General features: G+C 47.4%; 1 protein-coding gene across 2 annotated transcripts; it reads left to right on the top strand.

Moving 5' to 3' along the window:
• Positions 1-32,748: 32,748 nt before the first annotated feature.
• On the top strand, positions 32,749-90,315 carry LOC142296648 (uncharacterized). 2 transcript variants are annotated; one of them, XM_075340511.1, is made up of 3 exons: positions 32,749-32,891; positions 34,171-34,293; positions 83,799-90,315. In XM_075340511.1, exon 3 carries the CDS (start codon positions 83,806-83,808, stop codon positions 86,218-86,220), a length of 2,415 nt encoding a protein of 804 aa, XP_075196626.1. In that variant the 5' UTR covers positions 32,749-32,891; positions 34,171-34,293; positions 83,799-83,805; the 3' UTR covers positions 86,221-90,315. The 2 variants fall into 2 exon arrangements, with proteins under 2 accessions (XP_075196626.1, XP_075196627.1); XM_075340512.1 differs by lacking the exon at positions 34,171-34,293.
• Positions 90,316-144,179: the final 53,864 nt, after the last annotated feature.

Here is a 144,179-nt window from a genome sequence, read left to right as displayed (position 1 = left end):
TTTGTGTTTATTTCTTTTTACTTATAGGATTAGTGGTGGGTTGGTCTCATAGACCCTCCCCATCACTAGTCCAGGGCTTAGTGACAGCTGTGGGCTGACATTAACCTAATATATTACCCCGATTGCCACCGCACCAGGGCAAGCGGGAAGAGCTGGGTAAAGTGCCGGTATCGTCGCATTTAATGAATGTGACAATCTTAGGTGGCTGCAGGCTGATATTTTTAGGCTGGGGAGCTCCCAATAAGCATGGATCTCCCCAGCCTGAGAACATCAGCCCCCAGTTGTCAGGCTTTATCTTGACCAGGTATCAAAATTAGGGGGAACCAAACGCTGATTTTTAAAATTATTTATTTAAATAATTTAAAAAAAAAAAAAAAAGCCGCATGCGGCTCCTCTTGTTTTGATACACAGCCAAGATAAGCACAAGGCTGGTGGCTGCAACCTGTAGCCGTATGCTTTATCTGTGCAGGGTATCATAATATGGGGGGACCCTCCCTTCGCCAATTGCTTTATTTATTTATTTACTTATCATCAGTATAAGGACACAGAATATGTCATTCCAACCAATAACAGACGCTGTCTCAGATGTTGGGGGCATGGTTCAATTGCAGCCAATCACATTTGCCGGTGGAAAGGAAAAGCAGTGAATATAGAAGAGGTATAATTATCGAACCCGAATGTAGCGCTACAGCCACGAGAACGTGGTAAGTACATACTGCTTTAACCCTTTTGCTTTTTTTTTTACAGTGGAAGATCACAGCCATGTCAATACTTGACATGGCTGTGATGGGCAGGGAGAGGATTGTTTTTGTCATCCGATCAAATGCCGATCCTTAGCAAGATCGCCAACTTTTGTGGTAAATGCTCGGATGTCTGATCCCTATCCGATCCAGCCAAAGATCGTACGATTTTTACATTTTCCGATCTTTGCTGATCAGGATTGCCCATCTCTAGTGACCGCTAGGTTCAGGGATGTGATGGAGTGACAGCCTATTTCTAACAGAGACGAAGAGTTAGACAGGGCTGCAGCATCAGTCCAACGCTCTTCAATGAGCTGGCAGTGGCTCTGGAGTCCTCCTCAGCCCCAGGACTCACCCTCCATGACACCGAGATGAAATTTATGCTGTATACTGCTGACTTTGTGCTGTTATTACCAACTGAGAAAGGCCTCCAAGATAATCTGAAATTTCTAGAGACCTTCATCAACACAAGGGCACTGCAACTCAACCAAAAGAAAACTAACATCATGGTGTTCCAGAAAAGAAACTAGAAATCTGCTGGCCATCCTCCCTTTATGATAAGCAACTATCCTCTTACAGAAACCAACAAGTACACCTACCTGGGCCTAGAACTCAGCTAATCAGGAAGCTTTAAGCAAGCCATAGAGCTGCTGAAATACAAGGCGTGCATAGCTTTCTATGCCATCTGAAAATGTCTGTACCCTCTCAAGGCACCCATAACCGTCTGGCTAAAAATCTCTGACACCATCATTGCTCCAGTCCTCCTGTATGGCAATGAAGTCTAGGGCCCAGTCTCATACCTAAACTGGTCAAAGTGGGACTCTAGGCCAACAAATATTCCACCTAGAGTTCTGCCATAACCTCCTCCAAGTCCATAGGAGCACATCAAACAGCACCTGCCGAGCAGAGCTAGGCAGATTCCTACCACAACTTGCGATCCAAAAGAAGGTGCTGTCATTCAAGGCTCATCTACAAAGCAGCAGTCCCAGCGCCTAACATCACAAAGTCTGGCTACACCAGGAAAACCCTGGAGAACAAAGCCATCCAACACAAAGTACCCAAAGCCACCCTGAGCAAGCTACTAAACTACATGGCCTGACAAAAGGGGAAATACAGAAGATGGTACACAAAGGCAAGGAGGAATATTTCAGCATCTGGAAGAATGACATAAACAGGTCACAAAAACTGACAATATACTAGAACCTAAGAGGAAGTAGAAACTGGCCCCATATTTGGAAAAACTAGTAAACCCTAAAGAGCTTCAAATCCTGAGCTGGGACAGACTGAGCTCCCGCAGTCTACTGATTAAATCTGGGCGGCACCAACAGAACTACTTGCCCCAAGAGAGTAGACTGTGCCAACAGTGCCCCCAGGAGGCCATGGAGGATGAGGCCCACTTTTTGCTGAGGTGCCCCAGATACTCTGCAGTGAGGGACACTCACTTCAGGAGACTGTCTGATCTCTTCCCAGACTTCAATTTCACGAAGGAAGAAGATAAACTGCTCATACTACTGGGCGATAAGGAAAGTTCAGCGACCATAGCAACGTAATATGTCAGTGCCTGTCACAGATTAAGAGGAGCCTGACATACCATGGACTTCTATACCCCACCCTGGATGAGCTTCTATCCCCCAACCTGGATAAGCCTCCATCCCCCACCCTGGATGAGCCGCTATGCCTCAACCTGGACGAGCCTCTATCCCCATCCCCATTTTTACCACTTGCTTTGGCAATGCAATGAACTTGGTCCTGTCAATAAAGCTATTTTGAAATTGAGTGATTAGAAGTACCCCTTGTAGTGTAGGGCTATTTAGTGGTAAATCATGCAAACCTTGTGTCTTGTGATTTTTTTCACCTATACGTACTCTAGTGGAATTCAGTGGTTAGGACATTCATTTGAACTCAGACATCAGGAGACTAACAGTAAACTACTATTGCAAATAACACCATATATATTGGAAGTACCCCTCAAAAAGCTCATGCAAAAAACTCGGGAACAATCTGTGGGTCTAAAGGCCCCGTTACACGCTACGATTTATCTAACGATCTCATGAGCGTCGTGACACGCCCAGATCGTAGTTACGATTTGCCGAGATCACACATAGGTCGTTTATTAGTGGTCACACGTAACGATCGCACAAGCGACGCACAAGGCGGTCGAGTGGATGTTGTTCGTCGTTTGCAGGGTGTCAAACGTACCAATATGTCTGTTGCGATCCAAACGACGAACAATATTTTGAAAATGAATGACGTGTTAGCGATCAGTGATTTTCAACCTATTTGCGATCGTTCGGAGTCGCAAGTAGGTGTCACGCGTAACGACGTTGCTAACAATGCCGGATGTGCATCACGGAAACCGTGACCCCGCCGACATATCGTCAGATAAATCATAGCGTGTAACGCCGGCTTAAAGGCCCCGTCACACGCTACGATATATCTAACGATATGTCGTCGGGGTCACAGAATTTGTGACGCACATCCGGCATAGTTAGAGATGTCGTAGCGTGTGACACCACCGAACAACTGTTAACGAGCAAAAATACTCAAATTATCGTTGCTCGTTGACACGTCGTTCATTTTCATAATGTCGTTCCTCCTTCTGCACGCCGGTTGTTCGTCGTTCCTGAGGCAGCACACATCGCTACGTGTGACACCCCAGGAACGACGAACACAGCTTACCTTCATCCCGCCGGCAATGCGGAAGGAAGGAGGTGGGCGGGATGTTACGTCCCGCTCATCTCCACCCCTCCGCTTCTATTGGGCGGCCGCTGTGTGACGTCACTGTGACATCGAACGTCCAACCCCCTTCAGGAGGAGGATGTTCGACGCCCACAGCGACGTCGTTAGGGAGGTAAGTACATGTGACGGGGGTTAACAACATTGTGCGCCACGGGCAACGAATTGCCTGTGACGCACAAACGACGGGTATGGGTTCGATCGCTAATGTGACCGCACGATATATCGTCGCGTGTGACGGGGCCTTTACTCTGATGGATAAGCACAATAGTTAGTACCATGGGTTAACCACTTAATGCTACTGCCATTCACAGTCATGATTACATAGTCAACTAGTATGTAAGTGATCATATAATGTAATTTATTATACTCTGTTGAAAAGTACTATGATTTGGTTTATTGGAATACTTTAACACTGGCTTCACCTTACAAATCAAGTTACTTATTTTTTGTGAAAGTATTGTTCATTGTGTTTTTTGTACTGGGTGACTTAAATCCCTAAATACAATCATTATTGTACAGACGTCCTAGCTAATCCTCTATATCTCTAATTCTCTAATTTTTGACTGCTAATAACAAACATTAATATTAAATTTGCAGTTTATGTTTTAATATTATGCAATAAAATATTTTAACAAAAGTGTTGTGAATTGCAATACTCCAAATTATATGGTTAATAGGTGTATAATGGTTCCCGATCAGTGAGAAGGAAAAGATGCTGCCGTGTTTTTAAACTGAAATTGTCATTTCATTTTACCCATTTATTTACACATACATCTTATCTCAGAAGTCCACACGTCATACAGCATTACATCACAACTCTACATTTGCAAAATAAGCCTCTTATCTTCATGCCGCAAACATCATGTGTAGCAGCCAGAAAGCTAATATTCTCTTACTCAAGATTCCAGACCTGAAATAATTTAAGTTTTGTAAAAAAAAAAAAAAAAAACCTTCAACTTCTTGAAAGTGCTCAATAAGGAACTACCTATAGCAGAAGTAAGGTCTGGAGTCTGTAATTACGAGTAACATAAGGTAGTGAAGTGCTATCCTAATATTTCAGACTGGCATTTTTTACATGTGTGAAGGGTATGTTAATGTTTGGCTTTCATTAACTTTGTTCAGATTTGAAAATCTGGAGAAGAAGCAGCTGGATTTACAGCCAAGTTATTATTGTATATGTGATATGCTGCCCCATCTTCTTCCTTTCGGAAGGTAGCTTTAAGCCCCTGGACTTCAATAAAAAATTCTGCTACGAGACCGGCACATGCCATATACTATTTTTTACCTTTTGTGTGTTTTTTTTTTTATGGAGGCTAGTGATGAGCAAGCACAAAAATGTTTGAGAGCTCGGTTCGTGAATCGAGCAGGTTGGCTGCTTAGATGGGCTTGAATCAAGTAACGCATATAATTGGAAGTCAATGGTAAACTCAAGCATTTTTCCATAAGACGCTAATAGGAGGGCTGGGGAGGCAGGAAAATCGCTGAGATGGATAGAAACAGCACTCAAATGGAAACGGAACATCATGGGGAAGATGGCTGGATGCATCTCTGACTCCCAGTTTGCTGCTGGGAACAATGTTGTCAGATTATTACGCCACTCTTATACATACAAAACTGAAGATAAAATGGATTTTACAAAACACAAATGTTAGGAAGCATTCTTTCCTGTATAATGTCTTGTATATAAGGTAAGATTAAAAAGAGAAAAAAGCCTGATATGCCTAAAGACTAGAAATCCCCCACAAGTGACCCCATTTTGGAAACTATACCCCTCAAAGAATTTATCTAGACATATCCATATAGCGAGTATTTAGAAACCACAGGTACTATACATAATTTGATAACTTTCGGTGGTCATATTGAAAATTTCTATTTTTCTCACAAAAATGTCAAATTTTCATTTTTTAAAGAGATAGCATGAAAAAGCGTACCAAAGTTTGTTGCCCACATTCTTTTGAGTGTTGTCATAGCCTACAAGTAGTCAAAAAGTTCTGTGCAGACAAATGCCAGTGGCAGGAGCTTTTTCTTGAATTTTGAAACACATATTTGGCTAAAATAGATTGCGGGCACTATGTTGCATTTGCAGGGTCCCTGAGATACCTAAACATCAGAAACCCCCACAAGTAACCCCATTTTGGAAACTAGACCCATGAAGGAATTCACATACTGGTGTATTGAGCATTTTGAACACATACAGTAGGTGCTTCACAGTACTTTTTAAAATGTGGATGTAAAAACAAATATTATGGGTTTTTTCTGCTAAAATGTTGTTTTATCCCCAGATTTTTATTTTTTACAATGGGTAATAAGCGAAAAAAACCACATAATTGTTATGCAATTTGTTCTGAACACAATGATACCCAATATATTGTTAAAACTCAGAAAGCAAACAGCACTATTTAATTTTTGAAATGCAAATTTGGATACCATGTTGCATTTGCACCCTAAGGTGCCAATAAAGCAGTAACACTCAAATGTGAGCCCATTTGGCAAACTAAACCCCTTAATGAATTCATCTATTGATGTGATGAGCATTTTTAATCCACAAGGTACACAGAATTCTATACGATTTGGCTGTGCAGAGGTGTTTTGGGGGTTAATAAAGTGGTGAAAGTTGCTTTTATTGTATTTTATTTCAAATGAAGGATTTTTTGGTGTTTGTGTTTATTACTTTCACTTACAGATTAGTAATGGGGGTCCCATAGACCCTCCCCATTACTACTCTAAAGCTTAGTGGCAGCTGTGGGCTGTTATTAACCCCTTATTACTCCGATTGCCACCACACCAGGGCAGTCGGAAAGAGCCAGGTAAAGTGCTGAGATTGTCGCATCTGTGGCGCCCTGGACTAGTCAGGTCGTCACAGGTAACACACACACACCCCCACCACCCCCGGACAGTTACATTAGCCAGACACAAAACCCTTGTTGCCTCCCTCCAGGGTCTGATGTCCACACCAGGTGGGGCAGAGCCAGGCGGTTGGCCCCACCCACCGAGGAGTTCACAGGCCTGGAGGTGGGAAAAGTGGGAGTTAGAGTCTGGAGGTTGAAGTGAGAGGAGTAAAGTGGAGAGTGTCTGGGTTTGGGGCCCGGGCACTGACAGCAAGGTTGGCAGACGGTGGTGGCCGTCTGCAGGAGTGGTGGATCAATGCGGAAACGTAGGACCGGGGTCGGGCAGTGGCCCGCCGGTTCCGACCGGGGAGCGAAGTGAAGCTATCACATACAGGCAGGGCCATCAGACCCCGACCAGGCTTGGAGCCGCCGACAAAAGTCAAATCCGAGTGTGACCGGAACCCCAGGGGTTTCCTAACAACCAAAGACCTGTTAGAAGGCAACCGTCCGCACCGTGAGGGTATACAGCCACCACCACAGGCTAGAGACCCAAGGGCCAGTGCCTGCGGGCAAAATGGGCTCCTCCGGCATCCATACACCAGGGAGCGGACTACCGTTGGGAACCCATCGTAGTCAAGACAGTACACAAAGGTGCAGGGAGAGACAGCCACCATCACCTGTCCGGGGAGAGACACTGCAGCCGGCTGCGGGACCCGTCCATCCAGCCGTTTGGTTTACCGGAGACTTTGTGCCTCTTTTGCTGAGTGATTACACCCGTGCCATCCGGCACCGCGCTGCGCTGTCCCTGCAACCCTGCACCTCACTGACCCTGCCTCCCCGTCACACAACCAGGCCCCGGGATCACCAACCCCTACCCATGGAGGGGGAAAACAACATCCCAGGTGCTCCCTACCATCGCTCCCTGGATCTCCGACACCAGCAGCGGTGGTGCCCATCTTCACCACAACCCATGGGTGGCGTCACGGACTAAATCCCCAAAACAAACCAACCCCCTTTTCACTCACGGGCGAGGAGCGCCGCTCGAGTCCCTGGATCCGGCCCACCGCTTGAGCCACCGAGCAGCAGCAGCGCCGGACCCGAGCATTAGCGAGCGCAGCATCCCCTCCGCCCGCGACACAAGCAGATTCCCAGAACTAATTATGCTCATAATCCAAGATTCCACTGTATTTTTTTTTTTTTAATTAAATGTGCGTATATATGCATGCAGTGTAGCATGAGTGTATTAATGTTTTTGACGCGTTTTTTTCCGCAGGTTGGTCCCTGCGGTTTTTACCATTATCTATGGCAAAAACCATAGGTACCTGCAGAAAAGAAGTGACATGCTCATTAATTTCGCAATGGAAATTCCACGGGTAAATCCGTAGGTATAAAAAAACGCAGTGTGCGCACAGCATTTCTTTATACCCATAGGTTTTGCTGGGGGATGACTGCAGAAATGTTAGACACATTTTCTGCAGCAAATCCGCGGTAAAATCCGCGGTAAATCCGCAGCGTGCGCACATAGCCTAAAACTGCGGTAAAACAGCATGCGGATTCTGGTGCATTTTTTTACCGCAGGTTTGGAATTCTGCCAGAGAGTGCAGATTTTGCTTAAGAAATACATTTTCCCAGTGTGCACACACCCTTAAAAAATAACTTTTATTTCTTCATTAATAAGTGTATAAGGGATACATAGGTCAAATAAAATAAAAACACTAAGTTCTGTGACCTGAATTCTCCCTAAATGAAAATATGAATTGCGACAGTTAGGTGAACTATTCTAAACAGCATGTAAGATTATATCTGAATACAAAACCTGCTGTCTATTTCTGTATCATCTGATTGTATTTTAAGTGTATTCTTAGGGATAATTACTGCACTAGCTATTAAAAGTATATGTGGTTTAAAGGGAACCTGCCAGGTCGCTTATGCGTTCTGAGCTTCAAGCACGGTGTTGTGTGGCCTAGAAACCCCTTCCTACCCATCCCTGTGTTGTAATATTGTGCAGGGCCGGATTAAGGTTGGTGGGGGCCCCTGGGCAGAAAATCTGGTGGGGGCCCCATAACGTTAACATTTTTAGCTATAACAGTAGAGCGCGAACCGTAGCATTTAGATATAAATCCAATGAACATTTATCTTATCCTGTTCTGCCACATTCAGATTTACAGTACACACACAGCTCTGACAAACACACACAGCTCTGACACACACACACACACACACACACACTCACAGTTCTGACACACACACACACAGCTCTGACACACACACACAGCTCTGACACACATACACACACACAGCTCTGACACACATACACACACACAGCTCTGACACACATACACACACACAGCTCTGACACACACACACATACACAGCTCTGACACACACACACATACACACACACAGCTCTGACACACATACACACACACAGCCACACACAGCTCTGACACACACACACACACATACACACACACAGCTCTGACACACATACACACACACAGCTCTGACACACACACACACACACACACACACACACAGCTCTGACACACACACACACACAGCTCTGACACACACACACACACAGCTCTGACACACACACACACACACAGCTCTGACACACACACACAGCTCTGACACACACACACACACAGCTCTGACACACACACACACACAGCTCTGACACACACACACAGCTCTGACACACACACACACAGCTCTGACACACACACACACACACACACACAGCTCTGACACACACACACACAGCTCTGACACACACACAGCTCTGACACACACACAGCTCTGACACACACAATGCACCCACCCATCACCCCCTACACACACACACACACACACACACACAATGCACCCCCCTTTACCGCCCCCCCCCACACACACACACAATGCACCCCCCATCACCCCCTACACACACACAATGCACCCCCTTTACCCCTACACACACACACACACAATGCACCACCCATCACCCCCCCCCCACACACACACACACAATGCACCCCCCTTCACCCCCTACACACACAATGCACCCATCACCCCCTACAAACACACACACACACAATGCACCCCCCATCACCCCCTACACACACAATGCACCCATCACCCCCTACAAACACACACACAATGCACCCCCCATCACCCCCTACACACACACACACACACACACTCAAATACAATGCACCCACCTTTCCTCCCTACACACACACACACACACACACACAAATACAATGCACCCCCCATTACTCCCCCCACACAAAACACACATACAATGCACCCACCCATCACCCCCTACACACACACACACACACACACACACAATGCACCCACCCATCACCTCTACACACACACACACAATGCATCCCCCCATTACCCCTCCCCCCACACACAATACAATGCAACCCTCATCACCCCCTACACATACAAATCACACTGCCCCATCCCTACACACTCCTGCCTCCCCCCCCCCCTCCCTCGGAATACAGTACTCCCCCTCTGCCTGTCACAAAGCTGTGTTCCACTTCCTTCACAGATGTTCCCCGTTATGTGTCCTCAGCCCCTCCCCACTCATCATCATTAATTAAACCTGTCTCTTCGGCTCCTTCATGGAGCGCTTACCATCTGATCTCCCCTGTGTGCCGGCGCCCGCAGCACTGTGATGACGTCAGCAAGGTGCTGATCTCATCACATTGCTGCACGTCGGGGGCAGGGCCCAGTCCCGGCGCGCTGTTCAAATGTATTTACGTCTGAAAGACGCAAATACATTTGAATAGGAAGAAGGAGGAAGCTGCGAGCACCGGCTCCGGCTCCGCTGCGCTCCTCTGCATTGTGTGCATGCCAGGCACACAGCACACAGCAGAGCCGGCACAGCACAGCGCTGCCTCCTGCTCCTGCTGCAGCTAGTGTGTCGGGCCTGCATGCACACACTGCGGAGGAGCGTGGCTGCACATACAGCGGCCCATTGCACCGTGCCCCTGCTTCTAGGGGGAAGGGGGGCAGGTGCCCCCCCGCCCCTCGCTGGGTAGGCCCATGACGGCCGCAGCACATAGCAGGGAGCTCATTGGCACACCTCTGACCCCGGAAGTACAATCGCTGGTACTTCCGGAGTCATTGAGCGTCCTGTGCCCGCAGTTTGTTTTTGCGTCTTAAAGACGCAGATACAAATAAATGCCGGTGCACCGCCCGCCCCCCCCCCTTCCCCTCCGAAAACACAGCTGATTTATTAGACTGTCTTTACGGAGGGGGAGAGGGTGTGAAGAAAAAAAAAATGCTGACAAGTATGGCCCTGGTGGTGGGGGCCCCCTTAGAAGCTCTTTTGGTGGGGGCCCCTGGGCTGGAGCCCCGCTTGCCCCGCCTATAATCCGGCCCTGATATTGTGTAATATAATTTTGTAAAAAAACGTTTTATAACTTACATGTTCCCTATGTACAGCATCGGACTGGGGTGTCTGGGGTTCACCAGAGAAATTGACTCCAGGGGCCCACCCTACAGTGATATATAAAAACCTGTTAGCCGTTCTCCCTGTTATAGTGGAGCGCTGACTGGGAAGCACAGGCGGCTCCTGCACATCTCCTGTGCACACACAATAACTGATGTACAATTACAGTAGTTTGCAGTCAGGGGGATTTTTGGTGAAAACAAATGATCACCGATCCACAGGTTTGGTAGTTGATAACTTATTGATTGAATGGATCAGGGGACGATTCGGACATCAGCTCCACTTTCAAGGGGATAAAAGTTGCACGATTGGTGCAGGTCCCAGCAATTGGTCCCCACAGATGAATAAATTATCACTGATCCTTTTTAAGGTACCGTCACACTTAGCGACGCTCCAGCGATCCCACCAGCAATCTGACCTGGCAGGGATTGCTGGAGCGTCACTACATGGTCGCTGGTGAACTGTCAATCAGGCAGATCTCAACAGCGATCAGAGATCAGCCACCAGCCACCAGCGACCCGTGTAACGACGCTGTGCTTGGTAACCATAGTACACATCGGGTTACTAAGCAAAGCGCTTTGCTTATAGTTACCCGATGTGTACCTTGGCTACGTGTGCAGGGAGCAGCGAGCCGGCTTCTAGAAGCTGTGGATGCTGGTAACCAAGGTAAATATCGCATAACCAAACAAATCGCTTTGCTTGGTTACCCAATGTGTACCTTGGTTACCAGCGTCCGCAGAAGCCTGCTCCCTGCTGCCTGCACATTCAGATTGTTGCTCTCTCGCTATCAAACACAGTGATGTGTGCTTCACAGCGGGAGAGCAATGTCCGAAAAATGGTCCAGGACATTTAGCAACGACCGGCGACCTCACAGCAGGGGCCAGTCGTTGCTAGATGTCACACACAGCGACATCGCTAGCAAGATTGCTGTTGCATCACAAAAACCGTGACTCAGCAGCGATGTCGCTAGCGATGTTGCTTAGTGAGACGTGGACTTTAGGCCATGTTCACACGTTCAGTGGTTCAGTGTTTGGTCAGAATGTTACATCAGTATTTCTAAGCCAAAACTAGGAGTGGGTTAAAAATGCAGAGGTGTTTGTATTAGACTTTTCCTCTGATTTTACCACTTCTGGTTTTGGCTACAAATACTGAGGTAAAATACTGAACAAATACTCAATGTGTGCACGTGGCCTTAGAATAGGCTATTACTTAGCATATTTGCTACAGTGTAATAGTCACAGGACAGGGAGGGGTTAAATGTTCATGTATTTAATCTCTACTGGAAATAATCTGCCCATTATTGATAGAGAAAAAAAATGTTCTACGGACACCACATAATCCACTATACCAAGACCAATAATACAACATACAAGGGAGAAATACCACCACACGGTGACCAGACAACATATTACCACCACATAGTAACCGAATACGACCACATACAAGAGAGAAGTACCGCCACACCATAATCAGAGCACATAATGACCGAATATTACCACATACAAGGGAGAAATACCTCAACACTATGACCAGACCACATAAATGACCAAATAATATCACATACAACAGAGAAATACCCCCACACTGTGGCCAGACCACATATTACTACCACACAGTGCCCAAATAATACTACAATAATGATCATGAATAAAAACCACAATACTAATAACACTAATATTACCATCAGTGCCATTATACACAAGAGCTCTGTATATAGTGTCAGTGTACAGGTAATACAGTGATCACCAGTGACATTACACACAGGAGCTCCGAATATAGTGTATATTGTGTATACATATAATACACTGACTTACCAGTGATGTCTCTAGCTGAGGCTATTCATCTTTGCTTTTGTTCTTCATCCGGCACTGCCCGCCATCACCTCTTCCTGTCATGATGTGACTCTGCAGAAAATAACAAAGTCACCTATAGCTGATCCCTCCCATGGCAAATTCCTCACTTTTCCCTTAATTTCTACAAAATGGGGGTCACACAGTACTAAGGGCGTACACAGTGGCAGGAGGCTCACAGCAGTGGGAGTCAGAAGGCTCACAGCAGCGGGAGGCAGGAGGCTCACTGCAGGGGGAGGCAGAAGGCTCACTGCAGGGGGAGGCTCACAGAAGGTGGAGGCTCACAGCAGGATGATCCCAGCAAGAGGAGGCTCACTGCTGGGGGAGGCTCACAGCAAGGGGGAGGCTCACAGCAAAGGGGAGGCTCACTGCAGAGGGAAGCAGGAGGCTCACAGCAAGGGGGAGGCTCACAGCAAGGGGGAGGCTCACAGCAAGGGGAGGCTCACAGCAAGGGGAGGCTCACTGCAGAGAGAGGCAGGAGGCTCACAGCAGGGGGAGGCTCAAAGCAGGGGGGGGGCTCACTGCAGGGGGAGGCTCACAACCCCAACAGTGGAAGGCTCACTGCAGGGAGAGGCTCCCAGTAGGGGGAGGCTCACTGCAGGTGGAGGCTCATAGCAAGGGGGAGGCTCACAGCAAGGGAAGGCTCACTGCAGAGGGAGGCTCAAACCAGGGAGAGGCTCATTGGAGAGGGAGGCATGAGGCTCACAGCAGGGGGAGGCTCACAGCAAAGGGGAGGCTCACAGCAGGGGGGAGGTTCACATCAAGGGGAGGCTCACTGCAGGGGGAGGCTCACTGCAGAGGGAGGCAGGAGGCTCAAGGCAGGGGGGCTCACAGCAAGGGGGAGGCTCACAGCAAGTGGAAGGCTCACAGCAAGTGGGAGGCTCACTGCAGAAGTAGACAGGAGGCTCACACCTGGGGGAGGCTCACTCAAGGTGGAGGTTCACTGCAGGGGGAGGCTCACAGCAAGGGGTGGCTCACTGCAGAGGGACGCTCACTGCAGAGGAAGACAGGAGGCTCACAGCAGGGGAAACTCACAGCAAGCGGGAGGCTCAAAGCAAGGGGGAGGCTCAAAGCAAGAGGGAGGCTCACAGCAAGCGGGAGGCTCAAAGCAAGGGGAGGTTCACTGCAGGGGGAGGCTAACTGCCGGGGAGGCTCACAACAGTGGAAGACTCACTGCAGGGGGAGGCTTTCAGCAGGGGGAGGCTCACTGCAGGTGGAGTCTCACAGCAAGGGGGAGGCTCAAAGCAAGGGGAGGCTTACTGCAGAAGAAGGTTCAATGCAGGGAGAGGCTCATTGGAGACGGAGCCATGAGGTTCACAGCAAGGGGGAGGCTCACAGCAAGTAGGAGGCTCTTATCAAGGGGAGGCTCACTGCAGGGGAAGACTCACTGCAGGGGGAGGCTCACTGCAGAGGAACGCAGAATGCTCACAGCAGGGGGAGGCTCACAGCAAGGTGGAGGCTCACAGCAAGGGGAGGCTCACAGCAGGGGAGGCAGGAGGCTCACAGCAAGGTGAGGTTCACTGCAGAAAAAGGCTCACTGCAGGGGGGTGGCTCAGAGCAAGGGGAGGCTCACAGCAAGGGGAGGCTCACTCAGGGGGAGGCTCACTGCAGAGAGAGACACGAGGCTCAAACCAGGGGAGGCTCACTGCAAGGGGAGGCTCACTGCAGTGGGAGGCAGGAGGCTCACAGCAGAGGGAGGCTCACTGCAAGGGGAGGCTCACTGCAGTGGGAGGCAGGAGGTTCACAGCAGGGGGAGGTTCACAGCAGGGGGAGGCTCACTGCAAGGGGAGGCTCACTGCAGGAAGAGGCCCACTGCAGAGGGAGGCAGGAGGCTCACAGCAAGGAAGCTCACAGCAAGGGGGAGTCTCACAGCAAGGGGAGGCTCATTGCAGGGGGAGACTCACTGCAGAGGGAGACAGGAGGCTCACATCAGGGGGAAGCTCACATCAAGTAGAAGGCTAACAGCAAGGGGGAGGCTCACTGCAGAGGGAGGCAGGAGGCTCACAGCAGGGGGAGGCTCAAAGCAGGGGAGGCTCACAGCAACCGTGAGGCTCACAGCAAAGGGGAGGCTAACTGCAGAGGAGGCTCACAACAATGGAAGGCTCACTGCAAGGGGAGGTTCACAGCAGGGAGAGGCTCACTGCAGGGGGAGGCTCACTGCAGGGGGAGGCTCACAGCAAGGGGGAGGTTCACAGCAAGGGGAGGCTCACTGCAGGGAGAGGCTCATTGGAGATGGAGGCATGTGGCTCACAGCAGGGGTAGGCTCACTGCATGGGGAGGCTCACTGCAGGAAGAGGCCCACTGCAATGCAAATAAGAAAGCCGCGGAGACACCATCACGTGTTTCTCAACGCTGCCAGGAAACTAGCCAGGTCTTTCACCGGGAAGGAACAACCACGGGAAGGGCAATCTCCAGTCAAGGAGACCACCTATACCAAACATGGTATCCATCCACAGACAGCCATTTCGGTGTATTTGCCCCTCATCAGTGTGGGGTAGGAATCTGGCTAGTGGGGGCAATGCCTAGTAAAAGACTACTTAAGCAAGCATTGTTGACCTTAGGGAGATCAACATATCCACTGCGGAAACACCATCACGTGTTTCTCAATGCAGTGATTCTAGAGCAACGCCCACTGGGAAGTATGCAAATAAGAAAGCCGCGGAGACACCATCACGTGTTTCTCAACGCTGCAAGGAAACTAGCCAGGTCTTTCACCGGGAAGGAACAACCACGGGAAGGGCAATCTCCAGTCAAGGAGACCACCTATACCAAACATGGTATCCATCCACAGACAGCCGTTTCGGGGCATTTGCCCCTCATCAGTGTGGAGTAGGAATCTGGCTAGTGGGGGCAATGTCTAGTAAAAGAGTACTTAAGCAAGCATTGTTGACCTTAGGGAGATCAACATATCCACTGCGGAGACACCATCACGTGTTTCTCAATGCTGCCAGGAAACTAGCCAGGGGCAATGCCTAGTAAAAGTCTTTTACTAGGCATTGCCCCCACTAGCCAGATTCCTACTCCACACTGATGAGGGGCAAATACCCCGAAACGGCTGTCTGTGGATGGATACCATGTTTGGTATAGGTGGTCTCCTTGACTGGAGATTGCCCTTCCCGTGGTTGTTCCTTCCCGGTGAAAGACCTGGCTAGTTTCCTTGCAGCGTTGAGAAACACGTGATGGTGTCTCCGCGGCTTTCTTATTTGCATACTTCCCAGTGGGCGTTGCTCTAGAATCACTGCGTTGAGAAACACGTGATGGTGTCTCCGCAGTGGATATGTTGATCTCCCTAAGGTCAACAATGCTTGCTTAAGTAGTCTTTTACTAGGCATTGCCCCCACTAGCCAGATTCCTACTCCACACTGATGAGGGGCAAATACCCCGAAACGGCTGTCTGTGGATGGATACCATGTTTGGTATAGGTGGTCTCCTAGACTGGAGATTGCCCTTCCCGTGGTTGTTCCTTCCCGGTGAAAGACCTGGCTAGTTTCCTGGCAGCGTTGAGAAACACGTGATGGTGTCTCCGCGGCTTTCTTATTTGCATACTTCCCAGGGGGCGTTTCTCTAGAATCCCTGCGTTGAGAAACACGTGATGGTGTCTCCGCAGTGGATATGTTGATCTCCCTAAGGTCAACAATGCTTGCTTAAGTAGTCTTTTACTAGGCATTGCCCCCACTAGCCAGATTCCTACTCCACACTGATGAGGGGCAAATACCCCGAAACGGCTGTCTGTGGATGGATACCATGTTTGGTATAGGTGGTCTCCTTGACTGGAGATTGCCCTTCCCGTGGTTGTTCCTTCCCGGTGAAAGACCTGGCTAGTTTCCTGGCAGCGCTGAGAAACACGTGATGGTGTCTCCGCGGCTTTCTTATTTGCATACTTCCCAGGGGGCGTTGCTCTAGAATCACTGCGTTGAGAAACACGTGATGGTGTCTCCGCAGTGGATATGTTGATCTCTTTAAGGTCAACAATGCTTGCTTAAGTAGTCTTTTACTAGGCATTGCACCCACTAGCCAGATTCCTACTCCACACTGATGAGGGGCATATACCCCGAAACGGCTGTCTGTGGATGGATACCATGTTTGGTATAGGTGGTCTCCTTGACTGGAGATTGCCCTTCCCGTGGTTGTTCCTTCCCGGTGAAAGACCTGGCTAGTTTCCTGGCAGCGTTGAGAAACACGTGATGGTGTCTCCGCGGCTTTCTTATTTGCTCACTGCAGAGGGAGACAGGAGGCTCACTGCAGGGGGAAGCTCACTGCAGGGGGAGGCTCACTGCAGGGGGAGGCTCATATCAAGTAGAAGGCTAACAGCAAGGGGAGGCTCACAGCAAGGGGTAAGGCTCACTGTAGAGGGAGGCAGGAGGCTCACAGCAGGGGGAGGCTCGAAGCAAGGGGAGGCTCACAGCAAGCGTGAGGCTCACAGCAAGGGGGAGGCTAACTGCAGAGGAGGCTCACAACAATGGAAGGCTCACTGCAAGGGGAGGTTCACAGCAGGGACAGGCTCACTGCAGGGGGAGGCTCACAGCAAGGGGGAGGTTTACAGCAAGGGGAGGCTCACTGCAGGGAGAGGCTCATTGGAGAGGGAGGCATGTGGCTCACAGCAGGGGGAGGCTCACTGCATGGGGAGGCTCACTGCAGAGGGAGGCAGGAGGATCACAGCAAGGAGAAGGTTCACTGCAAGGGGGATTCTCACAGCAAGGGGAAGCTCACTGCAGGGGGAGGCTCACTGCAGAGGGAGACAGGAGGCTCACAACAGGAGGAGGCTCCCTGCAGGTGGAAGCTCACTGCAGGGGGAGGCTCACTGCAGGGGGAGGCTCACTGCAGAGGGAGAAAGGAGGCTCACAGCAGGGGAGGCTCACTGCAGAGGGAGGCTCACAGGAAGTGGGAGGCTTACAGCAAGGGGGAGGCTCACTGCAGGGGAAGGCTCACTGCAGGTGGAGGCTCACTGCAGGTGTAGGCTCACTGCAGGTGGAGGCTCACTGCAAGGGGGAGGCTTCCAGCAAGGGGAGGCTCACAGCAGGGGGAGGCTCACTGCAGAGGCTCATTGGGGAGGGAGGCATGAAGCTAACAGCAGGGTGAGGCTCACAGCAAGGGGGAGGCTCACTTCAAAGGGAGGCTCACTTCAAAGGGAGGCTCACTGCAGGAGGAGGCTCACTGCAAGAGGAGGCTCACTGCAGAGGGAGGCAGGAGGCTCACAGCAAGGAGAAGGCTCACAGCAAGGGGAGCAGGGGGAGACTCACTGCAGAGGAAAACAGGAGGCTCACAACAGGGGGAGGCTCACTACAGGTGGAGGCTTACTGCAGGGGGAGGCTCACAGCAGGGGGAGGCTCACAGCAGGGGGAGGCTCACAGCAAGGGGGAGGCTCGCAGCAAGGGGGAGGCTCACAGCAAGTTGGAGGCTCACAACAAGTGGGAGGCTCCCTGCAGGGGGAGGCTTAAAGCAAGGGGTGGCTCACTGCAGGGGGAGGCTCACTACAGAGGGAGGCTGGAGGCTCACAGCATGGGGAGGCTGACTGTAGGGGGAGGTTCACAGAAAGTGAGAGGCTCACAGCAAAGGGGAGGCTCACAGCAGGGGGAGGCTCACTGCAGGGGGAGGCTCCCAGCAGGGGGTGAGTCACTGCAAGTATAGGCTCACAACAAGTGGAGGCTCACAGCAGAGGGAGGCTCACTGCAGTGAGAGGCACATTGGAGAGGGAGGCATGAGGCTCACAGCAGGGGGAGGCTCATAGCAAGGGGGAGGCTCACTTCAGGGGGAGGCTCACTGCAGAGGGAGGCAGGAGGCTCACAGCAAGGGGGAGGCTCACAGCAAGGGGGAGGCTCACAGCAAGGGGGAGGCTCACAGCAAGAGGTGGCTCACAGCAGGGGGAGGCTCACAGCAGGGGGAGGCTCACAGCAGGGGGAGGCTCACAGCAAGGTGGAGGCTCACATCAAGGGGAGGCTCACTGCAGGGGGAGAATCTCTGCAGAGGGAGGCAGAAGGCTGTCAGCAGGGGGAGGCTCACAGCAAGGGGAGGCTCACAGCAGGGGAGGCTCACTGTAGGGAGAGGCTCATAGCAGGGGAGGTAGGAGGCTCACAGCAGGGTGAGGCTCACTGCAGAAGGAGGCTCACAGCAAGCGGGTGGCTCACAGCAAGCGGGAGGCTCATAGCAAAGGGGAGGCTCACTGGAGGGGAGGCTCACTGCAGGGGAGGCTCACAGCAGTGGTAGGCTCACTGCAGGGGGAGGCTCCCAGCAGGGGGAGGCTCACTGCAGGTTGAGGCTCACAACAAGGGGAGGCTCACAGCAAGGTGGAGTCTCACTGCAGGAGGAGACTCTTTGGAGAGGGAGGCATGAGGCTCACATCAAGGGGGAGGCTCACATCAAGGGGAGGCTCACAGCAAGGTGGAGTCTCACTGCAGGAGGAGGCTCTTTGGAGAGGGAGGCATGAGGCTCACAGCAAGGGGGAGGCTCACAGCAAGGGGGAGGCTCACAGCAAGGGGGAGGCTCACATTAAAAGGAGGCTCACTGCAGGGGGAGGCTCACTGCAGAGGGAGGCAGAAGGCTGTCAGCAGGGGGAGGCTCACTGCAGGTTGAGGCTCACAGCAAGTGGGAGGCTCACTGCAGGGGGAGGCTCACAGAAAGGGGTGGCTCACTGCAGGGGGAGGCTCGCTGCAGGGTGAGGCAGGAGGCTCACAGCAGGGGGAGGCTCACAGGAGGGGAGGGTCACTGCAGGGGGAAGCTCACAGCAAGGTGGAGGCTCACAGCAAGCAGGAGGCTCACAGCAAGGGGGAGGCTCACTGCAGGGGGAGGTTCTTTGGAGAGGGAGGCATGAGGCTCACAGCAAGGGGGAGGCTCACAGCAAGGGGGAGGCTCACAGCAAGGGGGAGGCTCACATCAAGGGGGAGGCTCACATCAAGGGGAGGCTCACATCAAGGGGAGGCTCACATCAAGGGGAGGGTCACTGCAGGGGGAGGCTCACTGCAGAGGGAGGCAGAAGGCTGTCAGCAGGGGGAGGCTCACAGCAAGGAGGAGGCTCACAGCAGGGTAGAGGCTCACAGCAGGGGAGGCTCAATGTAGGGAGAGCTTCATAGCAGGGGAGGCAGGAGGCTCACAGCAGGGGAAGACTCACTGCAGGGGGAGGCTCACTGCAGAGGGACGCAGAATGCTCACAGCAGGGGGAGGCTCACAGCAAGGTGGAGGCTCACAGCAAGGGGAGGCTCACAGCAGGTGAGGCTCACTGTAGGGGGAGGCTCACAGCAAAAGAGGCAGGAGGCTCACAGCAGGGTGAGGTTCACTGCAGAAAGAGGCTCACTGCAGGGGGGTGGCTCACAGCAAGGGGAGGCTCACAGCAAGGGGAGGCTCACTCAGGGGGAGGCTCACTGCTGAGAGAGACACGAGGCTCACAACAGGGGAGGCTCACTGCAAGGGGAGGCTCACTGCAGTGGGAGGCAGGAGGCTCACAGCAGAGGGAGGCTCACTGCAAGGGGGGGCTCGCTGCAGTGGGAGGCAGGAGGCTCACAGCAGGGGGAGGTTCACAGCAGGGGGGGGGCTCACAGCAGGGGGAGGTTCACTGCAAGGGGAGGCTCACAGCAAGGGTAGGCTCACTGCAGGAAGAGGCCCACTGCAGAGGGAAGCAGGAGGCTCACAGCAAGGAAGCTCACAGCAAGGGGGAGCCTCACAGCAAGGGGAGGCTGATTGCAGGGGGAGACTCACTGCAGAGGGAGACAGGAGGCTCACTTCAGGGGGAAGCTCACTGCAGGGGGAGGCTCACTGCAGGGGGAGGCTCACATCAAGTAGTAGGCTAACAGCAAGGGGGAAGCTCACAGCAAGGGGTAAGGCTCACTGCAGAGGGAGGCAGGAGGCTCACAGCAGGGGGAGGCTCAAAGCAGGGGAGGCTCACAGCAAGCGTGAGGCTCACAGCAAGGGGGAGGCTCACAACAATGGAAGGGTTACTGCAAGGGGAGGCTCACTGCAGGGAGAGGCTCACTGCAGGGGGAGGCTCACAGCAAGGGGGATGTTCACAGCAAGGGGAGGATCACTGCAGGGAGAGGCTCATTGGAGAGGGAGGCATGTGGCTCACAGCAAGGGGGAGGCTCACAGCAAGTAGGAGGCTCTTATCAAGGGGAGGCTCACTGCAGGGGAAGACTCACTGCAGGGGGAGGCTCACTGCAGAGGGACGCAGAATGCTCACAGCAGGGGGAGGCTCACAGCAAGGTGGAGGCTCACAGCAAGGGGAGGCTCACAGCAGGTGAGGCTCACTGTAGGGGGAGGCTCACAGCAAAAGAGGCAGGAGGCTCACAGCAGGGTGAGGTTCACTGCAGAAAGAGGCTCACTGCAGGGGGGTGGCTCACAGCAAGGGGAGGCTCACAGCAAGGGGAGGCTCACTCAGGGGGAGGCTCACTGCTGAGAGAGACACGAGGCTCACAACAGGGGAGGCTCATTGCAAGGGGAGGCTCACTGCAGTGGGAGGCAGGAGGCTCACAGCAGAGGGAGGCTCACTGCAAGGGGGGGCTCGCTGCAGTGGGAGGCAGGAGGCTCACAGCAGGGGGAGGTTCACAGCAGGGGGGGGCTCACAGCAGGGGGAGGTTCACTGCAAGGGGAGGCTCACAGCAAGGGTAGGCTCACAGCAAGCGTGAGGCTCACAGCAAGGGGGAGGCTCACAACAATGGAAGGGTCACTGCAAGGGGAGGCTCACTGCAGGGAGAGGCTCACTGCAGGGGGAGGCTCACAGCAAGGGGGATGTTCACAGCAAGGGGAGGATCACTGCAGGGAGAGGCTCATTGGAGAGGGAGGCATGTGGCTCACAGCAGGGGTAGGCTCACTGCATGGGGAGGCTCACTGCAGAGGGAGGCAGGAGGATCACAGCAAGGAGAAGGCTCACTACAAGGGGGAGTCTCACAGCAAGGGGAGGCTCACTGCAGGGGGAGGCTCACTGCAGAGGGAGACAGGAGGCTCACAACAGGAGGAGGCTCACTGCAGGTGGAGGCTCACTGCAGGGAAACGCTCACTGCAGGGGGAGGCTCACTGCAGGGGGAGGCTCACTGCAGGGGGAGGCTCACAGCAAGCGTGAGGCTCACAGCAAGGGGGAGGCTCACAGCAAGGGGGAGGCTCACAGCAAGGGGGAGGATCACTGCAGGGGAGGCTCACAACAGTGGAAGGCTCACTGCAGGGGGAGGCTTTCAGCAGGGGGAGGCTCACTGCAGGTGGAGTCTCACAGCAAGGGGGAGGCTCAAAGCCAGGGGAGGCTTACTGCAGGGGGAGGTTCAATGCAGGGAGAGGCTCATTGGAGAGGGAGGCATAAGGCTCACAGCAGGGGGAGGCTCACAGCAAGGGGGAGGCTCACATCAAGTAGAAGGCTCTTATCAAGGGGAGGCTCACTGCAGGGGGAGGCTCACAGCAGGTGAGGCAGGAGGCTCACAGCAGGGGGAGGCTCACAGCAGGGGGAGGCTCAATGCAGGGGGAGGCTCACTGCAGGGGGAGGCTCACAGCAAGCGGGAGGCTCACTGCAGGGGGAGGCTAACTGCCGGGGAGGCTCACAACAGTGGACGGCTCACTGCAGGGGGAGGCTTTCAGCAGGGGGAGTCTTACAGCAAGGGGGAGGCTCAAAGCAAGGGGAGGCTTACTGCAGGGGGATGTTCAATGCAGGGAGAGGCTCATTGGAGAGGGAGGCATGAGGCTCACAGCAGGGGGAGGCTCACAGCAAGGGGGAGGCTCACAGCAATTAGGAGGCTGTAATCAAGGGGAGGCTCACTGCAGGAGAAGACTCACTGCAGGGGAGGCTCACTGCAGAGGGACGCAGAATGCTCACAGCAGGGAAAGGCTCACAGCAAGTTGGAGGCTCACAGAAAGGGGAGGCTCACAGCAGGGGAGGCTCACTGTAGGGGGAGGCTCATAGCAGGTGAGGCAGGAGGCTCACAGCAGGGTGAGGCTCACTGCAGAAAGAGGCTCACTGCAGGGGGGGTGGCTCACAGCAAGGGGGAGGCTCACAGCAAGGGGAGGCTCACTCAGGGGGAGGCTCACTGCAGAGAGAAACACGAGGCTCACAACAGGGGAGGCTCACTGCAAGGGGAGTCTCACAGCTGTGGTAGGCAGGAGGCTCACAGTAAGGGGAGGCTCACAGTAAGGGGAGGTTCACAGCAGGGGGAGGCTCACAGCAGGGGGAGGTTCACTGCAAGGGGAGGCTCAGAGCAAGGGTAGGCTCACTGCAGGAAGAGGCCCACTGCAGAAGGAGGCAGGAGGCTCACAGCAAGGAAGCTCACAGCAAAGGGGAGTCTCACAGCAAGGGGAGGCTCACTGCAGGGGGAGACTTACTGCAGAGGGAGACAGGAGGCTCACTTCAGGGGGAAGCTCACTGCAGGGGGAAGCTCACTGCAGGGGGAGGCTCACTGCAGGGGGAGGCTCATATCAAGTAGAAGGCTAACAGCAAGGGGGAGGCTCACAGCAAGGGGTAAGGCTCACTGCAGAGGGAGGCAGGAGGCTCACAGCAGGGGGAGGCTCAAAGCAAGGGGGAGGCTCACAGCAAGCGTGAGGCTCACAGCAAGGGGGAGGCTAACTGCAGAGGAGGCTCACAAGAATGGAAGGCTCACTACAAGGGGAGGTTCACAGCAGGGACAGGCTCACTGCAGGGGGAGGCTCACAGCAAGGGGGAGGTTTACAGCAAGGGGAGGCTCACTGCAGAGGGAGGCAGGAGGATCACAGCAAGGAGAAGGCTCACTGCAAGGGGGAGTCTCACAGCAAGGGAAGGCTCACTGCAGAGGGAGACAGGAGGCTCCCTGCAGGTGGAAGCTCCCTGCAGGTGGAAGCTCACTGCAGGGGGAGGCTCACTGTAGGGGGAGGCTCACTGCAGGGGGAGGTAGGAGGCTCACAGCAGGGGAGGCTCACTGCAGAGGGAGGCTCTTAGCAAGTGGGAGGCTTACAGCAAGGGGGAGGCTCACTGCAGGGGAAGGCTCACTGCAGGGGAAGGCTCACTGCAGGGGAGGCTCACAACAGTAGAAGGCTCACTGCAGGTGGAGGCTCACTGCAGGTGGAGGCTTACAGCAAGGGGAGGCTCACAGCAGGGGGAGGCTCACTGCAGAGGCTCATTGGAGAGGGAGGCATGAAGCTCACAGCAGGGTGAGGCTCACAGCAAGGGGGAGGCTCACAGCAAGGGGAGGCTCACTTCAAAGGGAGGCTCACTGCAGAGGGAGGCAGGAGGCTCACAGCAAGGAGAAGGCTCACAGCAAGGGGAGGCTCACTGCAGGGGGAGACTCACTGCAGAGGAAAACAGGAGGCTCACAGCAGGGGGAGGCTCACAGCAGGGGGAGGCTCGCAGCAAGTTGGAGGCTCGCAGCAAGTTGGAGGCTCGCAGCAAGTTGGAGGCTCGCAGCAAGTTGGAGGCTCACAGCAAGTTGGAGGCTCACAGCAAGTTGGAGGCTCACAACAAGTGGGAGGCTCACTGCAGGGGGAGGCTTACAGCAAGGGGTGGCTCACTACAGAGGGAGGCTGGAGGCTCACAGCATGGGGAGGCTGACTGCAGGGGGAGGCTCACAGCAAGCGAGAGGCTCAGAGCAAGGGAGAGGCTCACAGCAGGGTGAGGCTAACTACAGGGGAGGCTCACAACAGTGGAAGGTTCACTGCAGGGGGAGGCTCCCAGCAGGGGGAGAGTCACTGCAAGTTTAGGCTCACAGCAAGTGGAGGCTCACAGCAGAGGGAGCCTCACTGCAGGGAGAGGCACATTGGAGAGGGAGGCATGAGGCTCACAGCAGGGGGAGGCTCATAGCAAGGGGGAGGTTCACTTCAGGGGGAGGCTCACAGCAGAGGGAGGCAGGAGGCTCACAGCAAGGGGGAGGCTCACAGCAAGGGGGAGGCTCACAGCAAGGGGGAGGCTCACAGCAAGGGGGAGGCTCACAGCAAGTGGGAGGCTCACTGCAGGGGGAGGCTAACAGCAAGAGGTGGCTCACTGCAGGGGGAGACTCACTGCAGGGGGAGGCAGGAGGCTCACAGCAGGGGGAGGTTCACAGCAGGGGAGGCTCACAGCAAGGTGGAGGCTCACAGCAAGGTGGAGGCTCACAGCAAGGGGGAGGCTCACTGCAGGGGGAGGCTCTTTGGAGAGGGAGGCATGAGGCTCACATCAGGGGGAGTCTCACAGCAAAGGGGAGGCTCACAACAAGGGGGAGGCTCACATCAAGGGGAGGCTCACTGCAGGGGGAGACTCTCTGCAGAGGGAGGCAGAAGGCTGTCAGCAAGGGGAGGCTCACAGCAAGGGGGAGGCTCACAGCAAGGGGAGGCTCACAGCAGGGGAGGCTCACTGTAGGGAGAGTCTCACAGCAGGGGAGGTAGGAGGCTCTCAGCAGGGTGAGGCTCACTGCAGAAGGAGGCTCACTGCAGGGGGAGGCTCACAGCAAGCGGGAGGCTCATAGCAAAGGGGAGGCTCACAGCAGGGGGAGGCTCACAGCAGTGGAAGGCTCACAGCAGTGGAAGGCTCCCTGCAGTGGGAGGCTCCCAGCAGGGGGAGGCTCACTGCAGGTTGAGGCTCACAACAAGGGGAGGCTCACAGCAAGGTGGAGTCTCACTGCAGGGGGAGGCTCTTTGGAGAGGGAGGCATGAGGCTCACAGCAAGGGGGAGGCTCACAGCAAGGGGGAGGCTCACAGCAAGGGGGAGGCTCACATTAAGGGGAGGCTCACTGCAGAGGGAGGCAGAAGGTTGTCAGCAGGGGGAGGCTCACTGCAGGTTGAGGCTCACAGCAAGTGGGAGGCTCACTGCAGGGGGAGGCTCACAGCAAGGGGTGGCTCACTGCATGGGGAAGCTCGCTGCAGGGGGAGGCAGGAGGCTTACAGCAGGGGGAGGTTCACAGCAAGGGGGAGGCTCACAGCAAGGGGGAGGCTCACAGCAAGGGGGAGGCTCACAGCAAGGGGAGGCTCACAGCAAGGGGAGGCTCACAGCAAGGGGAGGCTCACAGCAGGTGAGGCTCAATGTAGGGAGAGGTTCATAGCAGGGGAGGCAGGAGGCTCACTGCAGGGGGAGGCTCACTGCAGGGGGAGGCTCACTGCATGGGGAGGCTCACTGCAGGGGGAGGCTCACTGCAGGGGGAGGCTCACTGCAGGGGGAGGCTCACAGCAAGGGGCAGGCTCACAGCAAGGGGGAGGCTCACAGCAAGGGGTAGGTTCACAGCAAGGGGAGGCTCACTGCAGAGGGAGGCAGAAGGCTGACAGCAAGGGGGAGGCTCACAGCAAGGGAGAGGCTCACAGCAAGGTGGAGGCTCACAGCAAGGGGAGGCTCACAGCAGGGGTGGCTCACTGTAGGGGGAGGCTCACAGCAGGGGAGGCAGGAGGCTCACAGCAGGGTGAGGCTCACTGCAGAAGGAGGCTCACTGCAGGGGGAGGCAGGAGGCTCACAGCAAGGGGGAGGCTCACAGCAAGTGGGAGGTTCACTACAGGGGGAGGCTCACTACAGGGGGAGGCTCACAGCAGTGGAGGCAGGAGGCTCCTAGCTGGGAGAGGCTTACTGCAGGGGGAAGCTCACTGCAGAGGGAGGCAGGAGGCTCACAGCAGGGGGAGGCTCACAGCAGGGGAAGGATCACTGCAGAGGACGCTCACAGCAAGGGGAGGCTCACAGCATGAGGGAGGCTCACAGCAAGGGGAGGCTCAGTGCAGAGGGATGTAGGAGGCTTATAGCAGGGGGAGACTCACAGCAAGGGGTAGGCTCACTGCAGGGGGAGGCAGAAGGACTTACCTTTTGCCTATGCGGCCTTTTCTTTTGTGCGGCCCAGGTGAATACAGATGTCGGTGCGGTGCTAGCACCGTTCAAATGTACGCGCACCTGAAAGACGCGCGTACATTTTTATATGAGAGGCGCAGTCCTCATTTTGTGCAGGGTGCAGGCATGAGGACTCCCGCATGACTGTGATGTCACCACAGGTCCTGCTACAACCAAGGAAACTGCAGAGATCGTACAGATTATTCTATACCATCACTGCAGTTTATGATGGAAAGGCTGGGGGCCCATCAGAGCATGGGGGGTGTCCAGTCTGCCCGCTAAAAACCCCTGCTCAGCCCACGGTAACAAGCCCGTGGTGCTGCGCACAATATAAAGCATATGGACAGTGGGGCCACGACGGCCTCGGGAGTCTACCGGAGGATTCTCCGGTGCTCCGCTAGGCCAGTCTGATGCTGCCTTTGTAAATAGGAGAGGGTCTAGTCCCCTGGGCATTGCATCGCCTCGTGGGTGTTTGCATGCTTTCCGTGGTATTACGCCGCTGTGGGCGTGATACCATGGATTTACATGAGCGACGTGCGCTTCTGAAGCTGGCAGGTAAACACCCGGATATGAAGGCTGATTGAACGGCAAGCGCGCACGCACGGGATCTCCAGGAGCCCAGGGGACTAGACCCTCTCCTATTTACCTAGGGAATATGTAAGTTATAAAACTTTTTTTATAAAATCATGTTACACAATATTACAACACAGGGATGGGTAGGAAGGAGTTTCTAGGCTACCCAACATGCTGCTTGTAGGTTAGAATGCATATGGGACCTGACAGTTTCCCTTTAAAGGGAGCCTGTTAGGTGCCCTGTGCACTGAGAACGGCTAGCAGTTCTGTGCACATATCTATATTCCTTACCCATTAGTCATTTTATGTAGTTGCACATATAGTGCCCCTGAAGCCATCAGGGTGCTACAAGGTTCTGCCTCCCCACCAGGATGCAGGGCCTACCCCCTAGGGCCCCGGAAGACCAGTGCCGGTAACACACAAAAACTCCAGGTAATCCCAGTTCTCCCCAACAATCCCCCATACAATGGTGCACAGCTAGGGTCGGACCAATGGATGGCCACCTAGAGGTGGGGACAGTCTAGTCCACTAGTTGACCAGGTGGGAGGGGCAGACAGTGGACAGTAGTCAGTACAGAGTAGAGTGTCAAGGAGTGAAGGCGGACGCGAGGAGACGCACTGACACGGGGTTGACAGTAATTTGGTACCCAGAAGGATAGTTGCCAGTGGAGTACGGTGGAGTACTCCCGGGAACTACGCACCAATGGGGTACAGGACCCTAGGAGAGGCAGAAGCTCTAAGCCAACCTGTTAACACCTGCACAGCGAGGGGACCATCAAGGACCTCACTGACCATAACAATCAGTAGCAAAGAGAGAGCTGGGGACAGGACCAGAGACTCCATCCCCACAGGGTTCACACTACCGTCATACAGACAGCAGTGGAAAGAAACACCACCGGATGGGGACCTACAGTTACTCTACGCCACGAGAACCCACTAGCCAGAGACAGGTACAGGGAAGAAGGTACCAGATTACTACACTGGCACTGGGACAAAGGGGACCTGAAGGTGAAACCAGCCGGCCTCGGGTGACCAGTTACCACCAGAAAGTGAGTACAGAACCAGTTGCACTAAACCCCTTGTGTGGACTACCTTCTTCCGACACCCGTCACATCACCTAGCCTCTGGGGCCCGGCCCTGCTTGCAGAGGGTCTAACATCCAGGCTGCAATTAACACCAGCCCCAGTAGTGAACATTGTGCAGCGGCGGCTCCATCCACATAGCCGCAACACCGCAAGTGGCGTCACGTATGAACACTATTCTAATCACCTGTAAATATATCCCTTTACGAAAAGGGCCCAGGGCACGGAATCGGGCAATGGCCGTCAAAGTGACATTCCCCAGATATTCACTGCCCGGGACCGAGTACCCCATATCCCTGGGCGCAACACACACATAAACAGAGCTTTAGAAAAAGTATTTTTAAAGTCTGTTTTTGATATACTAATTAGGACTTTGACTAGTTGTTACGTCACCGCCGGAGTCTGCTCCAGCGACTTCTGCTCCGATCGCCAGGCGATGCCGTGTTCCTGCCGTGGATGGTGCTGGTGTTGGGAGAGGAGTCGATGCCAGCGGTGGGCGCAGGCTTCGATCATCCACTGGGCTGGGTTAGCTTGGGATCTGCAGTACCGCTGGTTGACTGTGGGTGGCATGTGTCTTCCAGCTGAAGTTGCCAGCGTTCAGCTACAGCCAATGAGAAGACACCACACCCTTCTTATTCCCCCTCCTGTCACATGACCACTGCCAGAGATAGTTCTGATTTTCCTGGCTCCTGTTACGTCCTATTCTGTTTGGTGATTCCTGTGTGTTGACGTCTACGTGTTTTCTGACTACCCTCCTGCCTACTGTTTTTGTACCTTGCTGCCCGATCCGGATTTGACCTCTGCTACATTTGCTGACTACGTCATTGCCTGCCGATTCTGTCCCTGTTCCGCAATTCCTGGTTTGACCCTGCCTGACTACTACTCTCATCGGACTGCAGCCTTCCACAGGTAGTGATCTCCAGTTCCCTGTGTAATTCCAAATCCCTGTAGAGGGGTTAAAGGGTTTCAGGGTTCTGGGGGTCCTGCTTGGTGAGTGGCTTCCCTCTAGCCTCCCCTTTACAGCCCATCTGAGTCTGTGGATCCAGGCAGGCATTACATTAGTCAAGGGAGCATTAGTTCCCCAATTAGTTGGCCCACTTAGTATGTTATCACCTCCCTGTGGGTGTGATAACATGATTTACAAAAGCAGCGTCTTTCCCAACGCTATTCAAAGCCACATACGCACACGCTCTGTTGCCCTCAGCTTTGAGCTTCTCTGACGCCTGGATATGCGCAATGGCTTCAGATAGGCTCACTGTGCATGATCGGAAGTCATCAACACTTCTGGTCATGCGCACAATGCCTCTTTGAATCCGAGATGCAAACACCCAGCGTCAGAGAATCTCAATGCGCGATCCCTCTCCCAGACCTCTAAATGCTGCGATCGATATCGATGATGGTATTTAGGGGGTTAAACAGCTAGGGACAGCGTGGGCACTGATCCTGACTGACAGCCGGGTTTCGACTTTCGGGAAAGTCGAGTCCATGGCGGCAATCATGCTGGGCACAGCTCCTTTGCCCGCACAATCGCCATGGTGTACACCGTATATCCTTTATCCTTTCTCAGGAACAAACTGGCCATCAGAATGAATGAGGTATGTCCAATGTCCCAATGTTGGGAAGGGGTTAAATTAATGTTTAGTTTAGGAGTTTAGTTGCTTAGGCATATTGTATTTTCCTACTAATGAAGACACAAAACGCATTTATTTGTCATGATGTGAATTGTGTCACACGTCTTTGTGTAAAATGTATTATTTGAACTTTAATGTGTTATAATAAGTAAAAAGTTAGGTAGTGTATATGTATAGTACTATAGTATAAAATGCATAGAAATTAGGGATAAAATAACCCAAATGATAAAGTGTTCAGGTCTCGAACTCAAACAGAAACTTTGAAAAAAGGCTGTGTCCGAGTACAAAGTTCAGGTCCTAGTCGTATGTTAATAAAGTTTGTTGAAAGGCTGCAGAACAGTCAATCAACAGGCTTTATTGCATGATGACTGTAAGCTGTTGTGGACAATAAGCAAGAAAAAAATGACGTGGGCTCTCCCCTATTTTTGATAACCAGTGCAGGAAAAGCAGACAACTGCAGACTGCAACCCTCAGCTCTCTGCTTTACCTTGCCTGGTTATCAAAAATATAGGAGATCCCATGCCGCTTGTTTTTAAATTATTGAAATAACTTGAAAAAATGGTTTGGGCTGCATCCTATATTTGATAAGCAACCATGGTAAAGCAAACAATTGGAGGCTGGAATTATCAGGCTGGGGAGGCTTATGGTTATTTGGCCCTTCACAGCTTAAAAATAGCAGCCCACAGATGACCGACAAGTGGCGCATCCATTAGATGCACCATTTCTGGCACTTTGCCTGGCTCTTCCCGATTGTCCCGCTGCAGTGGCAATCAGGGTAATACTTTTGTGGTTGATGTCGGCTGGGAAATATCAGCTGGCTTCAAGCCCAGGGATTAAGTAATGGCGAGCCATCTACCAGACACTGCCATTACTAAACTGGCAAGTGTAGAGATAAAAAAACACACAAACACAAACAGGTAAAAAATAGTTTATTTGAATAAACACTCCCCCAGAATCCCTCGCTCACCAATTTATTAATTAAAAAGAAATCCTCCAAGTTCTGACATAATCCAATGGTGTAATGTCCCATGACGCCATCGTTTCTTATGGAGCTTCGTTCTGAGAGTGTTCTCAGAATGAGGCTCTATAGGTCACTACAGGTCAGAGGCAAGTACAGAATTTCTTATGAGCGTAAATGGAGAAAACAGTTAGAGGTACAACTTAATTCCACAGGAAGGTAATAGGTTACAGATTTTTCTTATTTTAGTCTCCTGTGATTTATTTAACATGGTTGCTCTGTTTTAAAAAATGTTACCATATTTATTTATGAAGTCATCAGATAATCCACAAATGTTATTTCACTACTCCGTATGTTTTAAAATATTAAGATGCATGTTTTACTCTTATTTCTATACTTGAACATCTAGTGCTTGATATAAAGATCCATCTCAGAAAAACGTGTAGAATTTGTGTTGTAGTTCTCAGCATTACCATAATGCGAAAAAATATGCAGAGCAACTGGCTTACAAATTGCTGATGGGATTATAGCTCCACCTAGAGGATAACACAACTAATGTATATCTTTAGAAATTAGAAGTTTTGATGATGACAAACACAAGCTTGAAAGTAAATCAAGACGTATATTTACAAATGTTAAAGGGTTTGTTAAAATATCCAGAAAGATTATTTGAATCATTGAGAAGTAGGCAAAATTTAATTCAGTTTAATATTAGTTATTTCTTATGTAGCCTCAGAATGAGGCTCCATAGGTTACTATCGATCAATGCCAGACCACTAATTTCTCACACGTAGTGACGTCACTGAGTTACTAATGTCATCACGCATGAAAAATTCTAGTATGCCGCTGACCGGCAGCACCCTACGCAGCCTTTTTCTGAGAACATTTTCAGAACGAGGCTGCATGGGCCACTCCCGGTCTGCAGTAGGTACAGAATTTCTCATAATGGAAATTCCGGGTTGCCGCAGACTGACAGGGAACTATGGCACCTCATTCTGAGAATTTTCTCAGAAAGAGGCTGCATAGGGTACTGCCGGTCAGTGGCAGCCCAGGTTCCATAGGAATTGATGGCCATTGTGGGACATTACACTATTCGATTACGTCGGAATTTCCAGGATTTATATTGAAGTAATCAATTTGTGAATAAGGCTGTGTAGGGGAGTCTTTATTCAAATAAACTTTTTTTTCCTGTGTCTGTGCTTTTTTTTAATCTCTATACTTGCCAGGTTAGTAATGGGGGTTTCTTGATAGACACCTCTCCATTACTAAACCCTGGGCTTAATGTGAGCTGTAAATCCACAGCTGACATTAACTCGATAACTATTACCCCAATTGCCACTGCATCAGGGCAATTGGGAAGAGCTGGGAAAGGAGCCAGAATTGGTGCATCTAAAGTATGATATTTTTAGGCATGGAAGATCTAAATAACTATGGGCCTTCCCAAGCTGATAACACCAGCCCCCAACTGTCTGCTTTCCCTTGGTTGGTTATCAAAAAAAAGCAGTCACATGAGTCACTTCCTTGTCCTCGTGAGACTACCTGGAGTTGTGAGGGTTGGCGTGGCAAGTAATACTCATTTCTTGATTTATAACAATTCCTTCCTTTTCATCAGTTTTAGAAAAGTTGCAGGAAGCCTCTTAAGATAGAAAATATTTGTAGAATTCTGATGATCTGTCACACAAGACAAAAATAATGTTGCATTAGTGGAATTTACATAGGATTGGGAATTATCAAACCTGGTCCAATCATACTGTAACTGAGGGAATGGGGGCTTTAAAGAGACTTTCACAAGTTTTCTCATATACAGCTGAATGCGTCTATTTGCAGATGATTTCCAACGTTGAACTTTTTAAATTATTCGTTGAATATCGATTAAAAATGGGATTCTTGCGATACTGCAGCAGCCCACTATTATTTCTGACCATTTAGTGCCAGATTAGAGCTATTTCCTTGGCTATTCTTTTGCAGTCAGATGTTTATAAGTGCCGCTGGTGCCATGATGTAAAACGTGCATCCAAAAGCTACATATTATCACATTGTATGTGCAGAATAACACCTAGAATACAGACAGCTTCCTCTGTAAAGTGTCGAATAAACATAATGGGATTGGTTATCTGCACGTCCAAATTACGCATGAAATGATTATCGGACAAGACGACATCTTATCTCTTCCCCACAGATGTGTTGCTAGTAGAGAGTGAATATGCAGAAGTGTGGGATTGTCAGCAGATCCGGAGCGTGAACTGCACCAGGCTGGAAGCCCTATCACATGAAGATTGACCTATTCTCTAGGAGCAGAATTGACCCTACACTGGTTTCCTATAAAGGTAAGTGTTAAAAGAACTAATAAAACTGTGGATGGATCACCAGGAATATTTTGTAGAAAGCTAGGCTCATTATGTGTATATTCTACATATTTCTTACCTATTTCTCCTTCATTTATTGCCTTGGGTTCTTTGTAGAATTGAAGTGAAAATAAAGCATGTTTATAGGTGTGATGGGCATTTTATAATAGATGACCAAACCAGGAAACATAAAATAGCATCACTAGACACTTAAAGGGGTATCATCCATGCTTAGAAAGCAAATTCTCATATTAAAGAGTGAAGAAGTCAGAAATTATTTTCCAGATTTTTTTTCATATTTAGCAGGCACTTTAATAACCTGTAGATCAGGGAGGTTCGGGTTCTGAGATCCCCACCGATCACAGAACAGTGCACAGCTCAGGAGAAAGGAGTGTATACAGTAGCTCCTGCCTGACTACACACAGTGTGGGGTATGGCTACAATAGAAGGTACAGACCTCATAGACCATGCTAAATCCGTCTTCTGCTCTGCACCCCGATCAATCTGCAGGTAATTAAAGTGTCCGCTAAATATCAAAAATACTGTAAGAAACTTTAATTCCCCTTTAAGTACTTGTTGCACATGATAAGTAACTCACAGGTGCGGGTCCTACTCTGCCAACCATATGCTGATTCCATTGGTGGACACAGACAGTAGAGGGCCCCTGTGCAAGAACAATATATGGACCATTTTCAGTTCAATAACTCATCAAAATGCACAATTCCACCTACTTTGGAGGTAGAAGTGGGTCCCCTCACCTTTTGGGCCCCTGTATGGTTGCACAGGTTGCACCAATGATATGTCCGCCTCTGGCTTATTCTCTATGCAACTCAATAAAATGTTGGTCAAGCCTGGTCAGCATTTTTCATAATTCTACTGGGCTGCAGTGTAGAGGGCTGTGTGGAACCAAGGTCAGCCCTCCATAGAACTATATGGAAAGGGAACTGGTTGGAGATCAGAGAATGGGGGACCAGGACGTTGCTTTAAATGCATAATGTAAGTCTACGTGCTCATGTTCAGTATTTGGTGAGTTTTTTACCTCAGTGTTTGTAGCCAAAACCAAGAGTGGGCAAAAAATACAGAAGTGTTGCCCGTGTTTCTATTATAATTTTCCTACGATTGTTCCACTCATGGTTTTGGCTTACAAATACTGAGGTAAGAAACTCACTAGATACTCAGTGTGTGCACGTGGCCTTAGACTACTTTTGTTACCTTTGTTACGTTTCTAATTTGTGGGACCACAAATTACCCATTTCCACAGGTTGTAATGTCCAGCATTGTGTATACGCTGAGATCCCGTTTTGCCTCTGATCTGTTGGAAGTCTGTTTGCTTGTGACAACCCACCACTCAACTCCAGCATTACAGTAGCCAACTATTTACTGGGTGAGTCTGTAGAAAGAAATATGTTTTGATCAGTGTCCTAAATAATAATGAATTTATGATTATTTTGTACCTGATTAAACTTAAGTCTGGATTTATCATCATTTTAGAGATTCCTCGAAGGTCTTAATATTTTCATATCAGTATTTTGAGCTCTACCAATGAATGCATTTTTGCTAAATTCTTGAAGGCACATATGATTAACCCCTTGCATTTGCAGCCAACTTATATTTTTGCGCTTTCATTTTTCCTCCCTTTACTTTAAAGGCCATGATTTTGTTCATTTTCTATTGACCGAGCCACATAGGAACTTATATTTTGTGGGATACTGTAAGTTGTCTTACTGAATTACACCATTCAATTTACCATGCACTGGAAAACAAGAAAAAAAATTCACATGTGGTGAAAAAAATGCAATCCCATAACTTTTCGGGTGGTTCTATTTTTACGGCACACATTGTGATGTTGACTCCAACATGCAGTAGATGAGATATTTTGAGATATATATATATTTACTTTTTTTTTTTAGAAGTGAACAATATACTGTAATTCTGGAGATGTAATTATATTTCTTATTATGGCATTTAATGAATTTATTTTCAATTTTGATCAATTGGATTTTTACAATTGCAGCAATAACTAATATATTACTTATTTTATGTCTTTATTTTTAAAGGGGGAAGGGGTAAATCAAACTTTTACATTTTTTTAGATACATTTATATGATTATATACGTTTTTAAAAACTTTTTTTACTTTATATTTTAGTATTTTTAGAGGACTTCATTTGATTACTTTTACTATATATCTCAATCTGATATTAGTCACTTATTTTAAGGATAGGATATCAGTATCAATGTAGTGGACAACGCCTTTAAACTGCATAGAGATACATAATTGGAAGGGAAGTCTCTAATAGCCCATTTTACAAGTCAATAATTGGTCAAAAAGCATTTGTAGGTAGGAACACTGATTACCAATTATCTGCCGGTGTAAACAGGCCGTATGAAAATCACTGTATTCCATAGCACATCACTCTTTGTAAACAGGGATTTTACAGCAGACAATATGATACTGTATGGGCATAGGAAATTGTCTTAGTGATTGTTCTGTCCTCATCATTGCTTAGTGTTGCTCATTACTACATTGACATTGGCTCATGTACCTCTACAGTATAGCAGCAAAGAGTGATTTAACAGGTAAAGATGTCAGCCAGGGACTGATCTCCTGTGTACAGAGAATATCGTACTGAATCGAGGGTCAGATTTGAGATCACATGATACAATTGTCCATAATAAACTGCATGGATAATACTGAGCTGGGTGTACTTCATTTTTTTTTCCACATCAGTCAGTATAAAACCCCCATCTCTTTCCCACTCCCTCCATGGTGTTGTGTAGCAGGAGAAGAAGAGAAGAAAAAAACACAAATAGCTCTAAAATTCTAATTAATATAATTCATAGTCAATGAATACACCTCCTGAATCGCAGATTTCCCCCAACACATTCCTTTCTCCTTCACCCAAAAGTCATTCTTTTCCATAATAATGGTCTTTTTAGAATGAGTAATCCAAAGGTCATTAGTCAGACCTCTATCTGTTATCCAAAGTGTTAAAATAATGTATAGATCAGATGAAGTTAACTTTTGTTAATCCAAGTGGCTGCTATCAGAAGCAACTCATACAGAGAGAAGTACACACCCGAGTAAATACTATTTAATAACTCCCACTTCATAGTATCATAGTATCATAGTTTTTAAGGTTGAAGGGAGACTCTAAGGCGGGCTTTGCACGTTGCGACATCGCAAGCCGATGCTGCGATGTTGCACGCGATAGTCCACGCCCCCGTCGCAGGTACGATATCGTGTGATAGCTGGCGTAGCGAAAATTATCGCTACGCCAGCTTCACATGCACTCACCTGCCCTGCGACCGTCGCTCTGGCCGGCGACCCGCCTCCTTCCTAAGGGGGGCGGGTCGTGCGGCGTCATAGTAAACATCCCGCCCACCTCCGTCCTTCCGCATAGCCGCCGGCGGCAAGTAAGGAGATGTTCCTCGCTCCTGCGGCTTCATACACAGCGATCTGTGCTGCCGCAGGAACCAGGAACTACATCGTACCTGTCGCGGCACCGGCATTATGGAAATGTCGGTGAATGCAACGATGATACGATAACGACGTTTTTGCGCTCGTTCATCGTATCATCTAGCATTTACACAGTACGATGTCGAAAGTGACGCCGGATGTGCGTCACTTTCAATTTGACCCCACCGACATCGCACGTGCGATGTCGCAACGTGCAAAGCCGCCCTAAGTCCATCTAGTTCAACCCGTAGCCTAACATGTTGATCCAGAGTAAGGCAAAAAAAAAAACAATGTGGCAAACAAGCTCCAATGGGGAAAAAAATTCCTTCCTGACTCCACATACGGCAATCAGACTAGTTCCCTGGATCAACACCCTGTTATAAAATCTAACATACATAACTGGTAATATTACATTTTTCAAGAAAGGCATCCAGGCTCTGCTTAAATGTTAGTAGGGAATCACTCATTACAACATCATTCTGCAGAGAGTTCCATAGTCTCACTGCTCGTGCAGTAAAGAATCCTCGTCTGTGATTATGATTAAACCTTCTTTCCTCAAGACGTAGCAGATGCCCCCATGTTCCAGTCGCAGGCCTAGGTGTAAAAAGATCTTTGGAAAGGTCTCTGTACTGTCCCCTCATATATTTATACATTGTGATTAGATCCCCCCTAAGCCTTCGTTTTTCCAAACTAAATAACCCCAAGTTTAATAACCTGTCTTGGTATTGAAGCCCACCGATTCCTCTAATAATCTTGGTCGCTCTTCTCTGCACCCTCTCCAGTTCAGCTATGTCCTTCTTATATATCGGTGACCAGAATTGTACACAGTATTCTAAGTGTGGTCGCACTAGTGATTTGTACAGAGGTAGAACTATATTTTTTTCATGAACACTTATACCTCTTTTAATACATCCCATTATTTTATTAGCCCTGGCAGCAGTTGCCTGACACTGTCCACTAAAGTTAAGTTTACCATCCACCCATACACCCAAGTCTTTTTCTGTGTCTGCTTTACCCAGTGTTCTACAATTAAGTACATAATTATAAATTTTATTTCCTCTACCCAAGTGCATGACTTTACATTTATCTACATTAAACTTCAATTGCCACTTCTCAGCCCAATCCTGCAATTTACATAAATCTCCCTGTAATATAAAATTATCCTCCTCTGTATTGATTACCCTGCAGAGTTTAGTATCATCTGCAAATATTGAAATTCTACTCCGCATGCCCCCAACAAGGTCATTAATAAATATGTTGAAAAGAAGCGGGCCCAATACTGACCCCTGTGCTACCCCACTATGAACTGATACCCAGTCCGAGTACGTACCATTAATAACCATCCTTTGTTTCCTATCACTGAGCCAGTTTTTAACCCAGTTACACATATTTTCCCCTATTCCCATTATTCTCATTTTATGTACCAACCTTTTGTGTGGCACCGTATGAAAAGCTTTTGAAAAGTCCATATACACAACATCTTCTGCATTTCCCTGGTCCAGGCTTGAACTTACCTCTTCATAGAAGCTGATCAAATTAGTTTGACAGGATCGATCCCTCATAAACCCATGTTGATACTCTGTCATAAGGTTATTTTTCTTGAGATACTCCATTATAGCATCTCTCAAGAAACCCTCAAGGATTTTACCAACCGTAGAGGGTAAACGTACCGGCCTATAATTTCCCGGCTCAGTTTTTGTCCCCTTTTTGAATATTGGCACCACATTTGCTATGCGCCAGTCCTGCGGTACCGACCCTGTTATTAAGGAATCAGTGAAGATTAAAACTAATGGTCTATCTATCACAGAACTCAATTCCTGTAGTACTCTGTGGTGTATGCCATCTGGGCCCGGAGATTTGTCAACCTTAGTGATTTCGAGGCGGCGGCGTCCTTCCTGCTGGGTTAAGCAGGTAATATTCAAGGGTGAATTTATGGTATCACTGGTGTCATCTGCCATGGCATTTTCTTGTATAAAAACCATAGAAAAAAAGTCATTCAGCAGGTTGGCTTTACCCTCATCCCCCTCCACCATTTCACCAAGACTATTTTTAAGGGGGCCAACACTATCGCTTTTCAGTTTTTTACTGTTTATGTAGTTAAAGAATATTTTAGGATAATTTTTACTTTCTCTCACAATGAGTCTCTCTGTCTCAAACTTAGCTAACTTAATTTGCTTTTTACATATTTTATTTATTTTTCTATAATTATATAATGCCTCATCACTACCTACCCTCTTTAATTCTTTTAAGGCTTTCTGTTTTTCTTTTATTGCTTCCCTTACAGCTCTATTTAGCCATAGGGGTTTCCTCCTATTTCTAGCATGTTTGTTCCCATAGGGTATATTTTCTGCACAAGCCCTATTCAGGATGCTCATAAATGTCTCCCATTTGCTTTGTGTACTTTTATTACTTAGTACATCATCCCAGTTTATTGCACTAAGATCATCTCTCAACCGTTTAAAATTTGCTTTCCTGAAGTTTAGTGTCCTTGTAGCCCCTCTACTATACATATTACTAAAGAATACATGAAAACTTATTATTTTGTGATCACTATTCCCCAAGTAACCCCCAACTTGTATATTTGATATGCGGTCCGGCCTATTGGTTAGTACAAGGTCTAGTAGTGCTCCCCCTCTTGTGGGGTTCTGTACCATTTGTCAAAGGTAATTATCTTTCATTGTTATCAAAAATCTATTTCCTTTGGTGGAACTGCAAGTTTCTGTAACCCAATTTATATCAGGATAGTTAAAGTCCCCCATAATAATTACTTTTCCGAGACTCGCTGCTTTATCAATTTGCTTTATGAGGAGATTCTCTACCTCTTCCATAATATTCAGCATCTTATAACACACCCCTATCAGTATTTTATTATTCATTCTCCCCCTCTCATCTCCACCCATAGAAACTCTACATTCTCAGTACCCTCACATATGTTGTCACGCAGGATGGGTTTTAAGGATGATTTTACATATAGACACACACCTCCCCCTCGCTTATTTGTACGGTCATTCCTGAATAGGCTTTAACCCTGTAAATTAACAGCCCAGTCATAGCTCTCATCCAGCCATGTCTCTGATATCCCCACTATATCATCATTTTTTTCCAACAATATTAATTCTAATTCCTCCACCTTATTTGTGAGGCTTTGGGCATTATTGTACATGCACGTTACGTATGACTCTGTACCTCTATTCTTGCTTACTGTATTAACTGTCCTAACCCTTCCCCCGTACCACCCCCAATTTCATTACTTGTGCCCTGGTCATTAACTGTACTACATTCCCCTTCTATAAAGTGAATACCCTCGCCCCCCATTCCTAGTTTAAACACTCCTCCAACCTTCTAGCCATCTTCTGCCTCAGCACAGCTGCACCCTCCCCATTAAGATGCAGCCCATCCCTAGAATAGAATCTGTAGTCAACTGAAAAGTCGGCCCAATTCTCCAGGAACCCAAACCCCTCTTTCCTACACCAATTCCTGAGCCACCTGTTAACCTCCCTGATCTCCCTTTGCCTCTCTGGTGTGGCTCGTGGCACAGGTAGTATTTCTGAAAATACTTGGACTTATCAAAACGTAACTCATTAGATGGGAAATACTTTGCTAATACTGTATCTCCGCAACAGAAAGGCAAATAAAAACTAAATTTTTTTTTTCCTCTCTGAAGCCTGGGTTGATACCCTAAAAAAATACCATTTGAATTTTAGAAAGCAAAATTAGCTGGAATCAGTAGCAGATGCCATGTCGTGTTTGGAGAACCCCTGTGGTGCCTAAACAATGGAGCTCCCTCACAAATGACCCCATTTTGGAAACTAGACCCCTCAAGGAATTTATCTAGATGTTTGGTAACCACCTTGAACCACTGGGGCCTTCACAGAAGTTTATAACGCTAAGTCATGAAAATATTTTTTTTTTTTTACCACAAAATTGTTATTTCAACCAGATAGCTTTTATTCCATAAGGGTATAAGAAAAATGCACAATACAATTTATTGTGCAATTTCTTCTGAGTTCGCTGATATCTTATATGTGGTGGGAATCAATTGTTTGGATGCAAGGCTGGGCTCGGATACTTAGGAGTACCATTTGAATTTTTGAAAGTAAAATTAGCTGGAATCATTAACAGACGCCATGTTGCATTTGGAGACCCTCATGTGGTGCCTAAACAATGGAGCCCTCACCCAAGTGACCCCATTTTGAAAACTAGTGACCCCTCAAGGAATTTGTCTAGATGTTTGGTGAGCACCTTCAATCCTCGGGGGCTTCACAAACGTTTATAACATTGAGACATCATGAAAAAATATATATATTTTTTTTATGACAAAATTGTTACTTTAACCAGATAGCTTTTTTCCCACAAGGGTATAAAAAAAATGCACCATAAAATTTATTGTGCCATTTCTCCTGAGTATTCCGGGACCTCATGTGTAGAGATGAGCAAACCGGCCGTGGTTTGGCTCGAGTTCGGTTCGTCGAACGGAGGTCTCGTTCGAGTTCAGTTCGGCGAACGTTCGACGAACCAAACTCGAACCAATAGGAAATAAAGGGAGGCAATCACAAACACATAAAAACGCATTATAAATGTACACATACAGTTAATAAACATTGCCATAACACTTACCGGTCCCCGCGATCCCTCCTGCACTCTGTCTCCTGCCGCTATTCCATCCGATGATCGCTGAATCCTCCCGGTAACCAGCACTGCCAGCAGTGATGCAGGACCTATCGTGACGTGAAAAATAGCCATGTGACCAGTCATGTGCCTGTTATCTCATTGGCTACAGACTGGTCACATGACTATCACGCGTCATGTAGGACCTGTCATTGCATCTCTCTGTTACACGGTGCACATTTGTGTATCGCCGTGTACCGGCGACATGCTCTAGCACACGGTCGACTCCCCGTTCCGTTAGGGACCGGCTGACACAGCCGGTCATTAACGGAGATCACCGTTGCCATAGCAAGGCAGTTAGCGGTGACGTCACCGCTAACTGCGGCTCCGGGAATTACATGATCGGAGCACCGTTGCTATGGTAACGCGTCTGTCAGCGTTACCGCTGTTACCGCTAACAGCCAGCAGCACTGATCACTCATGGAGTGAAGGCTGCACGCGTCTTCCCCCATGCAGCAGTGATGGAGCAGAGCTGCATTTGTTGAACGAGAAAGATAGAAGACCATGGATCGTGGAGGGCTGACAGGGGGTAATAAAGATGCAGTCTCTAATGTGTCTGTGTATTTATTTCTATTAAAGTATTTTTTCTCTGTGTGGTGTCTTTTTTTAACCCTTTATTGGAGATTCTTAATGGCCGGGTCAAATGTGCCTGACATTAAGAATCTTTGGCTTAATACTAACTAGTAAAACAAAGCTAGTATTAACTCATTATTACCCAACAAGCCACCTGGCTTCAGGGCTGTTGGAAGAGTTGGATACAGCGCCAGATGATGGCGCTTCTATGAAAGCGCCATTTTCTGGGGCGGCTGCGGACTGCAATTCGCAGCAGAGGCGCCCAGAAACCTCGGGCTAACCTGTGCTGCGGATTCCAATCCCCAGCTGCCTAGTTGTACCTGACTGGACACAAAAATGGGGCGAAGCCCACGTCATTTGTTTTTTAATTATTTCATGAAATAAGTGAAATAATTAAAAAAAATGGGCTTCCCTATATTTTTGGTTCCCAGCCGGGTACAAATAGGCAACTGGGGGTTGGAGGCAGCCCGTGGCTGCCTGCTGTACCTGGCTAGCATACAAAAATATGGCGAAGTTCACGTCCTTTTTTTGTAGTTTTTTGGCAAAAAAAATAAAAAATGCTTCCCTGGATTTTCCATTGCCAGTGAAGGTAACACCAAGCAGTGGGGGTTAGCAGCCAGTAGCGTCTTGGATTACCCTTAGCTAGAAATACAAAAAATGCAGCGGGAGCCCATATATATTTTTTTTAATTATTTATTTAAATAACTAAAAACAAAATGGGCTTCCCTGTATTTTGATTGCTGGACATCACAGTGCTGTAAAAATAAATCTTTAAAAAAAATGATGTAGCGCTCCGCGGTATTTTTGATTCTCAGCGCAGATAAAGTAGACAGCTATGGGTTGCCACCCCCATCTGCCTGCCGTTACCTTGGTTGGCAATCAAAATACAGGGAAGCCCATTAATTTTTTCTATTTAAAAAATAGTTAAAAAAAAATGACGTTGGGTCCCCCCATTTTTGACAGCCAGCTAGGGTAAAGCAGACGGCTGTAGCCTGAAAACCACAGCTGGCAGCTTTACCGTGGTTGGGGATCCAATGTGGAGGTCCCCCCAGGCTCTTTTTTTATAAATAATAATAATTACAAAAAAAAAGTAGGGTCCCCCCCAAATTGGATCACCAGCCAAGGTAAAGCGGACAGCTGTGGTCTGGTATTCTCAGGGTGGGAAGGTCCATAGTTATTGGGCCTTCACAGCCTAAAAATAGCAGGCCGCAGGCACCCCCAGACGTGGCGCATCCACTAGATGCGCCAATCCTGGCGCTTCACCCCAGCTCATCCCGTGCCCTGGTGCAGTGGCAAACGGGGTAATAAATCGGGTTGATACTAGCTGTAAGGTCACCTGAGATCAAGCCCAGCAGTTTGTGATGTCATGGCGTCTATTAGATACCCAACATCATAAACTGTCAGTACTAACAAAAAAAAAATCGACAAAAGAAATTTATTTGAAAAAAACAGTCCCCAAAACATTTCCTCTTTCACCAATTTATTGTAAGAAAAAAAATAAAGGGGTCCCACGACGACTCTGGACCATCTAGAATATGGGGGGGAGACACTCAGGAAACGTATCCCCCATTTTCTAGGAGTGCAGACCCTTCATGTGAGGAGTGTGGGTGCAATGAATCTGCACTCACTCTCCCCGGGTCCACAGCAGCAGAGTCCATGTCGTAATGGTTGCTACCAAAGCTGCAATGCCCTGCTCATGAGGTAAGGGCATGCCTAATCAGGAGAACTATTCTACATTTTCAAATATTGGTATTTGCTGATATTATTGCTATTCCACCTACTATATATTGGGGATAGGATCTTGGAGATGGAATACCCCTTGAAGTCCAGTTATCCAGCTGAATAAATACTTAACAACAGAGCTCGCTATTTAGATGTGTTTTCTTGTGGCGTGTGTAGCTTACAGATGCAGGAAGCTGAGCTGACAGCTGCTCTGTGCATGCGGCAGCGTCTATTGTGAAGGAGAGGGCGGTGGGGGGGATCAACGCTGCACAGGTACCGTGGGACACCGGGGAACACCGGTGGGGTTATAGGGGGTGACCTGGCAGGGCCTGGGGAGGAGCTTTCTGTCGCATGTGTCATGGCACATGCGACAGAAATCAGACGAGTAGGGTGAATGCAGCCGGCGCACTGCTGTGCGCGCGGCCATCTTAGATTTCTGGGAGGGTATCAGGGGGGGCACTTTGGCGACACCGGGGGACCGGAGGGGACCTGGGAGGAGATTTATCATGTTTGTTCATGCCAGATGGGAGATAAATAATTTTTTACCGGCGCTGTCATTTACTGTAACGTGATCATCGGTGTACGGTGTATACCTGTGATCACGTGAGCGGGGACCGGAAAAACCGTCCTGAATCATGATCTCCAGGGTCTCAGCTAGCCCTGAAACCCCGGAGATTTTCTGACGCTGGGGGGCGTTATTCACTTATTTCTGCCTGCTGTTTATAAACAGCAGATCAGAATAAGGCTACATTAACACGACCGATCCATTTTTGAGGTCTGCAAAAAACAGTCCGTTTTTTTTCACGGGTGCATCCGTGTGGCATCCGTTTCCGTTCCGTAGACGGTCCGTATGTCATCTGTTTGTCATCCGTGTGACTTCCGTTTTTTTTGTGTACTGCAAAAAAACTGAAGGAGGGAAAATACATAAATTTACCCAGGATCCTTAGCTTCAACCTACATGAGGCGGTCACATGTTCACTCCAGTGCCATTTTCTACTGCTTTTCACAGCGTAGAGCGCTCTGGTGATTTTCTTGTGCTTGTACACTTCATATCAGTCTTTTCTGTCATTATAATGGCAGAAAGACACATAATGTCCCACTCTCCTGCATTTTGTAATTTTGCACCCTTTGGTGCCTTTCATGTGGCACTAAGAGGTGCTTAGCTTTGTATTTAGGCAAAAAAATGGAAAAAAAAATGACGTAGGATTCCCCCTATTTTTGTAGCCAGCTAGGGTAAAGCAGACGGCTGCAGCCTGCAGACCACAGCTGTACAAAGCTGTGGAAAAAGAAGCGCAAATAGGGTATTACCCCAATAATATGGGGTGAGGAAGGGGGAGTGAATACTCACCAGATGGAGTTGTGCAAGTCACAACCCCTTTACTCGCATGTAATGTATTGATCCAGGCTGCAGCCACCCGATGGCAGATAACAGAGAATAATAGAGATAGGTGATAATGCCGCGCCACAGATCACTTCTTTAAACAACAAGAATGTAGGAGCTTATAGATGTTGTACCAAGAACTGTATGTGTTGCAGCAATATTCAGCATGGAAGGGTTTTTTTTGGCCCTACCCCGGACGACACAGACTGTATGATAAAGGGGCGCCTCACCTGCCAGTCTGACTTTGTGATTTATTTAATCGAATGTGATTGTGGAAAACGCTATATAGGGAGGACGGTACAAGCATTACACAATCGTATAAACTCCCACAGACACAATATTAAGGTGGGTTTTATGCTCCATGGTCTGTCACGGCACACTACCTTAGTACATGGGAAGAAAATAAAACTCAAAGTAACCCCCATTGAACAAATACCTCCACACGTTCCTGACAGATTAAGGGTACTGAATAAGAAAGAGACATTCTGGATCTATAGACTTAACACTCTCAAACCTCGGGGGCTCAATGAGATTACAGATTTGTTTCATTGATTGGGGTGCATTAGGTTTTTTAGAATTATGTTTTTATAGTAAAGTATTTCCCCCCCCCTTTTTTTGATAATTTATGGTATAATATGAGAGATATTATTTTTATGATTATTTATATATATATATATATATATATATATATATATATATATATATATATATATATCTATATATATATATATATATATATATATTGTTATTTATTCCCCATCGGGTTTTAGGTATTTATGATTGACAATGCATAGGCTATTTTTGATTTTTAACACATATACAATTTTTATTTTCTATGTCCTCGTATTTATATATTCATGACCTGGGTCATGGAACACTTTTCTATACTTGTATGGTTTTAGTCCTCGTGGACGGTATGGGTATGCTTATTCTAAGTTCTGGCCCCCTGGACTGGCGGTCTTGTCCGTGGTCGGGTCCAGCATAGTAGCCGCAAACACTCAATTTTTGCGAGTCATTGGTTCTTGCCCACTAATACAGTCTCAAATGTGGGACATCATGGGTTGTTAGTATATATGTAATTTTTGCTTTTTACTCTATTCTACACCTTTCTTAGCCGTACGTGGGCTTCTATATAATAGCACCAACACTGGGTTCTTGATTTGGAAGGGACGCATGCGCTCTGGGTTTTTTTCCCACGGTTCTGAACTTCTTTGACCTGCCAGTTTCTTGGCGCAAGCGCAGTGCCTTTTTTTCCCACGCTACTGAACTTTTGTGAACTGCAGTAGTAGGGGAATATCTGCAGTGTTTCACTTATCACTCCCTCTGCTGCGATCGTAGTATACATGCACCGGCTTCTCTCACAGCCCTTCAAGGGTTATCTTAGCCCCGTTCACATATTTTCTCCCGCTTATAGCAGTTTCTCACTTGATCTATAATAAACTTCTCACACATGCCGCGGTGGCTACAATGGATCTCTGTGGTGACTTTAATGCTCTGCTTTTTGCTAAGGTGAGGGGGTTCTAGCCCCTAGATTCATGAGTGATGAGGACCATCAATAAATTTAACACACATTTATTTGATTTATACATCATATTTTTGTTTTATTTGGTTTATACCTGGGGATTTTTTGCTCGATCTCTTAATACATTTTTTGTACATACATTCTGGATCTGCAAATGTTTGCAGGTGTCTTAATCATTGTCTCACATGTCAGTTGATATGGTTTATGTTTCTCATATGTTTTTTCACACAGTGTTCATTAATTTGTATATGCAAATGTTTATATGATGTCATGGTTTTAATGCAACGTGTTCTTCCCGCTCGTTTTTTTCATGAGGGATGGTCCTTATGACGTCAATGGGGCTATTTAATGTATGTCAGTAGACACCATTTTAGATTTGATGTCTCTTGGTTCTTCACGGTCCTGAGGAAGGGAGCGGAGCTCCTGAAACGCGTAGACCTATGCCAATAAAGATACGTTAATCTTACGGTTCCAGAAGTGATCTGTGGCGCGGCATTATCACCTATCTCTATTATTCTCTGTTATATGCAGATCACAGCTGGCAGCCTCACCTTGGCTGGTAATCCAAAACTGAGGGCACCCCACACTGTTATTTTAAATGAAATAAATAATTAAAAAAAAAAAACACGTAGGGGTCCCCCCAAAATTGGATCACCAGCCAAGGTAAAGCAGACAGCTGGGGTCTGATAGTCTCAGACTAGGGAGGTCCATGGTTATTGGACTCTCCCCAGCCTAAAAATAGCAGGCCGCAGCCACCCCAGAAGTGGCGCATCACTGCAGGGGATGACAAGTGCTGCTGTCAGCGAGGTACATTACCTGCGCTGATCTCCTGCACTGCTGACAGCACCTGTCACTGAGTTCAAAGACCGCCGCCTTCACAGCCAAGTATCGCGAGCGGCCCGTGACGTCACCACTAGTCAGTCTCGGGTCGGAAGCGAGAGAAGGTGATGTGACAAGCGGCGGCCATGGAGGACAGTGACATCGCTGAGGTCGGGACTTCATCACCGCAGGTAAGCCGAGCGGGACCATGTGTGCAGAGAGCAGGTGGGCGGAGCCATGTGTGCTGGCGGCGGAGTGCGAAGTGAGTGGCGCTGAGGACGTCAGTGTTGTGGACTGCTTGGCTGGGGACAGGTGAGTGTGTGTGTGTGTGTGTGTGTGTGTGTGTACATGCCGCGTTCAGGAGGGGGCGGAGTGAGCTGAGCGGGGAAGTGTGGGCCTCCTGCATGTAACTAGTAGAGTTGAGCGCGGTTCGCGGTTCGAGGTTCTCCAGTTCGCGGTTCGAGTGATTTTGGGGGCTGTTCTAGATCGAACTAGAACTCGATCTTTTTGCTAAAGCTCGATAGTTCTAGATACGTTCGAGAATGGTTCTAGCAGCAAAAAGCAGGGCTTTTGACAGCTACGGTGTGCAGGAGTCATCGCTGGCAGCCTGCCAGAAGCTGGTAACCAAGATAAACATCGGGTATCCAAGCAAAGCGCTTTGGTTAGTAACCCGATGTTTATCCTAGTTATGTACAGGAAGCCCACACTTTCCCGCTCAGCTCGCTCCGCCCCCTCCTGCACACACACACACTCACCTGTCCCCAGCCAAGCAGTCCACGACACTGACGTCCACAGCGCCACCTGACCCCGCTAGGCTCCACCCACGTCGCACTCCGCCGCCAGCACACGAGGCTCCACCCACCTGGCACTCTGCACACATCGTCCCACTAGGCTCCACCCACCTGGCACTCTGCACACATCGTCCCGCTAGGCTCCGCCCACCTGGCACTCTGCACACATCGTCCCGCTAGGCTCCGCCCACCTGGAACTCTGCACACATCGTACCGCTAGGCTCCGCCCACCTGGCACTCTGCACATATTACCCCGCTAGGCTCCGCCCACCTGGCACTCTGCACACATCGTCCCGCTAGGCTCCGCCCACCTGGCACTCTGCACACATTACCCCGCTAGGCTCCGCCCACATGGCACTCTGCACACATCGTCCCGCTCGGCTTACCTGCGGTGATGAAGTCCCGACCTCAGCGATGTCACTGTCCTCCATGGCCACCGCTTGTCACATCACCTTCTCTCGCTTCCGACCCGAGACTGACTACTGGTGACATCACGGGCCTCTCGCGATACTTGGCTGTGAAGGCGCCGGTCATTGAACTCAGTGACAGGTGCTGTCAGCAGTGCAGGAGATCAGCGCAGGTAATGTACCTCGCTGACAGCAGCACTTGTCATCCCCTACAGTGACCTGGGCTGACCCATTGATGTTAGCTTACGTCACTGCACTGCTCTCCCAGCCAATGGGGAACATCCTGCTCTTCATTGACTGGGACAGTGTGGATCGTCATGGCAACCCCTTGGATTACACCAGACCTGGATTTGTTTTTCTTTCTAATAAATTGGTTGAAGAGGGAATGTATTGGGGAGTGTTTTTTCAAATAAAAATGTGTTTGTCGTCTATTTTTTTTTTATTACTGACTGGGTTGGTGATGTCGGGTATCTGATAGACGCCTGACCTCACCAACCCCAGGGCTTGATGCCAGGTGACATTACACATCTGGTATTAACCCCATGTATTACCCCGTTTGCCACCGCACCAGGGCGCGGGATGAGCTGGGGCGAAGCACCAGGATTGGCACATCTAATGCATGTGCCACTTCTGGGGCGGCTGCGGCCTGCTATTTTTAGGCTGGGAAGAGTCCAATAACCATGGACCTCCCTAGTCTGAGAATATCAGACCCCAGCTGTCTGCTTTACCTTGGCTGGTGATCCAATTTTGGAGGGACCCCTACGTGTTTTTTTTCTTTAATTATTTATTTAATTTAAAATAACAGCGTGGGGTGCCCTCAGTTTTGGATTACCAGCCAAGGTGAGGCTGCCAGCTGTGGTCTGCAGGCTGCAGCCGTCTGCTTTACCCTAGGTGGCTACAAAAATAGGGGGAACCCTACGTCATTTTTTTTTTCATTTTTTTGGCTAAATACAAAGCTAAGCACCCCTTAGTGCCACATGAAAGGCACCAAAGGGTGCAAAATTACAAAATGCAGGAGAGTGGGACATTATGTGTCTTTCTGCCATTATAATGACAGAAAAGATTGATATGAAGTGTACAAGCACAGGAAAATCATCAGAGCGCTCTACGCTGAGAAAAGCAGTAGAAAATGGAACTGGAGTGAACATGCGACCACCTCATGTAGGATGAAGCTATGGATCCTGGGTAAATTTATGTATTTACCCTCCTTCAGTTTTTTTGCAGTACACAAAAAAAACGGAAGGCACACGGATGACAAACAGATGACATACGGACCGTCTACGGAACGGAAAAGAATGTCACATGGATGCACCCATGAAAAAAAGCGGACTGTTTTTTGCAGACCGCAAAAATGGATCGGTCGTGTTAATGTAGCCTTATTCTGATCTGCCGTTTATAAAGAGCAGGCAGAAATAAGTGAATAACGCCCCCCAGTGTCAGAAAATCTCCGGGGTTTCAGGGCTAGCTGAGACCCTGGAGATCATGATTCAGGACGTTTTTTCCGGTCCCCGCTCACGTGATCACAGGTATACACCGTACACCGATGATCACGTTACAGTAAATGACAGCGCCGGTAAAAAATTATTTATCTCCCATCTGGCATGAACAAACATGATAAATCTCCTCCCAGGTCCCCTCCGGTCCCCCGGTGTCGCCAAAGTGCCCCCCCTGATGCCCTCCCAGAAATCCAAGATGGCCGCGCGCACAGCAGCGCGCCGGCCGCATTCACCCTACTCCTCTGATTTCTGTCGCATGTGCCATGACACATGCGACAGAAAACTCCTCCCCAGGCCCTACCAGGTCACCCCCTATAACCCCACCGGTGTTCCCCGGTGTCCCACGGTACCTGTGCAGCGTTGATCCCCCCACGGCCCTCTCCTTCACAATAGACGCTGCCACATGCACAGTGCGGCTGTCAGCTCAGCTTCCTGTGTTCAGACACAGTGAGTGGTGGTTATGCATCTGTAAGCTAAATGGGCGGCACGGTGGCTCAGTGGTTAGCACTGCAGTCTTGCAGCGCTGAGGTCCTTGGTTCAATTCTCACCAAGGACACTATCTGCAAGGAATTTGTATGTTTTCCCCGTGTTTGCGTGGGTTTCCTCCGGTACTCCGGTTTCCCCCCACACTCCAAAGACATACAGCGCTATGGAATTAATAACGCTATATAAATGAATAAATTATTCTTATTACTGCAATGCCCTGCTCATGAGGTAAGGAACATAATTGATCAGGAGAGCTATATACTACATTTCCAAATGGAGGGATTTGCTTTTATAGTTGCCCTGCTGAATGACTACCAAACATGAGAGTCCGTTATACGCCACAAGGAAACACATCTAAATAGCGAGCTCTGTTGTTAAGTATTCATTCAGCTGGATAACTGGACTTCAAGGGGTATTCCATCTCCACGATCCTATCCCCAATATATAGTAGGTGGAATAGCAATAATATCAGCAAAATACCAATATTTGGAAATGTAGAATAGTTCTCCTGATTAGGCATACCCTTACCTCATGAGCAGGGCATTGCAGCTTTGGTAGCAACCATTACGACATGGACTCTGCTGCTGTGGACCCGGGGAGAGTGAGTGCAGATTCATTGCACCCACACTCCTCACATGAAGGGTCTGCACTCCTAGAAAATGGGGGATACATTCCCTGAGTGTCTCCCCCCATATTCTAGACGGTCGAGAATCGTCGTGGGACCCCTTTTTTTTTTCTCACAATAAATTGGTGAAAGAGGAAATGTTTTGGGGACTGTTTTTTCAAATAAATTTCTTTTGTCGATTTTTTTTTTTTGTTAGTTCTGACAGTTTATGATGTTGGGTATCTAATAGACGCCATGACATCACAAACTGCTGGGCTTGATCTCAGGTGACCTTACAGTTAGTATCAACACGATTTATTACCCCGTTTGCCACTGCACTAGGGCACGGGATGAGCTGGGGTGAAGCGCCAGGATTGGCGCATCTAGTGGATGCGCCACGTCTGGGGTGCCTGCGGCCTGCTATTTTTAGGCTGTGAAGGCCCAATAACTATGGACCTTCCCACCCTGAGAATACCAGACCACAACTGTCCGCTTTACCTTGGCTGGTGATCCAATTTGGGGGGGGGACCCTACTTTTTTTGGGAAATTATTAATATTTATAAAATAATTATAAAAAAAGAGCCCGGGGAACCTCCACATTGGATCCCCAACCACGGTAAAGCTGCCAGCTGTGGTTTTCAGGCTACAGCCGTCTGCTTTACCCTAGCTGGCTATCACAAATGGGGGGACCCAACGTCATTTTTTTTTAACTATTTTTTAAATAGAAAAAATTAATGGGCTTCCCTGTATTTTGATTGCCAACCAAGGTAACGGCAGGCAGATGGGGGTGGCAACCCATAGCTGTCTGCTTTATCTGCACTGAGAATCAAAAATTCCGCGGAGCGCTACGTCATTTTTTTTAAAGATTTATTTTTACAGCACTGTGATGTCCAGCAATCAAAATACAGGGAAGCCCATTTTGTTTTTAGTTATTTAAATAAATAATTAAAAAAAATATATATGGGCTCCCGCTGCATTTTTTGTATTGCTAGCTAAGGGTAATCCAAGCAGCTACTGGCTTCTAACCCCCACTGCTTGGTGTTACCTTCACTGGCAATGGAAAATCCAGGGAAGCATTTTTTATTTTTTTTTGTCAAAAAACTACAAAAAAAAGGACATGAGCTTCGCCATATTTTTGTATGCTAGCCAGGTATAGCAGGCAGGTGCTGGAAGAGTTGGATACAGCGCCAGAAGATGGCGCTTCTATGAAAGTGCCATTTTCTGAGGCGGCTGCAGACTGCAATTTGCAGCAGTGGGGACCAGAAAGCTCAGGCCAACCTGTGCTGCGGATTCCAATCCCCAGCTGCCTAGTTGTACCTGGCTGGACACAAAAATGGGGCGAAGCCTACGTCATTTGTTTTCTAATTATTTCATGAAATTCATGAAATAATAAAAAAAGGGCTTCCCTTTATTTTTGGTTCCCAGACGGGTACAAATAGACAGCTGGGGGTTGGGGGCAGCCGTACCTGCCTGCTGTACCTGGCTAGCATACAAAAATATGACGAAGCCCACATCATTTTTTCAGGTGGCAAAAAACTTCTGCATACAGTCCTGGATGGAGTATGCTGAGCCTTGTAGTTCTGCAGCTGCTGTCTGTCTGTATGGAGAAGAGCAGACAGCAGCTGCAGAACTACAAGGCTCAGTATACTCCATCCAGGACTGAATTTTAATTGAGATTTTTTAAAATAAAAAATCCCCAATAAACCAGCGCTGATAAGAGGTTTTTTATTAACCCCTTAACGACCCATGACGTACTAGATACGTCATGGATCGTGCTCCGGTAAGCCCCGCCCCCTGCCGCCGGCGGGCAGCGGCGATCGGCGCACATATCAGCTGTTATCAACAGCTGATATGTGTGCCTGCTAGCCGCAAGTGGAATCGCTTCCACCCGCGGCCATTAACCCCTTACATTTCGCTGCCAAAGTCTTGGCAGCGATATGTATATGGGCGCCGCCATTACAGTGACTTACCCCGCCCCCGCCGGAAGTCACGTGACATGATCACGTGACTTTCGGCGGTTGCCATGGTAGCACAGGGTCATGTGATGACGCCTGTGGCTAACATGAGTCACTTCCTCTCAATGCCGGAATACAGCCGGCATTGAAAGTGAAGCAGAAAATCTGCAGTTCTCAGCTCTGTAGCTGAGATCTGCAGATTGTGCAAAGCGATCGGATTGCTGATCGCAATAGCCCCCTAGGGGGACTAGTAAAATAAAAAAAAAAAGTAAAAAAAAAGTTTTAAAAAATTAAAAAAAAATAAAAAAACCTAAAAGTTCAAATCACCCCCCTTTCACCCCATTGAAAATTAAAGGGTTAAAAAAATAAAAAATACACACATATTTGGTATCGCCGCGTTCAGAAATGCCCGATCTATCAAAATATAAAATCAATGAATCTGATCAGTAAACGGCGTAGCGGCAAAAAAATTCCAAACGCCAAAATTACGTTTTTTGGTCGCCGCAAATTTTGCGCAAAATGCAATAACAGGCGATCAAAACGTAGCATCTGCGCAAAAATCATACCGTTAAGAACGTCAGGTCAAGACGCAAAAAATAAGCCATCACTGAGTCTCAGATCCTGAAAAATGAGAACGCTACGGGTTTTGGAATATGGCGCACAAGTAAACCTATACATGTTTGGTGTCTATAAACTCGCACCGACCTGAGGCATCATACCCACACATCAGTTTTACCATATATTGAACACGGTGAATAAAATATCCCAAAAACTATTGTACAATCCCACTTTTTTTGCAATTTTTCCGCACTTGGAATTTTTTTGCCGTTTTCCAGTACACTATATGGTAAAACTTATGGTTTCATTTAAAAGTACAACTCGTCCCGCAAAAAACAAGCCCTCATATGGCAAGATTGATGGAAAAATAAAAAAGTTACGCCTCTCGGAAGAAGGGGAGCAAAAAACAAAAACACAAAAACGGAAAGTGCCCGGGGGCTGAAGGGGTTAATATTTTATACTTTTTATTGCTATCCTTGTTTTAGACACAAATTTATTCAAAACAATTCACACAATAGAACAAGGAAAAAGAAAGAAGAATAAACCACATATTGTAGAAATAAAAATAAAAGTAAAAATAAAGAATAAGTAATTGATAGTGCAGCAAACAGATACCTGGTTGCAGTACCCCGGCCGGTAGTAGAGCAATTATTAAATCTAGTATTAAGTGATGCTTCAAGGCATATGATATTTAATGCCAATTGAAACTATCACTGCAATATGATTTTTCAGATACCTGGAGAGTTTATTTCAATCCATAAGCAAAAAGGTTTTTAATAGAGGCTTAAATTATAAGCAGCAATTTCAGCGTTCCAAGTGCCTTTAAATGAATTTGAAGAAACTGCACTTCAAGATTGTAGTGAGGATGAGGTAAACTCCTATTGGAACACTTGATGAGCTGGGGCACCTCATCCTCACTACAATCCTGAAGTGCAGTTTCTTCAAATTCATTTAAAGGCACTTGGAACGCTGAAATTGCTTCTTATAATTCAAGCCTCTATTAAAAACCTTATTAACGGGAAGCAGCGTGCAGCCTTCACTCCGTGAGTGATCAGTGCTGCTGGCTGTCAGCGGTAACGCTGACAGACGCGTTACCACAGCAACGGTGCTCCCGGAGCCGCGGTAACTGCGTTGCTATGGCAACGGCGATCTCCGTTAATGACCGGCTGTGTCAGCCGGTCCCTAACGGAATGGGGAGTCGACCGTGTGCTAGATCATGTCGCTGGTACACGGCGATACACAAATGTGCACCGTGTACCGGAGAGATGCACTCGCAGGTCCTACATGACGCGTCATAGTCATGTGACCAGTCTGTAGCCAATGAGATAATAGCCACGTGACTGGTCACATGGCTATTTTGACGTCACGATAGGTCCTGCATCACTGCTGGCAGTGCTGGTCACTGGGAGGATTCAGCGATGATCGGATGGAATAGCGGCAGGAGACAGAGTGCAGAAGGGATCGCGGGGACCGGTAAGTGTTATGGCAAATGTTTAATAACTGTTTGTGTACATTTATCATGCATTTTTATGTGTTTGTGATTGCCTCCCATTATATCCTATAGGTTCGAGTTTGGTTCGTCGAATCTTCGACGAACCGAACTCGAACGGGACCTCCGTTCGACGAACCGAACTCGAGCCGAACCACGGCTGGTTCGCTCATCTCTAGTAACTAGGATAAACATCGGGTTACTAACCAAAGCGCTTTGCTTGGATACCCGATGTTTATCTTGGTTACCAGCTTCTGGCAGGCTGCCAGCGATGGCTCCTGCACACTGTAGCTGTAAAAAGCCCTGCTTTTTGCTGCTAGAGCCGTTCTCGAACGTATCTAGAACTATCAAGCTTTAGCAAAAAGCTCGAGTTCTAGTTCGATCTAGAACAGCCCCCAAAATCACTCGAGCCGCGAACTGGAGAACCTCGAACCGCGAACTGCGCTCAACTATACTCATGTGTGGTGGAAATCAATTGTTTGGGTGCATGACAGGGCTCAGAAGGAAAAGAGCTCCATATGAAGTTTTGAAAGAAAAATTAGCTGTGACCCCATTTTGGAAACTAGAACCCTCAAGGAATTTATCTAGACATTTGGTGAGCACCGTAAACCCCCTGGAGCTTCACGGAAGTTTATAACTTTGAGCCGTGAAAATAATAATTTTTTTTTACCCACAAAATTGTTAATTCAACCAGATAGCTTTTTTTCACAAGGGTATGAGGGAAGAAATACCCCATGAAATTTATTGTGCAATATCTACTGATACCTCATATGTCGTGGAAATCAATTGTTTGGGTCACGACAGGGCTGAGAAGGGAAGGAGTACCATTTGACTGCAAAGTTGGCTGGAATGATTTGCGGATGTCATGTCGCGTTTGTAGAGCCCCGATGTGCCTAAACAGTGGAACTCCCCAGAAGTGACCCCATTTTGGAAACTTGACCCCTAAATGAATTTATCTAGATGTTTACTGAGCACCTTGAACCCTTGGGAGCTTCACAGAAGTTTTATATCATTAAGACATGAAAATAAAAAAATACATTTTTACAACAAAATTGTTACTTCAACAAGAAGGGTATCAGGAAAAAAATGCATTATAAAATTTATAGTGCAATTTCTCCTGAATATGCTGATACCTCAGATGTGGGGGAAATCAACTGTTTGGGCACACGGCAGGACTCGGAAGGGAAGGAGCGCTATTTGACTACAAAATTGGCTGGAATGATTAGCTGATGCCATGTCGCGTTTTTACCCCTGATGTGCCTAAACAGTGGAGCTCCCCTACAAGTGACCCCAGTTTGGAAACTAGACCTGTCAAGGAATTTATCTAGATAGTTGGTGAGCACCTGGACCCCCCAGGGGCTTTTCAGAATTTTAGAACATTGAGCTGTGAATATAAGAAAATAAATTTTTAACCTAAAATATATTGCGTTAATGCCAAATTTTTCAAATTCACTACGGTAACGGCAGATAATGAACCATACAATTTGTTGTGTAATTTCTCCTGATTATGCCAGTACCCCATATGTGGTCAAAACTACTTTTGAGGTGCAATACAAAGTGAAGAAGGGAAGGAGCGCAATAATGGAGTGCAGAATTACTTTGAATGGTGTGGGGGTGCCATGTAACATTGGCAGAGCCCCTGAGATGCCATAACAGCAGAAACACCCCACAAGTGACCCCATTTTACAAACTGCACCCTTAAATGAATTTATCCAAGGGTGCAGTAAGCATATTGACACTACAGGCATGTCACAAAATTTTATACTATTGGGTAGACCACTAAAATGTTTTAACCCAGATTTCCAATTTTCACAAGGGGAATAGGTAAAATAGGCCCAATAATGTGCTGCATATTTTCTCCTGAATGTGGCAATACTCACATGTGACTGTACAGTACTGTTTGGCTGCACCACAGGGTTCAGGAGGGAAGGAGCGCCATTTGATTTTTGGAGCACAAGTTTTCCTAGAATAGTTTGCAGACTCCATTTGCAGATCCCTTAAGTGCCAGAACAGAGGAAATCCCCCTCAAGTGACCAAATTTTGGAAATTACACCCCTCTGCGAATTGATCTATATATGTTGTGATGATTTAGTATCTGGAAAACATCCATAGTGTCAAACACACTGAATGTTGCAGAATGAAAAACTACAAATAAGTCCTTGTTGTCCCCAGTATATTTTAGTGCCCATACAATGTGCCCAGCTCGTGCTTTTGTAAACCTGCACCCCGTACATTTAACTGGGCTCTACTCACTAAAACAATGCCAAACATGTGAATGCTAACTGTGCTTTAGGCACATTGTGGGGCTTAAAAAAAGAAGGAGGCATTTGGATTTGGGAGTGCAGATTTTGCTGCATTTCTTTTTTGAGGGGGGAAGCCACAGCATTTTTTGAGAGCCTTTGTGCTACTGTGGCGCCACTGAGGCTTCAGTCGCCACAGGGAACTGCCCCTCACCAGAGGTGCAGTATTTATCCCGGGTACAGAGGAGGTCATTGCCGGTAAACCACCACAATACTCCAAAACACAGTTAGTTGCCCTCTCACCGGGACTGGGTTAGGGTAGGTTCATTTGAATGGTAACAAGGTATGGGACCTCCCACCCACTAGTTTAGTATCCCGGGGGGCAGAGCTACACAACGGGGAGTAAGGAGACATGCACACACAGACATGCAGTCGGTAACAGTCAGTGATAGTTACGCACAGACCAAGGAACAAGTGAGACGTGGGGAGAACACGGTCGCTGAGGGGAGAGCTGCACCATAGCACACAGAACAGGGTGCAAAGCCGTTGGCTGGTGGGCACTGCATGTCCCGCCAGCAGAATCCACTGGGCAGAGGATTTCAAGTCTTCTAGCCCACACAAAGCGCCCGAGACACTGCAGCATTTAGAGCCAGGAGTCGTGCCAAAAGAGCGGCACCAGTAACGGACTCGCGGTGCCTGCCATACGGGACAGGAACAGAGCCCATCCAAGGACTCGGGTACCAGCGTGTCTTCAAGTCGCAGGGACTCATACAACACAGCGCAAGTAGGAAGGATTCACAGAAAGAAACACCGGTTCTGACCTCCGAACTATCCAGGATAGGCTGCAGCCCATGACAGCGGAGTCCGGCAGTCCAAAGGCGAAAACATCTCAGTGAGTAAAGAACTTTAACTGCAACCTCTGTGTCGTCCAATCCTTCCCACGCCTTAGCTGCACAGCAGCAGGAGACTACTCCTCCCAACTTTCCCTGTGGGCCTGAGCTCTGCCTGTGGAGAGCTGTATGAACCTTGCTGCACTACCATTTGCTCTCAGAGGAAACCTCTTGCAGCGGCGGCTCCTATTTTAGCCGCACACCACAGAAATAACTACTATCCCTATCATCATCCCCCATTTCTTAACACCGCCAGGGTCACGGAACTGGGCCTAGCCGCTGTGACATCCCAAACCCACTACACCGGCCCGATGACGAGTGACCCCCAGACTCCGTGAGCGCATCACTACCAGTAATGTGGGAACCCACTATATTTCCGTTAACTAATGACAATGACGGACCTGAGTGGGAATACCGCAGCTGCCTGTGCCCACTATCAGGGTTTGAGACAATGTTTTCCCAGCTGAGGACATTCGCGTCTCCGCAGCATAAATTGACATGCTGCATCTAGGGAACAATTAATCAATTGCATACCCGTTTATATGTTCATGACACTAGGATCAATTACAAATCAACCAAGACACATGTCCCAGATTAAAGACAAAAAAGCTTTATTAATTAAAAAAAAAAAATATGTGAAGTTAAAAAACAGAGATATAATGCTCCTGAGAGGGACCACAATAATCACCCAGTATACAAAAAAAGTACTAAAAGGGAGGCAGGGATACAGGAAAATACTAGATACAAAAATTCATAGAAAAATATAAGAATATTTAAATAGCTCACAAAAATTTTGAAATAAATACTTAAGTAATCAAAAGATTATCAGACCAATAATTGTGTGAAGCTAATTAATGCACTGTAAATATATATTTGCTGCCAAAATGGCAACAGCCCTAGCCAAGATAAAGCAATAGTATACTAACCGTGCTGCTAGTGAGCACACTATACAGACACAAAAAATAGTATCACAAAATCAGCTGCCAGAGGAAGGATATAAAGTGCACCGTGTTAATTCGCAGCAATAACTTGTATCCAAACAATACCAAGGACAAATAATCAATGATGTAGACAAACCCAAGGAAATAATACAATGATTACAAAGTAGGTGACCGTGAGAAGCCTGGATCTGGGTAAACAGTTCCCTCCATCCCAACGCCATTTCGCCTTTGCTTCTTCTGGGGGTTTGTCAGGGTGGGGGAAACTGTCTTTTTATATCTGTGTCAAAGGCAAATCAACAGATTCACCTGCGCTGTACGGCCGGATAGCTGGATGCTCGTTGTGAGGGGTGTATAGCGGCAGCAGACTCCAATCTCAGGTCCCTCCCACAAGAACTAACCAGGCCGTGCATGTGGAACGCAGGCTTGGAATGCAAGCCTGGTCACCTGATATGCGCGGTCAGAAGTTCAGAGGACCATGATCGGCGCCTGCGCACTATCCACTCGCAAGGACATAGCACAACTCGCTCACAAGAAAATAGCAGTCTGACATTAAGTAAATAGGAGTTACTGGACCTATATAGGAAGGCACCACCATAGATAGAACAATGGAACATATATAAGAAATGTATATATATATATATATATATATATATATATATATATACTAGAATAGAAAAAGGAAAAATATACATATATAAAAACACAAGAAAATTTGTTACAAAAAATATATATCAAAAATAAACAAAATAGAAAAACTAAAAATAAAAAATAATAATAAATATAACATGATCGTGCACTATTTAATAAACATGCTAACGTGTAAAAAATTGAAAAATATGTGAACATGAAAATATCCAGATGACCGTGTTATGATTATGTTATGATTTAAAAGCTAAATATAAATCCATGTGAACATGAAAGGTGATTATTATGATACATAACGGTAATAAACCATATACATGAACATGTATAAAACCAATAACAAAATGAAACCTTGCAATACATAATTATTATACAGTACAAATTAATAAGTAAATAATAAATGTGTAAAATATGTAAAGTGAAACATGATGTATACAAGGAGTGTGAAAAAACTCTACAAATCCATACATGCATAGCACATACATATACACATATATTTATATACAAATATACATTACAGACCAAAAGTTTGGACACACCTTCTCATTCAAAGAGTTTTCTTGATTTTCATGACTTGTATGATTTCATGAATTGTAGATTCACATTGAAGGCATCAAAACTATGAATTAACACATGTGGAATGAAATACTTAACAAAAAAGTGTGAAACAGCTGAAAATATGTCTTATATTCTAGGTTCTTCAAAGTAGCCACCTGTTGCTTTAATTACTGCTTTGCACACTCTTGGCATTCTCTTGATGAGCTTCAAGAGGTAGTCACCGGAAATCGTTTTCCCTTTACAGGTGTGCCCTGTCAGGTTTAATAAGTGGTATTTGTTGCCTTATAAATGGGGTTGGGAACATCAGTTGTGTTGTGCAGAAGTTTGGTGGATACACAGCTGATAGTCCTATTGAATAGACTGTTATGCGGGCGTCAGACGAGACGATATATCGTGCGATATGTCGGCGAGGTCACATCGTAAGTGACACACATCCGGCATCATTTGATATATTGTAGCGTGTGACAGCTACGAGTAACGGTGAACGAGAAAAAATACTCACCTTATCGTTGCTCGTTGACACGTCGCTCATTTTCAAAAAGTCATTTCTTCTTCTCTACGCTGGTTGTTCATCGTACCCGGGGCAGCACACATCGCTCCGTGTGACACCCCGGGAACGATGAACACAGCTTACCTGCGTCCCGCTGGCTATGCGGAAGGAAGGAGGTGGGCGGGATGTTTACGTCCCGCTCATCTCCGCCCCTCCGCTTCTATTGACCGGCCGCTGTGTGACGTTGCTGTGATGTCGAACGTCCCTCCCCCTTCAGGGAGTGGATGTTCGCCGCCCACAGTGACATCGCTCAGCAGGTAAGTGCGTGTGACAGGCGGTTAACGACTTTGTGCGACACGGGCAACTAATTGCCCGTGACGCACAAACGACGGGGGCGTGTGCAATTGCTCGTGCGATCGCACGATAGATCGTCTCGTGTGACGCCCGCATTAGAATTTGTATTATGGCAAAAAAAAGCAGCAAAGTAAAGAAAAATGAGTGGCCATCATTGCTTTTAGAAATGAAGGTCAGTCAGTCCAAAAAATTGGGAAAACTTTGAAAATGTCCCCAAGTGCAGTGGCAAAAACCATCAAATGCTACAAAGAAACTGGCTCACATGAGGACCGCCCCAAGAAAGGAAGACTTAGGGGTACTTTGCACGTTGCGACATCGCTACTGCGATGTCGTCGGTGTCAAATTGAAAGTGACGCACATCCGGCGCCAGTAGCAACGTCACAACGTGTAAAACCTAGATGCACCAATAAACGATCGCAAAAGTGTCGTAAATCGGTGATCTGTGTAGTGTCGGTCATTTTCATAATTTCGCTGCAGCGACAGGTATGATGTTGTTCCTCGTTCCTGTGGCAGCACACATCGCTGTGTACGAAGCCGCAGGAGCGAGGAACTTCTCCTTACCTGCCTCCACCAGCTATGCGGAAGGAAGGAGGTGGGTGGGATGTTTACGTCCTGCTCATCTCCGCCTCTCCGCTTCTATTGGCCGCCTGCCGTGTGACGTCGCTGTGACGCCGCATGACCCGCCCCCTTAGGAAGGAGGCGGGTCACCGGCCAGAGCGACGTCGCAGGACAGGTAAGTGCGTGTGAAGCTGCCATAGCGATAATGTTCGCTACGGCAGCTATCACAAGATATCGCATGTGCGACGGGGGTGGGTACTATCGCGCTCGGCATCGCTATCATCAGCTAGCGATGTCGCAGTGTGCAAAGTACCCCTAAGAGTCACCTCTGCTGCGAAGGATAAGTTTATCCGAGTCACTAGTCTCAGAAATCGCAGGTTAACAGCAGCTCAGATTAGAGACCAGGTCAATGCCACACAGAGTTCTAGCAGCAGACACATCTCTAGAACAACTGTTAAGAGGAGACTTTGTGCAGCAGGCCTTCATGGTAAAATAGCTGCTAGGAAACCACTGCTAAAGACAGCCAACAAGCAGAAGAGACTTGTTTGGGCTAAAGAACACAAGGAATGGACATTAAACCAATGGAAATCTGTGCTTTGGTCTGATGAGTCCAAATTTGAGATCTTTGGATCCAACCACCGTGTCTTTGTGCGATGCAGAAAAAGTGAACGGATGGACTCTACATGCCTGGTTCCCACCGTGAAGCATTGAGGAGGTAGTGTGATGGTGTGGGGGTGCTTTGCTGGTGACACTTTTGTGGATTAATTCAAAATTGAAGGCATACTGAACCAGCATGGCTACCACAGCATCTTGCAGCGGCATGCTATCCATCCGGTTTGCGTTTAGTTGGACCATCATTTATTTTTTAACAGGACAATGACCCCAACCACACCTCCAGGCTGTGTAAGGGCTATTTGACTAAGAAGGAGAGTGATAGGGTGCTACACCAGATAACCTGGCCTCCACAGTCACCAGACCTGAATCCAATCGAGATGGTTTGGGGTGAGCTGGACCACAGAGTGAAGGCAAAACAAGTGCTAAGCATCTCTGGGAACTCCTTCAAGACTGTTGGAAAACCATTTCCGGTGACTACCTCTTGAAGCTCATCAAGAGAATGCCAAGAGTGTGCAAAGCAGTAATCAAAACAAAAGGTGGCTACTTTGAAGAACCTAGAATATAAGACATATTTTCAGTTGTTTCACACTTATTTGTTAAGTATTTCATTCCACATGTGTTAATTCATAGTTTTGATTCCTTCAATATGAATCTACAATTTGCAGAGTCATGAAAATCAAGAAAACTCTTTGAATGAGGTGTGTCCAAACTTTTGGTCTATACTGTGTGTGTGTGTGTGTATATATATATATATATATATATATATATATATATATATATATATATATATATTACATAAGCATGAAATATACATAGAAATATAAAAATAAGACAATTTATATAAAGAATGCATAGATATACAGTACAATATAGAGGGTGGGCCATTTATATGGATACACCTAAATAAAATAGGAATGATTGGTGATATCAACTCCCTGTTTGTGGCTCATTAGTATATGGGAAGGGGGAAACTTTTCAAAATGGGTGGTGACCATGGCGGCCATTTTGAAGTCGGCCATTTTGGATCCAACTTTATTTTTTCCAATAGAATGAGGGTCATGTAACACATCAAACTTATTGAGAACTAGCTGTAGTACCCAGCCGTTGCCTGGGATAGTAACTGTCTCTCTGTCTCTCTCCAAGTCTCTGTCTGTGTGTCGCTATCTGTCTGTGTCTGTCTCTGTCTATCTGTTTCTATCTCTGTCTGTATTTGTATCAGTCTATCTGTCTCCATCACTGTGTCTGTCTGTCTCTATCTCTGTGTCTGTCTCTATGTGTGTGTCTGTCTGTCTCTCTCTTTCCCCGTCTGTCTCTTTCCCCGTCTGTCTCTTTCCAGATCTGTCTCTTTCCAGATCTGTCTCTTTCCAGGTCTGTCTCTTTCCCCGTCTGTCTCTTTCCCCATCTGTCTCTTTATCCATTTTTCTCTTTCCAGGACTTTCTCTTTCCAAGGCTTTCTCTTTCCAGGGCTCTCTCTTTCCAGGGCTGTCTCTTTCCCCATCTGTCTCTTTCCAGGTCTGTCTCTTTGTCTGTCTGTCTTTTTGCCCGGCTTTCTCTTTCCAGGGCTTTCTCTTTCCAGGCCTGTCTGTTTCCCGGTCTGTCTGTTTCCCGGTCTGTCTGTTTCCCGGTCTGTCTGTTTCCCGGTCTGTCTGTTTCCCGGTCTGTCTGTTTCCCGGCCTGTCTGTTTCCCGGCCTGTCTGTTTCCCGGCCTGTCTGTTTCCCGGCCTGTCTGTTTCCCGGCCTGTCTGTTTCCCGGCCTGTCTCTTTCCCGGCCTGTCTCATTCCCGGCCTGTCTCATTCCCGGCCTGTCTCATTCCCGGCCTGTCTGTTTCCCGGCCTGTCTGTTTCCCGGCCTGTCTGTTTCCAGGACTGTCTGTTTCCAGGTCTGTCTCTTTCCAGGGCTGTCTCTTTCCCGGTCTGTCTCTTTCCAGGGCTGTCTTTTTCCAAGGCTGTCTATATACAGGGCTGTCTCTTTCCATGTCTGTCTCTTTCCAGGTCTGTTTCTTTCCAGGTCTGTCTCTTTGCCCATCTGTCTCTTTCCAGGGCTGTCTCTTTCCCCGTCTGTCTCTTTCCAGGGCTGTCTCTTTCCCCGTCTGCCTCTTTCCAGGGCTGTCTCTTTCCCCGTCTGCCTCTTTGCCTGTCTGTCTCTTTGTCCGTCTGTCTCTTTGTCCGTCTGTCTCTTTGCCGGGCTGTCTCTTTCCAGGGCTGTCTCTTTGCCCAGCTGTCTCTTTGCCCGGCTGTCTCTTTGCCTGGCGGTCTCTTTTCCCGGCTGTCTTTTACCCCATCTGTCTTTTTCTCCGTCTGTCTCTTTCGCCGTCTGTCTCTTTCCAGGTCTGTCTCTTTCCCTGTCTGTCTCTTTCCCCGTCTGTCTCTTTCCCCGTCTGTCTCTTTCCCCGTCTGTCTCTTTCCCCGTCTGTCTCTTTCCCCGTCTGTTTCTTTCCCTGCCTGTCTTTTTCCCCGTCTGTCTCCTTCCTTGTCTGTCTCCTTCCTTGTCTGTCTCTTTCCAGGTCTGTCTCTTTCCTTTCTGTCTCTTTGTCGATCTGTCTCTTTCCCTGTCTGTCTCTTTCCCCGTCTGTCTCTTTCCCCGTCTGTCTCTTTCCCCGTCTCTTTCCCCGTCTGTCTCTTTCCACGTGTAATACTTATTATATGTTCTGAGGATTTCGATAGCGTAGGGCAATGATCAGCAGAGACGAGTTTTTGATACAAGATGTTTTATAATCTGTAACCACGGTAGATAACAACGGAACAAACACAGCAATACAAATACACACAATACCTTCCCGAAACGGAGCGGAGGGAATTCCCGGGGCCACGCACCGGACTCCCCCAGGGAGACCACCAGAGCGAACCCCTATACAGGGACTGTCCGGCAATCACCCCGGAAGGCCTAAATGCGCAGCAGCCGGGACACAAGGGGCAAGCGGTAAAAGTCCAGGAGTGTCCGTACGGGATGATTGTCCAGAGTGGTTACGAACCAGAGAGAACCGGGCAGAGTGCTGACCGAAGATGGCAGACGGAATCCGGGCACAGCTTGAGAAACCGGGTAAGGTCCAGAGTCGGTCGGTCGGTAGTCTTTAGGAGGATCCAAAAGCAATCAGGATTAGCAGCAGCAAAGCAGGAGCACACAGCAAGCAGTATACTCAGGCACTGGACTGGGCTGAGAGGCGGCCTTTTAAGCAGCTGGACAGGAAGTAGGGCAACAGAACCTTAAAACTCCATGTTAACTGAGGGCAAGCTCATTCAAAAGAGAACTGGAAAATCTGGAAACCTGACATTACTCCCCCCCCCAGAGACGGCCTCAGGACGGATCAGGGCCCGGCTTGTCCGGGAACCGTCGATGAAACTGAGCGATCTTCCGGGGTGCCCGAATGTTACCCACCGGTTCCCAGGAATCGTCCTCGGGGGCGTACCCCTGCCAACGTACCAGATATTGAAGCCGACGACGATGGAGCCGGGAGTCAATAATGTCCTCAACCACGAACTGCTCCTCGCCGTCGACCATCACAGGCGGAGGAGGAGGCACAACACGACCACGAAACGTATTAGGGGAGACAGGTTTGAGGAGAGACACATGAAAGACCGGGTGTACCTTTAGATGGTGCGGCAACCGTAGCCGACAGGCCACAGGGCTCACGATCCCGGTGATCTTAAATGGACCGATGAATTTTTGTCCCAGCTTCTGCGAAGGAACACCCAATCTCAGGTTTTTGGTGGACAACCATACAGAGTCCCCTACCTTGTACATGGGTGCCGGTTTCCGGTGAGTGTCGGCCGACCTCTTGTAACGCTCCTGGGCCGTAGCCACAGTGTCCTTCAGAACCTCCAGATTTTGTCGTAGCTCTGTCAATCTGTCCTCCACCGCTGGCACCGAAACCGCAACCGGTGACCTAGGCAAAACATTCGGATGGTAACCCAAGTTAGCGAAAAAGGGCGTTACCTTAGTGGAGCTGCTCTGAGTGTTGTTATATGAGAACTCCGCCAACGGAAGCATCTTCAACCAATCGTCTTGGAGATGGCTGACATAACATCGAAGGTATTGTTCCAGGGTTTGATTCGTCCGTTCGGTTTGCCCATTTGTCTGAGGATGGTATGCAGAAGACAAACAGACATCAATCTGGAGTGCCGTACAAAACCCCTTCCAGAATCTAGACGTGAACTGCACGCCCCGGTCAGAGATGATCTCGTCTGGTACCCCATGCAATCGGAATACATTCTGGATAACCAAATCCACTGTCTCTGCGGCTGAGGGAAGACCGGTACACGGAATGAAGTGAGCAGCTTTAGTCAATCGATCTACCACCACTAAAATGGTATTGTGTCCGCATGAGACTGGCAACTCCACAATAAAATCCATGGAGATAGACCCCCAAGGGCGAGATGGCACGGGTAACGGTTGGAGGAGTCCCGTAGGAGCCACACGAGGGACCTTGCACCGGGCACAAACCACACATGAGTGGACATAGTCCTTCACATCCTTTAAGCAAGTAGGCCACCAGAAAAAACGGCTCAGAAATTCTTGCGTCTTCTGTACCCCCCTATGACCAGCCAACACGGAGTCATGGACCAACTTGAGAACCCGAAGTCTTACGGCCTCCGGGACATAAATGCGTCGCTCTCTCAACCACACACCATTCCGAAGAACAAGCGTTACATCATTCGGGGGGGCAGCAAGAAATACGTCACCATCATAGGCCAGCTTGATGTCCTTCCACAAGTCCTGGTCCTGGAGTACTCCAACGAAATTGGCATCCGATAACACGGTCTGAGACGGGGTTCCAGGCACGGAGTCCACGGCGTGGATTCGGGACAAGGCATCGGCTTTCCCATTACGTGAACCTGGACGGTATGTGACGACAAAATTGAATTGGTTAAGAAATAGGCTCCAACGGGCTTGCCGTGGAGACAGGCACCTGGCAGACTTAAGAAATTCCAGATTACGATGATCCGTGAGTACTATCACTTGCTGCGCGGCTCCCTGTAAGTGGTGTCTCCATTCCTTGAAAGCGGAAATAATCGCCAATAATTCCTTGTCCGCAATGTCGTAGTTCCTGTAGAGAATCAGAAAAGATTAGGATATCGTCCAGATAGATCACCATGAATTGGTCCATGATATCCCTAAAAATATCGTTAACTAGATGTTGAAATGCCGCGGGAGCGTTACAAAGTCCAAAAGGCATCACTAGGTACTCAAAATGTCCATACCGACATCGGAACGCGGTCTTCCACTCGTCTCCGGGACGTATACGAAGCAGATTATATGCCCCACGGAGGTCCAATTTGGTGAATATTTTTGCCTGTTGGACCCTCTCCAATAGCTCAGGAATCAACGGTAACGGATACCGGTTCCGGATGGTTATTTTATTCAGTTCCCGGTAGTCAATACAGGGTCTCAGAGTCCCCTCCTTCTTTTTCACGAAAAAGATGGGTGCCCCTGCGGGTGAGGTAGACGGACGAATAAATCCCTTGGCTAGGCTTTCATCAATATACTCTTTTAGTGCTGCTAGCTCAGGTGCCGCCAACGGGTAGACATGACCAAACGGAATCTCCGCCCCTGGGAGTAAGTCTATGGGGCAATCATACGGTCTATGCGGGGGAAGTCGGTCGGCTTTTCTTTTGTCGCATATATCAGCGAAGTCACGGTAAACCGGGGGTAAAACAGGTACCTGTACAGTGCTCTCCGTATTTGGTGGTACTGGAACCGGAACAGTTGGACTAATGGTCGGAATATTCTGCGGTGGGAAGGATATTTCCTTAGTTTCCCAATCGATGACCGGATTTGTAGACCGTAGCCACGGAATACCTAAAATAATTGGAAAATGAGGAGATGAAATTAGCATGAAAACAAGGGTCTCCTGCTGACCTGGCTTCATGACGCATTCTAGCGGTACGGTTTCCCGATCGACTGGTCCAGAGATTAACGGAGATCCGTCTACCGTCTCCATGGTAACCGGTGAGGATCTTTGCTGAGTCCGGATACCGTGTTTCCTGGCAAAAGAAGAGTCCATGAAATTTCCCCCTGCCCCAGAGTCTATCATTGCAGAGGTAGGTATTAGCTGTCCCTCCCACCGGATCTGAATGGGGAGCGAGCAATGGGTATATTTCCCTTCCGAGTCCTTCGGTGAGGTTGACATTACAGTCAAGGGAAATACCGCATCCAAGTGTCCACTTGCCTCAGAGATATCGGACTCTGCGTCCGTGTTGTCACACTCTGCCATGGCTGCCAATACCTTATTTGGGCGATTCGGACGTTTCGGACAGTCGATCAAGAAATGGTCCGATTGACCGCAATAGAAACACAAACGCTCACGGAGCCGGTGTTCGCGACGTTCATTGGTCTCTCGCTTTTGCAGAGAGTCTACTTGCATAGGAACGTCCTCGGCCTCCCGTGGCGTCCTGAGAGCGGGTTCTCTGGAAGGAAATGTAAAGTTGTTTACACGGTTTACAGCTGCCCATTTTTCCTGTCTACGTTCCGTCAAGCGGGTATCAATACGCACACAGTGCTGGAGAAACAGTTCAAAATCCCCTGGAGATTCGGAACGAGCTAACTCGTCCTTGATGGTACCGGACAACCCCTTTCTGAAAACAGACAATAATGCATTGTTTCCCCAGTCGGTGTCTACCACTAACCTCTTAAATTCAGTGGCGTATTCAACGACAGAACGCTTTCTCTGACGTAAGGAAAGGAGAGCCGATTCAGCGGTAGCACGGCGATTCGGATCATCAAACATTTGCGCCATTGCGGTCAGAAAATCATCTAGGTGATTTAAACGGATGTCTCGGTTCTCTATCATAGGATTAGCCCAAGCCAGTGCTCGTGAGGTTAATAACATAATTATACATAACACTTTGGACCGGTCAGAACGGTAATAATCAGCATGTACATCAAAAAACAGTATACATTGGTTCACAAATCCACGAAACTGACCACGGTCACCATTGAAACGGAATGGGGGTAACCTAGGCATACCGGCAGCTGATACGGACGTAGTGGGGCCGGCTTCCTGAGCCTCCACTCTGACTTGCAAATCCTGTATAGCCGGACCCAGTACCTGGTGATCATGACCCAGCTGTGCCTCCACATCTCTAAGTTTAGTCTGCACCACCTCCATCTCCTGCTGCAAGGAGTTAATCATAGAAAAGAGCTGATCTACTCCTCGTGTCTCAGTCATTGCCCCAGCGAAATCCTCTTTTTTGGGCCTGAGTATAATGTAATACTTATTATATGTTCTGAGGATTTCGATAGCGTAGGGCAATGATCAGCAGAGACGAGTTTTTGATACAAGATGTTTTATAATCTGTAACCACGGTAGATAACAACGGAACAAACACAGCAATACAAATACACACAATACCTTCCCGAAACGGAGCGGAGGGAATTCCCGGGGCCACGCACCGGACTCCCCCAGGGAGACCACCAGAGCGAACCCCTATACAGGGACTGTCCGGCAATCACCCCGGAAGGCCTAAATGCGCAGCAGCCGGGACACAAGGGGCAAGCGGTAAAAGTCCAGGAGTGTCCGTACGGGATGATTGTCCAGAGTGGTTACGAACCAGAGAGAACCGGGCAGAGTGCTGACCGAAGATGGCAGACGGAATCCGGGCACAGCTTGAGAAACCGGGTAAGGTCCAGAGTCGGTCGGTCGGTAGTCTTTAGGAGGATCCAAAAGCAATCAGGATTAGCAGCAGCAAAGCAGGAGCACACAGCAAGCAGTATACTCAGGCACTGGACTGGGCTGAGAGGCGGCCTTTTAAGCAGCTGGACAGGAAGTAGGGCAACAGAACCTTAAAACTCCATGTTAACTGAGGGCAAGCTCATTCAAAAGAGAACTGGAAAACCTGGAAACCTGACATTACTCCCCCCCCCAGAGACGGCCTCAGGACGGATCAGGGCCCGGCTTGTCCGGGAACCGTCGATGAAACTGAGCGATCTTCCGGGGTGCCCGAATGTTACCCACCGGTTCCCAGGAATCGTCCTCGGGGGCGTACCCCTGCCAACGTACCAGATATTGAAGCCGACGACGATGGAGCCGGGAGTCAATAATGTCCTCAACCACGAACTGCTCCTCGCCGTCGACCATCACAGGCGGAGGAGGAGGCACAACACGACCACGAAACGTATTAGGGGAGACAGGTTTGAGGAGAGACACATGAAAGACCGGGTGTACCTTTAGATGGTGCGGCAACCGTAGCCGACAGGCCACAGGGCTCACGATCCCGGTGATCTTAAATGGACCGATGAATTTTTGTCCCAGCTTCTGCAAAGGAACACCCAATCTCAGGTTTTTGGTGGACAACCATACAGAGTCCCCTACCTTGTACATGGGTGCCGGTTTCCGGTGAGTGTCGGCCGACCTCTTGTAACGCTCCTGGGCCGTAGCCACAGTGTCCTTCAGAACCTCCAGATTTTGTCGTAGCTCTGTCAATCTGTCCTCCACCGCTGGCACCGAAACCGCAACCGGTGACCTAGGCAAAACATTCGGATGGTAACCCAAGTTAGCGAAAAAGGGCGTTACCTTAGTGGAGCTGCTCTGAGTGTTGTTATATGAGAACTCCGCCAACGGAAGCATCTTCAACCAATCGTCTTGGAGATGGCTGACATAACATCGAAGGTATTGTTCCAGGGTTTGATTCGTCCGTTCGGTTTGCCCATTTGTCTGAGGATGGTATGCAGAAGACAAACAGACATCAATCTGGAGTGCCGTACAAAACCCCTTCCAGAATCTAGACGTGAACTGCACGCCCCGGTCAGAGATGATCTCGTCTGGTACCCCATGCAATCGGAATACATTCTGGATAACCAAATCCACTGTCTCTGCGGCTGAGGGAAGACCGGTACACGGAATGAAGTGAGCAGCTTTAGTCAATCGATCTACCACCACTAAAATGGTATTGTGTCCGCATGAGACTGGCAACTCCACAATAAAATCCATGGAGATAGACCCCCAAGGGCGAGATGGCACGGGTAACGGTTGGAGGAGTCCCGTAGGAGCCACACGAGGGACCTTGCACCGGGCACAAACCACACATGAGTGGACATAGTCCTTCACATCCTTTAAGCAAGTAGGCCACCAGAAAAAACGGCTCAGAAATTCTTGCGTCTTCTGTACCCCCCTATGACCAGCCAACACGGAGTCATGGACCAACTTGAGAACCCGAAGTCTTACGGCCTCCGGGACATAAATGCGTCGCTCTCTCAACCACACACCATTCCGAAGAACAAGCGTTACATCATTCGGGGGGGCAGCAAGAAATACGTCACCATCATAGGCCAGCTTGATGTCCTTCCACAAGTCCTGGTCCTGGAGTACTCCAACGAAATTGGCATCCGATAACACGGTCTGAGACGGGGTTCCAGGCACGGAGTCCACGGCGTGGATTCGGGACAAGGCATCGGCTTTCCCATTACGTGAACCTGGACGGTATGTGACGACAAAATTGAATTGGTTAAGAAATAGGCTCCAACGGGCTTGCCGTGGAGACAGGCACCTGGCAGACTTAAGAAATTCCAGATTACGATGATCCGTGAGTACTATCACTTGCTGCGCGGCTCCCTGTAAGTGGTGTCTCCATTCCTTGAAAGCGGAAATAATCGCCAATAATTCCTTGTCCGCAATGTCGTAGTTCCTGTAGAGAATCAGAAAAGATTAGGATATCGTCCAGATAGATCACCATGAATTGGTCCATGATATCCCTAAAAATATCGTTAACTAGATGTTGAAATGCCGCGGGAGCGTTACAAAGTCCAAAAGGCATCACTAGGTACTCAAAATGTCCGTACCGACATCGGAACGCGGTCTTCCACTCGTCTCCGGGACGTATACGAAGCAGATTATATGCCCCACGGAGGTCCAATTTGGTGAATATTTTTGCCTGTTGGACCCTCTCCAATAGCTCAGGAATCAACGGTAACGGATACCGGTTCCGGATGGTTATTTTATTCAGTTCCCGGTAGTCAATACAGGGTCTCAGAGTCCCCTCCTTCTTTTTCACGAAAAAGATGGGTGCCCCTGCGGGTGAGGTAGACGGACGAATAAATCCCTTGGCTAGGCTTTCATCAATATACTCTTTTAGTGCTGCTAGCTCAGGTGCCGCCAACGGGTAGACATGACCAAACGGAATCTCCGCCCCTGGGAGTAAGTCTATGGGGCAATCATACGGTCTATGCGGGGGAAGTCGGTCGGCTTTTCTTTTGTCGCATATATCAGCGAAGTCACGGTAAACCGGGGGTAAAACAGGTACCTGTACAGTGCTCTCCGTATTTGGTGGTACTGGAACCGGAACAGTTGGACTAATGGTCGGAATATTCTGCGGTGGGAAGGATATTTCCTTAGTTTCCCAATCGATGACCGGATTTGTAGACCGTAGCCACGGAATACCTAAAATAATCGGAAAATGAGGAGATGAAATTAGCATGAAAACAAGGGTCTCCTGCTGACCTGGCTTCATGACGCATTCTAGCGGTACGGTTTCCCGATCGACTGGTCCAGAGATTAACGGAGATCCGTCTACCGTCTCCATGGTAACCGGTGAGGATCTTTGCTGAGTCCGGATACCGTGTTTCCTGGCAAAAGAAGAGTCCATGAAATTTCCCCCTGCCCCAGAGTCTATCATTGCAGAGGTAGGTATTAGCTGTCCCTCCCACCGGATCTGAATGGGGAGCGAGCAATGGGTATATTTCCCTTCCGAGTCCTTCGGTGAGGTTGACATTACAGTCAAGGGAAATACCGCATCCAAGTGTCCACTTGCCTCAGAGATATCGGACTCTGCGTCCGTGTTGTCACACTCTGCCATGGCTGCCAATACCTTATTTGGGCGATTCGGACGTTTCGGACAGTCGATCAAGAAATGGTCCGATTGACCGCAATAGAAACACAAACGCTCACGGAGCCGGTGTTCGCGACGTTCATTGGTCTCTCGCTTTTGCAGAGAGTCTACTTGCATAGGAACGTCCTCGGCCTCCCGTGGCGTCCTGAGAGCGGGTTCTCTGGAAGGAAATGTAAAGTTGTTTACACGGTTTACAGCTGCCCATTTTTCCTGTCTACGTTCCGTCAAGCGGGTATCAATACGCACACAGTGCTGGAGAAACAGTTCAAAATCCCCTGGAGATTCGGAACGAGCTAACTCGTCCTTGATGGTACCGGACAACCCCTTTCTGAAAACAGACAATAATGCATTGTTTCCCCAGTCGGTGTCTACCACTAACCTCTTAAATTCAGTGGCGTATTCAACGACAGAACGCTTTCTCTGACGTAAGGAAAGGAGAGCCGATTCAGCGGTAGCACGGCGATTCGGATCATCAAACATTTGCGCCATTGCGGTCAGAAAATCATCTAGGTGATTTAAACGGATGTCTCGGTTCTCTATCATAGGATTAGCCCAAGCCAGTGCTCGTGAGGTTAATAACATAATTATACATAACACTTTGGACCGGTCAGAACGGTAATAATCAGCATGTACATCAAAAAACAGTATACATTGGTTCACAAATCCACGAAACTGACCACGGTCACCATTGAAACGGAATGGGGGTAACCTAGGCATACCGGCAGCTGATACGGACGTAGTGGGGCCGGCTTCCTGAGCCTCCACTCTGACTTGCAAATCCTGTATAGCCGGACCCAGTACCTGGTGATCATGACCCAGCTGTGCCTCCACATCTCTAAGTTTAGTCTGCACCACCTCCATCTCCTGCTGCAAGGAGTTAATCATAGAAAAGAGCTGATCTACTCCTCGTGTCTCAGTCATTGCCCCAGCGAAATCCTCTTTTTTGGGCCTGAGTATAATGTAATACTTATTATATGTTCTGAGGATTTCGATAGCGTAGGGCAATGATCAGCAGAGACGAGTTTTTGATACAAGATGTTTTATAATCTGTAACCACGGTAGATAACAACGGAACAAACACAGCAATACAAATACACACAATACCTTCCCGAAACAGAGCGGAGGGAATTCCCGGGGCCACGCACCGGACTCCCCCAGGGAGACCACCAGAGCGAACCCCTATACAGGGACTGTCCGGCAATCACCCCGGAAGGCCTAAATGCGCAGCAGCCGGGACACAAGGGGCAAGCGGTAAAAGTCCAGGAGTGTCCGTACGGGATGATTGTCCAGAGTGGTTACGAACCAGAGAGAACCGGGCAGAGTGCTGACCGAAGATGGCAGACGGAATCCGGGCACAGCTTGAGAAACCGGGTAAGGTCCAGAGTCGGTCGGTCGGTAGTCTTTAGGAGGATCCAAAAGCAATCAGGATTAGCAGCAGCAAAGCAGGAGCACACAGCAAGCAGTATACTCAGGCACTGGACTGGGCTGAGAGGCGGCCTTTTAAGCAGCTGGACAGGAAGTAGGGCAACAGAACCTTAAAACTCCATGTTAACTGAGGGCAAGCTCATTCAAAAGAGAACTGGAAAACCTGGAAACCTGACACCACGTCTGTTTCTTTCCCTGCCTGTCTTTTTCCCCGTCTGTCTCCTTCCAGGTCTGTCTCTTTCCAGGTCTGTCTCTTTGCCTGTCTGTCTCTTTTCCCGTCTGTCTCTTTGCCCATCTGTCTCTTTCCAGGGCTGTCTCTTTCCAGGGCTGTCTCTTTCCAGGGCTGTCTCTTTGCCAGGCTGTCTCTTTACCCGGCTGTCTCTTTGCCCGTCTGTCTCTTTCCTCGGCTGTCTCTTTCCCCGTCTGTCTCTTTCCTCGGCTGTCTCTTTCCTCGTCTGTCTCTTTCCCCGTCTGTTTTTTCCCTGTCTGTCTCTTTCCCCATCTGTCTCTTTCCCCATCTGTCTCTTTGCCTGTCTGTCTCTTTGCCCGTCTGTCTCTTTGCCCGTCTGTCTCTTTGCCCGTCTGTCTCTTTGCCCATCTGTCTCTTTCCAGGTCTGTATCTTTCCAGGTCTGTATCTTTCCAGGTCTGTCTCTTTCCAGGGCTGTCTCTTTGCCTGTCTCTGTCTGTCTGTCTGTCTTTTCTGTCTCTCTATCCATCTCCCCACCGACATCTTATTACCTCACACATAAGCTTCTTATACTAACAGTTTATTTTGTTCCTATAGCAACTACTGACAGTTGCTATTAATAGCCAGTAGCTCCCATCTCCATTCAGTTTAATAGATGCAGGATTTTGGAAGGTAACTGTAAAGCGCGGGGTTACATTTTCCCGTCAAAACATAGTCTATGACGTTCCCTAGGTCACATGGGGCGTCTGTGCAAAATTTTCTGATTGTAAATTCGACGGTACAAATTGCTTTAGCGGACATACACACATACACACATACACACACTCAGCTTTATATATTAGACTTCGCAAGAAAAAAAAGGTGTGCTTGGTTTTAATTATTATTTATTATTATAGTGCCATCAATTCCATGGCGCTTTACATGTGAAAGGGGTATACATAATAGGGCAAATACAATAATCATAAACAATACAAGACACAGACAGGTACAGGAGGACAGAGGGCCCTGCCCGCGAGGACTCACAGTCTACAAGGGATTGGTGAGGATACAGTAGGTGAGGGTAGAGCTGATTGTGCGGCGCTGCATCAGACTGAGGGTTACGGCAGGTTGTAGGCTTGTCTCGTTGATTAGTTATTTACAATTTAATGACCACTTATAAAATCTGTTCAAAGTGCTGCCCATTGTGTTGGATTGTCAATGCAACCCTTTTCTCCCACTCTTGACACACTGATAGCCACACTGCAGAAGAAATGCTGGCACAGGCTTCCAGTATCCGTTGTTTCAGATGCTGCACATCTTGTATCTTCACAGCATATTCAATTGCCTTCAGATGACCCCAAAGATAAAAGTCTAAGGGGGTCAGATCAGGAGACCTTTGTGGCCATTCAACTGGCGCACAATAACCAATCCACTTTCCAGGACACTGTTCATGTAGGAATGTTCGAACCTGACACCCATAATGTGGTGGTGTACCATCTTGCTGGAAAAACTCAGGGAATGTGCCATATTCAGGACAAATTTCACAGTGAGGGGTTCCCTCACCATACATAAAGATAAACAGGGTGACTGAATTTAAATAATTGCCACACCATGTGTACGCCAAATTTACCAGTCACATACCCCACAGTGTGAAAATCACCAGAATCACAGGTTAACAACACTGTGGCAAAAAATAGAAACTGTTCCAATGGGGGAGGGGGACAAAAACAGCCTCACAATACTCCCCAAATGGCCATGGGAGGTCATAGAACGTCTAAGGTTAGATTGTTGCCATTTGGGGAGTATTGTGAGGCTGTTTTTGTCCCCCTCCCCCATTGGAACAGTTTCTATTTCTTGCCACAGTGTTGTTAACCTGTGATTCTGGTGATTTTCACACTGTGGGGTATGTGACTGGTAAATTTGGCGTACACATGGTGTAGCAATTATTTAAATTCAGTCACCCTGTTTATCTTTATGTATGGTGAGGGAACCCCTCACTGTAAAATGTGTCCGTTTTGTTATAGTGAGAGCTACATACTATACTTGCTCTGTTTTGATTCTAGGTTGGTTTTACAACCTTACGTGTTGTGTGGTAACTCTTTTAATGACTTATATTAAAAGTTATATTTTAATTGTCATCACATTATTATTTATACAATTGCTTGGCTGTATGTTTATGATCTGGTGGAGCATGGACACATCTTTATTCAATGTGCCTTATTCAGTGCATAAAGAACGCATACTGGAAGCTCGTGCTAGCATTTCTTCTGCGGTGCTGCTATCAGTGTGTCAAGAGTGGGAGAAGAGGGTTGCATTGACAATCCAACACAATGGGCAGCACTTTGAACACATTTTATAATTGATCTTAAAGTTGTAAATAACTAATGAACCAATAAAGTTACGTTAAAACCAAGAACAATGGTTTTTCTTGTGAAACTCTCAATAAGTTTGATGTGTTTGATGTGTTACATGACCCTCTTCCCATTGGAAAAAAAAAAGTTGGATCCAAAATGGCCAACTTCAAAATGGCCGCCATGGTCACCACCCATACTGAAAAGTTTCCCCCTCCTATATATTAATGAGCCACAAACAGGAAGTTGATATCACCAACCATTCCCCTTTTATTTAGGTGTATCCATATAAATGGCCCACCCTGTATATAAATATCTCTTAAAAAATGAAGTGCGATATGTGAAAAATAAAGAAACGTGAACATGTACTAAATAAAGACATAAGGACTGGAGGATCAACATAAATCCATGAATGCACAGAAGCTAAATAAATATGTACAGTCATGGACAAAAGTTTTTGGAATGACACCAAAATTATATTTTCACATGATCTGTTGCCCTCTGGTTTTTAATTGTGTTTGTCTGATGTTTACATTACATACAGAAATAGAATTGCAATTATATTATGAGTACCAAAAGGTTATATTGACAGAATGAGTTAATGCAGCAAGTCAATATTTGCAGTGTTGACCCTTCTTCTTCAGGACCTCTGCAATTCTCCCTGGCATGCTCTCAATCAACTTCTGGACCAAATCCTGACTGATAGCTGTCCATTCTTGCATAAGCAATGCTTGCATTTTGCCAGAATCTGTTGGTTTTTGTTTGTTCACCCGTCTCTTGATGATTGCCCACAAGCTCTCAATGGGATTAAGATCTGGGGAGTTTCCAGGCCATGGACCCAAAATCTCTATGTTTTGTTCCATGAGCCATTTAGTGATCACCTTTGCTTTATGCAAGGTGCTCCATCATGCTGGAAAAGGCACTGTTGGGCGCCAAACTGCTCTTGGACAGTTGGGAGAAGTTGCTCTTGGAGGACATTCTGGTACCATTCTTTATTCATGGCTGTGTTTTTAGGCAAGACTGTGAGTGAGCCGATTCCCTTGGCTGAGAAGCAACCCCACACATGAATCGTTTCAGGATGCTTAACAGTTGGCATGAGACAAGACTGGTGGTAGCGCTCACCTCTTCTTCTCCTAATAAGCTGTTTTCCGGATGTCCCAAACAATCGAAAAGGGGATTCATCTGAGAAAATGACTTTACCCCAGTCCTCAGCAGTCCATTCCCTGTACCTTTTGCAGAATATCAGTCGGTCCCTGATGTTTTTTCTGGAGAGAAGTGGCTTCTTTGCTGCCCTCCTTGAAACCAGGCCTTGCTCAAGCAGTCTCCACCACAGTGCATGCAGAAGCACTCACACCAGCCTGCTGCTATTGCTGAGCTAGCTCGGCACTGCTGGTAGTCCGATCCCGTAGCTTAAACAGTTTTAAGATACGGTCCTGGCGTTTGCTGGTCCTTCTTGGGCGCCCTGGAGCCTTTTTGGCAACAATGGAAGCTCTCTCCTTGAAGTTCTTGATGATGCGATAGATTGTTGACTGAGGTGCAATCTTTGTAGCTGCGATACTCTTCCCTGTTAGGCCATTTTTGTGCAGAGCAATGATGGCTGCACGTGTTTCTTTAGAGATAACCTTGGTAACTGAAGAGAAACAATGATACCAAGCATCAGCCTCCTTTTAAAGTGTCCAGTGGTGTGATTCTTACTTAATCATGACTGATTGTTCGCCTGCCCTATCCTCATCAGCACCCACACTTGTGTTAATGGAACAATCACTAAAACAATGTTAGCTGCTCCTTTTAAGGCAGGAATGCAATGATGTTGAAATGTGTTTTGGGGGTTAAAGTTCATTTTCTTAGCCAATATTGACTTTGCAAGTAATTGCTGTTAAGCTGATCACTCTTTATGACATTCTGGAGTATATGCAAATTGTCATTAGAAAAACTTAAGCAGTAGACTTTGTAAAAATTAATATTTGTAGCATTTTCAAAACTTTTGGCCATGACTGTATGTGAACCATAAGGTGAGGATGAAAAACTACATGAAATAGCCTATAAAGTGAACACATATGTGTATAATTTATATGTGCAAAACCCTTGTGTATATGTGCCAATGTGTAATGTACATATATAAAAAATCTAGGGAAGCCGCTCTGCAGGTCAGCTTACGCTGCGGAGAAAAGAAGCACAGTGTGAATGGGATTTCTATAAATACCTTCCACTGTGCTTATACTGTACAATGGATATATAAACTGTGATATATTCCCAACCCCAAAAAATAGTTAATTAATCTAATAAATCAAACAATATGAATAACTAGGGGAGGGCTATATAAAGAATTTTTGGACTATAAATAATGGTCAAGCAACAAAAAACATAAAACCTACATACAAAAAGTGCACTAAAGGCCGCAAAATTGTTTTAAAATATAATTTATTGAAAGTTTCTTTAAAATATGAAAATATATCACATTAATCGCAAATGGCCACAAAGTGGCACTACACAATGGGATACAGGGAATAAATAAATGTATGCTAATCCACAATATAGAATGAATTGTAGAAATCAATATTGCCAAAAAAACTGTATATAAAATATAGTAGCAGTAATAAAATTATGTTATTATGCACTATACCAAATGAATAGCAAAATATAATCATATACAATCATATGAAAAAGTTTGGGCACCCCTATTAATGTTAACCTTTTTTCTTTATAACAATTTGTTTTTTTTCAACAGCTATTTCAGTTTCATATATCTAATAACTGATGGACTGAGTAATATTTCTGGATTGAAATGAGGTTTATTGTACTAACAGAAAATGTGCAATCCGCATTTAAACAAAATTTGACAGGTGCATCAGTATGGGCACCTCAACATAAAAGTGACATTAATATTTTGTAGATCCTCCTTTTGCAAAAATAACAGCCTCTAGTTGCTTCCTGTAGCTTTTAATGAGTTCCTGGATCCTGGATGAAGGTATATTTGACCATTCCTGTTTACAAAACAATTCCAGTTCAGTTAAGTTTGATGGTCACCTAGCATGGACAGCCCACTTCAAATCATCCCACAGATTTTCAATGATATTCAGGTCTGGGGACTGGGATGGCCATTCCAGAACATTGTAATTGTTCCTCTGCATGAATGCCTGAGTAGATTTGGAGCGGTGGTTTGGATCATTGTCTTGCTGAAATATCCATCCCCTGCGTAACTTCAACTTCGTCACTGATTCTTGCACATTATTGTCAAGAATCTGCTGATACTGAGTTGAATCCATGCGACCCTCAAGTTTAAGAAGATTCCCAGTGCCGGCATTGGCCACACAGCCCCAAAGCATGGTGGAACCTCCACCAAATTTTACTATGGGTAGCAAGTGCTTTTCTTGGAATGCTGGGTTTTTTTGCCTCCATGCATAAATCCTTTTTGTATGACCAAACAACTCAATCTTTGTTTCATCAGGCCACAGGACCTTCTTCCAAAATGTAACTGGCTTGTCCAAATGTGCTTTTGCATACCTCATTCGACTCTGTTTGTGGTGTGCTTGCAGAAATGGCTTCTTTCGCAACACTTTCCCATACAGCTTCTCCTTGTGCAACGTGCGCTGTATTGTTGACCGATGCACATTGACATCATCTGCAGCAAGATGATGCTGCAGGTCTTTGGAGGTGGTCTGTGGATTGTCCTTGACTATTCTCACCATTTTTGTTTTCTGCCTTTCTGATATTTTTCTTGGCCTGCCACTTCTGGGCTTAACAAGAACTGTGCCTGTGTTCTTCCATTTCCCTACTATGTTCCTCACAGTGGAAACTGATAGTTTAAATCTCTGAGACAATTTTTTGTATCCTTCTCCTGAACAACTATGTTGAATAATCTTTGTTTTAAGATCATTTGAGAGTTGTTTTGAGGAGCCCATGATGCCACTCTTCATAGGAGATTCAAATAGGAGAACAACTTGCAAGTGTCCACCTTAAATACCTTTTCTCATGATTGGATACACCTGCCTATGAAGTTCAAAGCTCAATGAGGTTACAAAACCAATTTAGTGCTTTAGTAAGTCAGTAAAAAGTAGTTAGGAGGGTTCAAATCAAGAAATTGATAAGGGTGCCCATACTTTTGCACCGGTCAAATTTTGTTTAAATGCGGATTGCACATTTTCTGTTAGTACAATAAACCTCATTTCAATCCAGAAATATTACTCAGTCCATCAGTTATTAGATATATGAAACTGAAATAGCTGTTGCAAAAACCCAAATTGTTATAAAGAAAAAAGGTTAACATTAATAAGGGTGCCCAAACTTTTTCATATGACTCTATACTGTACACAAGAAAATAAATCAAGTTTGCTGAAAATATTTTTTTTTACATATATGTATTGGTCACAAAATTGATATATACTGGTACTGAATACCTGGAAATATATATGCTCAAAATTCAAATAGTTCTATATAGCAACAGCAGAAAATATGATATTGTACATCACTATTATGTAAACAAGAGACCAGTAAAAAGACTGATTAAATACTAGCAGCAAAATATATGAACTAAAGTGCATAGATATGGCAATTCAGACACCAGAGACTGAAAGGACTAATAATATTCTAATAGGCACATTTGACAAGGAAAAATATAAATTTTTTACAAATTTTAAGGGTTGAGTTTCCAATTGACTTCCATTATATTCTGTAATCGATTGGAGCCGTCCGAGTGTCCGACCTGCTCGTTTCGAGTACCAAGCACCAGAGCATGTTAGTACTCGCTCATCTCTACTATTAAAATAAGGATTACAGCTGGTAGTGATGAGCAAGCACTAGCACATTCAGGTGCTTGGTACTCATAAAAACCAGTTGGATGGGCTCAACTTGTGTATCGATTATAATGGAAGCCAATAGGGAACTGGAACATTTTTCCAGAAATGCTCAAGTTGATCATTAACTTCCATTATACTAGACACACAAGTCAACCCGTCCGACTGCTCGTTATTAGTGATTGGCGGACTCGCAGAAAACCAGGATTGTCAGGTCTAACCGGAGTAAAAAATAAAAACAAACGGGTCCGGCCCTGAACTGATCCTGGATATCTGGCCAGACGCTGGTCCTCATATAAGTCTATGGGGGCCAGAATGCGGTGCTAAAAGATGGTGGTAGTAGGAATAGGGGGTTTGAGCAAGCGTGCCATACTTGCCGAGTCTCCGGTGAAGCTGTAACTGTTCCCACAGCCAGTCACTCTTTTTTCCAGAGCCGCTCATTAGTGCTCATCCAAATTCACTGCTTCCCCAGCCCACCATCAGTCCTCGAATCTGTGATTGGTTGCAGTCAGACATGCCCCCAGTGTGACTGTCAGACAGACTGCAACCATTTACAGACCCTTTCGGTGGGTCTGTATTGGGATGTAAACCTAACTTAAAAAAAATTGACTTAAGGGTGCTTTACACGCTGCGACATCACTAGGGGGAGGTGCGTTCAGCGTCATAGCGACGTCACTGCGGCGTCACACAGCGGCCGGTCAATAGAAGTGGAGGGGCGGAGATGAGTGGGACATAAAATCCCGCCCACCTCCTTCCTTCCGCATTGCCGGTGGAGGCAGGTAAGGAGATGTTCGTCGCTCCTGTGGTGTCACACATAGCGATGTGTGCTGCCGCAGGAACGAGGAACAACATCGCTATGTACGAGACAACGATTTTTGGTGTTTGGACGACCTCTCCAAAACCAACGATTTTTGTCTCTTTTGCGATCGTTTAAGGTCGCTCGTACGTGTTACACGCTGCGATGTTGCTAACGATGCCTGATATGCGTCACAAACACCGTGACCCCGACAATAAATCGTTAGCGATATTGCAGCGTGTAAAGCCCCCTTTAGAGTCCCCCCATATTACCCAGAACAGATACAGTATATGGCTACAGGCTGTATCTCTTAGCCGTACGCTTATCATGGCTGTCTAGCAAAATAAGAAGATGCACGTGCGGCTTTTTTTATTTAGATGAATAATTTTTAAAAACGGCATGTGGTCTCTTCCAATTTTGAAAGCCAGCCATGATAAAGGTGACAGCTGGGGGCTGGCATTCTCAGGCTGAATAAACCCATGTTTATTGGTCCCACAGCCTAAAAATAACAGCCTGCAGTCGCCCAGGATTGTTACATCTAGATGTGACAATCCGAGAACTTTATCTGGCTCTTCCTAATTGCCCAGGGCGGTGGCAATCGAGGTAATAAGTGGTTACTAATTGCCCACAGCTGTCAATAAGCCCTAGATTAGTAATGGGAGGCATCTATCAGACCCTCCATCACTAATCTGTAAGTGAAAGAAATAAACACAAACACCAAAAAAATCCATTATTTGAACTAAAATAAAAAACACCAACTTTCATCAATCTATTAACCCCCAAAACACCCAGGTCTGACATAAGTCACACAAAGTCCCACGACCATTCCAGTTCTCGTACATATGAAGTGACCCCTTATTGCTCCAATTGCCACTGCACCAGGGCACAATTCCTGGATTGTCACATCTAAAGGATGCGACAATCCTGGACGGCTGCAGGCTGCTATTTTTAGGCTGGGGGCCCATAAGCTTGGGTCTCCGAAGTCTGAGAATACCAGCCCTCAGCTGTTGGGCTTTATCATGGCTGGATATCAATATTGGGGGGGGGGGCATTTTTTATTAATTCTATAGAAAACAATAATAAATAAAATTAGTATATCTGTAGCTCAAAATACTGATATAAGGAGATTTGCAGTACGTAAGAAATAGGGAAATTTATGATAATTTTCTACAACTCTCCAAACAATCATGAATATGGCAGGTTTTTTTTAGTGGCAAAGTATACTATTCTTACTGACCTTACAGATATTTATGGATAGTTGGTAACTTTGTGTATAAACTAGGCTTAAAATTAATGCCCTATTTTTTTTCTTTTACAGATATAAAATGCATTTGATTTTACACCTTCTGGCATTGCTTGGAGCAATTCACGTGACATTTTCATCTACCATCTGTAAAAATGTGTATGACTGCCCAAAAGATTACCAGGAAGTCTTCATGAAGGAAACCATCACTGACATACCTAAATCCACAGGCCCAAAAACAACTGAAATCTTCTTAGTGCAAACTGGAATTTCGACGATTGGAAAAGATGCATTTCAATACATGACAAACTTGGAAAAAATATTCTTCATGAATAATAAAATTAGCGTGATAGAAGTTGGTGCTTTTGATAACTTACAAAACCTTTCTGAACTTGAGATATCTGGAAATGCAGATTTGCATGAAATTAAGACTGGAGTCTTCAGCAATCTTAGCAATCTGAAGAAGCTGGTTCTTAAGAACAACAATATTAGTTCTTTGGGACAAGGAATTTTTGACAACCTGCACAACTTAGAAGAACTCTACATAAACCTCAATAAGTTATCTTCTTTTCCTGCCGGGATTTTTGATGCACTTGGAAAACTCAGAATTCTGCATCTAGCAAAAAATAAACTAACTTTGTTGCCTGAAGACATTTTCAGTAAATTACCTAACCTAAAAATTCTTCGGCTCTATGAGAATGAGCTCACTGAACTTCCTCAAGGATTGATTGTCAATAATCCAGAGCTGACTGAATTCAGTATATATTACAACAAAATAAAATATTGGCCCCAAAATGTTTTGGCTAATTCAGCAAAACTTGAAAAATTGTTTTTGGAGGGAAATCTGTTAGAGGAGCTTCCAGATAAAATGCTATTTGGGCTAAATAAATTAAAGCAACTCAAAATGAATGCAAATAAACTGAAGAAACTTCCAGAAGAGATATCTGATGGTATAAATATTCTAGAACTTGATCTGAGCCAGAATAATTTAATTGATATTCCAGATACCGCTTTCAATAACTTTAGGTCTTTGAAAAAGTTAGTATTTTCTTCTAACCAAATCAGCATGCTAAACAAGGAAATGTTCTTGGGTCTTGGTAAGTTAACAGAACTTAATATGGAACATAATTATCTTAGCAGCTTACAAGATGATGTGTTCTCACACCTACCAGAATTAAAGATTTTAAGACTCAATAACAATAAGTTCACCACCATGCCTAAACCAATTGAGTTTGTGGGTAAACTTACTTTTATATATTTAAGGAATAATTCTTGGACTTGTGACTGTAGCCTTCAAGATTTTCATAATTGGATTAATGACAACAAAGCTAAGGTGAAAGACATTGACAAGATATTGTGTGAATCACCAGATAATTTCAAAGGAAAAGAAATCATGTCTCTAAAACCTGATGAACTCATTTGTTTAACAACTCCAAGGACCACCCTAGGAACCACCAGTAAAGCAGCCATTATTACAACTCCTCCAACAACCATCCACACAACAACTCCACAGGTCACTACTCCAAAGCCTCAGACAACTCTAATGCCTACAACACTTAAAACAACATTGCTCTACACTAGTCTTTGGCCAACTACTACTGAAAAAACTACTCCCATGCCGACCACTACCGTTACAACAACGAAGATTACAACAGGTATTACAACTTTGAGAATTTCAACATCTCAAAAAACAACTCTTATCCCAACAACTACCATAAAGGTCACAACACCACAGATAACAACCACTACAGTAACCACAGTACGTACAACCCCACAACCTACTACAACTGTACATATTATATCTCAAAAACCAACCTTAATGCAAACTTCTACAAGAGAATTCACACTTCCACAAGCTACAACAACCATGCCAACCACAAAACTTACAACTACTCAACCTACAACAGTGAAACCAACAACACTTCAAGAGACAACATTTCTGCCAACCACAACAACAATCATGGACACAAAAACAAATCATCTAACTACGTCATTTGTTTATACTACACACCCTAAAACATCCGCACTAACGTCGACAACATCTACAATTGCAAGCACTCCATGGGAACTAACTAGTTTATTTACTACACAGAAGACAACCACGACTGTCTTTTCTACATGTATCCCAACAGAGTCTTCAACTCAAAGTGCCGCATTACCCAAAACAACAATCTTTTTGACTAATGCCATTTCTACAGAAAGCAACTTAAATGCATTGAGTACTGTGGCAACCACAGGAATGATTACTAATGATGGAAACTATTCACTACCTCCACCAGAAACATCACAGTTAAAAGGCAAACTTCTCTTTGGATCTAGAATTCATCACTGTCAGTTCTTATTTGTCTCCTACCTAACTTTATTGTGCATTGAAATCTGCACTACATTTTTTTTAATAACATTTACTTACACTCTCCATAAATCTATACGTAGCGTAAAGATACCGGTACTCCCTGTAAGGCTGGTTTATATGTATAGTAAAAAAGAGAAGACATAGGCATATTCATATTGTAATAAGTAATGTGATTAGAGAGAGATGAAAGGAAGTGTAAAGTTTCCCATAATAATAATTTATAGTGACATTTATGAAGATTTGTAGCCTAAAGTTGGATTTCTAGCCTAAAGCATATAAAAATCCAAAATATCTTGGTATGGTAACTAAAGCGTTAAGATTTCCTTTCACAGGAACTACTAAGCCTCGGCCAAAGCTGGAGAACAATCCGATATATCCTTCCTCTAGCAAACTTTAAAGTTGGCACCATGCAGTCAGGCAGGGCATTTTTTCCTGGCATTTGAGTTGTTTATCAGAGTATCAGATAATGATTCGTTACTCCACAGGACACATTTCCACTGTTTTAGATTACAGTGGTGGTGTGCTTTATATCACTCCATTTGATGCTTGTCATTGGGCTTGGTGATATAAGGCTTCCATGCAGCTATTTAGCCATGTAAACCCATGCCGTAAAGCCCCCCAGTGCACAGATTTTGTAATTCATGATAAAGTTTATACTCTATGTGCCCTGATATGACTTGACATTGCACCACAACAGAGTAAATATATCCTTAAAATTGGATTATACTTGTATATTTCTTTCTCACTGATGCATTAGTCATTAATAATTATAATAATTAATTATTATTATTATTATGATTTCTATAGTGCTAACACATTCGGCAGTGCTTTACAATTCAGAGGTTAATATAAAAACAATCATAAGTGACAGTTATAGAAGATACAATAACTAAAGCTAAAATAAAGACAATCCTGCTCGTAAGAGCTTTCAATCTACAATAGGGTGAGGTGCTGGTGAAACAAGATAGAGGTGCTTATTTACAATGACGATCCAGCCATTTTTAACAAATGGAGCATAGATAAAGGCTGCATGAGCCAGTCACCAGCCAATCTTTGTAATGCTTTTCGGTGCGGTGGAGTTTGAGGGAGAATTTTTTATCGTCTGAGAAATAGTGGAGGGGATATATATATATTATATGAATTAACTTCAATTAGGGAATGTAACAGGCCACCCTAAAATGATGTGTGTTTAGGGGGCATTGAAGCTGTGTAAGTTGTGGATTGTACTAGTTTATTGGGGTACAGCATTCCCGAAGATTGGTGCAGTTCAGGAGAAGTCTTGGAGTCGGGAGTGGGAGGTTCGGATTAGTGTGGATGTTAGTCAAAAATTGTTTTCAGAGCGTAGACAACTGGTAGGGTGATAGAAAGAGATAAGGGTGGAGAGGTTTGGGGGTGCCGCACTGTGGAGAGCTTTATGGGTGAGAACAATCAATTTAACTTGGATCCTATAATGTATAAGCAGCCAGCGCAATGACTAGCACAGAATGGAAGTGTCCAAATAACGATTAGCCAGATAAGTCTTTAGAGGGGAAAGTGTAGTGAGGAGGCAGCCAATTAATAGAGAATTTCAGTAATCAAGGCAGGAGTGGATCAGGGCCACAGTGAGGGTTTTTGTTGTTCCCATGTTGAGAAAGGGGAGGATTCTAGAAATTTTCTTCAGGTGCAGGCGACAAGTACGGCCGAGGGATTATATATAAGGTGGTGAAATAAAGATTGATGTCAAGCATAACACCCAGACAGCGAGCCTGCTGCTCAGAAGTTATCGTGGTGCTGCACACAGAGAGGATGATGTCAGGTTTAGGGACTTTAGTAGATGGATGGAGGAGAAGTTCAGCTTTGGAAAGGTTAAGTTTCAGATAGATAGTGGACATGATGTTGAAAACTTCAGACAGTCACTGGTTTTCTATAGTACAGAGGGGAAAGGTCAGGGAATGAAGTGTATAGTTGTGTATCATCAGCATAAAGATGGTACTGGAAACCAAACTTGCTGATGGTCTGTCCAATTGGGGCAGTGTAGAGAGAAAAGAAAAGAGGGCCAAGGACTGAACCTTGAGGGACCCCAACAGTGAGAGGAAGGGAAGAAATGTGGAGCCAGCAAAAAAACACTGAAAAAAGTGGTCAGAAAGATAGTAAGAGAACCAGGAGAGTGCGGTGTCCCTTAGGCCAATTGGTTGGAACATAGCGAGTAGGAGATGGTGGACAACAGTGTCGAAAGCTGCAGTGAGGTCAAGAAGAATAAGCAGAGAGAAGTTACCATTACGTTTTGCTGTCAAAAGGTCATTGGTCACTTTGATGAAGACAGTATCCGTAGAATGTAGGGGGCGGAAGACAGATTGTAATGGATCAAAAAGAGAGTGCGAGGAGAGGTAACAGTTGAGGCGGGAGTAGAACAGGCACTCTAAGAGTTTATAGATGAAGGGGAGATTGGAAACTGGTCTGTAGTTATTTGTGCAGGATGGGTCAAGAGAAGGGTTTTTTAGATAATGGAGTAATGATAGAGTGTTTGAGGGAGGAAGGGAAGATGCCAAAAGAGAAAGAGATTGAAGATTTTAGTTAGGTGAGTAGTGACGACCCGAGAGAGGCACTATAGTAGGTGTGAGGGGAAGGGGTCAGTAGTGCAAGTGGTAGCAAGAGAGGAGTCTGGAGACTTCTTCTTCTGTTACTAGGTGAAATGTGGAGAGTGATCCAGATGGGATGTGAGGAGGGATGGGAATGACGATGCTTGCTGGCCGAGAGCTGATTTCCTGACAAATATTTTCTATTTCTATAGTCCTTACAATATAACTTTGTATTACAGTTTATATCAGAGTTACCTTACATCCAAAGCTTTCCTGATTTGTTACTAATCACTACTGTATTAAAATACTGATTCTTCAGTGCTGAATAGTTATATCCCTTAACTCTATCTATTGTGGTACATTGCCATCTACTGGCTGATGCACATGTTTTTATCATTTGGTCTACTGAATCAAACATTTTAATGTTATTATTATACATATTACATATTAATGTTATTACTTATTATTGTCTATTGTATTTGTCTAAAAAAAAGTGATTTTTGATTCTTGAGTCAGTGTGCACATTTTCCACTTTAATGATGTTAGATCCTTCAGGTATTTCCCAAGATCTGTCTAACTTAAGGGGCTTTACAGGCAGCGATATCGCTAGAGATATCACTAGTGAGCGTACCCGCCCCCGTCGTTTGTGCGTTACGGGCAAATCGCTGCCTGTGGCGCACAATATCGTTAGGAGCCGTCACACGAACTTACCTGCCTAGCAATGTTGCTGTGGCTGGCGAACCGCCTCCTTTCTAAAGGGGCGGTTCGTGTGACGTCACAGCGGCGTCACTAAGCGGCCGCCCAATAGAAGCGGAGGGGCGGAGATGAGCAGCCGTAACATCCCGCCCACCTCCTTCCTTCCTCATTGCCGGCGGCTGCAGGTAAGCTGTAGTTCGTCGTTCCCAAGGTGTCACACATAGCGATGTGTGCTGCCTTGGGAACGATGAACAACCTGCGTCCTCAACAATCAACGATTTTTTGAAAATGAACGACGTGTCAACGATGGACGATTTGGTGAGTATTTTCCAACAACGTTGCTAATGATGCCGGATGTGCATCACGGAATCCGTGACCCCGGCGATATATCGTTAGATACGTCGTTGCATGTAACGGGGCCTTTAGTCTGCTATACATAAACAGCTTAAGAAAAACAATAAATACCTGAATTGTAGGATTTGTGACATTAAATATATTACTCAAATACCCTAGTTTTCCTGTTCTATCACACAGTGTTTTGTGTCCAATATGTAAAGAAATTCAAGACTATGGTTCCAAGATTCGAATAAGATTTTAGTTAAGTCAGGGACTGGAGTAAGATCTCTGGTGTAAGATACAACATGTCTTGTATTGAATTAGACCCAATCCAGTTCCATCCATTTTGGTACATGCCTAACACTGGTGTGAAAATGCCAAAAGTCTCAATATTGTTGCGCAATTTTGCGTTGTGCAAAATTTAAGTAACTTTTAAAACTGTTTTAAGCTAGAAAACTGGTATAAGAAACTTTCATGTATCAGACCCTAAGATTTTATGTTAATAGAAACAGATTCAAAATTAGACACAGGAGATAATTTGCAATAACATAAGATAAAACATGATTTATGATGTGTAAAGAGTTGTACAAAGTGTGAATAAAAATATGTAGTGTGACATTTTGCACTTTGTATGATGTTGTCAAGAGTAGTCTTATTGATGGAGCATGTACTGATCCGTTGTCACATGAGATGTTTTGTCTACAATCCATTACATTATATTGTTCACAATATATTTTGCTGTGCTCATAATACCCATCATACAACATACTCAAAATAAGGTAGGGCATTAAAATTGGCTTCACAATTATGAAATTCATGATCTATATTCAGACCGCAATTTCCAGACAGATCGTGGGATTCCTGACCCAAACTTACATCCCTATAAGCATATATGAAAATGTTCATTATGTCAGTCACTCCAGAAATTATAGTCTGCCCTCAGCCCCCGATTTATCAAAGCAATTAGGCTGGAATTAAAGGGAACCTGTCAGGTCCCCTATGCCCTCCAACACAGCAGCATTCATACCTGTATGCCCAAATCCCCTCCCTAACCAGCGTTGTATAACGCTATTCACTAATATCAATGTTTATAAAAATGACTCATAAATAGTGATGAGCGAGTACTAAAAAGCTCGGGTGCTCGAGGCTCGAACCGAGCATCCCAAGATACTCGTGTACTTGGCCCGAGCACCGAGCCCAATGTTATCTAATGGGAGACCCGAGTATTTTTATGAAATGACCCCCGGCAGCATGTAGAAACCCTAAAAATGTCACAAAAGTCTCAGAAGAGTGCTCAAATGACATGGCAACAGCATGGGGAAGACCCCTTGAAGCATTTATCACTCAAAAGTCACAGCTGTGAACAATGTTGTCCGCGTTTTACGCCATTTTTACGGACTCACCAGAAAACCTTCCAAAATGACACCAAAATGAATTTTTATGGCGGAAATGTTAAGGGCACATACCCAATAGTGAGATAGAGCTGGTGTATGTTACTTTTGGAGATTACATGAAAGATTTTACGTGAAAACATTGTGTGGCACTTCGATGTCCTTGAGAAGAGACGTACATGAAGGCCTCTTGAGTCTAATGTGCCCATTTTGAGGAAGTGGGTCTATTGTAGTATAGCCCTTTGGCAGGGCAGCCAAAAATTGGGAGGCTCCACATTGTCCCTGGATAGAGACATGCATGAGGGCCTGTAACCCTGAAGTGCCCATTGTAAAGAAGTGGGTCTATTGTAGTATAGCCCTTTGGCAGGGCAGCCAAAAATTGGGAGGCTCCACGTTGTCCCTGGATAGAGACGTGCATGAGGGCCTGTAAACCTGAAGTGTCCATTGTCAGTAAGTGGGTCTATTGTAGTATAGCCCTTAGGCAGGGCAGCCAAAAATTGGGAGGCTCCACATTGTCCCTGGATAGAGACGTGCATGAGGGTCTGTAAACCTGCAGTGTCCATTGTCAGGAAGTGGGTCTATTGTAGTATAGCCCTTAGTCAGGGCAGCCAAAAATTGAGAGGCTCCACATTGTCCCTGGATAGAGTCGTGCATGAGGGCCTGTAAACCTGAAGTGTCCATTGTCAGGAAGTGGGTCTATTGTAGTATAGCCCTTAGGCAGGGCAGCCAAAAATTGGGAGGCTCCACATTGTCTCTGGATAGAGACGTGCATGAGGGCCTGTAAACCTGAAGTGTCCATTGTCAGGAAGTGGGTCTATTGTAGTATAGCCCTTAGGCAGGCCAGCCAAAAATTGGGAGGCTCCACATTGTCCCTGGATAGAGACGTGCATGAGGGCCTGTAAACCTGAAGTGTCCATTGTCAGGAAGTGGGTCTATTGTAGTATAGCCCTTAGGCAGGGCAGCCAAAAATTGGGAGGCTCCACATTGTCCCTGGATAGAGACGTGCATGAGGGCCTCAAAACATTGTTCCCATTGCAAAGGAGCGGGTCTCCTGTCGTTGTAATGTCCATTCTGAAAGAATGGGCGAAAAAATTTACCACTGGGGGTATACCTGAAACAAAGGCCTAACTATTGTAACGGTCATCATGGTGGCGCATGAGGAGAAGGAGGAGCAGTCCAGCGATTATCCAAAGTCCAGAAGTGTGTACCCATGGGTGAGTGGAGGTACATGACAAATTCCCGTTACAAACTTTAAATTCCGCTCTCATTTGCTGGTGGTGTGGTGAAGTCTGGCCCAATCCAACCCTTGTTCATCTTGATCAGAGTTAGCCTGTCAGCATTTTCAGTTGACAGGCGGGTGCGTTTATCTGTAATGATTCCACCTGCGGCAGTAAAAACACGCTCTGACAAAACGCTAGCGGCTGGGCAGGCCAGGACTTCCAAGGCGTAGAGAGCCAATTCATGCCACGTGTCCACCTTGGATACCCAATAATTGTAAGGCACAGAGGAATGTCGGAGTACAGTTGTTCGATCTGCAAGGTACTCCTTGAGCATCTGGGCAAACTTAGGATTTCTTGTGGCACTACCCCGCACTTCAGGGGCTGTGGTACGTGAGGGGCTGAGAAAACTGTCCCACATCTTAAAGACTGTTCCCCTACCTCTGGCGGATTGGACTTGTGCCCCTCTCGGCTGTACGCCTTGGTTGTCCACTGATTCCTGACCTATGCCGCTAGCGTTTTGTGAGGGGAATGCTTTGCCTACTTCCGTGACTATGGCCTTCCGGAACTGCTGCATTTTGGCTGACCTCTCCGCCTCGGGAATAAGAGACATAAAGTTCTCCTTGTAGCGTGGGTCTAACAGTGTTACCAACCAGTAATGATTGTCGGCCAAGATGTTCTTAACGCGAGGGTCACGAGACAGGCAGCTTACCATAAAGTCAGCCATGTGCGCCAGACTCTTAACAGCCAGGACTTCAGTAGCCTGACCAACACGATGACTGAACATGCTGTCCTCCTCCTCCTCTTCCTCCTCATCTACCCTGTCCTCTGGCCAGCCACGCTGAACCGAGGATATGACTGGTGTGCATGTCATATCCTCAATTTGGCCGGAGAGTTGCTCTATGTCTTCATCCTCCTCCTCGTCATAGTCCTCCACTGCACGTTGTGATGAGACGAGGCTGGGCTGTGTGTTATCACCCACACCCACTACTGTTTCTTGCTCCAACTCATCGCGCTCCGCCTGCAATGCATCATGTTTGTTTTTGAGCAGAGACCGTTTTAGAAGGCAGAGAAGCGGTATGGTGACGCTAATAATGGCGTCATCACCACTCACCATCTTGGTGGAGTCCTCAAAGTTTTGGAGGATGGTACGTAGGTCGGACATCCATCTCCACTCCTCAGGTGTTATGTGTGGAGTTTGACCCATTTCCCGACGGCTTAGGTGATGCAGGTACTCAACAACTGCCCTCTTCTGCTCACATATCCTGACCAACATGTGCAGAGTTGAATTCCAACGCGTGGGGACATCACACACCAGTCTGTGAGCCGGAAGATGCAAACGGCGCTGAAAGCCGGCAAGGCCGGCTGAAGCAGTAGGTGACTTTCGAAAATGTGCAGACAGGCGGCGAACTTTTACCAGCAGATCAGACAGCTCTGGGTATGACTTTAGAAACCGCTGAACCACGAAGGTTGAGCACATGGGCCACGCATGGAACATGTGTCAGCTGGCCTCGCCTCAAAGCCGCCACCAGGTTCCGGCCATTGTCACACACGACCTTTCCTGGCTTTAGGTTCAGAGATGTGAGCCAGTGATCTGCCTGCTGTTTCAGAGCTGTCCACACCTCTTCTGCATTGTGGGGTTTGTCACCTATGCAGATTAGCTTCAGCACAGCCTGTTGCCGCTTCGCCGAGGCAGTGCTGCAGTGCTTCCATCTTGGGACTGGTGTGGAGGGTAAAGTGGATGAGGATGCGCAGGAGGAGGAGGAGGCTGAAGAGCATGACATTCCAGAGCTGTAGCGTGTGGGTGAAACCCTGACTGAGGTAGGGCCTGCAAACCTTGGTGTGGGAAGGACGTGTTTCGTCCCTCGCTCAGACTGGGTCCCAGCTTCCACAATATTAACCCAGTGTGCCGTCAACGAGATGTAGCGGCCTTGCCCACAAGCACTTGTCCATGTGTCTGTGGTTAGGTGGACTTTGGCTGAAACAGCGTTGTTCAGGGCACGTGTGATGTTTTGTGACACGTGGTTATGCAATGCAGGGACGGCACACCGGGAGAAATAGTGGCGGCTGGGGACCGAGTAACGTGGGACAGCTGCCGCCATCAGGTCGCGGAATGCTTCTGTCTCCACCAGCCTAAAAGGCAACATTTCCAGCGCAAGCAGTCGCGAAATGTTAGCATTTAGAGCTGTGGCATGTGGGGCGTTGGCAGTGTATTTGCGCCTGCGTTCAAAGGTTTGCTGAATGGATAACTGAACGCTGCGCTGGGACAAGGACGTGCTTGATGATGGTGTTATTTCTGCGTAGGCAACTGCAGGTGCAGGACCGGAGGAGGCTTGTTCGCAGGCAGCATGGACAGGGGATTGGCTCGCATGCACAACAAGAGAAGACGTAGCAGTGACATCAGCAAGCACTGCTCCTCGACTCTGTTGTACTTCCCACAAAGTTGGGTGCTTGGCTGACATGTGCCTGATCATGCTGGTGGTGGTCAGGCTGCTAGATTTGGTACCCCTGCTGATGCTGGCACGGCAGGTGTTGCAAATGGCCTTTTTAGAATCATCTGGAGCCAACTTAAAAAACTGCCAGACTCGGGAAGACCTAACATTTCTACAGGCACCTTGTGTCGTGTTGTTGTTCCGGGGAACGGTTGCCTGACTTCTGCCTGGAGCCACCACCCTGCTTCTTACTGCCTGTTGGGATGCTACGCCTCCCTCCCCCTGTGCACTGCTGTCCTCACTCTGCATATCCTCCTGCCAGGTTGGGTCAGTTACTGGATCATCCACCACGTCGTCTTCCTCTTCCGCACCCTGCTCCTCCTCCTGACTTCCTGACAATTGTGTCTCATCATCATCCACCCCTTGTTGAGACACGTTGCCAACTTCATGAGAACGTGGCTGCTCAAATATTTGGGCATCTGTACATACGATCTCCTCATGACCCACTTCAACATGAGCTGGCGAGAGGCCAGAATGTGCGAATGGAAACGTGAACAACTCTAACGAGTGTCCAAGTGTGGGATCAGTAATGTCCGAGGACGTGTACTCAGCCTTGTGGTAGGAAGGAGGATCAGGTTCTGAAATGTGCGGTGCAGTATCATGGCTACTGACACTTGACCGTGTGGAAGACAGAGTGTTTGTGGTGGTGCCAATCTGACTGGAAGCATTATCCGCTATCCAACTAACAACCTGTTGACACTGGTCTTGGTTCAAGAGCGGTGTACTGCTGCGGTCCCCAAGAATTTGGGACAGGACGTGCAAGCGACTAGATGTGGCCCTTTGTTGTGGCGAAATTAGAGCTTGCCCATGACCTCGGCCTCTGCCTGCACCACCATCACGTCCACTTCCTTGTTCGTTGCCAACGCCCTTGCGCATTTTGCAATGCTGTGCTGACGTGTATTCACTAGACTTGTGCGTTATATCCAAGTTTGTGCAAAACGCACACAAGTGCACCTGTACGCTGCCACCGACAGGCACACACGTGCGGTTTTTAAATGCAAGCACGGACGCACTAAGAACCTAACAGGTTTTTAGGAGCGACAATTACTGAGAAGTCTGACACTATCAGACACTGCTGACTGACGTGTATTATTCACTAGACTTGTGCGTTATATAATAGTTTGTTCAAAATGTGCACCTGTACGCTGCCACCGACAGGCACACACGTGCGGTTTTTAAATGCAAGCACGGATGCACTAAGAACCTAACAGGTTTAAGGAGCAACAATTACTGAGAAGTTTGACACTATCAGGACTGTTTTAGACTGTATACACCAGCCCCAGATATGATGAAGGCTGGTATACGGTCACCACTAGGAATGGCTATATACCCTGCCTGCCTGCCTGCCTGCCTGCCTGTATACTGCTACAATAGTCCTGACAAGGACTCTTCTGGTCACTAGCCTGTATTCCGACCTGGCTATACCCTGCCTATATACAGCAACAATAGTCCTGAGAAGGACTCTGCTACTGTACTCCGACCTGGCTATACCCTGCCTGCCTGTATACAACTATAATAGTCCTGAGAAGGACTTCTGGTCACACTGTTTGCAGCCCTGCTACGGAAATAACTATAAAGGGCCGCAAACCTTTCCCTGAAGCAGCAACACTCTCCCTGCACTGACTGTCTGGATGGCTGTGAGCAGAGCACAGCGTGCCCGCCGGTATAAAGGCTCGGTCACGCTGTGCAGGCCGGCCAATCACTGCAATTCCACAACTAACAGGGCTGTGGCATTGCAGTGGTCTGCCAGCCAATCCCTGCATGAGGGCTGGCTCTCAAAAGAGCGCCAACATGCAGGGATGAAGACCACAAGTACAGCACGAGTATCGCGAGATTACTTGGTCCCCGCCGAGTAGCCCGAGTACAGTGATACTCGTGCGAGTACCGAGTAGTAACAAGCATACTCGCTCATCACTACTCATAAACCTTTGACTAGTTCTCTAGACTAGTCGGCTCTTTTTCCATGTTATCACTCACTTGTGGGATTGATAACATGATTTTCATAAGCTGGTGTCACCTTCAGCTCCTGGAAATCTTACGCATGCGTGTGGCTCATTTCGGCTATCTCAGTGCGCCTTTGAAGCCAGTTGTATGCTTTTCAGCTTCATTAGGCACACTGCGCATGGCTGGACATTCAAAAGACGTGTACAGTGCCTTGCAAAAGTATTCGGCCCCTTTGAATTTTTCAACGTTTTCCCACATTTAAGGCTTCAAACATAAAGATAAAAATTTGAATGTTATGGTAAAGAATCAACAACAAGTGGGACACAATTGTGAAGTTGAACGAAATGTATTGCTTCTTTTAAACTTTAAAAAAAAAAAAAACCTGAAAATTTGGGCATGCAATATTATTCAGCCCCTTTAAGTTTTGTAGCGCCACCTCTCGCTGCGGTTACAGCTGCAAGTCACTTGGGGTATGTGGCTATCAGTTTTGCACATGGAGAGACTGAAATTCTTGCCATTCTTCCTTTGCAAACAGCTTGAGCTGAGTGAGGTTGGATGGAGAGCGTTTGTGAACAGCAGTTTTCAGCTCTTTCCACACATTCTCGATTGGATTCAGGTCAGGACTTTGACTTGGCCATTCTAACACCTGGATACGTTTATTTGTGAATCATTCAATTGTAGATTGGGCTTTATGTTTGGGATCACTGTCTTGTTAAAAGACAAATCTCAGTCCCAGTCTCTGGTCTTCTGCAGACTCCAACAGGTTTTCTTCAAGAATGGTCCTGTATTTGGCTCCATCCATCTTCCCATCAATTTTAACCATCTTCCCTGTCCCTGCTGAAGAAAAGCTGCCCAAACCATGATGCTGCCACCACCATGTTTGACAGTGGGGATGGTGTGTTCAGGGTGATGAGATGTGTTGCTTTTATGCCAAACATATGGTTTGGCATTGTGCCCAAATAGTTCGATTTTAGTTTCATCTGACCAGAGCACCTTCTTCCACATATTTGGTGTGTCTCCCAGGTGGCTTGTGGCAAACTTTAAACAACATTTTTCATGGATATCTTTCAGAAATGGCTTTCTCCTTGCCACTCTTCCATAAAGGCCAGATTTGTCCAGTGTACGACAGATTGTTGTCCTATGGACAGACTCTCCCACCTCAGCTGTAGATCTCTGCAGTTCATCCAGAGTGATCATGGGCCTCTTGGCTGCATCTCTGATCAGTCTTCTCCTTGATTGAGATGAAAGTTTGAATGGACGGCCGGGTCTTGGTAGATTTGCAGTGGTATGATACGCCTTCCATTTCAATATGATCGCTTGCACAGTGCTTCTTGGGATGTTTAAAGTTTTGGAAGTCTTTTTGTAACCAAATCCGGCTTTAAACTTCTCCACAACATTATCATGGACCTGTCTGTTGTGTTCCTTGGTCTTAATGATGCTCTCTGTGCTTTAAACAGAACACTGAGACTATCACAGAGCAGGTGCATTTATACGGAGACTTGATTACACACAGGTGGCTTATATTTATCATCATCAGTCATTTAGGACAACATTGGATCATTCAGAGATCCTCAATGAACTTCTGGAGTGAGTTTGCTGCACTGACAATAAAGGGGACGAATAATATTGCACGCCACAATTTTCAGTTATTTATTTTTTTTTAAAAAAAGTTTAAAATAAGCAATACATTTCGTTCAACTTCACAATTGTGTCCCACTTGTTGTTGATTCTTCACCATGACATTAAAAATTTTATCTTTATGTTTGAAGCCTGAAATGTGGGAAAAGGTTTAAAAATTCAAGGGGGCCGAATACTTTCACAAGGCACTGTATGTGAGCTTCTTGTCATGTGCAGTGCTCCTAATGAAGCTGGGAAGTGTCCACCTAATTAGCATAAAGAAAGCAAAGTTTATATTAGAAGTCTTATTTTAAACCTTCTTATTAGTGAACTAGAAGGTGGCCCGATTCTACGCATCGGGTATTCTAGAATTTACGTATTGTGTAGTTCATGTATGATTTTTGTTATATATATATATATATATATATATAGATGTTGTTGTGTGTAGTTACCAAGTGTTTGTGTAGGGGCTGTACATGTTCTGGGTGTTGTCTGGGTGTGGCGGGGGGTGAGAGCGGTGTTGTATGTGTGTTGCGTGTGTTGCGTTGTTTGTGGAGCGCTGTGTGTCTGTAGCGTTGTGTGTGTGTGTGTTGTGCGGTTTGTGTGTGTGTGGTGTGTTTTGGGGGGAGGTATGTTTTGTGCAATGTGTGTGTTGTGCGGTATGTGCGTATATTTGTGTGTGCAGCGTTGTCTGTGTGTGTGGGGCAGTTGTTTGTGGTTCCCAGTGTGCGTGTGTGGTGTGTTGTGCAGTGCGCGCGTGTGTGTGTGTGTGTTGGGGGGAGGTGTGCATTTCCCATCGTGCTCCATCCCCCATGCAGCGCGCTCCCCATCATGCTCCATCCCCCATGCAGCGCACTCCCAAACGTGCTCCATCCGCCATGCTGCGCACTCCCAAACGTGCTCCATCCGCCATGCTGCGCACTCCCAAACGTGCTCCATCCGCCATGCTGCGCACTCCCAAACGTGCTCCATCCGCTATGCTGCGCACCCCCCATCGTGCTCCATCCCCCATGCTGCACCAGCATCAGCCTCTCTACCCGCAGCATCAGCCTCTCTACCCGCAGCATCAGCCTCTCTACCTGCAGCATCAGCCTCTCTACCCGCAGCATCAGCCTCTCTGTCCCCAGCATCAGCCTCTCTGTCCCCAGCATCAGCCTCTCTGTCCCCAGCATCAGCCTCTGTCCCCAGCATCAGCCTCTCTCATCCCAGCATCAGCCTCTCTCATCCCAGCATCAGCCTCTCTGTCCCCAGCATCAGCCTCTCTCATCCCAGCATCAGCCTCTCTCATCCCAGCATCAGCCTCTCTCCTCCCAGCATCAGCCTTTTCTGTCCCCAGCATCAGCCTCTCTCATCCCAGCATCAGCCTCTCTCCTCCCAGCATCAGCCTCTCTCCTCCCATCCTACCCCAGCCTCAGCCTCCCCCAGCATCAGCCTCTCTCCTCCCAGCATCAGCCTCTCTCCTCCCAGCCTACCCCAGCCTCAGCCTCCCCCAGCATCAGCCTTTCTCCTCCCAGCATCAGCCTCTCTCCTCCCAGCATCAGCCTTTTCTGTCCCCAGCATCAGCCTCTCTCCTCCCAGCCTACCCCAGCCTCAGCCTCCCCCAGCATCAGCCTCTCTCCTCCCAGCATCAGCCTCTCTCTTCCCAGCATCAGCCTCTCTCCTTCCAGCCTACCCCAGCCTCAGCCCCCCCCAGCATCAGCCTCTCTCCTCCCAGCATCAGCCTCTCTCCTCCCAGCATCAGCCTCTCTCCTCCCAGCCTACCCCAGCCTCAGCCTCCCCCAGCATCAGCCTCTCTCCTCCCAGCATCAGCCTTTTCGGTCCCCAGTATCAGCCTCTCTCCTGCCAGCATCAGCCTCTCTCCTCCCAGCCTACCCCAGCCTCCCCCAGCATCAGCCTCTCTTCTCTCAGCCTCCCCATCCCAGCCTTCCCCAGGATCAGCCTCTCTCCTCCCAGCCTCCTCCAGCACGCCGTGCTCCTCTGCCGACACTCACACACCCGATCGCATACACTCACACACCCGATCGCATACACTCACACACACCCGATCGCATACACTCACACACACACACATTGACGATATCGCACATACGGGCTTATACTCACAACATCTGGAGATACCACATGCTTCTGGCCATGTGATCCTCCGGCAGGTCTTGGAAGCTCACAGCACAGTATCGCCGCCGAGAAGCAAGCGATATCCCAGGATGTTGTGAGTATGTGGATGCGATGTGATGTGTGTGTGAGGTGTGTGTGTGTGTGTGTGTGAGCGAGTGTGATCTGATGTGTGTGTGTGTGTGTGTGTGTGCTGTTATGTGTGTGCGTGTGTGTATTTTCCGCCGCTGCAGGACCTTGATGCGCTGGTAACTATGCTACCATGGTTACCAGCATATCTCGTCCCCCGCTCGCACGGGAGCCCACACCAGCATACGCCGGCCAGCCCCAGCAATGCGAGGGTATGTGTCGGCTGGTTTGGCGGCGTACGCTGATGTGGGCTCCCGGGGGTACAGTACTCACCTGGTAGTCGTGGCTCCCTGACCATGTCGGTTCGGGGAATGCGTGGGGGGGCGGGGCCAGAGCTAGCATGCATTGCGTGAGGGGGCGGGGCGTGGCCGAGTTGCCAATGCCTGCCCGGTGCCGGGGCGAGAGGCCAATCTGTGGGGGGGGGCGGAGCCTGGGCGAGCGGCCGACCAATCCGTGTGGGGGCGCAGTCTGGGCGAGCGGCCAATCTGTGTGGGGGGCGGGGCCATGGTGAGCCCAGCGGCCAATCAGCTTTGTGTCACCGTAAGGACACAATTTTGGAGCAAGACAGACAGACAGACAGACAGACAGACAGAATAAGGCAATTAAATATATAGATAACATTAGACAGAGCTGATTAGGAAGGGAATTCATGCATACAGCCATGAATGCTGCTATGTTGGTGGGCACAGGGGACCTGACAGCTTCCCATTAAGTCACTTTGAAAAGTCAAGACATTTTTGTGCATTGCAGACTTGTGCAAACTTTTATGACCTTTCATGCTTTCCCAGCTCAGCAAAAAATAGGATTCATGGTGCATCTAGTTCATGATGAGCTGTGGAGTTCCTTACTCCAAAAATCTTACTCCTGTTCCTGACAGGAGTAAGATATGTTGCGAGGTGCACAGTGGCGCCCTACACTTGTCAGATGCTTCTGTTTTATTAAGCAGTGTGTGCCTTTTAATAAATGAAAAGCATCTGACTCCAACATAGAACCCTTATCAAGACCAGCGTTAGCATCGCCGGGCTTAATAAATAAAAGCCACAGACTGTAAAATGTGGACGTGTTAAGCTGGCCTGATTGATAGGTATAATTTAATAGCACAGCTGTAGTGGACGTCTAATTAAATGAGATAGTAAACTGCTTCAAGACTGCGGTCCCATGTAGTGGATGGCGAGCAACCAGTATGAGGCAGTGGCTGGCCTGCAATGTAAAATAAAGAACGGTAATGGACCTAGCGTCACCTATCACAGGGGCTCAGGAGAAAAAATACGTAATAGAAGAAGAGTAACTCCGGCACACTGTTATATCTCCCAATTGTAAGTCAAAAAGTTAAACGTCTGATTTTTCTCAATTTTTTATTGAAGAAATGATACAGTTGCAGAAGGTCCGCCTAAAAACGTTTCGGCCTTCGTCTCGGCCTTCATCTGGTCGGACAGACTGACTAAATATGTGGAACTCCCAACATACAAGCGAGGACGGTGCTGTTATGGGCAGTCCTTCGTCTAGGTTCTTCTAGTGATAGGAATGGAAGATTTCAAGTTGTAGATCAATGATGTGATCCTGTCTATATTTGGGTTTTTTTTCTGTGGGAATTCTTGCTTATGTGTACATTAGCTACAGCTCAGTCAGAGCTGGATTGCCAATCCGTATGTAGATGGCAAACTGACAAAAAGACAAAAATCCTCAGGTCAGGGTGCTATGCTGCTAGTTGGAGGATGAAAAAAGGTGGTGCGTACGGCACTTAATGGGCATTACTTAATACACTTGCATATGGCTAGGTAATATGGTGTGTATGGATTATAACCAATAATTCCCAATAATTAATAATTTCATAGAGTCCGGGGCTCTAGAATGTCCAGGAACCTGAGCTACATAACCTAAGTCTGGGCAGACATGGAGAGGTGAACCGCGTGTGTGCCCCGTGCGTCTGGTGAGGCACACACGTGGTTCACCTCTCCATGTCTGCCCAGACTTAGGTTATGTAGCTCAGGTTCCTGGACATTCTAGAGCCCCGGACTCTATGAAATTATTAATTATTGGGAATTATTGGTTATAATCCATACACACCATATTAGCTAACCATGTGCAAGTGTATTAAGTAATGCCCAATAAGTGCCGTACGCACCACCTTCATTCATCCTCCAACTAGCAGCATAGCACCCTGACCTGAGGATTTTTGTCTTTTTGTCAGTTTGCCATCTACATACGGATTGGCAATCCAGCTCTGACTGAGCTATACCTAATGTACACATAAGCAAGAATTCCCTCAGAAAAAAACCCAAATATAGACAGGATCACATCATTGATCTACAACTTGAAATCTTCCATTCCTATCACTAGAAGAACCTAGACGAAGGACTGCCCATAAAAGCACCGTCCTCGCTTGTATGTTGGGAGTTCCACATATTTAGTCAGTCTGTCTGACCAGATGAAGGCCAAGACGAAGGCCGAAACGTTTTTAGGCGGACCTTCTGCAACTGTATCATTTCTTCAATAAAAAAATCGAGAAAAATCAGACGTTTAACTTTTTGACTTACAATTGGGAGATATAATAGTGTGCTGGAGTTACTCTCCTTCTGCAATGTAAAATATTCATAAAAATCACAGCCGCTTTTCCTCTGTATCATGGATAATTAGAAAGTTCTTGCCTATTGTTAATGGATGTATGGTTTTGTAGAAACAATAAGAAAAGCCATTTGTAATGAATTTCTAATGATACAGCAGAAAACTGCTACAACTTTTCTGACGCTGCATCCACATGTCAACCACTATGTAGGACCCCAGCCTCAAGCCCCCATAAACACTAGACTAATGTCAGCCAAACCCTACAATAGTGATGAGTTTAGCCGACAGTCTAATATGTACAGTATATTTATTATATCCGATTTTGAACTGTCGATAATATTGTCTCCTAGAGCTAATTTGCAGCCATATACAGTATGTCTGATGACGGCTTTATGTCATGGAGAACACAGGAGCGCTTGGCCAATAGCCAATGTGTATGGTTGACTTTACAGTGTAGTTATTGTGACCTAATGTAGGTTTGTAGAGATAACAGCACCCTGGGTATAAAACTTATGAATTCCTCTCCCCACTTTTCTCCATATATTGAGACACAGATAGTATCTATAGTAGCAGAGCAAAAATAAAGGATTTACAACTCTATCCATGTTGCTCGCCTTGCAGGATATAACAATCGCAATCAGGGGGTGCAATCGTGACCAGACCCTTAGGTGTCAGGGGTCGATGAAGGGGTCCACTGAAGAAACAGCAAATCTCACCTCCTTTTCAACCACTGTGGAGGTCACACAGAGATGTGCAGGCAAATGAGGCAGCTGTTCAGTGTTTTGTGGTAACTGGCCTGCCCTGGCACTGAAGAAAGTATATGCTGGATCGCTGTCTGTTACCAGTCTGATAACTTCTACATACAGCATTAGGACAGACAGGATCACAATCTCAAGAGTGTTGGACTAGCAGCAGTCAGTGATACAAAGGTGCTGCAGGCTCAGTCACCATGCATCCTGTAGAGTAGTAAACAAGAAAGAGGAAGGCAATCAATAGGTCCAAAATATAATTTTTATTAGTGCAGAGATGGTAAGGGAGAAAACAGGTTACATCACTGCAATCGGCAGGTATAATGGCATCATATAAAAATACAACAATCGTCAGACTGCAAAATCCTCAGTCTAAAGATTGATGGGCCAAACATTGAATAATTAGCCTGAAAAATCACTAATAATGACATACTGATAGAGATGAAAATTAGTTCTTAAAGTAAGGTGTATCCTGTGCATGGAGTGAATTCAAAACCACCGATAACACTCGTATACTCAATAATTAATTTGTGTCGCCCCTGCGTCAGCAGTCTGCCGCCGCTGCTCGGATCCAGATCCGTGGTGGCTCGAGGGGTCTCCGGACCCGGGGGTCGGGGTTGCGCGGCCACTCGGAATAAAAGGGGGGTATTTACAGAGGATTGTATGGAAAGTTCTTGATGCCACCTGTGGTGTGTGGTAAGGTGTAGTACCACCGCTGCTATGGAGAGTACCCGGTGGCGATGGTGTGGGCAGCCAGATGTTTAACCCCTCCACGGGTAGGGGGTTGCCCCGAGACTCGGTGTTGGTAACAGGGAGGTGCCGTTGGGACGGTCAGGGATCACTTTAGTACTCACTCAGTCCAATAACACTGACACCGACAACCATGGTAAACCAAAGTTCTTAGCACCGCTGCAGCAGGGAGGGAGCATGCCTGGATCTCGTGCCCGTTGGTGTTGCTTGTTAGCCTGTGGACTTTTCCGTGGCACCTCACTTCTAACTGGTCCCTCTAGCATGGAACTATCAGGTCCCGCACACCAGTATGGCTAACTGGGTGAGCTTGCTCTCAGGGTTCACGCTTGGGATTTTCTGGACTATGTAGTGGGAAAGTCCTATCCTCCTCGTTGCGCTAGTACCCCGACTTTGGAGTGGGTGGAGAACGGATCTTGAAGGCTCCGTCCTCGTCCGGTAAATTGCCAAGGCGCTTGAAGCTCCTTCTTGACCTAGGGTCCACGTGCCCCGTCATGCCCTGTCCCCTGCCCGGTGATGGCACAAGGCCGGCGGCTGTCCTCCTCGACATTTCGTGCACCTTGTCACGATCCCCTGTGACCGGGGTCCAGCTCATACCAGGCACAGACCAACGTCTGCCACCTAGTAACCAAGGAGCCCAGTTTCTGACCTCCTCTCACTTTCACCTCCAACACTACACTGTTCTGCTCCTAACACTCCTGACTTCCCCTTAATCAACCCCCCAAGTGGATGACCCTATTCCCTTCAGGCCAGCCACTGGTGTGTCTGGTGGGTGTGGTGCAGAGTGTTCCTAGGAATTTGATTAGCTTGTTCTTGGCAACACCAAAGGTCAGGGACCCGTAACCAAGGAGGAGGTGGATACTGTGCAGAAGGGCAGATTGCACAATACCCTGTGACGACCTGATAGGCCAGGGCGTCACAAATTCATGCAGAGAAACACCCAACATGAGTAGCATAGATGTTAAGGAAATATCCCCATGTATCATTATCCTGTAGAGTAGGCTGGGTGCTTGGCTTTGTCATGCTCCTCTAGAGCTGGCTGGGTAATGGAAAACCTAAAGACCATTCTTTCACTTGCAATTGTGTACTGCCTGCAAAACGTCCTGCAGTTTCATACATAAACCTCTCCAGAATCGTTTTGCTATCCTCTGCCCCACGCTCCTCTCTAGCTGCTTTCTGCTGTCCATTGTCCCACTTTCCTCTGTAGCTGCTTTTTTAGTCCTCTGCCCTGTTATCCTATTTGCTATCCTCTGCACTTCGCTCCTCTCCAGCTACTTTCTGCAGTTCTCTTGCCCTCCTCTCCTCTCTAGTTGTTTTCTGCTGTCCATGGTCCCACTTTCCTGTGTAGCTGCTTTCTACTGTCCTCTGCTTTCATCTCCTTTTTTTTTTCTCCTGTCCTCTGCCTTCCTCTGCTTTCCGCTATAGCTGCTTTCTGCTATCCTTTTCTCCCATTATCCTTTCCAGGTGCTTTCTGCTGTCCATTGCCCTTCACACATGCTTTGTGCTGTTGTTTTCTGCCAGTCCTTCCCTGGGGGCATCTTTCTTTTTTGTTTTAATGGGTGGGTGTGGTGGGGCCCAGTAGAAAGTTTGCTCTGGAGCCCAATGGACTCTAGTTACGAGACTGTTGTAAATATGTTATGTAGCAATATTGATTTACAGTCAGCAGTCTGCCAATCACAGTGCTCTGGTCCTGTTTTTCCAAGTAACGTACATTATTGTTAAATGTGTACATACTGTTGAAACTAGAAGTTTACATACACTACTTAAAAAGACATATATACATGTTTTTCTCACTATCTCACATGAAATCAGAATAAACCTTTCCCGTTTTAGGTCAACTAGGAACCAAAATTAATTATATTTGCAAAATGCCAGAATATTAGTATTTGGTACTATTTCCCTTAAATTGTATAACTTGGGTCAAACTTTTTGGATATCCTTCCACAAGCTTCTCAGAATAGTTGGTAGGAATTTGGGCCCATTCCTTCTGACAGAACTGGCGAAACTGAGCCATGTTTGTAGATCACCTTGCTTGCACTTGCCTTTTCAGCTTTGCCCATAAATTTTCAATAGGATTGAGATCAGGGTTTTGTGATGGCCACTCCAAAACATTGACTTTGTTATCCTTAAGTCACTTTGTAACCAGTTTGGTAGTATACTTCGGGTCATTGTCCATAAGGGAGACCCTTTTCCGCCCAAGCTTTAAGTTCCTGGCTGATGTCTTGAGATGTTGCTTCAGTATTGCCATATAATCTTCTTTCCTCATGATGCCATCTATTTTGTGAAGTGCACCAGTCCCTCCTGGAGCAAAACAACCCCACAACATGATGCTGCCATCCCCGTATTTAACAGTCGGGATGGTGTTCTTAGGCTTCAAAGCTTCTCCCTATTTACTCCAAACGTAACAATGGTCATTATGGCCAAATAGTTGAATTTTAAAAATAATATATGTGTTTCTGTGTGAATTTGCAAACATTAATCTGGCTTTTTTATGTTTCTTTTGGAGTAATGGCATTTTACTGGCAGAGTGGCCTTTCAGCTCATGTTGATACAGTACTTGTTTCACTGTGGATAATGGACACAATCTTACTAGCTTCCGCCAGCAGCTTTACAATGTCTTTTGCTTTTGTTCTTGGGTTGATATGAACATGTCTGACTAAAGCACGTTCATGTCTGGTACACAGAACCCATCTCCTTCTTGTGCGGTATGATTGGCTGGACATTTCCCATCATGCTTGTACTTGCGTATAATAGTTTGTACAGCTGAATGAGGCACCTTCAGTTATCTGAAAATTACAATCAAGGATGAACCATGCTTTTGCAAGTCCACAATACTCTTCCTGAGATCTTGGCTGATTTCTTTTGACTTTCCCATGATACTACACATGGAAGCAGTGTGTTTCAGGTGTGCATTAAAATACATCCACAGATGTTTCTCTAATTAACTCGGATGTTGCCAATAAACCTAGATATGCAGCAATTGGTAATAATATATAAAATTTAACTTTTATTCTATTTCTTAAAAGGCTCAAGGTCTATAATATTTTTCACCCGTGAATAGTGACCACACAAAAAAAAACCGGACACAAGCAAGTTGAGTATTCAATTCAATAGGTATATAGAACCATATTAGAGAAAGAAAAGTCAGATATCCAATACCCTCATAATCAAGGGTTAGTGTATTTACATGAATATATCCGATCTTTTTACCTCAAGTTGCCTTTTATCATCTGGCAGGAGCAGGGTCTCATATCTCACCCATCTGCTCCGACAGAAGAAAATATTACCTTAATAGGGCATGATATACATTATCTATTCAGCCCAATGAAACAGCTAGGATATGCTCAATAGCCCTCCTTGTTCTCTTCCCAACGCGTTTCCTCTTATCGATTCATCAGGGGAAATTACCATTTGGAGGCATTTGGAGGCTGTAGTATGTAAAAGGTATAATGAGCTAGTGACCAATATAAGCGGTACTCAAGCAAAGAAAAAGACACTACTGTAGGAATCCCCAGATTTAAAAGCGATATTACCTTATCAAAGGCTGCAGATCTAAGAAAACGCTTTAGGGAGAGAGGATATCCAGATAAGATCTTAAAAACAGCATATCAAGAAGCGTGTAGGAAGGATAGAACAAGCCTTCTGGTCACCTCCCCAAGACGATCTGAAGAAAACAAAATCAGATTCATTACTACATATAGTAATGGATCAAAAGCCCTATTTTCCATTTTGAATAAGCATTGGCCGATCCTCCAGATGGATTCAGATATTGGGGACCTGGTGGGTGGGCACCCTCAATGTACATATCGGCGTAATAGATCACTACAGGACAGACTAGTCCACAGCCATTTTAACCCACCAAAAAGAACTACATGGTTGGAGCGTGGAATAGTGGGCTCATTCAGATGTAGTGGTTGTGTTGCTTGTCCGGTTATAAAAACTGGAAAGGATTTTCTGAGTCACAATACTGGTAAAACATACTCAATAAGATCATTGATCAATTGCCGTACATCTGGGGTAATTTACAAAGCTACTTGCTCATGCCCGGTTGAATACGTGGGAAAGACGAAACGAGAACTACGGCGCAGGGTCGGAGAACATTTGCGAGATATAATCAATAAACGAGATACCCCTTTGGCTAAGCATATCAACCAGGTACATGGGGGGGATACAAGGGGTCTCACGTTTATGGGCATTGACTCAGTTGCTCGCCCCCTTCGGGGTGGCGACTGGGACAGGAGCCTCTTGCAGCGTGAGACCTTTTGGATCTACACTCTTAGGACCCAGGTCCCTATGGGATTAAATGAGATCCTTACCTTTAGTTGTTTTTTGTGAAGGGACAGTATAGGGTTAGATAGGGTGAGCCACCGTAGAGCGGGGGCGCCATGACGTGACGGATAGGGCGCCGACCTCCGCAGTTAGGTAGATCTCAGATGACAGCTGTTTACTAGGGTCATCTTGTATAAATTTTTTTACCCCCCTTTTTCTGTCTTTCTGGAGGGTTGACCAATGCTGTTCTAGTAAGTAAAGTACTTTGTATCATCTTTGAAGATGCATATATACAAAAAACCTCTCTCCTTAATTGTAATTTCTTGTCCTGTTGTTTCAGGAGCTTGCCAAAAAATACCATACTATGTTCTGAATCCATTGGTTTGGATCAGCTGTTTTTTTGGACGGGGTCCGTCCTTATTAATATCACCTAATCCAAGTAAAGAAAAAGACTATACTTAAATATAAAATCCCCCCTCCTTTGGTACTTGAATTCCTTATATGGGATGTACATGATAAGGGAGTTATGGCTATGATTTGACATATGGGAAAATCGCATTACATTTTACTACTGCTGTAAAAAATTGATCTATATTCCATATATAATATCCCCCTTAGGGAATAAGCCTAACCGCTGATTGTTTTGGATTTTTTTTGGGTTTTATATTTCCAAAAGATATCCCTTATTGTCTGTGAATGAAAGGTTGGGGGCGTGGTCGGAACGGAGGTCACATGACCGCGGCCCTCTCCTAGCGCTATTGGTCCGTATGCCTTTGCTGTAAGCTGGGCTTGGAGGCAGGGCCAAGTAGCGATCACGTGACCGCGACACACATGATCCTGGTCCAGCATGCATCTGGCCAGGAACTGGCCTGGGCATGTGACCGGGTTTCATGACGCGATGGTCACATGTCGGGCCAAGATGACGCGATACTATGACCCGATGGCCATGTGACCAGGGTCACATGGGGCGCGATTTTCAAAATGAGGCCAATTGAGACCGGATAAAAATGCCGGCGGCCTAGTAATCCATGTGGACATCATAAGAAGCGCGGCCCCTAGACCTGGTGTGTATGGAAACACACATCTAGGATGATTTTGATTGCATGCTCCTTTGATAAGGTAATATCGCTTTTAAATCTGGGGATTCCTACAGTAGTGTCTTTTTCTTTGCTTGAGTACCGCTTATATTGGTCACTAGCTCATTATACCTTTTACATACTACAGCCTCCAAATGCCTCCAAATGGTAATTTCCCCTGATGAATCGATAAGAGGAAACGCGTTGGGAAGAGAACAAGGAGGGCTATTGAGCATATCCTAGCTGTTTCATTGGGCTGAATAGATAATGTATATCATGCCCTATTAAGGTAATATTTTCTTCTGTCGGAGCAGATGGGTGAGATATGAGACCCTGCTCCTGCCAGATGATAAAAGGCAACTTGAGGTAAAAAGATCGGATATATTCATGTAAATACACTAACCCTTGATTATGAGGGTATTGGATATCTGACTTTTCTTTCTCTAATATGGTTCTATATACCTATTGAATTGAATACTCAACTTGCTTGTGTCCGTTTTTTTTTTGTGTGGTCACTATTCACGGGTGAAAAATATTATAGACCTTGAGCCTTTTAAGAAATAGAATAAAAGTTAAATTTTATATATTATTACCAATTGCTGCATATCTACCTATCCCTGGTAATAACCATTCCTAATCTCACTATATATTGGTATGGCGGGTTTCCTGACAACGGGACTTGATTTAAACAATTGGACATCTGAGGCAAGAGACGTCTTCTCAGAACGGGATTTCATCCAACCGAGCTGTACCCCAGCTTATAGCACTGTATTTAAGGAACTGACAAAAATTTATAAAGACCATAAAAGTTCGTGGTGGGAAGTCCAGAGCTTAGAAAATTATATAAAGGCATCTATTGTACCCAGACACCTCCGCATAACTCTTACACCTGGCACAAGATATAGGGAACAGGGTCTATCTGATAAGTGGGAAAAAGAAATTACAGCCAGCTCCTTGCGACTAATGCACCTCCTTTTAGAGGAGGAAAAAACCAGATTAGTGGTTCTATCAAAAAAACTAACTGACCAAATTGAGACAACAAAAAAGTTCTCATCAGAGGTGGACTTTAAATCCCGGGAGTCTACCCTACAAAATTCAGTTGAAAGGTTCCAGTACCATCTTAAGGAGAGAAAACACCGCTACTTCGTTAGGGACCTTCAGGAATTTAAGGATCATAAGGCGTATCTTTTTCCTGCTAATAAGGCTTATATACCACCACCAGAAACAGAACCCTCTTCAACTGACACAGAGGTGTCAGATAACGATACCAGACCTAAGAGAGGTAAAAACAAGAATAAGAACTATAATCGTGGAGGTAGGGGAGGCCGACCATATACATCCCATTTTTTAGACCATCAACATTACCTTCGGAGCCGTCAGCAACCCTACAACCCACCGCAGGGGGACTTTCCCAGGTAATAAATCTATCCACAAAAAACCTAGACCCAGCAGCTATGTGTGTTCTTAGCAAGGGCCTATCTTTCGTGCCTACATCGGGACTTAATGTATTTGACACCATTAAGGACCTTCACCTATTTGTGAGAAAATTAAAATGGAGGAAGCACTTCATTCATAATGAAAAGATACAATGTAGGGAATTGGGTGTCTCAGAAGATCTTCTACCAGACATCCGCCTTCTGATGGGTATTTCAGAGGAAGACCCAAACCTTGTTGGTGAGGGTCCCTTCACCGATTTAAAACAGAGGAGTACCCGCTTACCCCCTCCTCAGAGTGATGTCTCTGCAATAGATGTCTTTTCTCGATTGGTGAGTGAAGACATAGAAAATTTGGATAAAAAACAACAATACACTCACTATAATATCACGCAGGAAGAAATGAGAGCCCTTAATGAGCTGCAACATGACCACGACATTGTCATAAAACCCTCTGACAAGGGAGGCAATGTCGTGGTCATGGATTGGTGTAGGTATAGGGATATGTGTCAGTCACTTCTAGATGATCCAGCGGGATATACAAAATTAAGGTCTGACCCTACGGTGTCATTTTTGGGACAACTAAAGATGATTCTTACAGATGGTCTTACTAACAACTATATCAGCAAAAATGAGTATGAATTTATGTTACCATCACATCCAATGACTGCTACTTTCTACTGCCTACCAAAAATCCATAAGGGTTTAATACCCCTGAAAGGCAGACCTATTGTGTCAGGAGTAAGTGGCTTATGTCAAAATGTGGGTATCTATTTGGATGAACTGCTTACCCCCTTTGTAAAAGCTTTGTCGTCCTTTACTCGGGATACGACTGATCTCTTGAGGAAATTGGATGGTGTTGCTCTTGAGCCAGATGATATACTATGTAGTATTGACGTCGAGGCCCTCTATTCCTCAATAATACATTCAGTAGGGCTACACGCGATTGAATATTTTCTGAAAATGCGTGGGCGTCAATTTCAGGGACATAACAACTTCCTCCTCCAAATTCTAGAATTTTGCCTTACAAAAAACTATTTTCTATTTGATGGGCGGATCTATCACCAGCTCAGGGGTACTGCAATGGGGAGCCCTTGTGCTCCCTCGTATGCAAATTTACTCCTGGGCTGGTGGGAGGAGACCTTGATCTTCGGTGACGGGGACCCCCCAGGTGTTGAGAGAATAGTTTTTTGGTCAAGATACCTGGATGATATTTTTGTGATTTGGAGGGGTACCCATGAAGATTTCAAGAAATTTGTCGCACACCTGAATGATAATACCATCGGTCTCTTTTTTACAAGTGAGAGCAACACCACCCAGCTCCCCTTTTTGGACGTCTTGATCATGAGGGATGACTTGGGGAATCTATCTACAAGAACATATAGAAAGCCCACATCTACCAACTCACTTTTGCGTTGGGAAAGCAGTCATCCATTCCCACAAAGGAGAGGTATCCCAAAAGGGCAATACTTTAGACTTAGACGCAATTGCTCTACGGACCATGAATTCCGAGAGCAGGCTGCAGATCTAAGAAAACGCTTTAGGGAGAGAGGATATCCAGATAAGATCTTAAAAACAGCATATCAAGAAGCGTGTAGGAAGGATAGAACAAGCCTTCTGGTCACCTCCCCAAGACGATCTGAAGAAAACAAAATCAGATTCATTACTACATATACAGTTAGGTCCAGAAATATTTGGACAGTGACACAATTTTCGCGAGTTGGGCTCTGCATGCCACCACATTGGATTTGAAATGAAACCTCTACAACAGAATTCAAGTGCAGATTGTAACGTTTAATTTGAAGGTTTGAACAAAAATATCTGATAGAAATTGTAGGAATTGTACACATTTCTTTACAAACACTCCACATTTTAAGAGGTCAAAAGTAATTGGACAAATAAACCAAACCCAAACAAAATATTTTTATTTTCAATATTTTGTTGCGAATCCTTTGGAGGCAATCACTGCCTTAAGTCTGGAACCCATGGACATCACCAAACGCTAGGTTTCCTCCTTCTTAATGCTTTGCCAGGCCTTTACAGCCGCAGCCTTCAGGTCTTGCTTGTTTGTGGGTCTTTCCGTCTTAAGTCTGGATTTGAGCAAGTGAAATGCATGCTCAATTGGGTTAAGATCTGGTAATTGACTTGGCCATAACAGAATGTTCCACTTTTTTGCCCTCATGAACTCCTGGGTAGCTTTGGCTGTATGCTTGGGGTCATTGTCCATCTGTACTATGAAGCGTCGTCCGATCAACTTTGCAGCATTTGGCTGAATCTGGGCTGAAAGTATATCCCGGTACACTTCAGAATTCATCCGGCTACTCTTGTCTGCTGTTATGTCATCAATAAACACAAGTGCCCCAGTGCCATTGAAAGCCATGCATGCCCATGCCATCACGTTGCCTCCACCATGTTTTACAGAGGATGTGGTGTGCCTTGGATCATGTGCCGTTCCCTTTCTTCTCCAAACTTTTTTCTTCCCATCATTCTGGTACAGGTTGATCTTGGTCTCATCTGTCCATAGAATACTTTTCCAGAACTGAGCTGGCTTCATGAGGTGTTTTTCAGCAAATTTAACTCTGGCCTGTCTATTTTTGGAATTGATGAATGATTTGCACCTAGATGTGAACCCTTTGTATTTACTTTCATGGAGTCTTCTCTTTACTGTTGACTTAGAGACAGATACACCTACTTCACTGAGAGTGTTCTGGACTTCAGTTGATGTTGTGAACGGGTTCTTCTTCACCAAAGAAAGTATGCGGCGATCATCCACCACTGTTGTCATCTGTAGACGCCCAGGCCTTTTTGAGTTCCCAAGCTCACCAGTCAATTCCTTTTTTCTCAGAATGTACCCGACTGTTGATTTTGCTACTCCAAGCATGTCTGCTATCTCTCTGATTGATTTTTTCTTTTTTTTCAGCCTCAGGATGTTCTGCTTCACCTCAATTGAGAGTTCCTTAGACCGCATGTTGTCTGGTCACAGCAACAGCTTCCAAATGCAAAACCACACACCTGTAATCAACCCCAGACCTTTTAACTACTTCATTGATTACAGGTTAACGAGGGAGACGCCTTCAGAGTTAATTGCAGCCCTTAGAGTCCCTTGTCCAATTACTTTTGGTCCCTTGAAAAAGAGGAGGCTATGCATTACAGAGCTATGATTCCTAAACCCTTTCTCCGATTTGGATGTGAAAACTCTCATATTGCAGCTGGGAGTGTGCACTTTCAGCCCATATTATATATATAATTGTATTTCTGAACATGTTTTTGTAAACAGCTAAAATAACAAAACTTGTGTCACTGTCCAAATATTTCTGGACCTAACTGTAGTAATGGATCAAAAGCCCTATTTTCCATTTTGAATAAGCATTGGCCGATCCTCCAGATGGATTCAGATATTGGGGACCTGGTGGGTGGGCACCCTCAATGTACATATCGGCGTAATAGATCACTACAGGACAGACTAGTCCACAGCCATTTTAACCCACCAAAAAGAACTACATGGTTGGAGCGTGGAATAGTGGGCTCATTCAGATGTAGTGGTTGTGTTGCTTGTCCGGTTATAAAAACTGGAAAGGATTTTCTGAGTCACAATACTGGTAAAACATCTATATATATAATTGCCTTATTCTGTCTGTCTGTCTGTCTGTCATGCTCCAAAATTGTGTCACGGTGACAGTGTCACCGTGACATGTCCTTACGGTGACACAAAGCTGATTGGCCGCTGGGTTCGCCATGGCCCCGCCCCCCCACACGGATTGGCCTCTCGCCCCGGCACCCTGCAGGCATTGGCAACTCGCCCACGCCACGCCCCGCCCCCCTCACGCAATAGACGTTAGCTCTCGCCCCCCCCCCGCATTGCCCGAACTGACACGGTCACGGAGCCACGAATCCCAGGTGAGTACTGTACTCCCCCCCCCTTTCCCCCCTCCCCAACGGGAGCCCACATCAGCGTACGCCGCCGCCGTATGCTGGTGTGGGCTCCCGTGCGAGCGGGGGACGTGTTGCGCTGGTAACCATGCTTGCATAGTTACCGTAAATCAAGGTCCTGCAGCGGCGCGACTTCCACACGCACAAACATAACAGCACACACACACGCATACACACACACATCAGATCGCACTCACTCTCACAAACACCTCACACACACCTCACACACACCTCACACACACATCGCATCCACATACTCACAGCATCCGGCGATATCGCTTGCTTCTCGGCCTCGATACTGTGCTGTTGTGATCTTCCAGGACCTGACGGAGGATCACATGGCCAGAGGCATGTGGTATGTCCGGATGTTGTGAGTATCAGCGCGTATGTGCGATATCGTCAGTGTCTGTGAGTGGATGCGATCGGGTGTGTGTGAGTGGATGCGATCGGGTGTGTGTGAGTGGATGCGATCGGGTGTGTGTGAGTGGATGCGATCGGGTGTGTGTGAGTGGATGCGATCGGGTGTGTGTGAGTGGATGCGATCGGGTGTGTGTGAGTGGATGCGAGGGGCTGAGGCTGGGGACAGAGAGGGGCTGAGGCTGGGGACAGAGAGGGGCTGAGGCTGGGGACAGAGAGGGGCTGAGGCTGGGGACAGAGAGGGGCTGAGGCTGGGGACAGAGAGGGGCTGAGGCTGGGGACAGAGAGGGGCTGAGGCTGGGGACAGAGAGGGGCTGAGGCTGGGGACAGAGAGGGGCTGAGGCTGGGGACAGAGAGGGGCTGAGGCTGGGGACAGAGAGGGGCTGAGGCTGGGGACAGAAGGCTGATGCTGCGGGTAGAGAGGCTGATGCTGGTGCAGCATGGGGGATGGATTACAATGGAGGGTGCGCAGCATGGGGGATAGAGCACGTTTGGGAGTGCGCAGCATGGGGAATGGAGCACGTTTGGGAGTGCGCAGCATGGCGGATGGAGCACGTTTGGGAGTGCGCAGCATGGCGGATGGAGCACGTTTGGGAGTGCGCAGCATGGCGGATGGAGCACGTTTGGGAGTGCGCAGCATGGCGGATGGAGCACGTTTGGGAGTGCGCAGCATGGCGGATGGAGCACGTTTGGGAGTGCGCAGCATGGCGGATGGAGCACGTTTGGGAGTGCGCAGCATGGCGGATGGAGCACGTTTGGGAGTGCGCAGCATGGCGGATGGAGCACGTTTGGGAGTGCGCAGCATGGCGGATGGAGCACGTTTGGGAGTGCGCAGCATGGCGGATGGAGCACGTTTGGGAGTGCGCAGCATGGCGGATGGAGCACGTTTGGGAGTGCGCAGCATGGCGGATGGAGCACGTTTGGGAGTGCGAAGCATGGCGGATGGAGCACGTTTGGGAGTGCGCAGCCTGACGGATGGAGCACGTTTGGGAGTGCGCAGCATGGCGGATGGTGCACGTTTGGGAGTGCGCAGCATGGCGGATGGTGCACGTTTGGGAGTGCGCAGCATGGCGGATGGTGCACGTTTGGGAGTGCGCAGCATGGCGGATGGTGCACGTTTGGGAGTGCGCAGCATGGCGGATGGAGCACGATGGGAAGTGCGCAGCATGGGAGATGGAGCACGATGGGGAGTGCGCTGCATGGGGGATGGAGCACGATGGGAAGTTCACAACACACCACACACACACACACACGCACTGCACAACACACCACACACACACACACACACTGGGAACCACAAACAACTGCCCTACACAGACACCTACACACACAGACAACGCTGCACACACACAACACCCAACACACAAACACCGCGGCACACACAAATATACGCACATACCGCACAACACACACATTGCACAAAACATACCTCCCCCCAAAACACACCACACACACACAAACCGCGCAATACACAACGCTACAGACACACAGCGCTCCACAAACAACGCAACACACATACAACACCGCTCTCACCCCCGTCACACCCAGACAACACCCAGAACATGTACAGCGCCTACACAAACACTTGGTAACTACACACAACATATATATATATATATATATATATATATAACAAAAATCATACATGAACTACACAATACGTAAATTCTAGAATACCCGATGCGTAGAATCGGGCCACCTTCTAGTACTCAATAAGATCATTGATCAATTGCCGTACATCTGGGGTAATTTACAAAGCTACTTGCTCATGCCCGGTTGAATACGTGGGAAAGACGAAACGAGAACTACGGCGCAGGGTCGGAGAACATTTGCGAGATATAATCAATAAACGAGATACCCCTTTGGCTAAGCATATCAACCAGGTACATGGGGGGGATACAAGGGGTCTCACGTTTATGGGCATTGACTCAGTTGCTCGCCCCCTTCGGGGTGGCGACTGGGACAGGAGCCTCTTGCAGCGTGAGACCTTTTGGATCTACACTCTTAGGACCCAGGTCCCTATGGGATTAAATGAGATCCTTACCTTTAGTTGTTTTTTGTGAAGGGACAGTATAGGGTTAGATAGGGTGAGCCACCGTAGAGTGGGGGCGCCATGACGTGACGGATAGGGCGCCGACCTCCGCAGTTAGGTAGATCTCAGATGACAGCTGTTTACTAGGGTCATCTTGTATAAATTTTTTTACCCCCCTTTTTCTGTCTTTCTGGAGGGTTGACCAATGCTGTTCTAGTAAGTAAAGTACTTTGTATCATCTTTGAAGATGCATATATACAAAAAACCTCTCTCCTTAATTGTAATTTCTTGTCCTGTTGTTTCAGGAGCTTGCCAAAAAATACCATACTATGTTCTGAATCCATTGGTTTGGATCAGCTGTTTTTTTGGACGGGGTCCGTCCTTATTAATATCACCTAATCCAAGTAAAGAAAAAGACTATACTTAAATATAAAATCCCCCCTCCTTTGGTACTTGAATTCCTTATATGGGATGTACATGATAAGGGAGTTATGGCTATGATTTGACATATGGGAAAATCGCATTACATTTTACTACTGCTGTAAAAAATTGATCTATATTCCATATATAATATCCCCCTTAGGGAATAAGCCTAACCGCTGATTGTTTTGGATTTTTTTTGGGTTTTATATTTCCAAAAGATATCCCTTATTGTCTGTGAATGAAAGGTTGGGGGCGTGGTCGGAACGGAGGTCACATGACCGCGGCCCTCTCCTAGCGCTATTGGTCCGTATGCCTTTGCTGTAAGCTGGGCTTGGAGGCAGGGCCAAGTAGCGATCACGTGACCGCGACACACATGATCCTGGTCCAGCATGCATCTGGCCAGGAACTGGCCTGGGCATGTGACCGGGTTTCATGACGCGATGGTCACATGTCGGGCCAAGATGACGCGATACTATGACCCGATGGCCATGTGACCAGGGTCACATGGGGCGCGATTTTCAAAATGAGGCCAATTGAGACCGGATAAAAATGCCGGCGGCCTAGTAATCCATGTGGACATCATAAGAAGCGCGGCCCCTAGACCTGGTGTGTATGGAAACACACATCTAGGATGATTTTGATTGCATGCTCCTTTGATAAGGTAATATCGCTTTTAAATCTGGGGATTCCTACAGTAGTGTCTTTTTCTTTGCTTGAGTACCGCTTATATTGGTCACTAGCTCATTATACCTTTTACATACTACAGCCTCCAAATGCCTCCAAATGGTAATTTCCCCTGATGAATCGATAAGAGGAAACGCGTTGGGAAGAGAACAAGGAGGGCTATTGAGCATATCCTAGCTGTTTCATTGGGCTGAATAGATAATGTATATCATGCCCTATTAAGGTAATATTTTCTTCTGTCGGAGCAGATGGGTGAGATATGAGACCCTGCTCCTGCCAGATGATAAAAGGCAACTTGAGGTAAAAAGATCGGATATATTCATGTAAATACACTAACCCTTGATTATGAGGGTATTGGATATCTGACTTTTCTTTCTCTAATATGGTTCTATATACCTATTGAATTGAATACTCAACTTGCTTGTGTCCGTTTTTTTTTTGTGTGGTCACTATTCACGGGTGAAAAATATTATAGACCTTGAGCCTTTTAAGAAATAGAATAAAAGTTAAATTTTATATATTATTACCAATTGCTGCATATCTACCTATCCCTGGTAATAACCATTCCTAATCTGCCAATAAACCTATCAGAAATTTCCAAAGACATGACATCATCATATGAGTTGTCCCATATTGTTTAAAGACATAGTACTCTTAATATATGTAAACTTTTGACTTTGCAGAAAGTAATAAAAATGCATTAAAACATGCATATTTGTCTTTTTAGGTAGTGTATGTAAACTTCTGGTTTCAACCGTAAATTTATATTGCTATGTTTGCATACATGTGATATGTATTTTCATATGTATATAGTGAGTGTGCATACAGTATGATCATATACTTTTATGTATGTAATGCCAAAAACAGAAAAGAACAGAACAAAGATGGAGCTAAACTCTGAGATCTAAGGAGTACTTTGCATGCTGCGACATCTCTAGCCGATGGTAGAGATGCCGAGCGCAATAGTACCCGCCCCCGTCGCACATGCGATATCTTGTGATAGCTGCCGTAGCGAACATTATTGCTACGGCAGCTTCACACGCACTTACCTGCCCTGCGACGTCGCTCTGGCTGGCGACCTGCCTCCTTCCTAAGGGGGAGGGTCGTGCGGCGTCACAACGACGTCACACGGCAGGCGGCCAATAGAAGCGGATGGGCGGAGATGAGCGGGATGTAAACATCCTGCCCACCTTCTTCCTTCTGCATTGCCGGTGGACGGCGGGCGCAGGTAAGGAGATGTTTGTGGGTCCTGCGGCTTCACACCCACACAGCGATGTGTGGAGCTGCAGGAGCGACAAACAACATCGTACCTGCGGATGCATCGACATTATGAAAATGAACGACGTGACAGAGATCACCGATTTTTGACTATTTCACGCTTGTTCATCTTCTCTCCTAGGCTTTACACGTTGCGACGTCGTGACCGGCGCCGGATGTGCGTCACTTTCGATTTGACCCTGACGATATCGCAGTAGCGATGTCGCAACGTGCAAAGTACCCCTAAGACTTTCTATGTACACAAAAGTCCTTTTTCTCTAATATTGTTCACAAATTTGTCTAAATCTGTGTAAGTGAGCACTTCACCTTTGCCGAAATAATCTATCCACCTCACAGATGTGGCATATAAAATCTTAGACAGCATAAATATTGCACAGGTGTGCTTCAGGTTGGCCACAATGAAAAGCCACTCTAAGATGTGCAGTTTTACAGTTTTGGGGCTGTCAGGAAAGCAGTTACCATCTGGTGTGACTATCATTTGCCTCATGCAGTGCAACATATCTCCGTTGCATGTAGATGATCAGGTTGCTTATTGTGGCCTGTGGAATAGGGATCCCTTTCTCTTCAATGGCTGGGTGAAGTTGATCGATATTGGCAGGGACTTGAACATGCTGTCGTATACGTCGATCCAGAGCATGCTCAATGGGTAACATGTCCTATGAGTATTCTGGCCATGCAAGAATTGGGATGTTTTCAGTTCCAGGAATTGTGTACAGATCTTGCAACATGCAGCTGTGCATTTTCTTGCTGAAAAATGAGATGATTATCATGGATGCATGGCACAACAATAGGCCTCATGATCTCATTATCTGTGCGTTCAAAATGTCATCAATAAAATGCACCTGTAATCGTTGTCCATAACATATACCTGCCTTTACCATAACCCCATCACCACCATGGGCAACTCGATTCATAACGTTATTATCAGGAAGCCGCTCACTCACACAATACCATACACGAAGTCTGCCATATGCCCTGTAGAGTGGAAACCAGGATTCATCCATGAAGAAAACACCTCTCCAATATGCAAGATGCCATTGAATGTGAGCATTTGCCCACTCAACTCACTTACGATGACAAACTGCAGTCATGTGGAGACTTCGATGAGGACAATAAGCATGCAGATGAGCTTCACCGAGATGGTTTCTGACAGTTTGTGCAGAAATTATTTGCGTATGCAAACCGATTATTGCAGTAGCTGTCAAGCTGGTTACCCTCAGATGATCTTTGAGGTGAAGATGTTGAGATTCAGGGATGTTGTTTTTAAGCATGGTCTTTGCCGGTTGTGAGGCCGGTTGGGTATACTGCCAAATTCTCTGAAATGCCTTTGGAGACAGATTATGGTAGAGAAATGAACATTAATTTCACAGGCAATATATCTGTTGGCCATTTCTGCAGTCAGTATGCCAATCGCACGTGTCTTCAAAACTAGCGACTTATGTACCATTGTGCTGTGTGATAAAACTGCACTTTTTAGAATGGCCTTTTATTGTGGCCAGCCTGAAGCGGGCCTTACACGCTGTGACATCGCTAGTGATGTCACGAGCAATAGCACCTGCCCACGTCGGTGGTGCGTCATGGGGTGATCGCTGCCGTAGCGAACAATATCGCTACGGCAGCGTCACATGCAATTACCTGTTCACCGACGTTGCTGTGGCCACTGAACAATCTCTCCTTTAAGGGGGAGGTTCGTTCGGCATCACTAAGCGGCCGCCCAATAAAAGCGTAGGGGCGGAGATGAGTGGCCGGACATCCTGCCCACCTTCATTCCTCATTGCCGGCGGCTGCAGGTACGATGTTGTTCCTCGTTCCTGCGGTGTCACACATAGCGATGTGTGCTGCTGCAAGAATGACAAACAACCTGTGTTCCAAACGAGGAACGATTTTTTAAAAATGAACGACGTGTACACGATGAACGATTTGACACCTTTTTGCGATCGTTACTGATCGCAAAAAGGTGTCACACACAACAACATCGCTAACGAGGCCAGATGTGCGTCACCAACACCGTGACCCCGACAGTATCTCGTTAGCGATATCGTTGTGTGTAAATGGGCCTTTGGGCACACCTGTGCAATAATCCTGCTGTCTAATCAGCATCTTGTATTATAATTGTATAATTTTATATATATATATATATATATATATATATATATATATATATGTGTATGTATATATATATATATATATATATATGTATTAGCTGTAGTACCCGGGCGTTGCCCGGGATAGTTACTGTCTCTGTCTCTCTCCCAGTCTCTGTCTGTCTGTCTCTGTCTTTCTGTCTTTCTGTCTCTTTCCCTGTCTGTCTCTGTGTTTCTATCTGTGACTATGTCTCTGTGTCTATCTGTCTGTCTCTGTATCAGTCTCTCTGTGTCTCTCTATCTCTGTGTCTGTCTGTGAATGTCTGTCTCTATCTATCTCGGTCTGTTTGTCTCTCTCTATCTGTGTCTGTCTGTCTCTCTCTATCCCTGTCTCTTTCCCTGTCTGTCTCTTTCTACGTCTGTCTCTTTCTACGTCTGTCTCTTTCCTTATCTATCTCTTTCCCCTTCTGTCTCTTTCCCTGTCTGTCTCTTTCCTCATCTGTCTCTTTCCCCATCTGTCTCTTTCCCCATCTGTCTCTTTCCACGTCTCTTTCCCTGTCTCTCTGTCTGTCTCGTTCCCTGTCTGTCTGTCTCTTTGCCCGTCTGTCTCTTTCCAGGTCTGTCTCTTTCCCCATCTGTCTCTTTCCCCATCTGTCTTTGTCTGTGTCTCTGTCTTTCTCTTTTGCTGCCTACCTCTTTCCTTGTCTGCCTGTCTCTTTCTGTATCTATCTCTGTGTCTCTTTCCAGGTCTGTCTCTTTCCCTGTCTGTCTCTTTCCCCATCTGTCTCTTTCCCTGTCTCTCTGTTTCTGTCTGTCTCTTTCCCTGTTTTTCTTTTTCCCCATCTGTTTCTTTCCCCATCTGTCTCTTTCCCAGTCTGTCTTTTTCCCTGTCTGTCTCTGTCTATCTCTGTCTGTCTGTTTCTCTGTCTATTTCTCTCTCTTTCCCTGTCTATCTGTGCCTGTCTCTTTCCCTGTCTGTGTCTGTCTGCCTCTGTCTCTTTGTCTGTCTGTCTCTGTCCGTCTCCCCCCTGACATCATATAATCTCACACATAAGCTTGTTATACTATGAATGTCTTTCATTCCTATAGCAACTAATCAGAGCTGCTAATAATAACCTGTGGCTTTCAGCTCCATTGACTCTAATGGATGCAGGATTTTTGGAGAGTAACTGTAAAACGCAGGTCTATGATGTTCCCTGAGTCACATGAGGTGCCTGTGCAAAATTTTGTGATTGTAAATGCGACAGTGCGGATTCCTTTAGCGGACATACATACACACATACACTCAGCTATACTATGTATAACCTGTCTCTTACTACATAGTGAGGTGGATGGATTATCTCGGCAAAGGAGAAGTGCTCACTAATACAGATTTAGACAAATTTGTGAACAAGATTTGAGAGAAAGAGGCCTTTTGTGTACGTAGAAAAAGTCTTAAATCTTTGAGTTCGGATCATGACAAATGGAGCAGAAACAATAGTGTTGCATATATATTTTTGTTCAGTATACAATTTTATATATATATTATATATATATATATATTTATATATATAAAATTGCCTTATTCTGTCTGTCTGTCTTGCTCCAAAATGATGTCATTACAGTGACAACTGTCGCATTGGCCGATTGGCTCGGCCTGGCCCCCCGCACGCATTGGCCGCTCGGCCCGGCCCCGCCCCCCGCAAGCATTGGCCGCTCGGCTCGGCCCGACCCGACCCCCGCACGCATTGGCCACCCGGCCCCACCCCCTTTGCACGCATTGGCAGCTTGGCTCGGCTTGACCCTACCCCCGCACGTGTTGGCCGCTCGGCATGGCCCGGCCCCCGGCACATGTTGGCCGCTCGGCCCCGCCCCAGTGCACGTTGCCCACTCGGCCCCGCCCCGGCACACGTTGCCCGCTCGGCCCCTCCCCTCGCACACATTGGGTGTTACGAACCGGCGCCACCATAGCCGCAAGCAGCCTGCTGTGGTTCCTGTTGCGCCCAGGCGCCGGCTGTCGTTCTTGGCCGTGCCTCGGGTCGTCCAGTTGGCTGCTCCTTCTGTGGCGCCCTGGACAAGCCAGAACGTCACAGGTACTGCAACAACACACCCCACACCCCGGTTAGGCACATCAACCGCACACACAAAATCCTTGTTGCCTCCCTCCAGGGGCTGATGTCCACACCAGGTGGGGTGGAGCCAGGCGGTTGGCTCCACCCACCGAGAAGTTCACGGTCCTGGAGGCGGGAAAAAGGAAGGCAGTTGAGTGGAGAGGAGAACAGTTTGGAGAGGAGTGAAGTAGTAGTGGAGGAGCTGACTGGCCGTGTCCAGGTACGTGGCCCGGGCACAGAAACATCAAGGTTGGCAGATGGTGGTGACCGTCTGCAGGCAAGGCCGATTGACGCACAACCGTAAGGATCGGGGATGGACGGTGGCCCGCCGGTACCGGACCGGGGAGCGGAGAGAAGCCAGCACCATTCGGCAGGGCCTACGGCCCCGACCAGGCTTGGAGGTGCCGTTAAACCGGTCAAATCCGTCAGCGACAGGAACCTCCGGGGTTTCCCAGCAGTAAAGACCCGACTAAAGGCAACCGCTCAACCGTGAAGGGAAATACAGCTACCGCCACAGCTAGAGTTCCCAGGGCCAGCGCCCGCGGGCAAAAGGGGCTCCTCCGGCAAATATACCGCTGGGGAGCAGGTTACCGGTGGGAAGCCATTGGGGCCGAGAACACAACACCGGTGCAGGGAGAGACAGTTACCGCCAACCTCCCGGGAGTGACCGCCGCAGCCGTCTGTGAGACTCGTCCATCCAGCCGTTTGTTTTACCAGAGACTCCGTGTACTTTTACTGGCTGAGTAAGTACCACCGTGCCGTCTGGCACAGTGCTGCCCCTTCGACCCTGCACCTGGCCAAGCCCCGCAATCCACCTCACAGTCAACAACTCCGGGCCCCGGGACTACCAAAATCCCCCTACCCACGGAGGGGAGAGAAACATCCCAGCTGCTCCCTGTCATCGCTCCCGGGATCCCCGTACAGAGCAGCGGTTGTGCCCCAACCTCACCACACACCGACATCCCAAACCCCAACAGACCACCCCTTTCACTCACGGGCAAGGAGCGCCGCTTGAGTCCTCGAGCCACCGAGCAGCAGCAGCAGCAGCCGGACCCGAGCCGCAAGCGCGGGCGAGCAGCGCACCCCCCGCCCGCGACACTTCCACCACATCTAAGTGTGGAAAGGCGGCTAGTGCGCATGCGCGCGCCTATTTACCCCAGCCAGAGTCTAAGCCCGGCGTTTTGCCTAGTGAGCATGCTCAGCCTGATTGTGTCATTTCTGAGACTAAGGGGCACTTTGCACACTACGACATCGCAGGCCGATGCTGCGATGCCGAGTGCGATAGTGCCCGCCCCCGTCGCAGCAGCGATATGTGGTGATAGCTGGCGTAGCGAAAGTTATCGCTACGCCAGCTTCACACACACACTCACCTGCCGTGCGACGTCCCTGTGGCCGGCGACCCGCCTCCTTGTTAAGGGGGCGGGTCGTGCGGCGTCACTGCGACGTCACACGGCAGGCGGCCAATCAGAGCGGAGGGGCGGAGATGAGCAGGATGTCAACATCCTGCCCACCTCCTTCCTTCCACATATCCTACAGAAGCCGCAGTGAGGCCGGTAGGAGACGTTCCTCGCTCCTGCGACTTCACACACAGCGATGTGTGCAGCCGCAGGAGCGAGGAACAACATCGGACCGTCGCGTCAGCGTAATCATGGATTACGCCGACGCTGCACCGATGATACGATTACGACGCTTTTGCGCTCGTTAATCGTATCATCCAGCCTTTACACACTGCGATGTCGCATGCGATTCCGGAAGTGCGTCATTTTCAATTTGACCCCACCGACATCGCACCTGCGATGTCGCAGTGTGCAAAGTGCCCCTAAGTCCTCAGTTCAGGCTACTGAGCATGCTCCCACAATTAATCCTAACAGCCTACTTGCACAGGTACTTGGACTTCGTGCTGTTTCTAAGTTTTGGGATGCGCCTACTGACCATGCTCAGGCAGATAGTCTGATTTCTGAGTCTGTTGTTCAGGCTACTGAGCATGCTCAGGCACTTAGTGCATCAGAGGCTAGGTCCGGTAAGGACCTCACTGAGCATGTCCATGAGGTGGCAGGCCCTGATAGGGCAGAGGGTGTCAGGTGTCCTGATGACGTGGCCACTCCGGACTGGCTCGCAGAGGCCCGCCCCTATGATCTGGCACCTCACCATTGGTCGTCAGACGATGACTGGTGAAGTGTTTGGGGCATGGCTGCCATGAGGTCATCAATGACGTGGCGGTTCCGGATAGGCCGCTGGTGACGTCGCTGGTAATATGGCACTCTGCTATTGGACCTTGGTGGTTCCACTCTGGGTTTGGGGCGGATCTAGGTTATAAAAGGGGTTGGAGACAACATGGAGGTGCGCAGTCTTCATTCATATTCACTTAGAATTCATGGTGGCATAAGCCTTGTTGGAAGCGGTAGGTAGGGCTAGGCGAACGGTGCCTGTCACGGCAAGATTCGTGGCTGAGCACATGAGGTTCAGGTGCCGTGCTTCCTTGCTACCGTTCCTATTGTGCTATAGCAGTCCAGTGGCGTTAACTGGGCTGCGGCTGCTGCGTCACCTGTCCGGTTGTGCCTCCTACACGCACGGACAGCATACCCCAGGACCCCTGTGGAGTTAACAGGGTGTTCCAGGATTGGGTGTGGGAACCTATTATCCTCCTTGGCTTCCCAGTCAACGCTACTGGTGTGATCCCTTGGCCTAACGTGTCCTCTACACACGTAGCCATTCGCGTAGTGACCAGAAACGCTAATCGAAGGACCACTCGGCCTGTCGTGTCTGACACACGTGGCCGACAGGGCCTGACGTGTTCCCTGCACACGTGGTCAGGGTTGCGCCAATTCCACCGAAACGCTAACTGGGTTGTCGTCTGGTCTGACGTGTCTCTACACACGTGATCGGTTGGTTCCCTGGGTTATCTCAGAACCATCCAGCTCTATAGTCTCCGCCTAACCCACAGGGTGCCAGCAGCTCCATTACCATCTGGAGCACGGTGGGACCCGTGGTGGGCGATTGGGATATATACCCCCTGGTCCTAATCTGCCGGTTCCCCCGTAACATTGGGCACCTATATACCTCCCCCCAGGACTACGCCACCTAATAGACACCTCCCCCCACGACTACTCCACCCATTAGACACCTCCCCCCAAGGACTACTTCATCTATTAGACACCTCCCCCAGGACTACTCCAGCTATTAGAAACCTCCCCCCCCAAGACTACTCCTCCTATTAGACACCTCCCCCCAGGACTACTCCTCCTATTATCCTCCTCTCCCCCAGGACTACTCCTCCTATTACACTCCTCTCCCCCCAGGACTACTCCTCCTATTATACTCCTCTCCTCCCAGGACTATTCCTCTTATTATACTCCTCTCCCCCAGGACTACTCCTATTATACTCCTCACCCCCCAGGACTACGCCTCCTATTATACTCCTCTCTCCCCGGGACTACTACTCCTATTATACTGCTCACCCCCCAGGAGTACGCCTCCTATTATACTCCTCTCTCCCCAGGACTACTACTCCTATTATACTCCTCTCTCCCCAGGACTACTACTCCTATTATACTCCTCTATCCACAGGACTACTCCTCCTATTAGACTCCTCTCCCCTCAGAACTCCTCCTCTTATTAGACTCCTCTCCCCCCAGGACTACTTCTCCTATTAGACTCCTCTCACCCCAGGACTATTCCTCCTATTAGACGCCTCTCCCCCAGGACTACTCCTCCTATTATACTCCTCACCTCCCAGCACATGGCTACTTAAAGATTAACACTGCTGTGAATGTTAAGGAGCCGCTCATTACTTTTCATGAGTCGCTCATTACTATTCATGAGCGGCTATTTAACATTCACTGCAGTGTTAATATTTAAGTAGCCATGTGCTTCCCCTGCATTCATCAGTGGTTAGTGGGAGAGCTGCATCCCGGAGTGCTCATGAGCCAATCATTACTATTTATGGCCAGCGGGAAATGAAGCCACACACACACCACGACTCCCACACAGTCCAACACAAACACACACACACCGACACACACAAACAACCACACACACACAGCCTTGCTCATATCAAACACCGCCCACAGACACATATCAAACACAGATACCCACATACCAGGATGGGGGCCATACAAGGATGTAGACTATACCAGGATGGGACACAGACCTGGATACTGCATACACAAGGATCCTGCCTATACCACGATGTGGCCACATACCAGGATGGGGCCACATACCAGCATCAACCCACATTCCAGGATGGAGGCCATACAAGGATGGAGACTATACCCAGATAGGACACAGACCAGGATTCTGCATACACAAGGATCCTACCTATACCACGATGGTGGCACATGTCAGGATGGTGGCTACACCACGATGGGGGCACATACCAGCATGGGGCCACATCACAGCATCAGCCCACATACCAGGTCAACCCACACCTCCCAACGCCACAGCCTGCAACTCACCGCAGACCACAGTGGAAAAGCGGAGCAGATGCCGCACAGGAGAGATGCGGCCGGCGGACAGGTACAAGGGACACCTTAGGAAACATTCTGGAAGGTGCCTATACCGGGAGGCTGCCTTCCCCAGATTGCGCACACAGACCAGGATGGGGGAACATGTCAGGATGGTGGCTGCACCACGATGGGGGCACATACCAGCATAGGGCCATATCAAAGCATCAGCCCACATACCAGGATGAGGGCCATACAAGGATGGAGACTATACCAGGATGCTGCATACACAAGGATCCTGCCTATACCACGATGGGGGCACATATCTAGAATACCCGATGCGTTAGAATAGGGCCACCATCTAGTAAACTTATAATGGATGAAATCTTCTGCCAGACTGGATTTTTTTCCACAAACGTTCAGAACACCTGGACCATTGCTGGATAAAATGTGTTTGTAGCATGTGCCAGGGTTTACGCCATCTGACTCAAGATGTTCTATGTGTAGGAGGTGCAGCTTCATCCTTGGCATTTTGCAGTGTTTCATCAAAACATTTAGAGCAGAGTCAGGACATGAGAAGGAGGAGATTGTGGTCAATGATGACTTCAAATTCCTCCTACGTTTCTGGATATTAATAGTACATATATTAATATAAGTGTGGTAAATGGGGATATCCGGACACAGAATGAAAGAAAGTTGTGGTCAAAGAACAGAAGATGGGAGTTAATAAATCATGCACTGAGAAGAGCGTGGAAAAGACCAGGTCTAGCATATTCCCATCTGCATGTGTAATAGAATTAGTAAGTTGTGAAAGGCCAAGAGAGGAGGTTAAAGATAAAAGATGAGTGGCAGATGGAGATTGGGGATCATCAATAGGGATATTAAAGTCCCCCATCATGATGTCACAGGCTAGAAAGTGTGGAAGCCAGGTGGTAAAGTGATCAAGGAGCTGTCAGGACATTGAGGGGACTGGAGGGACTGGATATATAACTGCCATACTCAGGAAGAAAGGCCAGTAAAGTTTGATAGTGTGGACCTAAGGCCCCTTTCACACGTCAGTGATTCTGGGACGTTTGTGCTTTTTTTTAAAACGTACCAGAATCACTGACATACGCAGACCCATTATAATGAATGGGTCTGCTCACACGTCAGTGATTTTTCACTGCACGTGTCTCCGTGCGGCGTACCCGCGTGTGCGTGTTTGCCGCACGGAGACATGTCCATTTTTTTCTGGCATCACTGATGTCCCACGGACCACGCAGTGGTGTGGTCCGTGAAACACGTGCCAGAAAAAAACGTGCTTTTAAAATAAAAAACATTTTAACTCACCCGGCGTCCAGCGATGTCCTCTGCAGCCTGTTCTCCCTGCTGCTTCTGAGCCGGCTCATTATTGTCGCGCATATTCATTATGCGCGACACAGCCGACCCGGAAGCAGCTGCTGCAGGGGTCAGCGCCGGCCGGATGCTGCACCGCGGGAGCGATCAACCCCATGGACAGCGGGAGCGCGCACAGGTGAGTTGTTTTCTAAGTGCAATCACGGGCCACGGAGAATGGAGCCAGGATTGCACATAGACAACCCACATGTGCCGTGAATCACGGCACACGCAGGGACATGTGCGTGTTTTACACGCCAGTGAAAAACGTCACTGTTTTTCACTGACATGTGAAACGGGCCTAAGAAGAAGGGTATATAGTTGAGGGTACAGGAAGGATAACCTTCAAAGCACATTTTGTTGAAAGCAGCAGATCAACTCCTCCACCTGGCATGCTTTCAGGGTTGGCAGTATGTGACAATTGTAGGCCACCATACGAGAGAGCATCAGCAACGGTGGTGTCCAACTGCTGAATCCATGTCTCAGTAGGAGGTAAGGAGGTTAAGGGCATTTTAATGGAAAAAAAACATGGATGTCGGAGAGTTTGTTACCTGCTGAACGTGGGTTCCAGAGAGCATAGTTAAAGGAGTTGTCCGACATTAGCTTACCAAACATTTTTGAGTTTATCTGTGCTGTATTGTCATATAAATCACCCCCACATTGTTATTTTTTGTTTTCTAACTTTTGTTCCTCTTGAATTATCCCTTTATTCTCTGCAGATCCTTGTTTCAGCTCCAGCAAACATGATAACTTCCTGTGCCACACCTCCCAGTCAGAGCTGGCACCGCCCGGCCTCAGTGTCCAGGCTCGCCCCCTGCCCGCCCTCATTGTCCAGGCTCGCCCCCTGCCCGCCCCCTGCACACACATTCCCTGTCAGTATTCTGCCCCAGCACCTGACCTGTTATCACTACAGCATTGGAAATAACAGCCCCACATCGGGCTCTGTGCCTGACACACACATCGGGCTCTGCAACCCCACACACACACACACACACACACACAAACGGTGCTCTGTACCGACCCCCCCATCGTTCTGTACCGACATCTACCCCCATAGGGAACACATGTAGGCTACATTCACATGACCGTTCCGTTTTTGCGGTCCGCAAAAAAGTCAGTTTTTTTCATGGATACATCCAAGTCATCCGTGTGCCTTCCATTTTATTGCGGACCACAAAAAATGGAAGCAGCAAGAAAGATAAATAGATGAGTAGATATAAAGATGGATAGATAGATATAGAGACAGAGAGATAGACGGATGAATGAATGGGATAGATAGATAGATAGATAGATAGATAGATAGATGAGAAAGACATATATAATGTCCCACCCCCCCTGCATATTCTAAGCTGGCACCCTTTAGTGACTTTCATGTGGCACTAAAGGGTGCTTAGCCTTGTATTTAGCAAAAAAATAAATAATTAAAAAAAAACGACGTGGGGTCCCCCCCATCTTTTGTAGCCAGCTAGGGTAAAGCAGACGGCTGCAGCCTACAAACCACAGCTGGCAGCTTCACCTTGGCTGGTAATTCAAAACAGAGGGCACCCCACGCTATTATTTTAAATTATATAAATAATTTAAAACAAAAAACGTGGGGTCCCTCCCAAATTGGATCACCAGCCAAGGTAAAACGGACAGCTGTGGTCTGGTATTCTCAGACTAGGGAGGTCCACTGTTATCGGACACTCCCTAGCCTAAAAATAGCAGGCTACAGCCGCCCCAGAAGTGGCGCATCCATTAGATGTGCCAATCCTGCGCTTTGCCCGAACTCATCCCACTGCCCTGGTGCGGTGGCAAACGGGGTAATATACGGGGTTGATGCCAGATGTGTAATGTCACCTGCCATCAAGCCCAGCAGTTGGTGATGTCACGCGTCTATCAGATACCCGACATCACCAACCCAGTCAGTAATAAAGAAAAAAAAATAGACAACAAAAAAAACGTTTTATTTGAAAAAACACTCCCCAAAACATTCCCTCTTTCACCAATTTATTGAAAAGAAGAATAAAATCAGGGTCCGGCATAATCCAATAAGGGGGTCACACGGCATCCATACCATAGTCAATGTCCCAGTCAATGAAGAACAGAATGTTCCCCATTGTCTGGGAGAGTAATGCAGTGACCTGAGTTAATATCAATAGGTCAGCCCAGGTCACTTCAGGGATTGATGAGCGCTGCTGTCAGGAGGTTAGATGAGATCATTACCTGCTGTGACGATCTCCTGCACTGCTGACGTCAGCGCTATCACTGCCTTCTATGCCCGCCACGTTCTCAGCAGTATCACGAGAGCCTGTGAAGTCACCGCTAGTGACAGTCTCGGGCCGCCCGCGAGATGTGACGTGAGAACGCGGCGGGTATAGAAGGCAGTGACAGCGGTGACGTCGGCAGAGGAGGAGATCATCACAGGAGGTAATGATCTCATCTAACCTCCTGACAGCAGCGCTCGTTATCCCCGCAGCTGCACGCACTGTGAGAAGCTGCTGATACACTGCCGTGCGAGCAGCCGCAGGGCTGGCAGGGAGCGGGACACAGACTGCACGGGCACTCCTGCTATCCTAAGCACTGTAAGCAGGGGGGCCGGTGCTGGGGTGACACCGTGGGCGGGGAGAGTATGGGGTGCGGGAGAATGTGTGGGAGGGTGCAGGAAAGGGGGCGGGGACTCCACGCACTGTACAGCCCAGCAGGTCAGCAACAAGCTGTTTCCTGATTTGCATGTCAACATGGTCCTGCCCATGTTGACATGAAATGACAGGAAGCAGCAAAATTGCGACAGGAGCGGTCACATGACCACTCTGAGCCGGGGGAGAGGGGCTGACAGCAGGGCAGGCAAGTGGTCACTATCTACTTACCTGCCCCAATGTAGCCCAATAGGGTAATAATAAAAAAAAAGTCAAAATAAGCCGAATAACCCCTTTAAAGGAGGCAGAAGGCATGCAAAGAATATTAATGAGATTTGCAGGGATTCCTAATTTAGTAGTGAAGGATGTAAACGTATTATTACAAATAGGGCCTGGGTTAGGGGAGATATCTCCTGCAAAAGGCGAGAGGGACCTAGAGATGAAGTGAACAGAGTGTGAGAAAAGGTGGTGGATATGAGGGATTGAAGAAGCTAGAACGTAAATTTTACAACTACATATGGTGAAAACATTTAACAATGGGATGATGATGCACATAACAACAGAAGGAGCTGTATAATAAGCAACAGCACCTTACATAACTAGGGAGGATGCTACAGAATAAGGGACGATGTTATACAGAATTAAATAGGAAACTATCTAATTAAGAATGGCACTATACACTTCATAAAATAAAAGTACACTATATACTGTGGTACTGTACAATACACAATAATAATACATTTTCTGTATCTATGTCAAGAGTTTGTCACAGAGACTATGGAGATGTACCTGGCCAGCCGTGATCTAATACTCCCTCACCCACCAAAGGGGAAAGTCATGACAGCAGTGGTTAAACTCACAGAAATAGACAAACAGGGGAAACCAAAACTCTATCACACAGCAAAGTCACACAGGGGTATAAAACAATATGTGAGAGGGAGGAAAATAAGAGCATGGAGGAAACAATGAGACAACAGGAGAATTCCACTACAACACAAATTTAAAAGCTGCAAAAATACGAATCCAACAACTGAATACAGCAGCAGATATCCAGCAGCTCCTACAGACGTACAGACTCCTGGGTGGTCAAGAGAGATATGAATCTATTTCCAGAAAAAGCGTAAGGGTAGAGTGATTACTCAAAGGAGATGGGAGTTGTCTCAAACTGGCTGCATATGAGGTGATTTAGCTAGAGCTGCCAGAAGGAAAACCTGACATTAAAGGAGTTGTCCGACATAAACTCAAACATTTTGTTAAGCTAATCTGTGCTGTATTGTCATATAAAACACCCCTACATTGTTATTTTTTGTTTTCTAACTTTTGTTCCTCTTGAATTCCCCCTTTATTCTCTGAAGATCCTTGTTTACATTCAGGTCTAGCAAACTGACCACTTCCTGTGCAAAACCTCAGTCAGAGCTGGCACAGCCCGACCTCAGTGTCCAGCCTCGCCCTCTGTCCGCCCCCTGCACACACATTCCCTGTCAGTATTCTGCCGAGCACTGACCTGTTATCACTAAAGCATTGCAAATAACAGCCCCACATCGGGCTCTGCACCGCACACGCACACATATGGCTCTGCACACGCACACATATGGCTATGCACTGCACACATATGGCTATGCACTGCACACATATGGCTCTGCACCGCACACATATGGGTCTGCAACGCACACATATGGCTCTGCACGCGCACACATATGGCTCTGCACCGCACGCGCACACATATGGCTCTGCACCGCACGCGCACACATATGGCTCTGCACCGCACATGCACACATATGGCTCTGCACCGCACACATATGGCTCTGCACCGCACACGCACATGTATGGCTCTGCACCGCACACATATGGCTCTGCACCACACGCGTACACATATGGCTCTGCACCGCACGCGCACACATATGGCTCTGCACCGCACGCACACACATATGGCTCTGCACCGCACACATATGGCTCTGCACCGCACACGTACACATACGGCTCTGCACCGCACGCGCACACATATGGCTCTGCACCGCACGCGCACACATATGGCTCTGCACCGCGTGTGCGTGTTTGCCGCACGGAGACATGTCCATTTTTTTCTGGCATCACTGATGTCCCACGGACCACGCAGTGGTGTGGTCCGTGAAACACGTGCCAGAAAAAAACGTGCTTTTAAAATAAAAAACATTTTAACTCACCTGGCGTCCAGCGATGTCCTCTGCAGCCTGTTCTCCCTGCTGCTTCTGAGCCGGCTCATTATTGTCGCGCATATTCATTATGCGCGACACAGCCGACCCGGAAGCAGCTGCTGCAGGGGTCAGCGCCGGCCGGATGCTGCACCGCGGGAGCGATCAACCCCATGGACAGCGGGAGCGCGCACAGGTGAGTTGTTTTCTAAGTGCAATCACGGGCCACGGAGAACGGAGCCAGGATTGCACTTAGACAACCCACATGTGCCGTGAATCACGGCACACGCAGGGACATGTGCGTGTTTTACACGCCAGTGAAAAACGTCACTGTTTTTCACTGACATGTGAAACGGGCCTAAGAAGAAGGGTATATAGTTGAGGGTACAGGAAGGATAACCTTCAAAGCACATTTTGTTGAAAGCAGCAGATCAACTCCTCCACCTGGCATGCTTTCAGGGTTGGCAGTATGTGACAATTGTAGGCCACCATACGAGAGAGCATCAGCAACGGTGGTGTCCAACTGCTGAATCCATGTCTCAGTAGGAGGTAAGGAGGTTAAGGGCATTTTAATGGAAAAAAAACATGGATGTCGGAGAGTTTGTTACCTGCTGAACGTGGGTTCCAGAGAGCATAGTTAAAGGAGTTGTCCGACATTAGCTTACCAAACATTTTTGAGTTTATCTGTGCTGTATTGTCATATAAATCACCCCCACATTGTTATTTTTTGTTTTCTAACTTTTGTTCCTCTTGAATTATCCCTTTATTCTCTGCAGATCCTTGTTTCAGCTCCAGCAAACATGATAACTTCCTGTGCCACACCTCCCAGTCAGAGCTGGCACCGCCCGGCCTCAGTGTCCAGGCTCGCCCCCTGCCCGCCCTCATTGTCCAGGCTCGCCCCCTGCCCGCCCCCTGCACACACATTCCCTGTCAGTATTCTGCCCCAGCACCTGACCTGTTATCACTACAGCATTGGAAATAACAGCCCCACATCGGGCTCTGTGCCTGACACACACATCGGGCTCTGCGCCCCCCAACACACATCGGGCTCTGCGCCTGACACACACATCGGGCTCTGCAACCCCACACACACACACACACACACACAAACGGTGCTCTGTACCGACCCCCCCATCGTTCTGTACCGACCCCTACCCCCATAGGGAACACATGTAGGCTACATTCACATGACCGTTCCGTTTTTGCGGTCCGCAAAAAAATGTCAGTTTTTGTCATGGATACATCCAAGTCATCCGTGTGCCTTCCGTTTTATTGCAGACCACAAAAAATGGAAGCAGCAAGAAAGATAAATAGATGAGTAGATATAAAGATGGATAGATAGATATAGAGACAGAGAGATAGACGGATGAATGAATGGGATAGATAGATAGATAGATAGATAGATGAGAAAGACATATATAATGTCCCACCCCCCCTGCATATTCTAAGCTGGCACCCTTTAGTGACTTTCATGTGGCACTAAAGGGTGCTTAGCCTTGTATTTAGCAAAAAAATAAATAATTAAAAAAAAACGACGTGGGGTCCCCCCCATCTTTTGTAGCCAGCTAGGGTAAAGCAGACGGCTGCAGCCTACAAACCACAGCTGGCAGCTTCACCTTGGCTGGTAATTCAAAACAGAGGGCACCCCACGCTGTTATTTTAAATTATATAAATAATTTAAAACAAAAAACGTGGGGTCCCTCCCAAATTGGATCACCAGCCAAGGTAAAACGGACAGCTGTGGTCTGGTATTCTCAGACTAGGGAGGTCCACTGTTATCGGACACTCCCTAGCCTAAAAATAGCAGGCTACAGCCGCCCCAGAAGTGGCGCATCCATTAGATGTGCCAATCCTGCGCTTTGCCCGAACTCATCCCACTGCCCTGGTGCGGTGGCAAACGGGGTAATATACGGGGTTGATGCCAGATGTGTAATGTCACCTGCCATCAAGCCCAGCAGTTGGTGATGTCACGCGTCTATCAGATACCCGACATCACCAACCCAGTCAGTAATAAAGAAAAAAAAATAGACAACAAAAAACGTTTTATTTGAAAAAACACTCCCCAAAACATTCCCTCTTTCACCAATTTATTGAAAAGAAGAATAAAATCAGGGTCCGGCATAATCCAATAAGGGGGTCACACGGCATCCATACCATAGTCAATGTCCCAGTCAATGAAGAACAGAATGTTCCCCATTGTCTGGGAGAGTAATGCAGTGACCTGAGTTAATATCAATAGGTCAGCCCAGGTCACTTCAGGGATTGATGAGCGCTGCTGTCAGGAGGTTAGATGAGATCATTACCTGCTGTGACGATCTCCTGCACTGCTGACGTCAGCGCTATCACTGCCTTCTATGCCCGCCACGTTCTCAGCAGTATCACGAGAGCCTGTGAAGTCACCGCTAGTGACAGTCTCGGGCCGCCCGCGAGATGTGACGTGAGAACGCGGCGGGTATAGAAGGCAGTGACAGCGGTGATGTCGGCAGAGGAGGAGATCATCACAGGAGGTAATGATCTCATCTAACCTCCTGACAGTAGCGCTCGTTATCCCCGCAGCTGCACGCACTGTGAGAAGCTGCTGATACACTGCCGTGCGAGCAGCCGCAGGGCTGGCAGGGAGCGGGACACAGACTGCACGGGCACTCCTGCTATCCTAAGCACTGTAAGCAGGGGGGCCGGTGCTGGGGTGACACCATGGGCGGGGAGAGTATGGGGTGCGGGAGAATGTGTGGGAGGGTGCAGGAAAGGGGGCGGGGACTCCACGCACTGTACAGCCCAGCAGGTCAGCAACAAGCTGTTTCCTGATTTGCATGTCAACATGGTCCTGCCCATGTTGACATGAAATGACAGGAAGCAGCAAAATTGCGACAGGAGCGGTCACATGACCACTCTGAGCCGGGGTAGAGGGGCTGACAGCAGGGCAGGCAAGTGGTCACTATCTACTTACCTGCCCCAATGTAGCCCAATAGGGTAATAATAAAAAAAAAGTCAAAATAAGGCGAATAACCCCTTTAAAGGAGGCAGAAGGCATGCAAAGAATATTAATGAGATTTGCAGGGATTCCTAATTTAGTAGTGAAGGATGTAAACGTATTATTACAAATAGGGCCTGGGTTAGGGGAGATATCTCCTGCAAAAGGCGAGAGGGACCTAGAGATGAAGTGAACAGAGTGTGAGAAAAGGTGGTGGATATGAGGGATTGAAGAAGCTAGAACGTAAATTTTACAACTACATATGGTGAAAACATTTAACAATGGGATGATGATGCACATAACAACAGAAGGAGCTGTATAATAAGCAACAGCACCTTACATAACTAGGGAGGATGCTACAGAATAAGGGACGATGTTATACAGAATTAAATAGGAAACTATCTAATTAAGAATGGCACTATACACTTCATAAAATAAAAGTACACTATATACTGTGGTACTGTACAATACACAATAATAATACATTTTCTGTATCTATGTCAAGAGTTTGTCACAGAGACTATGGAGATGTACCTGGCCAGCCGTGATCTAATACTCCCTCACCCACCAAAGGGGAAAGTCATGACAGCAGTGGTTAAACTCACAGAAATAGACAAACAGGGGAAACCAAAACTCTATCACACAGCAAAGTCACACAGGGGTATAAAACAATATGTGAGAGGGAGGAAAATAAGAGCATGGAGGAAACAATGAGACAACAGGAGAATTCCACTACAACACAAATTTAAAAGCTGCAAAAATACGAATCCAACAACTGAATACAGCAGCAGATATCCAGCAGCTCCTACAGACGTACAGACTCCTGGGTGGTCAAGAGAGATATGAATCTATTTCCAGAAAAAGCGTAAGGGTAGAGTGATTACTCAAAGGAGATGGGAGTTGTCTCAAACTGGCTGCATATGAGGTGATTTAGCTAGAGCTGCCAGAAGGAAAACCTGACATTAAAGGAGTTGTCCGACATAAACTCAAACATTTTGTTAAGCTAATCTGTGCTGTATTGTCATATAAATCACCCCTACATTGTTATTTTTTGTTTTCTAACTTTTGTTCCTCTTGAATTCCCCCTTTATTCTCTGCAGCTCTTTGTTTACATTCAGGTCTAGCAAACTGACCACTTCCTGTGCAAAACCTCAGTCAGAGCTGGCACCGCCCGGCCTCAGTGTCCAGCCTCGCCCTCTGTCCGCCCCCTGCACACACATTCCCTGTCAGTATTCTGCCGAGCACTGACCTGTTATCACTACAGCATTGCAAATAACAGCCCCACATCGGGCTCTGCACCGCACACGCACACATATGGCTCTGCACACGCACACATATGGCTACGCACTGCACACATATGGCTATGCACTGCACACATATGGCTCTGCACCGCACACATATGGGTCTGCAACGCACACATATGGCTCTGCACGTGTACACATATGGCTCTGCACCGCACGCGTACACAAATGGCTCTGCACCGCACGCGCACACATATGGCTCTGCACCGCACGCGCACACATATGGCTCTGCACCGCACACATATGGCTCTGCACGTGTACACATATGGCTCTGCACCGCACGCGTACACAAATGGCTCTGCACCGCACGCGCACACATATGGCTCTGCACCGCACGCGCACACATATGGCTCTGCACGTGTACACATATGGCTCTGCACCGCACGCGTACACAAATGGCTCTGCACCGCACGCGCACACATATGGCTCTGCACCGCACGCGCACACATATGGCTCTGCACCGCACATGCACACATATGGCTCTGCACCGCACACGCACATGTATGGCTCTGCACCGCACACATATGGCTCTGCACTACACGCGTACACATATGGCTCTGCACCGCACGCGCACACATATGGCTCTGCACCGCATGCACACACATATGGCTCTGCACCGCACACATATGGCTCTGCACCGCACACATATGGCTCTGCACCGCACACATATGGCTCTGCACCGCACGCGTACACATACGGCTCTGCACCGCACGCGCACACATATGGCTCTGCACCGCACGCGCACACATATGGCTCTGCACCGCACGCGCACACATATCGCTCTGCACCGCACGCGCACACATATGGCTCTGCACCGCACGTGCACACATATGGCTCTGCACCGCACGCACATATGGCTCTGCACCGCACGCGCACACATATGGCTCTACACCGCACGCGCACACATATGGCTCTGCACCGCACGCGCACAGACAGGGCTCTGCACCGCACACAGACAGGGCTCTGTACCGCACACAGACAGGGCTCTGCACCGACCCCCCCATCCCCAATCCCCAATCCCCATAGGGAACACATGTAGGGAGTGCATACTCACCCGTCCTCGGTCCCCGCGGCTCCTGCACGTTCGCGCGCTGTCTGTGCTCTGGACATATCAGCACAGTAGTGACATCACCGCTGTGCTGAAGAGAGCACAGACAGTGATGCTCCTTCTCATCAGCGCTTTCAAATGTACCGGCATCTGTGATCTGTGATCTGTGATGCCGGTATATTTGAATGTGCGATCCTGAGCAGGGGGCCCGGTGCTGGAGCTGACACGACGGCAGCCGCCGCCAGGCCCCTCCCCCAGGTCACGGACCCCACAGCAGTGCAGGGGGAGGTTGTGGGGGTGCGGGGGAATGTGTGGGAGGGTGCAGGGAAGGGGGCGGGGCTCATCACACTGTATCCGCCCAGCAGGGAGGCGACATGCTGTTCCAGATTTGCATGTCAACATGGCCCTGCCCATGTTGACATGAAATGACCGGAAGCAGCAAAATCGCAGCAGGAGCGGTCACATGACCGCTCTGAGCCGGGGGAGAGGGGCTGACAGCAGGGCAGGTAAGTGGTCTCTATCTACTTACCTGCCCCAATGTAGCACAATAGGGTAATAAAAAAAAAAAGTCAAAAGAAGCCGGATAACCCCTTTAACTGCTGGAGTGCCAACAGAAAGCAAAAAAGTTTAACCTCTTCATGACACATGACGTACTGGGTACATCATGGATCTTGTCAGGTTAATCCCTGCCAGCTGCCGCGGGTAGCTGGCAGAAAACTTCACACATCAGTTGATTTGAACAGCTGAGATGTGCGACTATCAGGCACGAGTGGATCCGTGTTCCACTTGTGCCTGTTAACCCCTTGCATCTCGCTGTCAAAATGTGACAGTGAGATGAAACAGTGAGCCGCGGTAAGCATTTACGTGAATGAATAAGTCACTTGATGTGATCACGTGGATCCGATGGTTGTCATGGTAGCTCAGGGTCATGTGATGACTCCTGTAGCTATCATGAGTCACTTCCTCTTACACCCAGCAGACCGCCATGTGTGAGAATAAGGCTGGACTCACACGAGCGTATGGCATGTGATGCGAGAGCATCGGATGCGATATGCTAATGACCCCCGGCTCAGGCTCTGCTGCAAGCGTGAGCCAAGTGTCATGCGACTGTGACCCGATCTTGCAATCGGGTCACAGCTGTGAAGCTGAGTGCGGGTGCTGCGGAGGAGAGGGAGGGGTTAATCCCCCCCATCTCCTCCATTGTCAGCCTGTGCGTATATCGCACTGCACTGGGATAACATCCGAGTGTAGTCCGATGTATCTCTCGCATCCATTCACTTGAATGGGTGCGAGGGATACGGCTGTAGCAGAAAATCGCAGCATGTTGCCGCATTTCTCGCATCCAGAATCTGGATGCGATAAAAGCTGCCCAACTGCTCTCCCTCATTCACTAACATTGGTCAGAGTGCATATACACACATTTGGCATTGCCACGTTCAGAAATGCCCGAGCTATCAAAATATAAAATAAATTAATTTGATCACTAAACTGTGTAGCAGCAAAAAAATTTCAAATGCAAAAATTACGTTTTTTGGTTGGGACATTTTTTGCGCAAGATGCAATAACAGGCGATCAAAATGTAGCATCTGCGCAGATATGGTACCGTTTAAAACCGCCAGCTTGAGATGCAAAAAATAAGCCATCATTGAGCCATAGATATTGAAAAATAAGAACACTACGGATCGTGGAAAATGACACAAAAAGTGCGCTTTTTTTGGACAAAGTTGTGAATTTTTTTAACCCCTTAGGTAGTGCGTTTGCACTGTTTTTGCAATTTTTTCACACTTGGAATTTTTTTTTGCCATTTTCCAGTACACTATATGGTAAAACTAATGGTTTCATTCAAAAGTACAACTCGTCCCGCAAACAAATAAGCCATAATATGGCAATATTGAAGGAATAATAAAATAGTTACGGCTCTCGGAAGAAAGGGAGGAAAAAAAGCAAACCGGAAAGACGGACAATCGCCTGGGGGTGAAGGGGTTAATATAGTTGAAGCCAGAAGTATACATACACTTTCTGAAAAGGCACATATGCATGTTTTTCTTTCTGACATGAAATCAGAATAAATATTTCCCGTTTTAGGTCAATTAGGAACCAAAATTATTTATATTTGCCAAATACCAGAATTTGCCTCTAGTCCCTCCCTCTTTTCTCCCGTCGTCATAGAATCTCGTCAGCACCAACTGCCATCTCCTATCTCAGTAATGGGAAAGTCCTCACTGAATACAGATTTTACATCAGAATTGAGAATTTTGATAATGACTAATCCATTTTGGCAGAGAAATAAGCTTTAAACACAACAATACTAAATAATATGTATAATAATAATAAGTTTAGAAATTTGTAACAAACACCTTCTACTAGTAAAAGTGTTTGTTTCTGTTGCATAGGGACTCACTATTTTCTGATCAATTAAACAGTCATGGAACATTCCTAATGTACTGGACACCATCATGTTATTCATCTAAATTGCCACAAGATGGTGCTATTGTATATTAAAAACAATTGTCCCACAGCTTAGAACTCTCCTGTAGTAAATCCGCAGTCAACAGTGTGTGATTTGCAGGGTATTAAAAGGAATCTATCAGTAGGATCCACACTCATAAGACTAAGTTCAACTTTTTAAGTCCATTGTTAAAAACTGATTTCAGCTGGATCCGTTTTTTTTTTCTTAAATTGAAGTCTATGGAAAATGGATCCATTAATTAACCATCTATTTTTCTTTCATTTGAAAAGAATCCATTTTTTGCTAACTGGATCACTTTCAAATGGAAGATAATGGATGACTATTTAACGGATCCGTGTTCCATAGACTTCAATGTTAAAAAATGGATCCATCTAAAATCATTTTTTTAAAATTGGACCAAAACTTTCTGTCTGCACAATTTTTTTGCTAACGGATTGGTGCTGGATCCGTTCTGATGAATGATTACTGTTCATATGAACATGCCTAAAGGATGCTTTACACGCAGCAACATCGCTAGTGATAGCTAGCTATGTCGTGCGCGATAGCACCCACCCCCATCGTTTGTGCGACATTTGGCAACCGCCGCCACAGCGAACATTATCACTACGGCAGCGTCACATGCACATACCTTTTCAGTGACGTCGCTGTGACCGCCGAACAATCCCTCCTTCAAGGGGGAGGTGCGTTCAGCATCATAACGATGTCACTGCGGCGTCACTAAGCGGCCGCCCAATAGCAGAGAAGGGGCGGAGATGAGCGCCCGAAACATGCTGCCCACCTCCTTCCTTCCTCATTGCCAGTGGACGCAGGTAAGGAGATGTTCCTGCGGTGTCACACACAGCGATGTGTGCTGCTGCATGAACGACGAACAACCAGCGGCATCCACCACCAACGATATTTTGAAAAGGAGCGACGTGTCAACAATCAACGATTTTTGTCGTTTTTGCGATCATTGATCATCGCTCCTTGGTGTCACACGCTGCGATGTCGCTAATGGCGCCGGATGTGCGTCACTAATGACGTGACCCCGACAATATATCGCTAGCAATGTCGCAGCGTGTAAAGCACCCTTAAGTCTATATAGGCAAGTAGGTCATAGAAAGTTAAATAAAATGATGCATTGATATCTGTGGTTGATCCTACTGACAGATTCCTTTTAAATGAGAGTTGTTTGTACCTGGAAAAAGTCCTAACTTTACAGATAAATAGAAAAGTAGAAACATGGATAGCGAGATAGAAAGAAGAGATAGCGGGAAATAAAACAAATATGGTAATTTTGACCAGAACCTCTTGAGAGAATGCAGCAAATGTGAACAAGTGCAAGCTGCTGTGACTGTGCAATGTGCAGTGTCGTGCCTGCAGGAATATCGCATATTGCACACTGTGTGCACCAAGATAAATGCAAACATTGCTTACATCAAATGTAAACTACGTTACTG

This window comes from Anomaloglossus baeobatrachus, chromosome 3 (genome assembly GCF_048569485.1).
Source record: "Anomaloglossus baeobatrachus isolate aAnoBae1 chromosome 3, aAnoBae1.hap1, whole genome shotgun sequence".
Lineage (NCBI taxonomy): Eukaryota > Metazoa > Chordata > Amphibia > Anura > Aromobatidae > Anomaloglossus > Anomaloglossus baeobatrachus.
Note: the sequence above shows the minus strand (reverse complement) of the source record. Positions and strands in the feature narration are given on the sequence as shown.

What these genes read in the sequence shown, in the direction of transcription:
- LOC142296648 (XM_075340512.1), top strand. Translation starts at nt 83,806, where the DNA reads ATGCATTTGATTTTACACCTTCTGGCATTGCTTGGAGCAATTCACGTG.